This window comes from Pleurodeles waltl, chromosome 5 (genome assembly GCF_031143425.1).
Source record: "Pleurodeles waltl isolate 20211129_DDA chromosome 5, aPleWal1.hap1.20221129, whole genome shotgun sequence".
In the NCBI taxonomy this organism is placed as follows: domain Eukaryota; kingdom Metazoa; phylum Chordata; class Amphibia; order Caudata; family Salamandridae; genus Pleurodeles; species Pleurodeles waltl.
This window is the reverse complement of record NC_090444.1, coordinates 88,845,955-88,990,133: the sequence shown is the minus strand read 5'-3', so window position 1 is coordinate 88,990,133 and position 144,179 is coordinate 88,845,955. Positions and strand designations below refer to the sequence as shown.

Below are 144,179 nucleotides of genomic sequence, written 5' to 3'. Positions count from 1 at the left end.
GACAGAGCTGCTGTCATCACTGGGGGCCTGTTCTGGGGGTGGGATGGACAATTCTGGACCCTCCTGGCCGGTGTGTTGGCGTTCGGGCCCTGCAGGGGTAAAAGAGTATGGTTATTGCTTCTGTGTGTGCCATGGCGTGAGATTTGTGGGTGCCCTTGTCCCCCAGTGCTGGCATTCCCTTGTGGGAGGAGTTGTGAGGGTGGTTTGTGGGGGGGGGGGGTGGGTATGTGCAGTGGTCATGCTTAGGTGATGGGTGTCCATGGTTTGTGTTGGCATTCAGGGGTTGGTGTTGGGTTGGGTGGGTTGTGCTGGTGAGACATTAGCAGGGAGGATGTGTGCTGGGGGGTTGGGGGTGAGGGTGGGGGTGTGGGTTGGCATGCTGGTGGTTGGGGGGATGAAGTAGTTAAGATTAGACTTACCAGAGTCCATTCCTCCGCCTACTCCAGCGAGGCCCTCAGGATGCAGGATGTTAAAGACCTCTTGCTTCCATGCTGTGAATTTGGGTGGAGTGGGGGGGGGGGCGCCGCCAGTCTTCTGCACAGCGATGTTGTGTCTTGACACCATCGACCGCACCTTCCCCCGTAGGTCATTCCAGCGCTTTCGGATGTCTTCCCGATTTCTGGGATGCTGTCCCACAGCGTTGACCCTGTCGACGATCCTTTGCCATAGCTCCGCCTTCCTGGCTATTGTGGTGTGCTGCACCTGTGTGCCGAAGAGCTGGGGCTCTACCCTAATTATTTCCTCCACCATGACCCTAAGTTCTTGGTCCGAGAACCTGGGGTGTCTTTGGGGTGCCATGGGGTGGTGTGGATGAGGTGTGGGGTGGTGTTTGTGGTGATGAGTGTGGTGGTGTGTGGTGTTTTGTGCGTAGATGTGGTGTGGGTGATGATGTTGGGTTCCTGTGTGTGTTGTGGTTTGCGTTCCCTGTGCTCTCTCTCTCTGTATTGCGCCTTGTCTCTGAATTTCGATTTGTGGGGGTTTGTGGTTGATGTGGGTGTGTGTTTTATATTGTGATGGGTGTGTGGGAGTGTTGTTTGTATGTGTATCAGGTGTGTGTATTTTGAAATGTCCAATGTGGTTGTGTTTTGTAAATGTGTGTGTATTTTGACCGCGGCGGTGTGTACCGCCAATGGAATACCGCGGTTGAAAGACCGCCGCGTGGATTCGTGGGTCGGAATGGCATGGGCGTATTTCTGTTGGCGTGACGGTGGAGGTTTGGTCATCTCCAGTTTATCGCTGACTGCTGATGTGGCGGCCTTCAGTGGAGGTCGGGTTTTTGGCGGTTTGGCAGTTGTGGGTCAGAATGACCGTGGCGGTTTACCGCGTACACGGCGGTGTTATGGCGGACTTCTGGCCGGCGGTAAGCGCCTTTTACCGCCAGGGTCAGAATGACCCCCTGAGTGTTTTCTTTCATGTGTGTAAGTGATGTGTGACTACAGTGGTACTGCATGAGCTTTGCATGTCTCCTAGATAAGCCTTGGCTGCTCATCCAAAGCTACCTCGAAAGAGCCTGGCTTTTAGACACTGCTAACACTACACTAAAAGGGGATACCTGGACCTGGTATAAGGTGTAAGTACCACACCAGGCCAGCTTCCTACATGCATCTCACGCTGGGAGGCGACTGGAATGTGGTCCGTGACCCAATCATGGAACGAACGGGTTCCTTAGACCATTGTAATGCAGTTACTGAATGACATCATTCTGCATCATGGCTTGACGGATCATTGGTGCCTTGCACACCTGGCAGAGCGGGAATACACATTTCTGTCTTAGGTGCATGATGCACATTCCCGTCTTAACTACTTTCTGATAACCAAAGGGACAGTGGTTTGCATTACGGGCTCCCGTATTTTGGTGACTGCACTCACCCATCCTCCTCAGCCTGGGGCTAGCCAACCCGGGATGCAATAAGTAGGGTCTTAAAATCATGTGCTACCACACATCACAGGGCAAAGAACAACTTAAAACCCATGTTGCCACCTATTTGGAACTCAATAGGGGCTCAGTCACCTCAGAGAGGGTTCTGTAGGCTGCAGCCATAGTGACTATTCGAGGTCAGCCAATGAAGGATGCATCCGTAGCAAATACTAAAAGACGAATCCAACAAACAGAGTTAGAAAAGGCGATACTGACCCTCATGCAACAATATGCCACAACCGCCTCCCCTGCTCTACGCTGTTGACTCGAAAAGGCCAAAATGGAATTTAACGCTCTCTTCACCTCCAAGGCGGAATATGCTCTCAGCAGGATGAAGGGCCATCACTATTAGCAAGGGGAGAAGGCAGGCCGCCTTCTGGTGGCTCAGCTGCAGCAGCAGGAAGCTGCTTTAGCCATAGTGGGCATATGCTCTGCGACTGGCGATACCCTCATACACCACCAGGAAATTGTTAATAAATTTGCAGCCTTCTATTGCTCTCTATATATACCAGAAGCCGCAGTAGATCCCACACGCTTATCTGCCTTTTTAATCAATGTCCCTCTACCCAGTCTTAACAACGATGGCAGGAGCCTCCTAGAGGGTGAAATAAGCAAGGATGAGATTGCCCAGGCGATATCTAGGCTATCCTACCATAAAGCCCTGGGCGAAGATGGATTCCCCACAGAATTTTATAAGTGGACAGGAGAAGATGTAATTACATCCCAGTATGAAGCCTTCAAGGATACGATGCATACTGGTACGTTGGGTCCAATTTCCAATAAGTCCTCCATAACCATTATTCTGAAACAGGGGAAGGACCCCCTGCTCTGTGCAAGCTATCAGCCCATTTCCTTCTTCAATGGAGACATCAAGATCCTGGCGGGAGTACTGGCAGCTCAATTACGTAAAGTCATCCCCTCTCTTATCCATCACACCCAAGTGAGATTTGTACCCGGTCGCCCCTCCCACAAACACCTCTGCACATTGGCTCATACCTTATGGTCAGCCAAGGAGCTTCAGGAAGAGGCCTTTTCCCTATCTTTGGATGCAGAAAAAGCGTTTGATAGGATTGAATGGTGGTATCTGTTTGGGAGGTGATTTTATTGCCAATGACAGATGGCTCTACAACTCACCCACTGTGCAGGTGAACTGCGGGGACTTCCTATCGGAGTTGGTCCCCATCAACCGTGCGACCTGTCAGGGCTGTCCGCTGTCGCCCCTATTATTCCTCCTGTCTATGGAACCCTTAGTCGGCAAGATTCGTCAAAATCCAGAGAAATCGGGAATCCCGGTCTCAGACGGTACCTACACGCTGTTGGAAAGTGGGTTATTGGTAAGGGCAGGTAGGTACATACACTTAGCAATGGGCCACTAACCTCCACTTAGGTTCAGTTAGGTCTCAGTAAATTAAACCCAGCTCAACCCTTGGTAGCTTGGTAACAAGCGAAAAGGCTTAACTGAGGAGACAGAGTGTAAAGCATTCAAATATCACAAAACAGTAATTGAATAAAACACAGGAAACAGTTTAAAAATCCAAAACCAATTTATAAAAATAGATTATATTTTTATCTTTAAAATGACACAAAACCAAATAAAATCGGATAAGGGGAACAGGAGATATGAATTTTTAAAGAATTATTGTTTTCTAGTGCTTAGAAACAAAAAGCACCAATCTGGTCATCTGGTCGCACCTCGACCGGGGCAAAGTAAAAGTTTAAGGCCGACCGCGATGGAGCCCGGCTCGGCTAGAGCCCGTGGGTGGCCTCGGTCAAAAGTTTACCTTCGCACTTAGCCATTTTTCTGAAGATTTTCTTCAGCGGGACAAACCTGCCAGTCCAATACAACCTCCTGGAACTCTTCTCCGGATACGCGTCACTGGAGCCCTCAGTGGAGATTTTTACCTTCGGACTTAGTCATTTTTTCGAGGTGAAAATCCTTCGACCGGCGTAAATCTGGATCTTGATCCAACGTCCTTGGAGCCCTCCTCGGATACGCTGGCTGGGAGGTCCCGGTCAACTTTCTACGTTCGGACTTAGCCATTTTTTTGGAGATTTTCTTCACCGGGACGAACCTGCAAGTCAGGCTGGGTCGCGGTTGAGGCAAGCTGGCTAGAGCTGCTGCGGCAAGTTGGTCCCTCTATGGAGCTTTTTTCCAAAAGTTCTCCAAACTTCTGGATCTTCTACAGATGTTCCTTTAAGGTTCTTTTGGGGCCCACAGCTCACCCTAAGATTCCAGAAGCTCTGAGATGATCCTCGGGGGTGTGAACTACAACTCCCAGAATGCACCTGGCGCAAACTCCTTTTTGGCCACTGGACAGTAGTCAGCTGGTTGATTTCTTCAGGACTTGGTGCAGGGGACTCTGGTTAGCAATTTGTCACCTGTAGCAAACAGGGAGTCCCTCCTTGAACCAGTTGAAGCCAGGCAAAGTCCTTCTTGTGGTGAAGCCCAGTGTGCAGCTGGTGCAGCCCTTTACAGTGCAGGGTCCAGGTGCAGGCCAGGGGTCCAGCAGGGCAGTCCTTCTTCTTCTGTAGTTCTTCCTGGAAGGGATATGGTAGGAAACTGAGGTGTGGGTGCAGGTCTCCCACTTTTATCCTTGCTCCTGGGTGAAAAACAGGGGGGGTCCTGATTCTCCGATCAGGTGCAGGGTCCTTCCGCCTGTGATGACCACCCCAGTAGGCAACATTCCTCAAAAATCCATCATGGCTGAAAGTGATTTTTGGAGGTTACATCTGGCTGAGCCCACCCACTGGTGTGGCTAAAAATCTTAAACACACCCCTCTCCTGCCCTCTCCTAATCTAATCAAGGGGGCACCTAGTTGTCTGGGGTTGCGGAACGTGGGGATGTTGCTGGGTTGCTCCAAATGTTCTTCTCTGCCTTTGAAGACCAGTTTGGCAGCCCTTCCTGCCTAACCATCTGTTGAGGGGAGATCCCCTCCCACAGGCATATCTCTTTGTGTGAAGCCAGGCCACTTCACACCTCATCAAGGCAGCCTGGCCAGGCTGCCAGAGCCTGCCCAATCAGAGTACAGCAGCAAAAACAATGCAGGGCTGAAGTTGGCAACTTTTTCAGGTAAAGTGTAAAACTCTTTACCTGAACAAGTTATATTAAATCCCACAACTGGAAGTTGTGGGATTTATTTTAACAATTAATTTGATACCAAACTCTTTGTATCTGTCACTTAAGGGGACTTTTAAAATTAAAATAAAGTCTCCCCATTCTAGCCTATGAAGGCCATTCACTACAATGAGGGAAAAACTAATTTGGCTGTTTTTAACTCACCAGGGCTTATAAAACTATTTTTATAAGGTCTCTGCTTATAGTTACATGGTACCCAGCCCTAGGGGCACATAGGGCACACCTTAGGGGTGACATATGTAAAAATAAGGTAGTTTAAGACTTTGGAACTACTTTTAATTCCAAAGTCGAATTCGCATATAACTTTAATTGAAAAGCAGCCAGCAAGGCAGGCCTGCCTTTAAAATGACACTGGGCACCTCAGAAGTGCACCTATGGGTGCACTACCTATGCTGTGATCCCTAAACCTACCATATACTAGGGACTTATAGGTAGGTTGAGTTGGCCAATTATAATTAGCCTACTTTGCATACTGATTTTACACAGAGCACAGGCCCTGGGACTGGTTAGCAGTACCCAGGGCACCATCAGAGTCAGGAAAACACCAGCAAAAAGTGGAAAATGGGGGCAAAAAGTTAGGGGGCCTCTGCAATCAGCCCTGTTCTCTCACACACGCTATATCAATATGCGGACAACATCCTCCTTACACTTACGGATCTTCCACGCTCTCTCCCAAGCCTACAAGGCATCCCCATCGAATTTGAAGCCCTAATGTCCCGGGCCAGCAGAGGCCTGGAACGTTTGGTCTCGGAAAATATTGAGCCTTTGCTTGCACGAACATGATTAGACTTTGCCAAGTGGTCTAATCTCAGTCTCTCACTGTGGGGGAGTGTTCAGGTGGTGTGCATAGTAACACTAGCCTGCTTTACCTATGTTTTGAGTATGCTGCCCTTACTGACACCCCTACCTCTATTGTGCTCGGTAGACAAGTTCATACGCTCTTTCATCTGGGGATCTGCCCGCCTCTGTCTCACCAAAGCCAAATTGCTAGCCCATCGCTCTTGTGGGTGATTAGGCTTACCCTCAGTGGAGATGTACGCGCTTTCGCTGCACCTCTTCCAACTCGCGTACATGCTTCCTGGGAGGAAAGACTCACTGCAATGGGTGTAAATGGAACAGGCCTTGTTGCACTGCCTGAGGGGAACAAGCCCCCTCTATGGAGATGGGGCAGCTGGAACACATTCCTGTAATCCCATGGTGCAAACCATGATATAGTCTTGGAAACGCATCCGCAAACTACTTGGGTAGATGCTTATCTCCATGACCATACCCATACACAAAGTTGAGAACTGGAGGGAAGATGCTGGACACCTCTATTCCATACCCCTTATCCACAACCTCCACACCTCCTGGCAGCCAAACTACAAATGGAATTCGACCAAGAAGTTTGGGCAGATATGATAGAAGCCCTCGATCGAGGAGCAAGGGAAGCCCGGATGAAGTTCTGCCTCTTTAAAACACTCCACGACTGGTATTGGGCACTGTTAAATCAAGGACAGCAGGCCTGCCTCGTGCACAATACTGGTGCTGTCCCCATGCCCACTGCAATCTCCTCCATATCCTCTGTGACTGCCCATCTATTACCACCTAATGGGATGTGGTAGGACGCACACTATGAGAAACACTGACACTACTGAACTTGCTACCGTGTTCGCTACTATCTCTCCTTAACTTTACAGGTTCTCCGGCTCTGACGCGCCCACAAACGCATCTCCTTCACACTGCACTGGCCACAGCCAAACTCTGCATCGTCCGACACTGGAGATCTACATCACTCCCCATGCATGGAGAATGGCTGTTGGCAATGTATCAACCACCGTCAAATGTGTTATTTACAATATGCAGGATCAGGCGGACAGATTCTCCCACATTTGGGCTCCCTTTCTCCAGGCTGAGGTGGACACCTAGTGAAACACTAGTTCTTGCATCAATAGTTGCTTCTTCCTTGCCTTCACCTGTGGTCCTCCCCGTGCCCCTCTACCTTGTTACCTCTTCCCGGCCCTACCCTTCCCTCACCTCGGTCACGCTGGAACCCAATCTATCTGAGTTCTCTATCGATTCCCCACTACTCGCGGCTTCAATAGCTACCCTCCACTCGTTAGGCATCTCCATTCCCTTTCACGCTATTCCTGTTCTTGTGTAATCCTACCTCAGCCCCTTTTCATATCCCCCATCTTCATCATCACAGCACTCTCCTTCTTTTCCTTTTCTTTCTCCCCAGTCACAATTTTGACATGTCTATGATGCTGGAGCTCTATATTTCTTATGACAGGATCAAGCTATCTGTAGCTTTTCATACTATCCTCTTACCTCCTCTACAATCACTATTTTTTAGAAATCGCGAAGACGCTGCCATAAATTAGGTACATTACATACTATAGATTTCGAGCACACCAGCAAACCCTCAAGCAGTGTCAGCACAAAGTTACCCTCCCTGGATGCCTGCTTGCGCATGACCTATCCCCCTATCCCTTCCTCCACTATGCATGTCCTTTTCCCGGCACCACAACTTTGATGTCCTATCTATTTATTGCTGGGACCCAGTGTCCTTTGACCCACATTCCACCTGAACCGCTCTGAGCTGGTGCGGTACATACACATCCTCTAAGCACGCAGGCTTTTTAAACCTATATAGGAGGTGTATTATCCCCTTCTTCCTGTATGATCCTACTCACATCAGCCCGACTCCCCCGGGTTCACACGCCAGGGAAGAGTGACCTGCCTTTTCAGTGCAAGGAGGATTGGGTGCTCTTCTGTACACCAGAGAACCATGTATGTATTATGTAGCTGATGTCCCTCCGACAGCTGTAACACATGTCATTCTTTTGGGGCCAGTGGTATTATGTATAGTGTCATTTGTGATTTATTCCAATAAACAATTGTGAAACAAAAAAAGCAACTTCAACGCTAGTGAAATAAAATGGAGTCTAATTATTTCAATGAGCCATGCAACACGATAATGGAGAAAACAACCTTTAAAAGTTCCTAAGATGTAAATTACAGTTGTAGAGTTTTCACAGGACCAAGTGAAAGGGTTTGCAAAAAATTAACATTGTTTCAATGACTGGTGAATCCAGAAGGGCGTTGGTGGTGGTAACCTGCCCCTCGAAGGTCAACTCATTGCCAATGTTGAAATAAAGTACTGAACACCAGGATGGTTAAGGTTTTTTAAGCCACCAACAGAGGCAGAGAGTTTTAAGACTGTTGCCACTCTGTCATAGCTTTCCACCCAGTAGCCTAGGTGCCCTTGGAGCATCACTGGTGGAATGCTTTCTCTAGTGACATTCCAAGGACAAGCCACAGTAAATTCTCAAATGAATACAGAGTGTAAATTGGTGGGTGTATATATGTTGGACCTGGCCTTTTTTGCAGGGTCATCCCTAAACCTTTTGCATCCTTCCTCCTATATTTTCTGACCAGTTTTTGTTGGATTTAGGTCTCTGGGCACTTTACCACTGCTGACCAGTGCTAAAGTGCATATGCTCTCTGTTAAAATTATATTGGCAATTGGCTTTTCCATGATTGGCATATTTTATTTACTTGTAAGTCCCTAGCAAATGTGCACTAGAGGTGCCCAGGGCCTGTAAATTAAATGCTACAAGTGGGCCTGCAACACCAATTGTGCCACCCACGTGAGTAGCCCTTTAAACATGACACTGACCTGAACTGCAGTGTCTGTGTGTGCAGTTTTAAACTATCAATTTGACCTGGAAAGTGCACGCACTTGCCACACTTGCCAGGAACAAACCTTCCCTTTTTATACATGTAAGGCAACCCTAAGCTAGGCCCAAGGTAGCCCCCTGAGCAGGGTGCAGTGTGTATTAAAGGTAGGTCATGTCCTGACAGCGAGATACTGCCAAATTCACATTTCACTGCTGCAAGGCCCATCTCTCTTAGGTTGACATGGGGGCTGCCTTTACCTATCCTTAAAGTGCAGTTTCCTTTTGAGAGCAGATTGAAATCCAGAGCTTGGGGTCTCTGAACTGTCAATTTAAAATTACATCTTTTAGTGAAGTTGGTTTTTAGATTGTTAGATGCAAAATGCCACTTTTAGAAAGTGGGCATTTTCTTGCTTAAACCATTCTGTGACTCTGCCTGTTTGTGGATTCCTTGTCTGGGACAGACTGACAGTTGGGCTGTTTGTGCATCTCCACTAGTCAGTAACACAAAGGGTGCTGGGATGTAACCTGCATATCCTGATGGGCCACCTGGGCTAGGCTGGAGGTAGCTTGGCAGGAGCAGTCAGGCCTATCCCAGAGGCAATGTGTAAATCGTTTGCACAACATACACAACACACGTGATGCATTATCCTCACCTCAAAGGAAACACAACACCAAGTTATATAAAAATAAACTATATTGTACATAACATAATTAGACCAAACACAACATTCCAGTGATACCCTGCTACCCAAGCAGTTGTCAGAACGTTACACAATACTGTTACTCTGCAGAAATCAGCAGTAGTCACACAAAACACACAGGTTACTTATTATTCTGCAACACAAGCAGTAGTCAGGAATCACATTACCAAAGATATGCACTTGTCATAAAAATATCGGAAATGCCCATAGCAGGAACATGAGAAAACATATGGCAAGTCAGAAAGGCATATCAGCCTGTAATGCCCATTGAAGGAACATCAGCACATATATGTCTCATCATATAGAAAACAGGCTGCCTACAAGTCCCAGTGTCGCGTGGGCTCTCATTATCCTAAATGAGACTACTGGATTTCTAAGTAGCAGAGTCGTTCCTGATGTGGGGGACTGAGTCTGACCCACTTGGAAGGACCTCTGTCACTCTAAATCCGGTTTTGCTCCGGCTAACTAGCAGTGCCTCATCTCTCCCATGGGGAAGGGATGATTGGGCAGCCGAGCGCATGACATCTTGGGAACTTCTCAGGGAAGTCGTGGTCACTCAGGTCCAAACCAGCTCTCCCATTTACAGTATGATCTCATATACAAATGACAAAGGCAGTTTAAGTTTTATAGATTGTTTTTAATAAAAGGACTGCATTTTAGATAATAAGGCGTGAGCCGCAATAACCAGAAAGATACAACACAGTAGGATTGAAATAGTCACTATGAGAGTGAAACATAAAAACAACGCTATCATGGTGTTAATAGATTCTATTCTCTCTCCGCAGGTTATATTTCGAGCACAGCATGTTAAGCTATTAACTTGCATTTCAGATTCCCCGGGAAGCCATCAGCCCTCATACCTGAGCAAAGGCCTGTGATCTGGTTCAGCATCTGCAACGAGGCAGTCAGCGTCTAGTTGTGGTTCCCTGGTCAGAATCTCCCTCTTGCGTGTATTAGGACAAGGAAGTGTTTTTATAACTAACATGTTAGTGTGATCACAAAATGTCCCTACTCAAGAATGTATTCAAAGACTAAACTCCTATCACGTCTATCGGCAATGTACCAGACTGTATCCTTGACTGGAGCCCAGAGTGAGCAAGAATGTGTTATTGAGAACTCCAGCTCTGAAGTAGGCTAAACAGTGTGATATCAAACATAAAACAAGACCGTAGAACTGGCTATTTGGAAAATAGCAGTACGAAGCTGAATAAAAATGCATTTAGAGCAAAGTGCACAAAGGCTCAATGCTTGAAGCAAAGAAATAAAATACACCCGGGGCAAAGTGCACAAAGGCCTAACGCCTGAAGCAAACGTGCAAAGGATACATATACCCGACCACACTACACCCTGCCCTTGTCGGTAGTAAGTGGTTATAATCAAACAATAATAAAATGCCCCAGATAGAAAAATACACACAATATATATATTTCGACAAGTCCAGAGGACAGCAAAGCACAGATCCATATTTAAATTTATAAGCATGTGACGGAAAAGCCGAATCAATAGAATTGCAATTTAGAAGAAAACCCAATGTCAAAAGGAAGCCACGGAAAGCAGGATATCCTCCACTTCGGCAGACGTCAACAACGGAAAATCCACGCCAAATACTATCATGGAGCAGGTGTGTTCCAAACCCCCAGAACCATCCAAGGTGGCATCCCGTGTAGGGCCTATGAACGAGACAATACCATCTTCCTCCAGGAAGGGAATCTCGTAAACTGCCTCACAAAGCAAACGCAACCGCAGTGCACATGTCTGGGAATGAGCCCTAATCGGGAACATCAACAGATTAGCATCAGCCACTGGGGGGCGCCGCAGTGAGAGACAGAGAGCCATTGCATGTTCAAACGAGCACCAGAGGCACCGAAACACGGGTTGCACACAATCCAAAACTGGCCGGAATGACAGAGACCAGTCACACTCCAAATGTCCCAGGAGTGTTGCTCCAAAATGCTGCATCATGCGCTCACGACACAGCTGCGCTGATGGGAGCGCCCATATTGGATCTTGTCGCGGCGGGACAGCCATTGCGGAAGAACAACAGCAACAGCAAAACACCAGCCAATAAAGCCAAAGTGATCGGATATCCCCCAAAGATGCTTCCGAGAATAGAATGAATAGCCGAAGGTATCAAACCGAATATAGAAGAGAAGGCATGAGCAAACCCAACACCAACGGCTTTGAAAAAATGTGCAATTCCAGCAGTACTGGATGCATTAAATATACGTCCCACGAGTTCACCAAAGTGGCTCGGAAAGTTAGTATTTAAAAGGGACTGTATTTCCGCCGATGACCTCGCCACCTGAAGTGCGTAGGTCTCGCGTGCAGATGTAAGGGCCACATGCTTTTGAAACAATAGAGCCTTCAGTCGACTTAACTTGTCGAAATTCACCTTGGAAGTAGCAATGTTAGGCCAGATGTCTGCTACCTCCCTAAATTGAGTGGGGGGAAACAACACATTCCCGCAGCACGTAACGGCCTTGGTGACAACGACCACGTAAACTATTCCAGCCCGCATGCCACAACAGGCTTCACTCTTAAGAAGGACGTAGCTGCCGTTTGAAAGCACCTGGAATGTGTTTTTAATCACGGGGACTGGAACTCCCTTTAGATAGCAAGCTAAATTTGCAACCGAGGCATTACACGCCCCATGCAAGGACAGCTGCTTACAAACTATCGAATGGCTGACAGAAGTTTCACATTCGCTACCGATAAGAAAAACCTCCCGCATACCATTAAGACATCTGTATAAAAAGGGAAGCTCCCACACCTCATGTATGTAACTGTCTCCCAATTTCTCATATCTGCCTACCGGAATATGCTTCAAACAAGAAGTGAATTGCAGAGTAGAAATAGGCAAATTTATAACCCCGTGTATTAACCATTCAGTCGACGGAATCTCAGCCACAGTAAAAGGCAACTTTTCAAATTTTTCAATATTCAACATGACATATGTCGCCTCCTTTTTAGCCATCACCTGCTGCTGACGTGTCAAATTAAAGGTAAAAAATATCTCCCTGGCTCTGATGTGCTGCCACGGAACGCGACCCGCTTTCAGAGTCTGTAAAGTCCAACCCAATTGCATAATGGACTGCCTTTGACTCTGCCCATGATATAAGGAAGACATATCTGATCTAATAATGTCTATAGCAGAGGAATCAATATTGTCAATGGTATATACACGGTCGTACAGGGTATGCATTCTATTATCCACAACAGACAAGGCTTGTTTCAAATTTTCCTGATCTATCTGCCTTAATCGGGCCGCTGCCTCTTGTTGTGAAAGCTTCCATATCTCATTGTACACTTCATACAAAAAACGTTTCTTCCGGGGAACTCTTGGACCTGACAAAAAATCTTGCAAGTCAGTATAATTAGACAGTAACGTGAGATGTGTTTTAACTGCCTCCAGCGTAGATGACTTTAACCATTGTTGACAAAGTTTCCCCACACTATATGTGGTAATGATATCAGCATGCTCTGGTGATATGTAGCGAGGGTCCTCCCTACTAGTCCTGAAACCCCCCGAAGAGGAGACAAAACGTTGATGACACCCATTAGTGTCTATGGGCCACAATAACCACCCGCCCTGACGTGTCAATGAAGTGTTAAGCGTTCCATTCTGGACCCAGTCTGTAAGCTCACTAAACGTGGCATTAATATATTGCTGCCAATTTTTCAATTTGGAAGGGACAGGTATGCCAGGCAAAATCAATTCTCTAATTGTTGCTAAGCCCAAACAGCTAGTCTGTTGAACAGTATCATTTAGGAAAATCATTTGGACAGGAATAATACATGCCCTAAACAATGTGTCCCTACCCCGAATCTGCAAATTTTTCGTACCCCAAACACTTTTCAAATCAATAGTTTTGGACCAGTATTCATACCCCTCAACTGATAGTTTGGATACAAACAAATTTGAATACAGTAATTTAGTATCAGTCAACAACATTTGCTTATTAGCATGCGGAGTAACCTTAAAATAGTAAGACTTAGCATTCTGTTGATGATGCCCAGAAAAATATGCAAATTTATCAAAATAAGTTTTAGAACTCCCTTGTGGAGGAGTCGGGCAATGTTCCCATTGCATATATTCAAATATTGATTTAGGGCTACTGGCTTTATGAATAAAGTGGTGTCCATAATAACTGTAACAAAACATGTCACCATAATTATCTCTAAACTGGTAAGCATCTTCATTTTCATAGACAGTATAATATTGCAATTCTGTCAACATTGAATCAACTGTCTTCACATCCCAATCATCAGATACAATGCCTGGTATAACGATATCGTTCATTGATAATTTGAGAACATACGGTATTTGAATTATTTCAGTGGGACCATATATATCAAACATTACTCTATCCCACACAATCCCATCGGGAATCGGCATGGCAGAAATGTTCACAGAGGACAAGTCTCTTCGAACCATATGTGATGAAAAATGCGGTTTCAACGCCTTCTCCACCTGCTCAATCTCAGATCGTTCAGGAAGAAAATGACCATGTATCACCAGAAAAAAGGTAACTACAAACCCCAGCCATAGGAAAAAAGCCATCACAGTCAGGAAAAGCCACAGATAGTTCCAAGGGAAAACAAAATAGGTATTTTTGAGCCAATACATCAGCTTACGTGGACCTAGGGCTGGTGTTGAAGAGGACGAAGAATCCGACACGGTATCATCATTGTTATTAAAGCAACCGGAGGCAGTTCTCGCAAAAGGTACAACCGTAAACAAAGGAGAAGATTGTATCTCCCACCGTGGTACACTGTAGATAACACCATCAGCAACATCAGTAGTCACAGCAACTTGATCGAAAGAATCCAAATTATTCGCCGTTAGTGGAACAATCGCAAGATCATCTTCCACCCTCCCCAAGCTCGGAGAGGAAACAGTGTCGGTGCAAATCACCTGCAGCGGAACATCTTCCCCAGTAGTGATAGGGATTCTTGGTCTGCTGTGCAGAATCGGCCACATGTTGTAACTTGACATTGTCGATTGATACAAATCGATTACCTTTGGCCCCTTGTAACGGCAGCAAACTCACAGTTCTTGTGCCGTGGATCCCTAGTACAGGGACTGGCGCTCGATACGTAGGGCCAAATTCTTATTTCACTGTGACCTTTTCACGCACAAGATCCCCAACTCTGGGAATCCAACCAGTAGGCATTACTGGTTCATCCTTAATTCCTGTGGAGGCAGCACTGGCAGAAGAGTTATCTTCACGGAATTGTTGTAAATCCTGCAAAACAGTGACAAGATCATTTATGTCAAAGGGCGTTTCCCGCCGCCTCCACACATTCGTGTTCCAAACAGGCTCTCATATGAAGTACGACCCCCCAGGGACCTTCTAGGCAAGTTATTCAGTGCTCTCTGTACTCCATACAGGTGGGCGAACCAACTACGACCCGTACCTATAACTCTAGCCGTTAAAGATTGCTTTAAATCACGACTTAAACGCTCCACGACAGAATTTCCCTCGGGATGAAATGGAGACGAGAACTGGAGCTGGACCCCCAACAAAGCCATGGTGTCCCTGAATGCCTTAGAGGCAAAAGCAGGGCCCTGGTCCGAATGAAAAGCCGCAACTGCATATATATCGACAAAGACTCGCAAATCTTTAATAACAGTTTGAGTGGCAGCCGAGCGTTGTGGCCAGACCCACACAAATCTGGAGCACGAATCTACAGCTACTAATATATATTTGTATGCACTATCTGGTGTCAGCGGACCACAATGATCCAAGTACACACACTGCAAAGGTTTGTTCGATATCAGAAGGGTGGTCTGCTGCAGGCGTATAACCGTGGAAACTTTAATTTGTTGACAGATGTCACAACAAAGGACATACTGCTTCATCTCTTTATAGAGACCAGGCCACCAGTAATGGGCCTGTAAGAGTGAAATTGTGGCAGCCACGCCAGCATGTGCAGATCCTGCCCCCTCATGTGCTGCAGAAATTAATTGAGGTCGCTCAATTTTATTGGGCAACTCACGTACACCAACGCCTGGGATTTTAACCTCAGCGTTCAGCATACCACCCATGGAATAGTGATATTTGGAAGGGAATCTTTTAGGATATGGCATGCCATCAGCCGTAGCCTTGATGGCAGCCAAAATCTCTGTGTCTGGTTTGGAACTCGAACGAGTTACTGCGGCTACAGTGGCAACTGCCACTGCCGATTTTGCGGCTTCATCAGCCAATGTATTCCCAGCAACGTGTATACCAACGCGCTGGTGTCCAAGTGTATGCACAACATGGACCTTAGGAAGCGTTTCCTTCACATCCGCAACCTACCCCCACAGCAATTTGTGTTTTATGGTGTTACCCTTGGAATCTCTGAACCCATTCAATCTCCAGTAATGCAAATATTCATTGAAAGACTGAACACAGTAATAGGAATCACACACCAGCAGTGTGAATTGTGTCGGATCCGCATGTTCCAATGCTAACAATAGAGCTTTTAGCTCAGCCAACTGTGCCGTACAGTCTCCCAAAGTTTGTGTATAAGTATGTTAGGGGCAGAATTTCTCCCCCTCCATACAGCCACTCACTACCGCACATGCAGCAGAATACTGTTGTTTAGTCCCAACCGCAGGTTGCGCAGAGCTATCGGTGTACATAACCACCTGATATTGATCAATAGGCAATGTGCCAGTGGGAACTGGGTACTCCATTTCATACTGAAGAAATTCCTGAGTCTGCAGTTTAGGGTCAAATATGTAATCTACATCAGTGGCTGTCAAAGACGTTGCCCATTGTATCCATCGCGGGTGTAACGCTTTTGAATTAGGAACACTCGCTTTTGTAACAGCCTCTAAGGCTGGAATCGGGGAAACGACAATGATGCGTTGGCCCTGGGCAAGAGGTTGTTCTTTAATCACAGCCATCTCTACAGCAGTGAGAATTTTCTCAGTCTGCGCAAAACTTTGTTCAGCAGCAGAATACATGTGGGACTTGTATGCTATCGGGACTGTCTCACCCTCATTAAAGGTGACATATGTAAACCCAACGGCCCCAGCTATAACCATGATGACCAGATGTGTCTTATTGTCCCGTGTGTGTAAATGTTTTACTGCTAAGAGATCTGTTTGCAAGTCTTGAAGAATATGTGTATGCTCAATCGTCCAAAATCTACTTGAAGAATTTGGGCAATCAACTCCTATAATGGCTTTATACGTGTAGCATAGTCAGGAATGTAAGTTCTGCCAAAATTTAGAAATCCCAATAGCGACTGGAGTTTTCTAATCGTATTAGGAGGTTGCAACCGTGCACATTTTTCCAAAAAGTGTGGCGCCAAGCTCTTGCCCTCATTCGACAGTTCATATCCCAGGAAAATGACGCTGAGGAAGGCAATTTTTGAGTTTTTTAAAGTTACATTTGTAGCCAATTTCGGCAAATCCCACAACAATGCGGGCTACCCACCTTAAATGTTGTATTAACTCGTCATCTGTCAGATATATATCATCGACATATGACAAAGCTTCAGGGTCCAACTTGTGCAAAATTTCAGTCACACAAGCCGAAAACAGTCGCGGGCTATTCTTACACCCCTGAGGCAAACGACAAAAAAAATTCTGAGAGCCAAACGCACTAAAGCTAGTCAAATCCCTACTTTTGGGCGCTATATTCTGGCAGAAGAAACCATTCGAGATATCCAAAGTTGTTTTGTATTTCTTACGCACAATATTATTCATAAGCGCGGCGCTGTGTGAATTCTATATTGCATATGTGCTTGTATGTCCATTTAAATGTCTGTAATCCACCACTATCATATAAGAATGGTCCGGTTTAGCTACAGGAAATAAGGGATTATTCATCGGCGAGACACAGGATTCAATTACTCCCTGGTACTCCAATTGCGTAAGTTTTTTCCTTACCGATGCCCTTGCTTCAAATTTTATAGGATATTGCGGTTGCGGCTGAGGCTCGCCCTTAATCGGAATTACATGATAAAGTGAATCTCTATCCGACCCCACATGATTTCTATATAAGGCGGGTGCCTGTGCCAGAGCCCATTTAATGCTATAGGACTCTGCGAGTTCTCCCGGAACAAGTGGTGAGAACAAAGGTGTAATAACCTCCTCCCCAACTGGACAGTTGCGAACAAAGCCTGGGGGCCAATCATGTTCGGCCAGCAGAATGTCATACAATTTGACTACACAATCCCAAAAGATGGCGTTTACAGTGCGCTCAATGTCCCCTTCTAATTGTAAAGTTACTGTATAAACTCTATCGGGATCAGAGACACGCATATCTGCTGTTTCGACTTGTATGAAGTCATCAGTTGCTTTCACCTCCAGATGCTCTAGAAGATTCCAGCGAACTATTGTGACCTCTGCCGTCTAACAGTGCTAACGCCCATGTCTTGTTCTTCAAGAGAACTCTCTTCTTGTGTGGCATGTCTAACTGAGACTGCTGCCACCTTCTTTTTTTTAAACTGCTGCTTTTGTTGGGTCTGTTTCTCTTCTTTCTTGACAGAAACCTCTGTTGAGCGTTGTGATTCCTGTCTCGGTTTCACGTACTCTGTTCTCCGCTCTGACAGCCCACCTCTCTCATTTCTCTTTTCCGATGAGTCCTGAAAGGAACGAGATTGTCGTGTATCATTATATTGATATGTATCGAGCGTCTTCAAATTATCCCTATTCCTGAGATTATACCTAGTCTGCGGGGTCTCCGGTTGCGGAGATTCTCCCCTTTATTTTTTAAGTGTTTGTTGTTTTTTCTCCCGTCGCTTTTTAGTACCCTCAGGTTGCTGTTGTTTAGTAGTATCCTTACTTTTTTTACCCTGAAACTGAAGTTTTTGCAGTCTAGCCCCCAGGCTATCACAACCGATACTCGAATATGTTTCCGCTATTATTCTCGGCAGCTCCCGCTCCTGATCGAGTTGCAGGACGTCTCGAAGACACATAAGCACCGCTAGTGCCACTTCCTCCCCTTTTAGATTACTCAGTATGATGGAAGAAACCGTGGCAAAATTGCCAATCAGTTGCATCCCTAGATCTAAGGCCGGGCCAGCCCCATATTCATCTTGAATTTGCTTAAGCACTTCCGGTAAATTAGCCAATGTCGGTGTACCATGTGCTGTAGTGTAGAGCGCGGCAAAGACCGTGCCCCATGTGTTACAATGGTCCACAGTAGGAACCATACCAAACGGCAAACACATTGTTAATATTCTATGTTTATCCTGAGGTCCCGTATGGTGAAATACTGCTTCCAACGTATTCATTTTTTGCGCCAGCCAAAATGGAGTCTCCTCTCGTTTAGCAGGCACTTTACCCATAACTGAGTGCACAGTGGCCAGATTGATACCCGGAACTACCGCATGTGGTTGTGCTGGAGCAGCACGCGCTGGATTTGTGTTGAGTGTCTGCATCACAAATTGTACTAAACCTCTATATATAGCCGTTAATTCTGTGTATAAACGACGAACTTCAGCCACCGTTAAGTTAGCAACCGCTGGATGTGGTGTATATGTAGCCAATAAAGGCCAGGTAGGACCATCGTTACTTAGTGGACCTAACCTAACAGGTGCTATGGTGTGGGGTAGGGCGCCATCAAGCCAAATATTATGTTCTTGATAAGATAGAGGTATTTCTAAATATCCATATGCCCTGTATTGTCCAGGGACATTAGCAAGAGTGTAATCGTGAAATGTGTGTGAATTACCATCAACTGCTGGAAATGTGACCTAAGAATAAAAAAGTTCTGTTCTATAGGCTGCATGGGCGTCCACCACAAATGTGACCGGACCCCCCTGGTTAGTTAGACCATGTGCTAACAGATGTACCGTGAGCGGGTGTCGCATATTAGCTGCAATATTCATTACTTGGGGATTCGCCATTATGAAAACAGCGCTAGTTCAGAGAAGGCACACCAATATCGGGGTTTTCCTTTCAAAGTTCAAGCTTGAACAACCAACCACAAAAAATAGGATTTACCTATATTGTGGTGGCGGAAATCCTCAGCGCCACCGACGTCTCCGTTAACGGAACCGAGGAGTCAAAATATATATGAGACCGAGAGGGTCAGCCGGACCCGAAAATTAGAACCAGACCAATCGTTGGCGGCACCATGTCGAGTGGGCTCTCATTATCCTAAATGAGACTACTGGATTTCTAAGTAGCAGAGTCGTTCCTGGTGTGGGGGACTGAGTCTGACCCACTTGGAAGGACCTCTGTCACTCTAAATCCGGTTTTGCTCCAGCTAACTAGCAGTGCCTCATCTCTCCCATGGGGAAGGGATGATTGGGCAGCAGAGCGCATGACATCTTGGGAACTTCTCAGGGAAGTCGTGGTCACTCAGGTCCAAACCAGCTCTTTCATTTACAGTAAGATCTCATATACAAATGACAAAGGCAGTTTAAGTTTTATAGATTGTTTTTAATAAAACGACTGCATTTTAGATAATAAGGCGTGAGCCGCAATAACCAGAACCATACAACACAGTAGGATTGAAATAGTCACTATGAGAGTGAAACATAAAAACAACGCTATCATGGTGTTAACAGATTCTATTCTCTCTCAGTAGGTTATATTTCGAGCACAGCATGTTAAGCTATTAACTTGCCTTTCAGATTCCCCGGGAAGCCATCAACCCTCATACCTGAGCAAAGGCCTGTGATCTGGTTCAGCATCTGCAAAGAGGCAGTCAGCGTCTAGTTGTGGTTACCTGGTCGGAATCTCCCTCTCCCGTGTATTAGGACAAGGAAGTGTTTTTATAACTAACATGTCAGTGTGATCACAAAATGTCCCTACTCAAGAATGTATTCAAAGAATAAACTCCTACCACGTCTATCGGCAATGTACCAGACTGTATCCTTGACTGGAGCCCAGAGTGAGCAAGAATGTGTTATTGAGAACTCCAGCTCTGAAGTAGGCTAAACAGTGTGATATCAAAAATAAAACAAGACCGTAGAACTGGCTATTTGGAAAATAACAGTACGAAGCTGAATAAAAATGCATTTAGAGCAAAGTGCACAAAGGCTCAATGCTGCAAGCAAAGAAATAAAATTCACCTGGGGCAAAATGCACAAAGGCATAACGCCTGAAGCAAACGCGCAAAGGATACATATACCTGACTACACTACTCCAGCATGCCTCTACCAGGAACATCTAAAATATGTATAGTCCATAAAGAGTACCTGTTTTGGATATGAAAAGCACCTCCTGTGCCATGAAGTAACTGGGGGCCCCCTTGTGCTCTTTTGTGCTCCAGCAGGTGCTGTTTTAATATTGGGAAGAGGGAGGGTGGCACGCACCCCCTCCATTTCTTATATCAGGGCCCCTTCTGAGACCCACGATCTCTGGGAGCCCCCCCGGACCACAACGGGCCCTTCCAGGCGGAAGAACCAAACCAACACCCAGATGAGGGGGAAAGGAGTGGACCACACGGTGCGGGGAGCCTCCAGTGAGACTTCCACCCCATTTGCAGTCCGTCAAGATGAAAGGAGGACTCTGGTGGGGCAGGGGAAACCTCCGATGAGGCTTCCTCCCCCTCACCCATCTTCCAGAAACAGCTGAGTGGCCTGGTGAGGCGGGAAGCCTCCGATGAGGCTTCCTTTCCCACCCGTCCTCCAACAAAGGAAGAAGCTTGCCCAGGACACAGCGGTGAAGCAGGCAGCAATCAATGCTGGTTTCTGCCCCAGGGGCACTCCTCGGAGTGTGCTTCGCCCCGGGGGCATGCTAGGAGCACGCTCACCCCAGACTTCACTCAATGATGCCCAGGACATGGCACGCTTTCGCTGCGCTCGTGTTCGATAAACGCCCGGGTCGCGGCAGTGACTCCTGCATGGTAACGCACTCCCTGAAGTGCACAATTAACACAACAAAAGCGCTCACAAGGTGCTTGGAGTTTAAGGCTTGGCAAGGGTTTCAATAGCAATTCGACATGGCAGTTTAAAACTGTGTTAAGGCTGCAATGACAGGCCTGGGACATGTTTTAAGGTGCTACCTAGGTGGGTGGCACAATCAGTGCTGCAGGCCCACTGACAGTATTTAATTTACAGGCCATGGGTATATGGTATACCAATCTACAAGGGACTTATAGGTAAATTAATTGTGCCAATTAGGTATGCGCCAATCTAACTATGTTTAGGGGATTGAGCATACACACTTGAGCACTGGTTAACAGTGGTAAAGTGGACAGAGTCCTAACCCCAACAAAAGCAAAAACCTGCATACATTGGAAGTAAGTAGGTAAAACGTTTGGGGGAAGACCACCCTAAGACTGACTAGTCTAAATGTATTGTTGGAGGGTTAGGGGTTATTGGTGTAGTATAGTTGGTTATTGTTGTAGCATTAGTGGTATTGGTGTAGTGTGGGTGGTTATTCTTGTAGTATTACTGGTCATTGGTGTAATTTGGTAGTTATTGTTGTAGCATTTGTGGATATTTGTTAGAAAGGGGGTCTTTGCTTGGCAGTCAGGTTACCGCCTGACCAAGCAAGGACCCTCACTCTAGTCAGAGTAAAAGAGAATCACCCTCAACTAACCCCCTCTCACTACCTTCGTAACTTGGCACGAGCACGCAGGCTTAACTTCAGAGTGCTAGGTGTAAAGTATTTGTACCAACACACACAGTAACTTAATGAAAATACAAAATGTACAACACAGGTTTAGAAAAATAGGAGATATTTATCTAACCAAAACAAGATCAAAACGACAAAAATCCAAAATACACAAATCAAGATATTAATTAAAATGTAAAGAAAGTCTTCATGTTCCTTTAAACACAACGCTAACGCAGTTAGCATGAAAATTTACGTGGGTCACGTCAAAAATAACCCTGCACGGGCGAGTGTGCATCGAAGGAAGCCTGCAATGCGTTGATATCACTCACAAGCGAGACTGTGTGTCGTTTCTCCTTCAGTCGGGTCAGCCTGAGTCGTTTCTTCTCTCTGCAGGAGAGCGATGCGTCGATCCGGACAAGCACTCTCGGGTCTGGGCAGGCTTTGTGTCATTTTTACATGCCCAGCGATATTTGCATTGAAAATCCTGCCGCACAGTGATCCAAAAACAGCGCAGTGCGGGTTGCAATCTCATCAGACTCCATCAGCGATGCTGCCCATCGTTTCTCCAGCCACGTGCGTCGATCTCCCAGCCGTGCAACAGACCGAGCGTCGATTTCAGCCGTGAAGCCAGCAGTGCGTTGTTTTTCCGGAGGTCGCATCAAACTTTTCCCCACGACGGTCTGTGCAGGAGTTTCTCAAACTTGGCCTGCCAATGGGGCACCACTTGGCAGGGCAGGAGTTTCAGCAGAGGCTCCAGGTGCTGGCAGAGAGAAGTCTTTGCCATCTCTGAGAATTCAACAACAGGAGGCAAGCTCAATTTCAAGCCCTTGGAGAGTTCTTCACAAGCAGGAAGGCACACAGAGTCCAGTCTTTGTCCTCTTGCACAGGCAGAAGCAGCAACTGCAGGATAGCTCCACAAAGCACAGTTACAGGCAAGGCAGCTCTTCTTCATCAGCTCTTCAGCTCTTCTCCAGGCAGAGGTTCCTTGTGGTTTCCAGAAGTGATCTAAAGTCTGTGGTTTTGGGTGCCCTTCTTATACCCATTTTGCCCTTTGAAGTAGGTTTACTTCAAAGAAAAGTCTCTCTTGTTTGTGAAATTTTGCCTTGCCCAGGCCTGGCCCCAGACACACACCAGGGGGTTGGAGACTGCATTGTGTAAGGGCAGGCACAGCCCTTTCAGGTGTGAGTGACTACTCCTCCCCTCCTTCCTAGCACAGATGGCTCATGAGGATATGCAGGCTACACCCCAACTCCCTTTGTGTCACTGTCTAGAGAGAGATGGAAACAGCCAAACTGTCAAACTCACCCAGACAGGGAATCCACAAACAGACAGAGTCACAGAATGGTTTAAGCAAGAACATGCTCTCTTTCTAAAAGTGGCAATTTCAAACACACAAATCTTAAAATCAACTTTACTTAAAGATGTATTTTTAAATTGTGGGCTCAGGGACCCAAACTCTACATGTCTATCCGCCCCTAACGGGAATCTACACTTTAATCATATTTATAGGCAGCCCCAATGTTAACCTATGAAAGGGATAGGCCTTGCAACAGTGAAAACCGGAGTTAGCAGTATTTCACCGTTAGCGCATATAAAACACATTAGTACATCTCCTACCTTAAACAAACACTGCACCCTACCCATGGGGCTACTAGGGCCTACCTTGGGGGGGTTTATATGTAAGGAAATGGAAGGTTTATGCCTGGCAAGTAGGTACACTTGCCAAGTCGAATGGGCAGTTTAAAACTGCATACACAGACACTGCAGTGGCAGGTCTGAGTCATGTTTACAGAGCTACTATTGTGGGTGGCGCAACCAGTGCTGCAGGCTCACTAGTAGCTTTTGATTTACAGGCCCTGGGCACCTCTAGTGCACTGTACTTGGGACTTACCAGTAAATCAAATATGCCAATCATGGATGAACCAATTACATACACATTTTGAATAGGAGCACTTGCACTTTAGCTCTGGTTAGCAGTGGTAAAGTGCCCAGAGTAACAAAAACAGCAAAAACAGAGTCCAGCACACATCAACAATCTGGGAAACAGAGGCAAAAAGTTAGGGAAGACCACGGCAAGGATGCCAAGTCTAACAATATTGATGTAGTATTAGAGGTGACTGGTGTAGTGCAGACGGGTTTTGTTGTACTAATAATGTTATTGGTGCAGTGTGGGTGGTAATTGTAGTATTAGAGGTTATTGTTGTAGTGTGGGTGGGTATTGTACTATTAGTGGTTATTGGTGTAGTGTGAGTGGTTATTGATGTAGTATTTGTGGATATTGGTTTAGCATGGGTGGGATATTGTAGCATTTTTGGTTCTTCATGTAGTGTGGGTGGTTATTGTAGTATTAGTGGTTATTGGTGTAGTATGGGTGTTTATTGCGATGAGGAACAGTGCGACGGTTGTATGTGGTGGCTCTCCAGGTTCCAGGTGGCACTCCATGGTTTACAGGTATTGGGATAAGCTCTAGCACCAATAAGTAGGATATGATGTTGACATATGGATAGTATGTCCATTAGCTTGCCAGTGACATAAGTGTTTCTGCCATTGTTGTGCACTTGTGGCCTCTGTTGTCAGAAGGGATTGCAACTGTCATTTTTTATGGATGTCACATCTGTATTGTTCATGTAGTTCTCCTGGTGCTTGAGCCCCTGTACCCATAATATGCATGGTTTTGGTTTTACCTGTATATGTTACTTTTTATCAGATTAGTGTCCCTTTTCATCTGGGCTTTAAGTGCTGTGGTCAAACCCCAGGACCTAATCACCTTTTCGTTCAATTCAAGACATTCTCCTGGGGTTCTCCCACCTTTCCCTCTGTGTAAACTGCCTATTGTCAACACCCTTAAAGATTTGCTTCATGTTTTCTTTCTACTTAATTCGTTCTTTCTCTCGTTCTTTCCCTCCCTCTTGTTTTCTCTCTTTCTTTCTTCCTTTCTCTTTCTCCCTATCTGTCCAAAAGTCTCTCTGTTGTTCTTTTTCATGCTCTCATTGCATCGTTTTTACCATCTCTACCATTGTCATCAGTCTCTCTCTCTTCCTTTTATTTTGCCTCCCATTCTATGCCTCTTCTATACTCTCCATAAAACTTGTTAAAGGGGGAGAGGATGTCTGGTGGGAGCAATGAGGAGACTCGGCACAAGGGAAGCAGCGTCTATTGGGCCTCAAACATGGGGACTGAGGCTGGTTGCCCGGGGCCTGTCCTACTATGGCTGTACAAAGTGTGCCAAGTACAATCCCTTCAATACTTGATTCTCAGTGGTAGTGACGGAGAGCAGCCACTAGGAGGAAGGGTGGGCAGTGCTCAAGCTCAGAACCCAATAATCACACAGGAGTACAATGTCTGATTGCCCAACAAGTGCTTAACTTTTAAAATAGAAAATTGCATTATTACATACTAAAACTAAATGCTACACAGATAATGAGCAGGCACAATGTAGATGCTTGAGCACTGGGCTAACTATGACTTGATCCACTATCCTATTCCTCTCCCACTAGCTTCCTCTCCCCCACCTCCAGTCTGTTATTCATTCTTGGTACATGTTTCAATGTTAGCGTTACTGAAGGTTCAGGTACATATTAATCCCTCTAGTATTTACAATGCACTCAGTTTATCACTGTTCAAAATAGACTCTGGGCTCCCACCACTGTACGTGCCCAGGAACCTTATGGCTAAAGCGAGCAGCCAGCCGTTAGCTGAGTGCAGTTCCTTTCCTGCAGCAGCTAGGTACCAGTCCTGAATAGCAGTAGAAGTTGACTTTGGAGCATCTGCAGGTTGAAGGTTGAAGTTGCTAAGTCGTGTTGTTAGTCACACCAGCCATTAGGTCACAACGGCACAGGGTGAGCTGAGATCTCACTTCTTTTGGTCCAAGGATGAGCCCTGGTTGCAGTTTCTGGTACCTGTGTGTGAGGGCACCCTTGCAGTATCAAAGGTGCCCCCACGACCTCCAGGACCATTTTCCCAGACTTCGTGAGTGAGGGGACGCCATTTCAGTACCCATGTCCAGCTGCATAATGGTAACTGCGAACATAGGCATGTTTGGTATCAAACATGTTGGAATCATACCCCAATGCTTTTGCAAGCATTGGTTGTATGATTCCATGCACTCTGGGAGCTCCTTAGAGGACCCCCAGTATTGCCAATAAATCCTTCTGAGGTTTTCCCGGCAGCCCCAGCCAGACAGGTTTCTGCCCTCCTGTTGCTTGAGCTGCTCAAGCCCAGAAAGGCAGAACAAAGGATTTCCTTTGGGAGAGGAGTGTTACACCCTTTCCCTTTGGAAACAGGTGTTCCAGGCTTGGAAGGGGTAGCATACCCAGCCTCTGGAAGTGCTTTGAAGGGCACAGATCTTGCCCTCCTTGCATAATCCAATCTACACCGGCTCAGAGACCCCCCAGTCCCTGCTCTGGCGTGAAACTGGACAAAGAAAAGGGTAGTGACCACTCCCCTGTCCATCACTACCCCAGGGGAGGTGCTCAGAGCTCCTCCAGAGGGTCCCTGGGTTTTTCTATCTTGGATTCGATGTTGGCAGGGCACTCTGGGAACATCTAAGTGGCCAGTGCCAACAGGAGACATCAGAGCTCTCCCCTGATAGGTGCTCACCTGTTTAGCTGACTGATAGCCCTTTCTGGGCTATTTAGGGTCTCTCTCTTGGGTGGTTCTTCAGATTTGGATTGCAAGACTCCAGCAGGAATCCTTTGCATCCTTTACTTCACCTTCTTACTGAAGAAACTGCATCTGGACCCTCCAGGAACTCTACAAACTGCAACAAAGAAGCAAAGATGACTTATGCAACATTGTATCTTCAGCTCCTGCCAGCAACTGCAACTGTTCCCAGGTTGTGCATCCTCCGAGGACTGCCTGCCTTCATCCTGCGCCAGAAGAACGAAGGAATCTCCCTTGGAGTGAAGGAGTCACTCCTCTGCTTCAGCAGGCACCCCTCTGCAGTGACGACCAGTGGCGTGGGTCCCCTCTCTTGATGAAGCACTTGGATCCAGCAGTACTGGTGGTGGACGGAAGTGGTCCAGACGGTCCTGACATCCAACTGTCCAACTTTGGTGGTAGTAAGAGCCTGCCTCCCCACGCTAGACAGTACCCCTGTGCACCGTGTGTTTTGTAGTTGCCAAGGCTTGTTGGCATCCCTCCACGAAGTTCTTCATGCACCATGCAGCTCAGGCCCCCAGCACTCTATCCTGCGACGCACAGCTTCCTGAGTGGTTCTCCTGCAGCGTGGGATCCCTGTACGTAGTGCTGCGTGGGCCTCCTTTTGCACCTTCTTTGTCCCCGTGCTGTGGGACTCCTGGGCATGCTGCCTGGTCTTCTGAGGGCTCTCAGACTTGCTGAGAGTCCCCTCTGACTCACACTCCTGGGTAGAGTCCACCAGGTCCCTCCTAGTCCTGGGCAGCGCCATTTTCCACTAAGCAGGAATCCATTGTTGGTGTCTTGCAGTCTCTTCTGGTTCTTCTATTATCTTCTTTCTCATGTTGTTTTGTGTGTTAGGAAAGTTACTGTGATTTACTCCTGCTTTCCTGGGCTATGGGGTGGGTTTTATTACTTACCTTTGATGTTTTCGAATACTCCCAGTGCCCCACTACACTTGCCTAGGTGGGAAAACGACTTTCGCATTCCACTTTCTTAGTATATGGTTTGTGTTCCCCCTAAGCCCATTTCTGACTATTGTGATTTTCACTATTTGCACTGTTTTCTAACTGCATACCAGTGTATATAATTTGTGTATTTCTTACCTTCTAAGGGAGTATAGTCTCTATGGTATGTTTGGGATTTGTGTCACTAAAATAAAGTACTGTTATTTTGTAACACTGAGTATTTTCTTTCATGTGTGTCAGTACTGTGTGACTACAGTGGTATTGCATGAGCTTTGCATGTCTCCTAGTTAGGCCTTAGCTCCTCATCCACACTACCCCTAAAGAGCCTGGCTTCTAGACACGGTCTACATTTCACTAATAAGGGATAACTGGACCTGGTATAAGGTGTAAACATTTTAGGTACCCACTACAAACCAGGCCAGCCCTCTACACTAAGAAGACACCAGTCCTGGTTGCACAGTAATCCTCAGAGTACTCTGTGGAGCACTCCCTTCCTTAGTCCTAGAAAACCTGTAACTGGAACAAGTGGGCCCGCTTTCATACAGTCATAACAGACAGATATGGATCCACTGTCTGCACTTTTAGTACCGGTTTAACGTGGCTCTCCTTTCAAGTGTCTGCTTCAGGCTGCTGGCCAGGCTCAACCTATGTGTAGAGCGATGCTCTTCATTGGAGGGTAGTCTCCAACCTACAGCAATCACAGCAGAGGCGGAAAGAGATGTGAGCTTTCTGCACCTGGCTTTCATCATCCAGACTAAAGAGTGATCGGGGAAAGACAAAAGGCTGGCCTCATCCAAAGGGGTCTCTTTCACCTTAAAGAATGGAGACTACTGCTCCACCTTTCATTCGCACCATCTACCAAATGGCAGTGCTAAAGGAAGACTAATCAGCAGCTCTCAGCAAAAGGCCTAATTGGTCTCCTTTCTCCTTACTTCAGTGTCTTGTTCTCCTCCCACCAGTTTCAGCAATGTCAGCAAGCATGTCCACTGTCTGTGAAACACACTTTCCTCCATCTTGTGCACAAGGCCGGGCTAGGGGCAGCCAACCAGATCTGTGCACAACATACACTTGGGATGTTAGCACTAGGACCTGGGTAAGTGCACAGAAGTAGTACTTTGCATGAGCGGGCCAGTAGGCCTCCACTCCAGCAACACAATAAAAAGGTCTGGTCAAAATTATGGATTGACAAAACACAGTATGCCACTTTACCACTCTGTGCTAAGCCCGTGACAGGTACAGTAGTCTAGGGCATGCTTAGTGTGCCACTCCAGGTCCAGGATATATTCAGAACCTCTCTCTTGCCAAGAGACAGACCTAAACCACTGCACACACACTAGATCAGTGAGGCTAGGACCCAAATAAAAAACAGGATACTAAATACACGCAGTTGGGCACTGAGGGCAGGACTGAACACCATCTCTGGTCGGAGCTGAGGCTCCTGAACCCTCTTTGTCACATCATCTGCTACCACCGATTCGAGAGGAAGAATATTTCTCTCTAGTGCAAGACATACAAACTAGCTTTCCCACCTGACCCTTGTCTGCATTTCATTTTAGACTGCTTTGTGGAGGAATAATTTCCCATCTTATGAAATTATTAAATGAATAAAGAAATTCCAGCATTTTTTTAAACTGCTTTATTTACTCCTGTACTGAAAATAGCAAAGTTGGATTCCTCTGGTCCTAAAACTTTTTGCCCCATCGCCTTGCTCCTATTTGAAGCTAAGATGATAGAAAGATGCATTGCCTGGATCTCAGGGCATCATCTTTAGACTGACAATTGGCTGGCTACTTTACAGGCATGCTTTAGACCTGCTCATAGCCGGGAGACAATATTGCTGTCTGTGTTAGATGATTTGAGCGATAATGCCCCAATTTTGTTGGACCTATCAGCTGCATTGAATATGGTTGAGATTTTCAGTATAGTCTAGCTTTAAAATGGTTCCATTTCAAGTTAGGCTCATTTACTGAACAACAACCTCCTTCTATCCGTTGCGGGATGCCTCAGGATCCTCCCTTTCCCCTGCATTTACTTAACATCTATGTGATTCCTCCTGCTAGGATTTTGCAAAACAGAGGGATAACACCTTCCATGTATGCGGACATCACTCAATTATTATTGTGTCTAGAAAACACACCCTCACCCCACTATCATTTGGATTTCCAGCTTTGGAATGGGACAAAGGTTTTGTTTGTCAATAGTCAGAGTGATTGATGGCTGGGTGCTTACTGGCCACCAGAAATGTGCAAAACTTCCCCCCTGTCAGCAACAGCCAAGTGACTGGGAGTCATGAATGATCCTTAGTTGATTTTATCAGCCCAGATTTCATCAGTGTTATCCTCCTGCTCATATCATTTGAAAATTCAATGTAAGATGTTTCCTTTGCTGTCAATGGACTGCAAGCAAACAGCATCTCCACGCCTTATTGGGTCTCATTTAGACTACACAATTACTTTGCATGTGAAGTTACCAGCATGCCTTTGTGCACTAACTTCAGGATGCCCAGAACATTGCAGCATGGCTAACTTTTCTTTGTCCCCATAGTTCCCAAGCCAGACCTTTACTTCAAAAACAACATTAGCCTCCAATACAATAATATTTCCTATTTTTCTAAACTGGTGTTGTGTCATTTTGTAGTGTTTTCATTAAGTTACTGTGTGTGTTGGTACAAATACTTTACACCTAGCACTCTGAAGTTGAGCTTACTGCTCTGCCAAGCTACCAAGGGGGTAAGCAGGGGTTAGCTGAGGGTGATTCTCTTTTACCCTGACTAGAGTGAGGGTCCTTGCAGAGGGTAACCTGACAGTCAACCAAAGACCCCATTTCTAACATAGTGGATATTAAAAATTAAGGCATATAAACTTCCCAACAAAGCATACATTAGCAGAGCATATAAATGGTGCTAAAAGCATGCATAAAACACGTGCCTGAAAGAAGAGGATTAAAAGTGCTTACTCCCTGCAATGAACTGTCCGAGTACCTAGTTTGATTTATCGTAACATATGCACCTATAAAAAAGAAATGGGCTATTACGGTGAATGGCAGATTCTCAGTTTTCATCAATATGCAATCGTAGCACAATTTACTGCAAAACACGGGATCACAAAACGTTTGCATTTTTTAATGCAATGTCCGTCACTGTATTTTATTTTTTTACATGTTCTTGTATCCCGTTCCAAAAGTTTATTTCAACCAAATTCGTAAATCCTCCCTGAAAGAGAACGTTTTCATTGTAAAGGAAAGGCAGCAATACACAATAAAGACACATTTCATGCAGAAAAAGGATAACTTTAACAAATCGTTCGAAACCACGAAAAGCTTCAAATAAACAAGCATTTGCAATGCAATGTGTGTCGCGTTTGCTCGAATTAGAGCTATTAGCGTTGTAAACTAAAGGACGTGTGGCAATACATATGTGCAGTGGCAGCTGCCACGAATCTCAAGGAGAGTGTGGGCTGGGTGTGGATAGGGAAGGGGGTAATTATTATTATTATTTTTTTAAACTAGCGCGAGAGCGTTGTGCAAAACCCAGCGAGATCGCGCTGTGTAGGAAATAAAAAGTAGTCCTGAAAACATGCTGAAAACATAGCGCCTCGTATGTTTTCAGTAGTTGGTCGGTGCACTCGAGGAGGGCTAAACACCGGAAAAGGCATGACGTATGCATGCCTTTCACTAATGAAAGCAAGCGGATTCTAAAAGGCAAGCCCACGAACCAATGAAAGTGACTGTCGTGACATGGGCAGGATTAAAATCCCAAAGAGAGATTACAACAGGGACAGAGCACTTGTGCGCTCGACCCTAAAAAAGATTTGCAGCAGTACGGAAACATGCATCCAGGGGATTTTTATCCCTATTGCTTAGGTGGTACTTGAGATAAACCATCTGCTCATTGTTCAGTGTGCGTCCCCCTTAAATAACAATGGGAGAGAAACTGCACTGCTGTTTTCTGAGGAGGAACAGGACTATTGGTGTCTTAAAACAAATTGTGCTACTTTTGTATATTAATCAACACTGAGAATCTGCCATTCACCTTAATAGCACATTTCTGCTTTTATAGGTGCTTATGTTACACAAGACCAAATTATGCAGTAGGGATAACTAAGTTATGTGGCAAGAAATTCCAGTTATGCATTTACAATGCCAATAGCTCTAACTCAGCCAAATGCAAGACCTATTTCATTGCGCTCATTCTCATAGCGGATATGGCGCTTTAAATCAGCTCGCACTGCCGTCTCCCAGCAACTCCTGTCCGTCCCTGAGTTTCTTGTTCATGTTTATCCATCACCACCCCCCACCCACGTCAATGCTCGTTTCTTTTGTGTCTGTCCTTTGCACTAATGCTCATGGCAGCCATGGCGCTTTCAGTCGGCTCGCACTGCCGTCCACTTATTTAACACATACTGCTGCTGTGCTTATAAACACTTTATTTTGGTTACGTTTTTATTTGATTTCTTTTGTGTCTCTCCTTTGCGCTCATAGCAGCCTTGTCGCTTTGAATCGGCTTGCACTACCGTCCCCCGGCACCTTAAGCCCACTCGCTCAAAGGCTTGCCTTGCACCTGGGAGTTGTTTGTATTTTAAGGGCATTGTTAAAATAAATTTCCAGTAGACACACTAGTCCTTTTGTTATATGAAAGGCATCTGGAGTTATGTCGCACAAACGAACCTAATATACAGCAGGGTTGACCAATTAATGTGGCAAAAAAAAGTCCAGCTATAAATTTACAAAGCCTATAGGTCTAACACAAATAAATGCGAGACCTGTTGCATTGCAAATGCTCGTTCTTTCTTGTCCCATCTCACTTGCAGGCCTTCTCTTGCATTGTGATTTGGAATCGTTTCTAACCTTTAGATAAGTGTTGTTGGCATTAACTGGGTGGAGGTGGCAAGTGGTCTGTGCATATAATGCACAGGGAGTAGTTACTTTCTCTAACCCTGGGTAAACAGTCGCCGCACCCCAAATGGGTAGGTTCTGAGATAAGTGCTACCTACGAACAAACGCACAATGCACAGGAATGCAGAAGGCAAAGGGGACACTCAAAGGCGACAGGTTCACCATATATTGACTTAACTTTGGCACATTTCCTTCTTTTGGTCTTTGTCAAGCAAACTCACATAACAAGTTTCCTGCAGACAAATAATTAACCCATCTAAGAATGACTGGGAGGCCAAATCGCATCAGAGGTCAAAATGAGATCTGATTTTCTTTTTGTTCTCCTAAATATATAAGTCATCCATTGGTTTCCTGGAGTACAGACTCGGGACCTGTGAAGTGGACGTCTGGACAGCACAGCCCCCGTGACGGACACTCCCGCTCGGTCAGGTGAGGTCTGCTCCGTGTCCACTCATCTTCTGCCCCAAATTGGGAATGGTTGCAGCTGGCTTCATTGGTCCATCAAGGACCAAGTACTTTTTTCGGTGGAGAATATAGTGCGTGTATTCAAGTGACTTCAAACCCAGCTGATCAGAAATATATTAAAGTCTATTTATTTATTTATTTATTTGCGGTATTCCTTGAGCTTGACCGTTGCCACAAGAGCAGCAAAGCGCTAGACAATAGACTGGCGAGTAAAGTTAAGCAGTTAACACAGTGCTTAATTTGATCTGGTGCGGTGCACCAGCAATTATTTTTAAGGGCCGGCACTTACTTTTCTGCCTCAATCATTTACTGCGAGCAAAAGACACACAGAAAGATGGAGGAATAAAAAAACAAAAACCCGTCACAAGGGGAGAAAGCTAAAAGCTGCAAGAGTGAGCTGAAGGGGCAGGGAGTGGCTGTAAATGGATTAAAAAGGGTTGAGGTGGCTTCAGGATTGCGCTGCCTCAGTATTCAGTGATGCACATTTAATTGCAGCAGCCACAAGTTTAGGAGGAGAGGTTTGAGCACCGGCACGTTTTTATGTACAAATTAAGCACTGCGTTCACCAGAGCGAGGCAAGGTTAGGCAGAAAATGAAAGAAGAGTTAGCATCACACTGAGGGCGGAGGAGAGATGAGTCTTCAGAGCATTGAAAGAAGCCACAACGCTGGGACCACGGAGGATGTCTTCTGCCAGGAGGCTCCAAGTTGGGAGTAGATCACCACTAACCATTGGTATCAGTCCAGGATTTCACCCTGGCCCAACCCTTTGCAATGCGCTGTTCACTGTTGCTGAAGTTAAATATTCAAAGAAAAGTGAAGCTTCTTCACTAATTCCCAGTGTGTCCATATTGTCTATTTTATAAGTCACGTGCATTTGCATCTCAATGCTCTAACTACATTATTGGAGCTTCATAAAACAACTAAAACTGGAGTTGTCCAGGTTACACTTGGACTAACCTTGAGCATCAATAGGAGCAAGTGAGGAATATCAGCGGGGGGTCATGCTCGCAAGGTGTTTGGACCCCACTTCCTTATAATCTTGGTCTTTCCTTTCAAACTAGACAGCGCTTTGAAGTAACTCAGAGGTAATATCCAGCGCTACGTAACATTTCCAAATAAATAACTACATAAATAGAACGTTGTTTGTGCACTACTGCTCTAACGAAGTATTCACACTTCTAGTAACATTTAAGAACAATAAAAGATTAGCTGTGAAAATCACTGCATAATGTTGAGATCATGTAAATAATAATGCACCGCTTTATTAAAAAAAAAAAAAAAAAACACAGGGAATAGTCCTCTGGCTGCAGAAGGTGGTCTGTGGCCTGCTCTCTCTTTATGCCTTCTCTTCAATGCTGGACAAAGACTATTGCAATAGATACTGTTACCCAGATTCACTAAAGCTTTGCACAGCAGCAAAGTGACAAAAGTGATGCAATGTGACACACTGGTATTTACTTTCCATCCAACAGGTATTTTTTTTGCTGGAAAGCTGCTCTTTTCTCAGCTCAGTGTTGTCCTGCTCTGCTACTGTGTGTCAAGGGGGCATTACTTGGCCCATGCCACCTCTGACCCTCCATCTGTCACTCAATCAAATGTTGGGCTCTCTCCCACTCATATGCGCACTCTTGTAAGCACTGTATCCACACACGTCACCAGGGGCGTGGCTACCACTGGTGCAGCTGGTGCAATGCAACCGGGTCCAGAGGTGAGAGGGGCCCAGTCCTGCCTGCACTACTCGCTGTACAGAGCTGGGCCACTCAAGGCAGCGCTGAGCTCTTCTGCCTGACAGCTGGGGTGAGGGGCTGGATTCTCCACCCGTGATGTCAGAAGTGATGTCAGACCAAGCCTTTGAACTAGGGCAGGGCATGCTGTCCTCTAGCCAGAGGCACATAAGCATGTGTTGGGGTTCTGCTACAGTCAGTTAACTATATTAAAAAACAATCTGAGACATGTTGGCCTGCTGACCGCAGGAAGCCACCATCCCCATGATGGCTGTGATTCCCAATGGGTCACAAACTGCGACCTCCCTCATTAATATTCATGAGGTGGCTCGATTTGAGAGCCAATAGGAATTCCAATTTGAAAGATGTAAGGGCCAGATGTAGCAACCAGTTTGCATGTCGCAAACTGCGAAAAACGCAGTTTGGGACATGCAAAACGGCCTTCGCGATGCAGAGTCACATTTTGCGAGTCGGTACCGACTCGCAAAATGTGATTCCGACTCGCAAATAGGAAGGGGTGTTCCCTTCCTATTTGCGACCACATCGCCATGCTGAGTTGCTTTGTGACCGCAAAAGCGGTCACAAACCAACTCGCAGTTACCACCCACTTGAAGTGGGTGGTAACGCATTCGCAAACGGGAAGGGGTCCCCATGGGACCCCTTCCCCTTTGTGAATGTCGCTGAAAATATTTTTTCAGAGCAGGCAGTGGTCCAATGGACCACTGCCTGCTCTGAAAAAATGAAACCAAATGGTTTCATTATTTTTTTGAATTGCAACTCGTTTTCCTTTAAGGAAAACGGGCTGCAATTCAAAAAAAAAAAAAAACTGCTTTAATAAAAAAGAAGTCACAGACATGGAGGTCTGCTGTCTCCAGCAGGCTACCATCCCTGTGAGTGCAGGGACTCGCTATGCGGTCGCAATTTGCGACCCACCTCATAAATATTCATGAGGTGGGTCTGTGCGACCACATAGCGAGTCACAGAAGGTGTCTGAGACACCTTTCTGCATGCACTATTGCGAGTTGCAATTTGCGAGTCGGTATGACTCGCAATTTGCAAGTCGCAAAAGTTTTTCTTGCTACATCTGGCCCTAAGTCTTTTTACACCAGGAATTGCAAATTCCTAATTGTGATTCGCTAAGAATCGCAATTAGAAAATCACAATGCTATATTTTTGTACATTTGACTTATGGTGCCTCATTCAAAGGGATAAACTGGTCCTCCAATCCTGGTGTGAAAGAACAGCAGCAGACACAGCTAGCAGTGTGAACACTGAGCCGTCAATTGTCCAGCAGGCCAAGGTACACCAATCCTAGCAGGATAATTCACAATTGGTGAATCTGTTTCTGTATCACATGAATGTGATTGAAATATGAGCTGCCCTGCAACGCCTTTCAATGTGTCAGTTACCTACCAAAGTTCAGATATAATTCTTTTAAAACCCATCCTAAAATATAGCACAAGCAAAATGCATCAGATTTTTGTCAGCAGTTAAAGTGCCATCTGATTGTTTTTTTTACTGCTTGCCTGGTGATGTGCAGGTCTCTTTACGTTTACAAAAAGTGGTTGCCAAGGTAATGTGCTCTCAGAAAAAATGGGAGAGGAAAGGCTCGTACAACTCCATTTTTTGTAACGGATTCAGTACTGCTTCTAAGCACTAACCATCACTGTGCTTTGTCTAATTTGAAAAGCACAGTTTCACTACCCCACATGCTACCAAAGCAAGTTGAGCATCAGTTTGTGTCCACATCGCCTACTCTTAAACCATTACTTCTCACTAGTTTTGCATAAAAGCTCTCCTTCCAACACTGCACCTCCTTTAACTTGGGCAAATGCACTCCTCAAGAAACATGAGAGTTTCTTCAGTAACCCTGGTTACTCCATAGACTCCGGTGCAAGCACCCGTCATCCTCTTCAGACAGTAGTGAACAGTGAGACTCCACTCCTGTTTGTAAGGCCTGTGATGGTGGAACGAGTGGACTCCACTCATGTTTATAAGGCCAGTGATGGTGGTGCGAGTGAGACTCCACTCATGTATGTAACGCTAGTGATGGTGGCGCAAGTGAAACTCCACTCATGTTTGTAAGGCCAGTGAGGGTACACAAGTGAGACTCCACTCCTCTTTGGAAGGCCAGTGATGGTGGCGGGAGTGAGACTCCACTCATGTTTGTAAGGCCACTGAGGGTACACGAGTGAGACTCCACTCCTGTTTGTAAGGCCAGTGGCGGTAGACGAGTGAGACTCCACTCATGTTTGTAAGGCCAGTGATGGTGGCACAAGTGAGACTGCACTCATGTTTGTAAGGCCAGTGAGGATGGAACGAGTGGACTCCACCCATGTTTGTAAGGCCAGTGACGGTAGATGAGGGAGACTCCACTCCTGTTTGTAACGTCAGTGATGGTGGCGCAAGTGAGACTCCACTCCTGTTTGTAAGGCCAGTGATGGTGGTTCGAGTGAGACTCCACTCATGTTTGTAAGGCCAGTCAGGGTAGACGAGTGAAACTCCACTCCTGTTTGTAAGGCCAGTGACGGTAGACGAGTGAGACTCCACTCATTTTTGTAAGGTCAGTGACGGTGGAACGAGTGGACTCCACTCATGTTTGTAAGGCCAGTTGTGGTGGTGCGTGTGAGACTCCACTCATGTTTGTAAGGCGAGTGATGGTGGAATGACTGGACTCTACTCTTGTTTGTAAGTCCAGTAACTGTAGACAAGTGAGACTCCATTCCTGTTTGTAAGGCTAGTGATGGTGGCATGAGTGAGACTCCACTCCTGTTTGTAAGGCCTGTGATGGTGGAACGAGTGGACTCCACTCATGTTTGTAAGGCCAGTGATGGTAGATGAGTGAGACTCCACTCATGTTTGTAAGGCCAGTGATGGTAGCGCAAGTGAAACTCCACTCATGTTTGTAAGGCCAGTGAGGATGGAACGAGTGGACTCCACCCATGTTTGTAAGGCCAGTGACGGTAGATGAGTGAGACTCCACTCCTGTTTGTAAGGCCTGTGATGGTGGCGCAAGTGAGACTCCACTCATGTTTGTAAAGCCAGTGATGGTGGCGCGAGTGAGACTCCACTCATGTTTGTAAGGCCAGTGAGGGTACACGAGTGAGACTCCACTCTTGTTTGTAAGGCCAGTGATGGTAGACAAGTGAGACTCCACTCATTTTTGTAAGGCTAGTTATTGCGGCTCGAGTGAGACTCCACTCATGTTTGTAAGGGCAGCGAGGGTACACGAGTGAGACTCCACTCCTGTTTGGAAGGCCAGTGATGGTGGCACGAGTGAGACTCCACTCATGTTTGTAAGGTCAGTGAGGGTACACGAGTGAGACTCCACTCCTGTTTGTAGGGCAAGTGGCGGTAGACGAGTGAGACTCCACTCATGTTTGTAAGGCCAGTGATGGTGGAACGAGTGGACTCCACCCATGTTTGTAAGGCCAGTGACGGTAGACGAGTGAGACTCCACTCCTGTTTGTAAGGCCAGTGATGGTGGCGCGAGTGAGACTCTGCTCATGTTTGTAAGGGCAGTGAGGGTACACGAGTGAGACTCCACTCCTGTTTGGAAGGCCAGTGATGGTGGCGTGAGTGAGACTCCACTCATGTTTGTAAGGTCAGTGAGGGTACATGAGTGAGACTCCACTCATGTTTGTAAGGCCAGTGGCGGTAGAAGAGTGAGACTCCACTCATGATTGTAAGGCCAGTGATGATGGCGCGAGTGAGCCTGCACTCATTTTTGTAAGGCCAGTTATGGTGGAACGAGTGGACTCCACTCATGTTTGTAAGGCCAGTGACGGTAATCGAGTGAGACTCCACTCCTGTTTGTAAGGCCAGTGATGGTGGCGCGAGTGAGACTCCACTCCTGTTTGTAAGGCCAGTGATGGTGGCGCGAGTGAGACTCCATTCCAGTTGTAAGGTCACTAAGGGTGCGTGACTGAGACTCCAATCCAGTTTGTAAGGCCACTGAGGGTACGCAAGTGAGTCTCCACTCATGTTTGTAAGGCCACTCAGTGTACGCGAGTGACACTCCACTCTTGTAAAGCTAGTGAAAGTGCTCAAGTGAGACTACACTCAGTTCTATGGTGCTATTAAGTACGTCAAGGAGACGAGAGTGAGCACTTGTTGCGAAGCTGTGTAACTAGTCTGAGCGCAGAATTTTATAGTAGGTTTCTGAGTTAAGCTTACACTTTGCTTCCCATTGTTCTGAGTGAGTGAATCTTGCATTGGTGTTACTTGTTCTGTACAAGCTGCACTGTGTGTGAGGGAAGCTTGCATTGGTGTTACTTGTTCTGTACAAGCTGCACTGTGTGTGAGGGAAGCTTGCATGCACGTGACTTGGTCCATAGTACTACTAAACAAGGGTGTTTTGTACTGCAGCCTCCTTGTGTCCGATGCTGTGTGTGAGGGTAGCTTGTTTATTTCTGTGTGTGGGATCAGCTCATACTGTGGTTGTCTGTAGTGCAGGTCAACTGCATGACAGGCTTTCAGCGTGCTGTGTGTGTGCCTGTCCGTTTAGATGTGAGAGGAGCTTGCTGTGCTACTGCTCATAATGTGCCTGTCTGGGCATGTACTGGTGAGACACCACAACTGCTGCCTGTGTTGTAATGTCGGTGTGTATGTGTGTGTGTGTGTGTGTGTGTGAGAGAGAGAGAGGTGCTTTCAATGTTGATGGTTGTTGTGACGTGGGATGTGGTGTGTTGGGTACCTGGACTCAGACATCAGGGCATGGTATCCTGTATTGCACATCAGGAGAAGGCAACAAGAGTGTGAATGTTAAAGATGCAAATTCCTCCTGCCCGTGGACACTGGAGGAAGCCAAAGCGATGCACAGCTGTTATACTGTTACAACCTTTGCATAAGTTAACCACAGAAAACTCTCTCCTTTGCCAAACTTTTCAAACGATGAGGGGGACTTTATGTAATATTCTCATTGAAAGAATGATATCCCCAGAACACTTGCTTTACCCTTACGGGTGCGCATAGCTCATCTACTGCAGGGTTCATTTTGATATTTTTGTTCTTGTAGTTTTGTTTTTCATGTTAAAAGTTCACAGCTACAAGTCACAGAATGTAAAAATAAAACTGAACTGAGTGAGCTCTGCACTCCCCATTGGTAAAGCTGAAAAATATGCATTAGTTTAAGGAATAAATACATTTGTTCTACGGTTATTTGGTGCTCCATCAGGATTATTAATCTTGTCTGCTAGAGAGAGAAGCAGAATTAGGGGCAGTATAGAGGCAGACCAGACAGGCGGGACCGGGCATGAGCCCAGGGCACAGTGACTGCATGAAAGAATAATAGTGGTATCATCTGGATATTTCCTGACTTAATGGCTGTTGGTTAAGATCCATTCCCCACTGAAGGCCAGGTTCACAAAGGGACTTATGAGTCGTAAAGTTATGAGTGTGATGGATGGAATCCACGCACTGAGAACTGCAGTGCGGCGATTCTGCCTCGAGTGGGGAGACTCCGCCCTGAGCGGGAAGACTCCACCTTGAGCGGGGAGGCTCCACCCCGAGTAGGGAGACTCCACCCTGAGCAGGGAGACTCTACCCTGAGCGGGGAGACTGTGCCTCGGGTGGGGAGACTCCGCCCTGAGCGGGGAGACTCCGCCTCGAGTGGGGAGGCTCCACCCTGAGCGGGGAGACTGTGCCTCGGGTGGGGAGACTCCGCCCTGAGCGGGGAGACTCCGCTTCGAGCGGGGAGACTGTGCACTCGCAACTTTACAAGTCATAGATCCCTTTGTGAACCAATTGTTTTACATTATCTAGTCACTTGGTCACAATAAAAGCTCACAAACAGATCCCCTGACAATGAGGAAGGTCAGGCGATAAATGCTGTAACCTATAAATGTATTTTTGCTCAATCTCAGCTTGTGACTACCCCAAGGTAGAATCTCCACACGGAGGTGCCCAGCGTGGCATGCAGTGGCCACACCGGGCATGTGACTGTGATGAATGTGAAATCTTAAACTGGGATATTAAGGCCAAATATGGACTCCACCCTCCGTTGGCTTCCCATAGAGGCAAGATCTATCTACAAAACTGCATGTATCACCCACAAAGCCTTGCACTCCTCCTCCCCTCGCTACCTGGTGAATAAACTGAAACTCTCTGGGGGCTCCAGACCATCACGTAATGCAGAAAAGTTATTGCTTGAACCTCCCATTTTCAAGAAGGAAAGATTGATGGCCCAATCCTTTTCAGGCAACGCGGTGAGAATCTGGAACTCACTTCCACCTCAGCTTCGGACCACCACCTCTTCCCAGGCCTTCAAAACTGACCTCAAAGCTCTCCTCCTTCAAAGACACTTCCAAAGTTAATTCAAGCCCTCTGTTTTCAGAAGGAAGTCCTTCCATTATAGGATATTCTGTTCTCCATGCCTATAGAAGTGCCTTCCCAGGGTGTTTTTGTGTTTTGAGTGTCTGCCATTTAGTGCAGTATTTTACCTCTACCTGTATCTTGTACTCGTTTGTAACATGCACACAGCACCTTTCCTTTTCAACGTATCATTTGCAACCTCTTATATCTTGTTTGCTTTTGATACATGCACAACGGCCACCACTGCCTCATGTAACGTAACTATTGTTTTAGTGTTTTGAGTGTCTATCATTGATTGCAACTTTTTTTACCTCTATTCGTACTTTATGTGCTCTTGTAACCTGCACACGTCACTTTTTCCTCTCATAACGTATCGTTTGCTACCTCGTTTATTTTTTGCTCTTGATACGTGCACAATTATCACAATTGCCTCTTGTAATGTAACGCTTGTTTTTGTAACAGGCTCACTTGTAATTCTTCTCCTCTTGTATCTTTACTTTGCCTATTGTGAAGCGCTCTGACACCTTCGGGTAAAGTCCGCGCTATATAAAAACGCATTAAATAAATAAAAAATAAAAAAAATAAAAAACTCAAAGTAGTGATGTCGGAGCATCTGAGAAGAATAGCCTGAGCATCTCCACGGCAATGGGAGGTGGTATCTGTCCAATTGGAGGCAGAAGAAAAAGAAAGCACAGGGTGCAAAGGACAATCTGAGGCTGAGGCAGAAAGGCCGCTATTATTGGAGGGGAATATACATTTGTCAGAAATCAGTTCCCAGGACAGCAGTCGGGAGTTGCTCCCCCGCTAGGTGTGGGAGGATGGAGGGATCTTCTGCTCTGCACTAGACCCTTGGAAGCTTTGCTTGGACACCACACTTCCGGAGCTTCCAGGTTTAAAACAGCAGACACAATGGGCCGCTCTGCGCAAGGGCTCATGGGATCCGGGTATCTTACTCTGGAGCTATGACGTCCGATTATTCAATCGATGACTTAAGACTGTCCGTTTGTCACCTACATTTTCACACTACATGGTGGTGTTTACCGTAAATTTCTATTGTGCACTGAATGCGTATTTCTTCTTATTTTCTTGCAGGATGAAAGCCCTCCTTCTGTGCTGTGCTCTGCTCGCCAGTGCTGCAGGAAACCCAGGTAATGGTGGCCCAAGGTTTACAGAAAATGAAAGCATCTGCTAATAGATTCATACTGATGGGGAAGGAGAAGGAGCTGGTTGGAGCGCGCTGTGCGCACGAGTGTGCAGTTATCCAACGCCCCTGGTTGTAGGCCAAGGCAGTATCCGTGGGCAGGCAGGGGGGTGGTGGTGGTGGTGTGTGCCAGGGCCTTTAAGTTGTTAGCTGGTTGGATTTATAGATAGTGCTTCATACCGAGCTTCTGTTGTTTCAAAGCGCTGTAAATGACAGCGTTGCGACCGCTCAACTTAATTCATTTACCATGCTTGGAAGGATGAGAGGGTAAGATGGCCATGCCAGGAATAGAGATCCTCGGGTAGGGAAAGAAAAGTTAGAAAAAACATTTGGCACCAGAATTAAAATAGGAGAGCAAAAGGGGGTAATTTCAGGAGAGAAAGTCCCACCTAGAACTGCAGATTATTTTAAAACCATCTTTGAAAAATGTTGCTGGGCTGGATAATAGTCAAACAGGGAGAGGAGCAGGGATTTAATTTTTCTGAATATCCAGCTCTGCAATGCTGTAGGAGGGAAGCAGAATGTGCCTGGTCCCAAATTCAGATCAAGCTTCTGATCTCAGGCTTTGGGAATGAATGTTGACAGAGACCTGGGGTGGAGTGAAGTGTGAAACCACCTTGCAAGAAAGGAACAGACAAGGTGGAAGCCCAAATACGGGAACAGCTCGAGTTTAAGCAGAATGGGCCGAGTTAAAGTCATCTCATCCATGAGCTGTGAACTATAAGCAATCCGAAAAAGAGCGAGACAATCAAGGGACATCACACCCCCTCTGACAAATTCAATCACCTTGCCTCCCAACATCAAAGTCATACTAGTACTTAAAATACAGTATTCCATGCAGGAGGTAACACATCATATAGTTTTTCTGCTAAAAATAATATGACATTTGGCAGTTCGTCATTGTCCTATAGGAAGAGTCCAGTGCACACTAACTCTGAATGGAGTGATCACAATATCAGCACACAACTAAATTCAGCCCAAGACTCTAAAGCATTTCACAGAACTTCTCTTGGTGAAAGATACGTAGTAAAAGTGTGGATAAATATACATAATATATGGGATCCTGTAATCCCTGTGTAAACGCCTGTCTCTAATTTCCTTATAATCAGCCACTTGTGATGCACTGATTATAAAGACGTCAGGACTCGACTATTAAAAGTTATTACAGTTGAGTTCCGACATCACAATGCCTGCTGCCAAGCATAAATGAAGCACCTGTTTAAAGCAACAAAACCGAACATTGCCTCACTGTTTTCTGCTATATTTTGTAGCTTATAATGACAAGCAGAGAGAACATGTTTAGTTCTTCACCCACTACATACAGAAAATCTAGACTCTTTCAGCATGTTTCTACACATTCTGAGCTACTGACTTGCATTGAACTGTCTCTAACACCTGTTGCAACAAATATCTAACTTAGCTCTAGACGTTTTATTTTATTTTTCATGTTTGCAAACATGCTCGCTCTTTCATATGCACCAGGGTTTTAAATGTTTTAAATGGTCAGTGACTTGCAAAACCTGGCAATTTACCAGATGCTAAAATAAATCAATCTCCAGCAACATCCACCTGAAGAGTAAACATTTTTACCATCTTTCACATTTCCCCCACCTCTCCTGCTCTTTCACCAAAATAATAGCCTATTTTCAATTCCTGATCTTTGGAGCATGCTGTACACACTTCAGTAGTTTAACATTCGTGTAATACTGTGCCAGTAGACCTACAAAAGACAGACCTGATTTACTTTTCTAGTCACTAACAACACAAATTAGCAAAATAATTCCAAAACTAAAGAATCCTCAAACCCACAGTCATCCCTGTTGCCTCCTACTCCCACCCTCCTCTTTTTCCTGGTGATCCAAGGACTTGTGGTTGGTCTCAGTGTCACCACAGCTGAGCTCAGCTGAGATAAGTCACTTAGGGCTAGATGTACAAAGCATTTTTGTGTTCTCACATGGCTGATTCTGCGTTTGTAACTGCAAAAATGCTTTTTGTGATGTACAAAGCCCAATTTGTGATTTGGTAACTTGCTACCGAACTGCAATTTGTTTTTTGTGATTCAGTATTTGGAAGGGGCATGTTGAGGGAGTTCCTTCCTAGTACTGAATTGGAATTGTATGAAAAAGTGTGTTGCAACCAAAAATGCAGTAGCAAACATTTGCAATTTACCGCCAATTGAAAGTTGGTGGTAAACCATTTTGCAGATCGGAATGGGTTCCCGAGGGACTCCTCCTTTGAGAATGGTTGAAAAAACGAAACTTCAAACTTTCATTCTTTTCTTTTTGAACGCATCTAATTTTTCTTTAAGAAAAACGGGCTGCATTTGAAATAGGAGATTGCTTTAGCAATTACAGACATAGTGGTCTACTGACCTCAGCAGGCCACCATTCATGAGATGGCTGTGATTCCTAATAGGTTGCAAATTGTCACCTACCTCCTTGTTATTCATGAGATGGGTCTATTTGTGACCTAATAGGAATCGCTAATGACAGTGAAAAGTTTCATACATTAGGAATAATGGTTTACAAATTGCAATTCGCAGAAAATCGCATTTAGGAAATCGCTATTCCTATCTTCATACATCTGGTCCCAAGTTCCAAAAAAGGGAGTGAGGTGATCTATAGATCAACCTGAGCCATAAAAACGTTTGCAATCACAAAGCCAGCTCAACAGAACTGAAAATGGAAAACAGTGTATTGCGATTCTACTGGGCATTACTAATCAGGATGCAAGTGTTGCAATCCTCTAAAAGCTGCATAAAAAAGAACACAGCCAAAAGGCGTTCCTCCATCCTTGTGATTCTCAGCAGAATACACACGTGCTTTGTGACCGCTTCTGCGGACACAAAGTGCAAACTGTCCAAATTTCATTGCTTCCTTTCAGCTTTAGCAGGCTGCAATCATGGGGTTCTGCAGACTTCCCACTGACCACTTCAGGGGCTGCCCTATGACATATTTACAATGTGACACTTGTGGCATTGTAGGGGATGCAATGCAGGTGTCCTGCAACTTTGACTGCTGCAAAGATGGTCTGCTGTCCAACGTAGACCCCTAATCCCCACGATGTGTTACTTTTCGCCAGAAGTCCCCACCCAATCCTCATCCATTAAAGTTAGGAGGTCAGCGGATTGTGATTTTTTGCAGAAAATCTCTTTGTAGAGCAAGGGTGCATACAAATAAGTGGGTCCCCTGATTCTCCCATATATTAATCGGTATTGGGCTGAATGGGCCCTCCTGAAGGCTTGGGGGGGGGCGTTGAATGATTTGGGGGCCCCCAAAGTACAGGGGTCCTAAAGGGCTGAGTTGCAGTGCTGTTTGAGCATCCCTGATACTGCAAAGAGAGCGTCTAGTAGCACTGCAGAGTAACAATCATGCTGTGACCAGTCTCTCTGGTGCATCAGGTCCCAAGCTGTCTTGATTGCTTAATTATAACTCACTATGTAACTGGCTACAGGGGTTTTTGCTTAGGAATTTATCATTTCATTTCCCCTTATGGAAACATTCCCTATACTATCCTCACCAGTCCTGTAGTGTAAGGATCGTGTTGGATCCTGGTTCCAGCAGCTATTTTGGGGCGGGATCTGGAATTCAACCGTCCCAAGGAAATATGCTGAATTTGTCATGGTGTAGTATCCCAAATTAGGGAAATAATTTGCAGCACCCGCAGGTTGTCTGCATTTCATTCAAAGCAGTGGCCTCTAGGCCGGAGGGGGCATTCTTATTTTCACTTCCAGCCAGGCCTAAAACAAAAGGCTTGATTTAAAGGGCCAGAGTCCTCCTTTTATTCAAGCACCATTCTGGCTGGGAGCCCTCTGGAGCCTAAAACCTAGATGCCAATGCAATGGAAGGACACAGAGGCACAAAGCTTATCATTACACAAGTACTTTAGAGAACCCTTCATGTAAGAAATGTGCACACATTAAGAATGCAAGATGTATCTATGTGTAAGAGTAATTACACTAATAATTATTAAAATAGTACCTACTAGTTTATTTTTTATTCAGTACTTTTATAGAGCTACTCATCTCCTCGGAGGGTGTCAGAGCACTGTACATCACACACAGAAACACAATAAATCATACAAGTATGTAAATCAATGTAAAGAAATATTACTTAAGGCAATGAGGGTTTTAAACTGTAGGCGTCACATATAAACCAAATATGTTAAGAGTGAATGAGCGGGAGAAACACAAAATTAGGATATAAAACATAACACACTGATTGGGGTTGTGTGTACTAACAAGAATATTAATTCCCAGAGGAGCTCTTCTTTGCAATCTTAGAATAAAAAATAGATTGAGAAACAAAAACAGTAGAGATCTAAACACATGATATACATATTGCATGCAGCGTCTTGATTTTGGTAAATAAAAGACTGCTATAATAGAATTGCAACTTATGAACTGGAAGTAACAAATGATCTTAGTGTCAAAAGCGGTAGACCACTTACTTATCAACATAAAGTAGAAATCTGGATCTGCATGTTACACATTCTGCTTTGCAGCAGGTATATTAACCCTCTATGCTAATTTATGAGTCAATACTGTGACTGGACAAGACACAGAACTCTTCCAGAACTGCATTAACCACCAAAGTTAGCTTGCCACTATTATTCTCCCCTCGAAATAGCTGGGCATGCAAAGATCTCTGCACCAGGTGCCTTAACCCTGTAAGATATTTTAAAATACAGCCTCTTTCTGCCCAACTAAGTAAGATAGAACAGATTTGCTGTCACATTGGTCCTTTGTCTTTGTTGCCAATTTCTTTACAGCAGATTTTTAAAAATAAATGTATATGCTGTCTGTCAGACTGTGCTTTTCAAGCTCCACCCCTTGTGACTCCACTCCCCCTTTTATCTGCCACAACCTGGCCCCTAGGTTATGGGTTCCCTGAGCAAAGTGTTTCCAATTCCAACACTGAGCATCACAATGTCCTCTGCTTTCTCTGTTGTGCAGCTCACAACTTCCTTGTCGTTTCTTCTTTCAGTCGAAAACGTGGCTCTGCGCGGCAAGGCCACACAGTCAAGTGTGATCCTGGGCTGGGCTGTCCCAGCGGGAGCTTACAACGCCATCGATGGGAACCTGGACTCCGATTACTACCACGGCTCATGCGCCATCACCAACTATCAGATGTCTCCCTGGTGGAGGGTCGACCTACTGGCACCGCACAAAGTGCTGCATGTTGCAATCACCAACACGGTTCTCTATCCTGAACGGATGAATGGAGCGGAAATTCGCATTGGTGACTCCATAGAAAACGACGGGAACAGCAATCCACTGTAAGTTCATTAAAAATGTGTTATTAGCACTAAAAATGTGGGTTCAGCTTACAGTTTTCAATTAGGACCATTCATTACAGACACATCGTAAGGGGGGCATTGTGAATCAGCGGATTAGTATATTTGTAGCATCAGTCCATCTGTATTTGTTTTCATAGTGCCATGTTCAGGAAGGTCAACTCAGCGTTTCATCCTCCTGAGGTCAATAAACTGAGCACGGTTGAACTAAGCAACAATAAACATCTGTTATTTAGCACCAAGAAGCCCTTAAGTGAACGTGCATCTAATACACAGGTCATGTTAAGGATAAGGTCGCCATATCAGAGGGTAGTGCTAAGCGTATAAAGCACACACATAGACCGTGTGTGAGATTCACACTCAATAAAGAAATCCAACACCAATTTATGAAAATAGCATGTACTTTTAAATAAATTTTGATGTCAAGATCACCGGCATCAGGTGAGTACTTTTTAAGTTATACATTTTTAGTTTTCAGAAGTTGACAGTTCAGTTTTTGGGTGCAGTAATGTTATCCTGTTGGGGAAAAACATGTACTGCATTTGGACACTTCACACCAACTTATGAGTCTGTTCTCCAAGATTTAAGGTGAATATGGGGCAGGGTCCAAGGCCACACCAAAGGGTCACTTTGGGAGGCTCTGGGGCATCCGGGTACAGTAATGTGTTAAGGCATCGGGTGTCCCATTCACTTCAATAGGAAACGGTCCGGTTAGGAAGTTGCTGCAAGCTGAAATTGGAAGGTCAGTCCAGGGGATCTGATCCTTGAGGTCATCAAGCACGTGGGGACATTGGCGGTACACTTCTCCTTGGGCTGTGGGGCTCGGGTGCTGTGGTGGCTTTTGGCATTGTGTCCAGTGCTGGAGTTACTCACAGTTGGAGGGGGTCTACAGAAAGAGGCTGGAGGCGGTGAGTGGAAGTCCAGTCTGGCTAAACCCAGCAATGGGCTCAGCTCCAGAGGGCCTCAGGACCCCGTGGCCACCGTTGACTCCCTCAGAGTTGGGCTGCAGTGCTCAGGTGCAGAAGTGCTTTGAGGCGTTGGCGCACGGTGGTCAGGGACATGCTCTGGGTCTTGGTAACCTTGTGAAGAGGGGAAACAGGGCAGTGGGGCCACTCTTCTGAATGGCCTTGTTCATCCTGACATTCCTCAACAGTAGGTCTGCTTTGGTGCTGTTGGAATCCGGAATGGACCACCAACAAGCCTTGGTTACTGCAAGGGGTCCAGTATCCCAGAACCTCTGGGTGGCGTCAGAATCTTTAGACTTCAATGAAGTGACAGGGCTGACCTCCTGGACTCCAATCTTCTCCTGGCACGTTGATTCCTCAGAGGGCCCGATGGGCAACAGGGCAGAGTACCAGATGTTGCAAACTGTGCCTGCTGATGCAGGGAAGCAGCTCCTCTGCTCCAAGGGAGTTATTCTAGGCAATTTGCAAAGCACCAGCAGCTCTCCCTGTTTCTTGGAGGCTGCAGCGGCAGGACAGGTCAGTTTCTCCTCAAGGATCAGGTGTAGCAAGAAGGCTGGTAGGGTTGGCACCAAGTCAATCGTGCCCCTCAGTTCTCTGGTCAGCTGGCATCTTTGTCCACTCCTTTGCCCTGGTCAGCGGACTGCTCTGTCTCATGTGGCTCCACCTTTTAAGTAGAGCCCTTTCCCTGGCTCCTCTGAACTCCTGACCCCTGTCAGGAGTTCGAGGCCCTCCTCCACCCGTAGGCTTCTGCCTGCACCTCATCCCTGGTGTCTAGTGGGAGAGCTCTGCTTTCCTACTAGGCTACCTTCTGCCTTTCTCCTCCTTTTCTCTGCTTTGCTCTCTGTTCTGCTTCACTTTTGTCCCTTTGTGCTCCTTTTGCTTCACAGTACACTCTTCCTCGTTTTTCTCTCACTCCGCTCTCTCTCTCTCACTTTCTCTCTCCCCCGTCGTTGCTGCCCCGGCGGCCCACCCCCTACTCTCTTTCTCTCGTGCTGCACTCCCGCCGAAGCTGCCCCTGCGGCCTGCCCCCTTTTTTGTGCTGTTTTTTGCCCCCGCTCCCACCTGACCGCTCCTCCCCCCACCTCCCTACTTAATGGTGGCCGCTGCGTGGTAAGTCGAGCAATACCACTGACCTGGTCAGTGCACTGCTCTGCCTCCCGTGGCTCCACCTTGTAAGTAGAGCCCTTTCCCTGGCTCCTCTGAACTCCTGACCCCTGTCAGGAGTTCTAGGCCCTCTTCCACCCGCAAGCTTCTGCCTGTGCCTCATCCCTGGTGTCTAGTGGGAGAGCTCCGCTTTCCTACTAGGCTACCCTCTGCCTCTCTCCTCCTTTTCTCTGCTTTGCTCTCTGTTCTGCTTCACTTCTGTCTCTTGGTGCTCTTTTTGTTTCTTGCTACACTCTTCCTCGTTTTTCTCTCTCTCTAACTTTCGCTCTCCTCCCTCTCTCTCTCCCCTGTGGCTGCTGCCCCTGCAGCCCCGCCCTCCTCCTTTCTCTCTCGCGCTGCACTCCCACCGCTGCTGCCCTGCCCCCTTTTTTGTGGCCCACCCCCTTTTTTGCGCCGTTTTTTGTCCCCGCTCCTGCCTCCCAGCTGTCCTCTCCTCCCCCCCACTTCCCTACTTAATGGCGGGCGCACCGCTGGCGTGCCAAAGGTGCACCAAAAGCAAGCCCGTCTGCACGCACCCAGTCCCCCCACCGCCGCAACGCACATCTTCACCACGATGCCACCACCCTCCGCACCCTCAACACCGACCGCTCTCCTGCCTGCCTTCAAGCCTCCACGCAGACCAACCGCGGACCCTTCTCCTGCTGGAACTGCACCTTCACCAGTCTCCACGCCAACGATCCACCCACCAAGGCAGGACGCAACCATCTCAGATGTATCCTCCTCAACACCCACTCCGTCCACAAGCACGCAGTAGATCTATTGAATCTACTCGACTCAGTCTCCCCAGATGTCGCCTTCCTGACCGAAACCTGGATGAACCCCTCCTCAGTGCCTGACATCACCATAGCCGTCCCGGACGGCTACAAGATCACCCTCAGGGACTGCTCCAACAAACCAGGAGGAGGCATCGTCATCATCCACAACAACACCCTCAGGATCATGACCAGCACCGAAGACACCCTCAGCACTGCTGAACACCTGCACTTCCAGATCCACACTGACCCAAACACCACCCTCTGAGGGACCCTCGTATACAGGCTCCCCATGCCCCTGACAGCAGCTCAGTGACTCCATCACCGACATCATCAGCACGCACGCTCTCGCATCCACTGACTACATACTCCTCAGGGACCTAAACTTCCACCTCGAGAACACCAACGACAACACCCCCACCCTGCTCGACAACCTCTCCAACCTCGGCCTCAAACAGCTCGTCACAACACCGACCCTCTCCGCAGGACACACACTCAACCCTATTTTCTCCACCATCAATCACGCCCCTTTCAGCCACACCACCGAACTCCATTGGACAGACCACCGCTGCATCCACTTCTCCTTAAAGAAACCCACAACACACCACCACCCACAACGGATCCCCCACCGCAGTTGGAACAAGGTCACCGAAGACCAACTTATTGCGACCCTCTCCCGGAACCTACCCATCAACACCACCGACACTGATGCAGCTGTACGAGACTTCAGCCAATGGCTCGACACCTGTCCCAATACTCTCGTCCCAATCAAGAATCCCTCCAACAGACACACAGACAGAAAGGCTTTCTGGTTTACCGCCGACCTCCACAAATTCAAGCAAACCTGCCGAAGACTCAAAAAAAAGTGGCGCCAAGATCAGACTCTGGACAACCACACAGCCTTCAAAAACGCCATCCGCAGACACCACCAACTCATCCGAGCCGCCAAGAGAACAGCCTTCAAAGACCGAATCAACAACAATGCACACAGCCACAAGGAGCTCTTTAACGCCGTGTAGGAACTCTCCAACACCATTGACATCCAGCCGTTCCAAGACCTCTGTGACTCTCTAGCCTTCTACTTCCACTGCAAGATTGCAGACATTCACAACAGCTTCAGCACCCAGACCCCCCCGGGAACCACCAACACCACAGATTCACCTCCGACCAACCTCCTGCTCTCCTAGACCCCCGTCAGCGACAACAACATCATCGAAATCATGAACACCATCCACTCTGGCCCTCCATCTGACCCCTGCCCTCACCATATCCTCAACAAAGCAAGCTCCGTCTCCGCACCCCAACTACGGAAGATCATCAACAGCTCCTTCGAGTCCGCCGCCTTCCCGGAGAGCTGGAAACACGCTGAGAACAACACCCTCTTCAAAAAACCCAAGGAGGACCCAAAGGACCTCAAGAACTTCTGGCCTATCTCCCTGCTCCCCTTCCTGGCAAAAGTCATTGAGAAGGCTGTCAACGGACAACTAACCCGCTTCCTTGCGGAGAACTGCACCCTGGACCCTTCCCAATCTGGATTCCGCAGCAACCACAGTACCGAAACTGCCCTCATCCCCACCACCGATTACATCAGAACCATACTGGACAACGGCCAAACTGCAGCCCTCATCCTCCTGGACCTCTCGGCTGTGTTCAACACCATCTGCCACCACACCCTACGCTCACGCCTCAGCAATGCAGGAATCCGCAACAGAGCCCTGGACTGAGTCACCTCCTTTCTCACCAGCAGAACCCAGAGAGTCCGCCTCCCTCATTCTGCTCAGAGGCCACCAAAATCATCTGCGGCGTACCCCAGGCTTCGTCCCTCAGCCCGACGCTCTTCAACGTCAACATGGCCACGCTCGCTAACATCACCTGTTCTCACAACCTCAACATCATCTCATACTCCGACGACACCCAGCTGATCCTCTCCCTCACCAAGGACTCCGCCAAGACCAACCTCAACGAAGGAATGAAGGCCATCGCCGAACGGATGAAGAGCAGCTGCCTCAAACTTAATTCCGACAAGATGGAAGTCCTCATCTTCGGCTCCATTCCCTCCCAATGGGATGACCCCTGGTGGCCTGCCACTCTCTGAGCCGCTCCGACTCCCACCGACCACGTACGCAACCTAGGATTCATATTGGACTCCTCATTATCCATGACCCAGGAAGTCAACTCCATCTCCTCCTCCTGCTTCAACATCCTCTGCATGCACCGAAAGATCTACAAATTGATACCCACCGAAACCAGAAGAACAGTCACCCAAGCCCTCGCAAGCAGCAAACTGGACTACAACAATGCCCTCTAGCAGGAACCATGGCCAAACTCCAGAAGAGGCTGCAACGCATCCAGAACACCTCTGCACGCCTCATCCTGGACATCCCCTGCCACTGCCACATCACAGACCACCTGAGAAACCTGCACTGGCTCCCAGTCAACAAGAGAATCACCTTCAAGCTCCTCACTCACGCTTGCAAAGCACTGCACAACACCAGGCCAGAATGCCTCAATAGACGGCTCTTCTTCTACACCCCTACCCGGCATCTCCGTTCTGCCGACATTGCCCTCGCAAACGTCCCCCACGTCCGCAAAACTACAACAGCCGGTAGAACATTCTTGCACCTCGCCGCCAAAACGTGGAACACTCTTCCCACCCACCTGCGCCAGACCAAAGACCTCCTTACCTTCAGGAAACTTCTCAATACCTAGCTGTTCGAGCAGTAGCAGCACTCCCCTCCCCCCTTTCCTCAGCACCTTGAGACCCTCACGGGTGAGCCGTGCACTTTACAAATTCCTGATTGATTGATTGATTGATTTTGTGTCCAATGAAGATTTGTTTTCCTGGTATCAGGGGTCCTCTTAGCACTCACTTTGGGGGTTATTAAGTGGAGTAGAGGGTAGTAGCCAAGGTGCTCCTTACCCTTGGGGTCACTACACCCCCTGACCACTTCCTTTGGGGAGTGGGCATCATCAGGTCCTAGAATTCGTAATTCCACCTTACACAAGATGGCGGAATTCCTAGGGCTGTGTTCATTTCATGTTGGTCACCCTAGAGGTGTGTCCAGTCTGGAAATGCAACACATCTCCTGCATAGCTAATTTTCCCACTTATCCCTGTGCCAAATAGGCCCTGGGCCAGAGGGGTGACCATTTCCCTTCTGAGGGAAGCCAAGTATGTATACCAAAGGCAGATTTACAGGTCATCCTGGTGAGAGGGGTGTGTAACACCCCTCCCAGAGCAGATTGTTTTTGACCTCCAGAGACCAGAGGCTCTCACCCTTGGGGTTAGAAATTGTCTGTTGGTGACAGACTGGCTAGAACTAGTCCGGTAGCTCGCCAGAAGTTGTTAGGTTTTCAGAGGGCACCTCTAAGGTACTCTATGGGTGCATGTATTAATAAATCCATCACAGGAATCAGTGAGGGTTTGTTATTATGAGATGTTTGATACAAAACATCCCTATTTTTTATTTTCAGTGAAGCCATTGTGTAGCTAGCAAACTAGTATTGACCAGTGTACAGAAAATGTATTGAAATTTCTTCTATGTTGACTTACTATGTCTAGGAATTGACAAAGACACAGTAAGGGCATGTTTGCTCATACGGATATGCCCTCATCTGTAATATAATGCACCCTGCCTTAGGGCTATAAGGGCTGCTGTAGGGGTGGCTTACAAATATTAAGGGCAGTGTTAGGGGACATTGGACCCAAGTGTGTGCCATGTCAGGTTTTCACTTTTTAGAGAACTTTGTCACGCAGCCTGCAGTGGAAGACTGTATGAGTTTGGGGCTGAGCCCCTTAGAGTGGCACAAGTTATGCTGCAGCTCTGAGGGACCCTCTTTAGTACCTATGCCTTAGGTACCAGAGGTACCATTCACTAAGCACTTACAAAAGGGGGTAAGGGCCTGGTTACTTGGGGATCAAGTGACCAGGGGTCTTGTTTTTGGGGAAGGGACACTGGCACTGGAGACCTAGTTAGCAGGAACCCAGTGCACTTCAGTCATAGTTGCATCAAAAAGCAAGCAAACGTTGGGGGGAATGGGGCTTCTGCAACCAGAACACAGTTTCCTACAGATTGTCACTACAAAATCTCTGGGTGGAGAGGGCTTCTAGCCATCTCCATAAAACCACTGGACTTAAGGCCACAAATACGAAGCCCTTTTGTACACACAATTTCTATGATCCACGAAATCATAGGATTTGCGACTACGAAATTGCTTTCCTTTATATGCAAAAGCCAATTTAGGAATCGCATCATTCTTTCCCATGTCAAACCCTTTTACAAGCATTTTCCAATCTGAAAGAAGAGTGGGCATGAATGGGCACCCCCCTCCTATTTCCATTTCAGAAACAAATGTATCAATGGTTTAGAGGTTTCTACTATGATCCGTGGCCACATATGTTCTCTTGCCACATCCTTCACACAGTATGCATGGTCCATGAGACAGCTGTACTCAGCTAAAGACCCTCTGTAGTTCTGATGCAGGTTAGAGCTTCTGACCACACCCTCTCTTGCCAAAGCCATGCATTCCTACTCTAGGTCAAAGCTGTAGCCTTTGGCCACACACTGCACCGAGCACCCACAAACACAGAATTCACTGCCCACTGTCTTTAGCTATGCACAGTGCTGGCTATGGACTACAGCTACCACTGGTACACAGTCTTCCTGCCATCAGTTGCCATTTCAACTCTAAGAGCTTAAAATATATTTTTTAAAATCTTCAAATCTCAAATGAGTTCTAGGAGTCAAAATGTCATAGATTTGTGGTGCGAATACAGACCCATTGGAGCTATGATCTCCATCTAGTTCTGCAGATTATACTTTGATTCTTAATAAAAACAAAGAGAGGGCAGGATCCTCCCTGTGGCAAGGAGAAGCTCTTCCATCCTATTTAGACGCCTATTTTGTCTGAAACACAAGATCCGCCACAATGTTGGCTGTTCTTTTGCATAGTGTAATGGTGGCCTCAACAAGATTTCCAGTCATGGACAGTCAAGCAGATCCCTCTGATCTTCCAATACATCCCGGATCCACAAATACTGAAAAACCCAATGGCAGAAAATGCTCTGTAGTCAAATTATATTTGAATATTTAAAGCTGTTAAACTGGAACCCTCAATGTATGCAGTTTTGCAGAAAATTCCCAAAATAACCACCAGGTTGTCTGAAGATGTAACCACACAAAGTTGCACAAGACCTCTTTGAAAAACAAATATATCAAACCACAGAACAGTTTTACACCAAACTCCAAATTACTATATTCTCACTACATTTCTAGTTTTGTTCCAAGTTTGCTGTCATTTCATTCAGCAGGTTTTGCTGGATCTTAAAATGGGAAATGACATTTGTCAGCTATCCTATGGATCTTTGTTCATAGCTGGATCTAAGTTTTTTTCAGATTCATCAAATGATGTAAAAATTATCAGGACCTTATTTTGGATGAGGATATCCCATGCATGGTCCCCTGCCCTCGGTCACTGATTTTGTGTATATTGGGTATGGTAACTTTCATTTTGGCCCTAGAGTTCTGCTACTCTGAGTGTGCAGAGGCTTAGCCTTATCCCTGTCTATGAAGGGTCCTGGACTTCTCCTGTGACCTAGGAGTGCACCCGGCATGCCCTCTTAGCGGACAGAGATCTTGCATACGGAGACGTAGGCAATGCCTAGACTACACAACAGTTCTAAAGGACTTCTTTGCTTGCTCCTTCTGCTGACAGCATGACAAGTACATTTGACCTGCTCCACATGGAGCTTCTAGACTAACAAATTACCCACTATACAACTGGGGTAAAAAAAACTTATGAACATGAACTCAGTATGAATTTCACTTGTGGGTGTATTTGAGACTGCATCAGACCTTGATTCATGCTTCTGCCTTAACTACTGGGAGGAACCCTCCATGGAGTGGTCACCCGGGTGTGGATCAGCACTGGAGAGCTTGACTTGTGTAGCACCATTAAGAAGAATCGACCCAGGATTACTGACTTGTATACTGAGTTAAATTATGTAGTACTTAGTAATGCTGTGTGAATAAGTATACCTTTTCTCTTAAAAGACAAGCGTTGGGCTAGATATTGAAGTTAGTTATTGTGTCTCTGGGTTGGCTGTTGAGTTCTATGTTTGGGTGCCCCACGCTGCATCCTTAGGAAGCCTGTGACTGCTCGCCCTTGATACTCTATGAGTTAAGTGAGGAAAGGGTTGTATTTGGACCATGTTTCAGAGCCATAGTAGGGCAGGAACAAGAACATCAGTGGTCAACAGCCTCTGTAGTTGGTTGCTGCCATGTGGCCCCCCGAATGGTGTCTGGCAACCACAAAAACACATTTGCTGTTGTCGCTTCGTCTATGTTATACCACGTATAATCTGAAAATAAGGGTAGATTAACTAAATTCTCTAGCAGGGAGAAAGTGATCAGGCTCAATGGCTGCAAGCATGGAATTTAAATATCAGCATTGCAAAAATACATAGAAATTGTCAGTTCTTGTTTTGCATGTGGATATTGATCTTGCAGCTGCCCCAGTGAAGTGACCAGTCTTCAAATAAACTTTTCAGTGCATGCAATGCTGACAGGTGTATTAAAACGGCATGTAAAAAATTGGATTGTTGGTTGACTGGATGTGAGCCCTGGTCAAGTGGAAACCACAGTCCTTATCAGGAAAAAACACAGGCAAATCCCAAATTAACCTCTTCTCAACCCTTGGTAGCTTGGCACAGAGCAGTCAAGCTAAACTTACAGGTAATGTATAAAGTATCTGTGCAACACTTTAAATGGTAAAACAGTGACAACACACCACAAAAGGAGCCCACAACAAAGTTAGGAAAATAGAGTAGATTTTGATAAACTAAATAAGACCAAGACAATGAAAATCCAATTAGTAGAAGCAGAGATATTGAATTGTAAAGTTTTAAGTTAAAAATAGTGCCAAGAAGCAGAAAGTGCTATTGGGGATAACTGGTCATTCCGCAATGGGACAAAGTCACAAATTCAGGCCAACCACGATGGACCACAGGTTGGCTACAGGTACCTAGTTAGGCCAATTGAACAATGCACCTTAAATCCTGGTTTTGGAGTGTTGCATGGAACGCAGCTGAAGAGATGTGAAGGGTTTGAGTTACAATTAGGCTGCGGTGCGAGGTCCTGTTGCATTGGCGTCAAAAGCCCTGTGAACGGGCCTTGCGATGTGAAGGCCGGTGTCAGGGATGTGTTGCGCAGTCGAGGTGATGTGTTGGTTCTGATGAGCGGTGAAGGCGTCAAGACTACCTTCGATGAGCGATGCAAGGTGCTACTCCAGAAAAGCACCATGCAGGGGCGGTTTCAAAGGCGATGCATTGAACCCACAATATGGGATGCAGCAGCAAAGCTAGTCTTTTGCAATGGGTCCAATCCACGTAGTATCAGCGATGCATCACTTCTGCTCAAGACTGGCAGAGTGTCTAAAAGGTCCAGAAGTGTACTGAAGTGGTGGTGTCTGTAGTCCAGTATTTATGAATTTGTGCCCTGGTTCTGGAAGGTGCATTAAACTTCTGAACAGTGGATCTTAATCTGAAATGCAAGGAATTGCCTGCCTCCCCTGCTCTAAGCTGGCAGGAGTGACAATACAGGGCTGTTAGGCCCTTTGCATGTGGACAGGACACAACCCATTTGGGTGTAAGAGAGGCTGTGTCCAAAGCCCCATTTTGTGTGGCTGTTTAGGAGGAATAGAGAAAGTCCAACTTCTAACTACACCCAGTAATGTGACCGGAGACAGGCCACAGGCATCAAATGGATAAGGCAGAAAAATGCCAACTTTCTAAAAGTGGCATTTTCAGGATTACAATTTAAATTCCAACTTCATCATACGTTAGGATTTTATTTTGTGATTCCAGGTACACCAAACTTAAATGAATCACCTCTTCCCATTCAAAAATGAAGCTTGTGAAATGTAATAAGACAACTCCAATGTTATGCTATAGGAGGTACAGGCCTTGCAGCAGTGAAAAGGAAATTTAAAAGTTTTTCAATGCCAGGACATGTAAAACTAAAAAGTACGTCCTACATTTTTTTGTAATACATTGCACCCTGCCCTCTGGGCTGTCCAGTGCCTACCTTAGTGTGACATATGTATTAAAAAGGAAGGTTTGGTCCTAACAAAATAGTTATTTTGCCAGGTCGAAATGGCAGTTTAAAACCACACACAGTCTATTTGATGGAAGGCCTGTTACATGTCTAAAAGGCTACTTAGATGGTTGGCACAAACAGTGCTTCCGGCCCACCAGTAGCATTTAGGCCCATATTTATACTTTTACTTTTGACTTTTTAACGCAAAAGTGGCGCAAAGTTACAAAATGCAATTGTATTTTGTAAGTTTGCGCCTCTTGTGCGTCAAAAAATGCGCAAATGTGGTGCTAAAAATGTTTAAATATGGGCCTTAATGTATAGGTTGTGGGCACATGAGGTGCACTTTACTAGGAGCTTATAAGTAAATTAGATATGCCAACTGGGGATAAGCCAATATTACCATGTTTAGAGGAAAGAGCACAACCACTTTAGCATAGGTTAACAGTGGTAAAGTGAGTGCACAGAGTCCTAATACCATCAAAAACAAAGACAAAAAAATGAAGGCTGAAGACAAAAACCTGGGTGGAAGACCACCCTGAGGCTGGCAGGTATATCATCAGATCTTCAATTTAAAGAAAAACATGCATTTGTAATCAGTGAATGAACCAGCCATCCATGATAGGCACAGGAATCTGAAGTTAGTTTAAGTGGAATGATTTGGAGGGCATATATTTGTTTAGTATGCAACACAGTTCAAAATGGAGTAGATGGAGGAGGTGATAAAATATGGAAATCCTTGATAAAAAATGTACAGTAAATGTGTAGGTTTGCTGAGAGATTTCCTTAACTATCAGTGGAGTAACAGGTTAAACACATCTTCTAATAGGATTGTTATAATGTTCAGTGTAATGTAAAATAGCAACACAAAGGAAGTAGAAAACATTCTAGGATTGACATGACTTGAAAATAAAACTTTAGTTGGCTGTGGTACAGACTCCCCACAGCTGTTAGATCTGAAGAGCTGGAAAACTGTCAAAGACGTACAGTAAATTAGTCCTGTTTGGGGAATTCATATTCATTAAAGAGTAAAACGTTTCTGCCCATGATAAAGTTCAGGTAGCAATGAGCAAAATAAGGCGCAAAACCTATATTTTACAGATGTGAAGGGACACCGGCAGGCAGAAGGGGTGTGACAATTTTTTTTGTGCTCCAGGGAAATAGTCTCACTTCCTGGAGCTCTGTCTTCCATCCAAAAGGCAAGTTAATGGATGTTTGCTGTAATTTAGCATCACCACTAGGTAGCGCCACAGGACTAATGATTTATGGCACCTTATGGAAGCACTGGGACTGTATTCACGGCTACCTGGATGCCCAGGACAGATAAAGACTCATTGACGGAGCACCTCAGTCTAGTGTGTAGTGTTTTGATATATTCGGTTTCTTAATTTGCTAAAATACGTCAGGCATTAAAGTAAACGGCCATGTTTATCAGTTAAAAAAGATATGGCAGTATACAATTTTACTACGTCATTAATTCTCAAAACACTAAATAAATATGGATACATACCAATAAAATGGTCAAAAAATAAATATGGATAAATATGGATGGAAATATGAAAACGTAAATGCCATAAAACCGGAAGCCCTAATTTAAATACACCGAAGGTGTGTTATCTGCCATCAACACTTTGGGTCACACTGCACTATTCTTTTTTTGCGTGAAATCCATCCTTGCACCCAGCGAGGACACTAGGACGCATTTCCTTCGAAAAGTTAGCGAAAAAACAAAATGAAATGCCGAATCGAACTTTGCCTAATTCCACAAAACGTTTGGGGAATTTCACACAATTTACGCAAAGGACATTACACATTTTTCCCATGCCTAAAATGGTTTATGAGTCGGTCTAGCTACAGTTCTGCTGCTTCTTACACCCACAGAATGCGAGTTACTGTTCTACATTTTAAGAACTTATTTAATACTTCAAAGTCTCCTTTGACGTGTAATTTTTGTCCTTATCCGCCTTTTACGTAAATAGTTCCTCTAATTGAAGGATTTGTACATTTATTATTCACATAAATAGATCCTTTTTTTAAAGTTGTTTGACACTTTCGCCTGAAAGTTCTTTTTTTTTTTAAATCTTGCAAGTTATGTTATTTGGTCCTTTAAATTACACCTCCCCAAGCCTTTTCTGTAGTTCTTACTTGCAACGTTGTATCGCTTATGTGTAACGCTCTCTGATGGCTGCTTGGTATGGCCTAAAACTGGAAAAAATCCAAATAATTATCAAAAAATAAAGCACTTCCAGAATAGAAATGTACTTATTTGCTGCCAGGCTCCTGACCCTAGTGTCTCTATAGACTTCACCCATTCCCTATCATTCCATGGTAGTCGGGACACTATATCCAAAACACCTTTCAATGCTTAATTTGTAACAATAAAAATAAAACACGAGTCGGTGCCCAAGTTTGTTTTTAGGAGCCTTCCTGCTGCCTGGCTCACCACTTCACCCACTGGCTCGGACTGTTAATTCATAGCAACCTTCATATATACTTTGGCTCATTTCCGGGCACTTAATGCAAGGAGCTTTAATCTCATTCTGGTCATTGTATATGAAATATCTTATGACCAGTGACAGAATGAGTTGTCTCCGGCACCAGTAGATGCAGTTTACAGTTCTGCCAGCAGGTGGTGCCAATGGAACAGTAACAGAGCCATAGTTATCACGTCTGTTTCCTTCCATTCTTTGACAATGGGAAGGAACCAGGACAAAAGTAAAAAAATAATGTAAAAAAGTAATCCAGTCCCATAAAATAAGTGCAACCGCCGTCCTGTATCACTGTATCTAGAGCAGTAATCTCACTGAAAGGCCCATGGAGGGGCCGCTGACACACCCAGCGCTATAAACAGGGCAGCTTGCTTTGTTTTGTTTTTTTTAATGTTTTTTTTTGTGGTTTTGTATAGCGCAAACTCGAAGGTATTTGAGCGCTTAACATGGGCACCAGTTAAGTATCACAAGGACACATTCATTTTTTGCAGGCACGGGGAGATTAAATGATTTGCCCAGAATCTCAGGATGTTGAGCCGAAGCCGAGACTCAAACCTGGTTTTCCAGCTCCATAGTCGGCAGCTCTGGCCGTACAGGGCAAGTCTGAGGAAACAACCGGAGAAACATTCAGGCCCATATTTGTACTTTTTTAGCGCTGCATTTGCGCTGCTTTTTGATGCAAAAATGGCACAAACTTGCAAAATACAATTGTATTTTGCAAGTTTGCGCCGCTTTTGCGTCAAAAACTGACACAAATGTAGCGCCAAAAAAGTGTAAATATGGGTCTCAATCCTGTAGTTTCTAATGCGCCTCTTATTGTGGAACATGCTTACACTCCACGTCTGTTCCAGAACGCCAAGCGCCACACACGCTTTATACCTTCCACAATATTTTTAACAAATAAAATTCTTATTCTCCTTTTCCATTACTATTACTATAACCAACTGCAAGAACCTGGACAGAAATGGGCTATAATTACTGGCAGAAATTCAGATATTCTGTGATTACCCGAAGTTCGGCTCAGGTCCCAAAATCCAACCCCCAACTCTGCAAAGCATTCAAAGGTGGTGATGGCTGACACTTGGACTTTTTAGAATCCCAGCAGGTAAGGAAGGGCAAAGCCCCTGGAGGACCCTGTAGAGTTCTTATCAGTTATGTCTGACAGACAGGCAAGACCTATTAAAATGCCTCCTGCTCCTAAAACCAATACAGAGATTAGTCTTTTTTTCATATATATTGCAGCAGAGGTGCAGCCGTGCCATGTACCACGCGTTGGGGTTAGGCTAACGCATTTTAGTGCTGGTCTCAGCATTAGTTTACTGCGCAGCAGCCATCTACCAGTGGCCTGCCACAGTTCAGTGCTCACACGTTATCACCACAATTTCAAATTCATTCTTGAATCTGGTTTCCAACTCACATCCTATCAATCACCGACGACCCCTCCACCACCAGAACCAGCTCCACAGATGCATGACAAGCATCACTGGCTTAAGAACTGCTTTCAGCTGAACACATGCAAGGCGGAAGTACTGATCTTTGGCAACAGCAGCAACACATGGAACGACTCCCTGTAGCCATCATGCCTAGGACCCGCACCCACTCTCTCCGACCATGCCAGAAACCTCAGAATCATCATTGACATCAAGCTCACCACAAAATCACAGGTCAACGCCGTCTCCTCCACCTGCTTCCTCACTTTGAGCATGCTACGTAAGATCTTCAAGTAACTACCCCTACGCTCGAGACACAGCGTGACACAGGCCCACATCACCAGCCCACTGGACTATGGCAATGCCCTATATGTAGGAATCGCCGCACACCTCCTACAGAGACATCAGACCATATAGAACGCTGTCGGCAGACTCATCCTCGGCCTTCCCCGACAAACCCACATCACACCCCACCTCAGGCAACTCCAGACTCCCCATACAGAAGAGATGCATATTCAAGCAGCTGACCCACACACAACAAGGCTCTACACAACCGAAGACCCACGTACATTAACCACTGCTTGAACTTCCACCAACTGTTGAGAAGACTACTCTATGCCTCCCTTTCACTCGCCCATACTCCCTGCGTCTACTGAAGCAGAAGTGGAGGACGCTCCTTCTCTCACATCACAGCAAAAACCTGGAACAGCCTCCCCACACACCTCCTGTCCATCACCTCACTTCTGGAATTCTGATTGGCCCTCAAGACATGGCTGTCTGACTAAGCCTCCAGGACCTGCAAGTGTCTGGATACCCTATTGGGAGATTAGCTGCGCTTTATAACTCCTAAATGACTGATTCTTCTTTGGGTATCTGTGCTGGTTATGTGCTCCCTGAGTCTACAGCACGCATTATTTGTTCCCAACTCAACATGGTACATAGTGGGCACACTGGATGCCTCTCAAGTAGGCTGTTCAGGCAGGGTGTTTAACAATGCAGCCCTGTTTGCCCTGGCCTGCAGCCCCATGCTGGACTCTGGTCACATTGTCTGACAGGCACATCTGTTCTAGTCTCGCAACCCCGGGCTGTGGCACCTCAGTCCCTGTTGGTATAAACATCACCTGAGCATCATGTTGTTAATCCCACCACTTCAGTGGTAATGGGGAATTAAATTCATCACCAGTTTTCCAAAATCTTCCTCATTTATTTTTCCACATATTGGTACGTGTGTGTTAATGACCTAGCACAAACATTGCTGCTCTATATGCTACTACCTTGCACAAAAGGGCACATATTTTTGTTAAATGTATCTCAATACATGTCACACATTAACAGTGAATTATCACACATACTCATCCTGAAAAAAAGGAAATGTCATGCCTAAGCAATCTGAAAACTTGGCAGCTATATTGGTGCTACTGGGAAAATAAGAGAAAAATCTGAACTGTCCAAACCCGGCCCAGATTCTTCTAGGTAAAATCCAAGGGTTCACTGTTAGGGTCGACCAAACATGATAAAACTTGGAGATTCGCCCCCGACAGCAATGGGAACTGGTTGTATTCTCACCGGTGTTGTTGGCGTATCTGGATTGGCCTTTGTTGTGATGTCAGCACCTGCATCACTACTGAGGATAGAAGCTTAGTCGTTGGTAATCTCATTCTGACTGACTTCTATTGCTGAAGTATGGGAACCTGCCTTGGAAGCGACTGGCCAAACGGCCCCCGCTTCTGCCGGCCCTGGTGGAAACCCCTTTGGCCAAAAACCTTTCAAAGTTATAATTGTTTTGTATGAATTGAACTAAGTGCATTAACATATCTGGAAACTTCTTTAATAAAGGAGTCAGCCTAAAGGAGGCTGTTAACCCGATGGCCTGCTTCTGTTTAAGCCAACTCAGCCAATTTTGGATCCAATATTATCACTAAGCCTTTCCGGTGTTCTATAGATATAGCAGAATTTGCATTACCTAAAAAAACATACAATGAGTTGAATCCAATTGGAAAGCTTGCTAGGGTCAGTGGAAGGTACGCTTTCCATAGCATGTTCCACCAGCTCAAAATTATTCGTGACAAGACCCATGGCATCAAGTAACTTGTCCTGGCAGGCAGACATAGCCCTGTCAATACCTTTTTAAGGGTCCTTGCTGTATTTGGAGAGGAAGGTAAGAAGGTTTTGTCACGACTCACGTGCTGCTTACACCTGGAATCCGCAGATCGAATGGCGTGGGTTTTAAATGTTCGGCTTTGGCCCAGAAAGGGGCGACTCTTTCTGGTAGCTACAGTGCTGTAGGCAATGGAAACGCCAAGAACAGACCGTGCCCTTCAGAAATAGCGCCAGAGGGAAAGAAACCCTGAAAAGGGGAAAAACCTCCAAACAGATAGATTCCTGAAACAGGAAAAAAAGAAAAGGAATCAACAGAGGCAAAATATAGGTAATACACGGAACTGACAAAATCCAGCACAGAAAGGCTAAGAAACAGGAGCGAAGACACCATCTAAACAGAAAGTGTTGCAGCGCAAGGAAAGAAAGAAACACATCCCTTAAATACCACTAAACAGGAAACGACCAACAGGAAGTATAAGGACACCATCTTAGATAGGGAAAAGTACATAGAACAGAATAGACTAGGAACCATAGAGAATAGGGAACAAGGAATGCTGGGAAGAAAAAAAGGTAACATGGGAAGGGGGAAAAAACATAAAGGAAGGTACAACCAGATGTCCCAGAAAAAGAAGAAAAGAAAAGAAAAGAGCAGGTAAGAGGGCTCAGGATGCCCGAAAAACGCGGTGCACAGAAACAGAGCGAGGCCCCATGCCCAATCTGGGGCCTCGCAAAGCACACAGCAGACTGGGGGCGCGCCACATCCTGCAGACGCGTTGTGCGGCCCGAGCTGAATGTTCGGCTCGCGCCGCGCGACAGTAGGCCCCCCCCCCCCCCCCCCCGAAGGCCCAGGTTTGTGTGGAAATAAGCGGTGAAAATGACGAATCAGAAGAGGTGCGTGAACAGAAGATGCATCTTCCAAAGAGCATTCACTGAGAGGATAACCCTTCCAATGAATCAGATACTGAAGACATTTGTGAAAGATACGAGAGTCACAAATTTCTTGTACCTCATATTCAGGTACATCATCCACTAACTCAGGAGGAGGACAAGGAAACTGACGAGAGGAAGGATCAGGTACGTAAGGTTTGAGCTGGGAAACATGAAAGACCGGATGAATTTTCCATGTAAGAGGCAAGTGAAGACGGACAGTGACAGGATTAATCAGCTGAAGGATACGGAAAGGCCCGTAGTAGCGGGGTGTGAACTTATTCTGAGAAAGGCGTAAAGGGAAGAATTTGGATGAAAGCCAGACTTTATCCTGAAGGTGATAATCTGGAATGTTCCTACGTTTCTTGTCTGCTATTTTCTTCATACATCTCTTGGTGTTCAACAAATTGGATCGAATTAGTCTATGGATTTGTAGAAGTCGTCTGGAAAGGGAAGTAACCGCAGGCAGAGGAGAGGTAGACTGAGGAGAAGTAGGAAAAGAAGTAGGATGATAGCCATAAGAACAGAAAAAAGGAGTGACCTTAGAGGCACTATGGACAGTATTATTATAGGAGAATTCAGCAATAGGGAGGTAAGTGTTCCAGTTGTCTGGGTAGAATTACAAAAACAGCAAAGGTATTGCTCTAATCCTTGGTTAAGACGCTCGGTCTGTCCATTGGTTTGAGGATGGAAACCCGATGATAGTGCTATATTGATATTTAGTGTCCTACAAAAATATTTCCAAAACCGGGAAATGTACTGAGGTCCTCTGTCAGATACAATGGTATGTGGAAGTCCATGGAGACGGAAAATATGGTAGATAAATATCTGGCTTAGTTCTTGGGACGTAGGTAACTTTTTCAGGGCAGTGAAGTGAGCCATCTTAGTAAAGGAATCAACAGTGACCATGATAACCCGGTTTCCTGCTGATGGAGGGAGCGAACACATGAAATCAGTAGAAATGGTGTGCCAGGGAGCTGGTGGAACAGGCAATGGTTGTAGTAATCCTGCAGGTCTGGTACGGGGAATTTTTACTTGAGCACATATGGGACGAGCCTGAACGAATCTTTCAACATCCGACTTCCAGGTAGGCCACCAGAAAGATCGCGAGAGAAGTTCTTGTGTGGCCTTGATGCCTCTATGACCAGCAACCGGCGAATCATGGCACATTTGTAATGCCTTTTCTCTAACTCTATTAGTAGGGAGGAACAACAGGTTCTGATAATAATAATATCCTTGCTTTTTTACATATAAGAGGGTTTAATTTCTCTACTTCGTGGTCAGACAGGCTGGAGTATTCCAGTTGTACCTCATCCAGGAAAGACTGAGCTACTCCGATGATCTTACTAGGCTCAAGTAGATACTGAGATGGGGTAGGAGTACAATCTGGATAACGGCGAGACAGAGCATCAGCCAGAATGTTTTGGGATCCAGGAATATAGGTGATGTAAAAATCATACTGACTGAAGAAAAAGGCCCAACGAGCCTGGCGGCTATTCTGGCATACAAAATTACGTAATCATTGTAGATTACGATGGTCTGTTCTCACCTCAAACGGCTCCTTGGAACCCATAAGAAACTGTCTCCACTCTAGGCAGGCTGTTTTCAGAGCTAATAACTCCCTTTCCAGTACTGAGTAATGTTGTTCCGATGTAGAGAGTACATGGGACAAATAGAAAACAGGATGTTCAAGACCATCATCTTCTTGTTGTTGGAGTAAGACAGCTCCGATGGCTCTTTCGAAGCATCGGTAACTACAATAAATTGTTTGTTGGTATCTGGGTGTCTCAAGATGGGAGCTTGAGTGAAAGCCTTCTTTAAACCTTGAAAAGCTGTTTCAGCCGCCTTAGTCCAGACAAAACCTTTCGTTAAATTTTCCTTCTTTAGAGTGTGAGTTATGTGGCTGGTTTGTTTTGCAAAGTCTAAAATAAACTGCCGATAAAAATTTGCTAATCCTAGAAAACTTTGCGTTTCCTTAATAGAGGAAGGAGAAGGCCAATCTAGGATGGCTTGTACTTTTTCTTGGTCCATAGCTATGCCGGTGGGACTTAAATGGGAACCCAGATATTTGACTTCCGTCTTGTCAAACTCACACTTTTCTGGGTTACAAGATAGTTGATGTTCCCGGAGTCTTTGAAGGACTTGTTTCACGTGAGAAGAATGCAGTTCAGGACGTCTAGAATAAATAAGAATATCGTCTAAGTAGATTACAACCGTTTGGTTCAAAAAATCAGAAAACACAGAGTCCATAAATCTTTGGAAAATTGCGGGGGCATTAGTAAGACCAAAAGGCATAACCTTGTACTCAAAGTGACTAAATGGGGTCCTGAAAGCTGTTTTCCACTCGTCTCCTTCTTTAATACGTAAAAGGTGGTAGGCTCCCCGTAAATCCAGTTTGGTAAAACGTTGAGCCCCTCTGACTGCCTCTAGAATATCCTTGATGAGGGGCAAAGGATAACGGTCCTTTATAGTTATCTTATTCAGGCCTCGAAAGTCCAAGCAAGGACGAAGATCCTTTGTCTTCTTGGGTACAAAAAAGAGGGGAGCCCTTGCCGGAGAAGACGATGGAACAATAAGACCACTCTGTAAGTTTTCTTCCAGGTACTCCTTTAGAACTTCCTTTTCGGGTTCCGTGAGGGAATACATCCTCCCAAAGGGAACAACAGTTCCAGGTTCCAAGGGAATAGCACAATCGTAATCTCGATGTGGAGGTAACACAGGTCTGGATGGTTTTTGGAACACATCTTGAAATTCTAAATAGTGTTCAGGTACTCCTTGGACAGTATTGATGGAATATCCGGTAGTACTTTCAGTAGGTGTCAATCTTTTAGGTGACCAATATTTGTCGGAAGCAAAACAGTTCTCATGACAAAACTGTGAAGACAAGGAAATAGTCCGGGTTTCCCAATTCACATACGGATTATGTCTTATGAACCACGGAATTCCTAGAATGATGGTATGGTTGGGGGATGATATGAGATCAAAGGAGATGTGTTCTTGATGGTTACCAAACTGTAAACTTAATGTCAGGGTAGTAGTATCGACTGGACCAGAGGATATTAATGATCCATCCACTGTGTGCACTTGTTCTGGAATTTCTTTGGGTTGTGTTGGAATTTCTTGAGTAGTGGCCCAAGTCTTATCCATGTAAATACCACTAGCACCACAATCTAGTAATGCCATAGTTCTTTCTTGACGGCCGTCAGGTAGCTGTAACATGACAGGTAACATGAACAAGGACGTGGCATTGTCCTTAAATGAACTGATGGAAGGTATTGCTGATGATCCCGTCCCCTCCCTTCTTACAGAGGACGGGAAGTGGCGTTTCCCGATGGCCTTTGAGGATGTACAGGGCAGGTACGAAGCATGTGGCCAGCAGCACCACAGTACAGGCACAATCCTTTCTTACTTCTGTCTTCCCGCTCGCTAACGGAAAGCGGGCCTCGAGTGGTATCCACTTGCATAGGTTCTCCCTCTATGTCTCTAGCAGGAGGGCGAGGTTCCTCAGAACGATGCAGATAAACCCGTGAAGTGCTTGGCTAAGAAGATCCTCTACTCTTTCTCTTCTCCAATCGTCGTTCTTGGAGACGGTATTCGATGGAAAGTGCTTGATCCATCAAACCACGAAGATCTTCAACTCTGGTGGAGTGTACTAACTCATCTTTTATTTCTTCTTTAAGTCCTCTGCGAAACAAAGTCACCAGAGTACGTTCCACCCAGGTGGTCTCTGCCGCAAGATGACGAAAGCGCGTAATATATTGAAGGACATCTTGTGAGCCTTGTTGGATGTCACATAAGGCTTCTTCCGCAGAGGCCTCCAATCCTGGACGACTAAACATTTGTTTGAATCGATTCACGAAGGGGGAATAGTCCGACAATACCGGGTCGTTGGATGATACCATCGGGGTTGCCCAGGCCAAGGCAGGACCGGATAATGCACTGATAAGATATCCCACCTTTGTCCTGTCATGGGAGAATTGGGTAGGTCGGAAGGCGAAATACACCGTTAATGCATCAAGGAATTCACGCAGTTTAGTTGGTTCACTGGAGAAACGAGGAGTAGAGGCGGAGATAGTCGGAACATCGCCACTGCGGAAAGCCAAAGCCTGTCGTAATGCAGCATTCTCATTGCGTAGTTGTTGCAGTTCCTGAGCCTGTTGCTGAATAGTTGTCAGAAGAGATTGATCAGGATCTGCAGCAGCCGCCACTGTATCATCCATGGTGTTAGAGGACGTCGGGAGAATTGGGCGCTGCAATCTGTCACGACTCACGTGCTGCTTACGCCTGGAATCCGCAGATCGAATGGCGTGGGTCTTGAATGTTCGGCTTTGGCCCAGAAAGGGGCGACCAAGGGTAGGTCGCTCCCCCTGCCGCTGCAGCTCCTCCAGGTTCCTGAGTTCCTGAGACCCACCTCACAGTAAGTACCCCCCACCTCCCAGCCCCGCGCTACTCACCCTCTCTCCTGCTCCTGCTTCTTTTCCTCTTTTCTTCTTCTCTGTTCTTCCTCCTCTCTCCTCGTCTGTATTCTTCTTCTGTACTTCTCTTCTCCCCGTCTTCTCTCCTCTTCTCTTCTTCCTCATCTTCTGCACTCTGTCTCTTCGTTCTTTGTATCTTCCTCCGTGTTCTTCTGTGTTCCTCTGTCTTCTTCTGTGTTCCTCGGTCTTCTTCTGTGTTCCTCGGTCTTCTTCTGTGTTCCTCGGTCTTCTTCTGTGTTCCTCGGTCTTCTTCTGTCTTCCTCGGTCTTCTTCTGTCTTCCTCGGTCTTCTTCTGTCTTCCTCGGTCTTCTTCTGTCTTCCTCGGTCTTCTTCTGTCTTCCTCGGTCTTCTTCTGTCTTCCTCGGTCTTCTTCTGTATTCTTCTCTGTTTTTCTGTCTTCCTCGGTGTTCTTCTGTATTCCTCTCTGTTCTTCTGTGTTCTTCTGTGTTTCTTCTGTTCTTCCGGTCTTCAGTCCTTCCGGTCTTCTGTTCTTCTTTTCTTCTGTTCTTCTGTTCTTCTTTTCTTCTGTTCTTCTGTTCTTCTTGTCTTCTGCCTTCGGCTCTTCTGCCTCCTCCGTCCTCTTCTCCCTGCGCCTGCCCTCCTGCTCCTGCCTCATCCCCCTCCCCCACTCGCATCCCCCATCTATCTCCCCTATCTAACCGTTCACTTTCTACCTCCCTCACTCCTCCTATCTACCTATCTCTCCATCTCTCTATCCCACTATCCAACTCCCTCACACTCCACCTCCTCCTATCTTCCTATCTCTCTATCTTTTTCCCTATCTATCGATTTCTCTATCTACCTTTTCTCTCTACCTATTTCTCTATCTCTCCCCCCCTCCCGCCACCCCCTCTATTACCTATCTTCCTATCCCCTCACTCTACCTCTCACCCTCACCCACCTCTACAACCCCCCTCCCCTATCTTCACAACCCTACACCTATCTTTCTCCCTAATCTCCTAAACCTCCTAACACTCTCCCCCCTCCACCCTTAAACCCCCCTCCCCCAGCTCTTCTCACTCTACCTGTCCCCCCTCTCCATCGCGCTTTCCCGCCGCGACCTCCTGCACGCCCCCGCCCCCCAGCTCCCATTCGCCCCCAGCTGACCCCTCCCCCCCCTCCTACCTCATATGGCGGCCGCTGGCGCCCCGGAGGCAAGCCCGTCTGCGCCTGGCCCGCGCCCAGCGCCACGACCCCTGGTCCCCAGCTCTCCCAAGCCCCGCTGATCCGCTACGACCCTACCACCCTCCATGCCCTCAACCCAGGACGCTCCAACACCTGCTTCCAAGCTCACCCCAAACGCACCCATGGACCCTTCGCCTGCAACTCCTGCAAACGCATCTTCCACCACGCAACAACTACGACCACAAGCCCACGCGCCATCAACCACCTCAAGTGCATCCTAGTCAACGCTCGCTCCGTTCACAAACACGCCGTTGAACTCTGGGACCTCCAAGACTCCACAGCACCGGACGTCGCCTTCATCACGGAGACCTGGATGAACGCCTCCTCTGCTCCAGACATCGCCACCGCCATCCCCGAAGGCTACAAGATCTCCAGGAAAGACCGCACCAACCAAGTAGGAGGAGGTATCGCCATCATCTTCAAAGACTCCATCAGCGTCACCACCTCCACTGAAGACTCCCCTCTCGCCGCTGAACACCTGCATTTTCAGATTCGCACCGACCCGAGGACCACCCTCAGAGGATCCCTCGTCTACCGTCCTCCCGGACCTCGCGCCCCTTTCAGCGACGCCATCGCCGACTTCATCTCCCAGCACGCCCTCGCCTCACCGGACTACATCCTCCTAGGCGACCTCAACTTCCATCTGGAACAAAACAACGACCCCAACACCACCATCCTGCTCGACAACCTCGCCAACCTCGGCCTCAAACAACTGGTGAACACTGCCACCCACATCGCCGGACACACACTCGACCCTATCTTCACCGCCAGCAAACACGTCTTCTTCAGCCACGCCTCCGCCCTACATTGGACCGACCACAGCTGCGTCCACTTCACATTCCGACGCGAGACCCGCCACCTCCGCACTCAACCCATCCCTCGCCGACAGTGGAACAAGATCCCCGAAGAGCAACTCTTCTCCGCACTCGCCGCCAACCAACCCACCCTCACTACCGACCCCAACGACGCAGCCCTCAACCTCACAAACTGGATCTCCAACTGCGCAGACAACCTTGCTCCCCTCAAACGCTCGCAGCGACAGAACAACACCAAGAAACCCCTCTGGTTCTCTGACACCCTCAAAGAATCAAAGAAAACTTGTCGCGCACTTGAGAAAGCCTGGTGCAAGGACCGCACCGCTGACCACATGACCGCCCTCAAGAACGCTACACGCGAACACCACCACCTGATCCGCGCTGCCAAAAGGAATTTTTTCACCGACAGACTGGACAAAAACAGCCACAACAGCAGAGAACTCTTCAGCATCATCAAGGAGTTCTCCAATCCCAGCGCCAACGAGAACGCCGTCACGCCCTCACAGGATCTATGCGAATCCCTCGCCACTTTCTTCCATCGCAAGATCAGCGACCTCCACGACAGCTTCGGACACCAGACCCAACCAAACACCACAGAACCCACATCCCCGACCATCACCCTCAACAACTGGACCCACATCAGCACGGAAGAAACCAAATCCATCATGAACTCTATCCACTCCGGCGCCCCTTCGGACCCCTGCCCGCACTTCATCTTTAACAAAGCCGACGACATCATCGCCTCGCACCTCCAGACCATCATCAACTCTTCTTTTTCTTCTGCTACCTTCCCCGAATGCTGGAAACACGCCGAAGTCAACGCCCTACTAAAGAAACCTACGGCTGACCCGAGCGACCTGAAAAACTTCCGCCCCATCTCCCTTCTGCCTTTCCCAGCCAAAGTAATAGAGAAGACCGTCAACAAACAGCTGACCACCTTCCTGGAAGACAACAACCTGCTCGACCCCTCACAGACCGGATTCCGAACCAACCACAGCACTGAAACCGCCCTCATCTCAGTCACAGACGACATCAGAACCCTGATGGACAACGGTGAAACAGTCGCCCTCATTCTTCTCGACCTCTCGGCTGCCTTTGACACCGTCTGTCACCGCACCCTAATCACCCGCCTCTGCTCCACCGGGATCCAAGACCAGGCCCTGGACTGGATTGCCTCCTTCCTCGCAAATCGCTCCCAAAGAGTCTACCTCCCTCCGTTTCGCTCAGAACCCACTGAGATCATCTGCGGCGTACCTCAAGGCTCATCACTCAGCCCGACACTCTTCAATGTCTACATGAGCCCCCTCGCCAACATCGTACGCAAGCACGACATCATCATCACCTCCTACGCCGACGACACCCAACTTATACTCTCCCTCACCAAGGACCCCGCCAGCGCCAAGACCAACCTACAAGAGGGTATGCAGGACGTCGCAGATTGGATGAGGCTCAGCCGCCTAAAGCTGAACTCTGAAAAAACTGAAGTCCTCATCCTCAGCAACACCCCGTCCGCCTGGGACGACTCCTGGTGGCCCACGGCCCACGGCCCTCGGCACCGCACCGACCCCCGCAGACCACGCCCGCAACCTCGGCTTCATCTTGGACCCTCTTCTCACCATGACCAAGCAAGTCAACGCCGTGTCCTCCGCCTGCTTCCTCACCCTCCGCATGCTCCGCAAGATCTTTCGCTGGATCCCCGCCGACACCAGAAAAACCGTGACCCACGCCCTCGTCACGAGCCGCCTGGACTACGGCAACACCCTCTACGCCGGGACCACAGCCAAACTCCAAAATCGCCTACAACGCATTCAAAACGCCTCGGCCCGCCTCATCCTCGACGTACCCCGCAGCAGCCACATCTCCGCACACCTGAGACACCTGCATTGGCTCCCAGTCAGCAAAAGGATCACCTTCCGACTTCTCACCCACGCACACAAAGCCCTCCACGACAAGGGACCGGAATACCTCAACAGACGCCTCAACTTCTACGTCCCCACCCGCCCCCTCCGCTCCTCTGGCCTCGCACTCGCCGCCGTCCATCGCATCCGACGCTCCACGGCGGGTGGGAGATCTTTTTCCTTCCTGGCGGCCAAGACCTGGAACTCCCTCCCCACCAGCCTCAGGACCACCCAGGACCACTCCGCTTTCCGGAGACTCCTAAAGACCTGGCTGTTCGAGCAGCGATAACCACCCCCTTTGTCCCTAGCGCCTTGAGACCCGCACGGGTGAGTAGCGCGCTTTATAAATGCTAATGATTTGATTTGATTTGGTAGCCACGGTGCTGTAGGCAATGGAAACGCCAAGAACAGACCGTGCCCTTCAGAAATAGCGCCAGAGGGAAAAAAAACCCTGAAAAGGGGAAAAAACCTCCAAACAGATAGATTCCTGAAACAGGAACAAAAAAATGCTGGGAAGAAAAAGGTAACATGGGAAGAGGGAAAAAACATAAAGGAAGGTACAATCAGATGTCCCAGAAAAAGAAGAAGAGAAAAGAAAAGAACAGGTAAGAGGGCTCAGGATGCCCGAAAAACACGGTGCACAGAAACAGAGTGAGGCCCCATGCCCAATCTGGGGCCTCGCAAAGCACACAGCAGACTGGGGGCGCGCCGCGTCCTGCAGACGCGTTGTGCGGCCCAAGCCGAATGTTCGGCTCGCGACAGGTTTGGGTCAATTGAAGAAGTAAACAGGCCTTTTTTTTACCGATGGAAGTATAGGACGATCCAATTCCATTTTGATGCGAAGAATCCTATCAGGGGGTTGTCTGATCCGGTACTAAACATAGTCCTCCACGTGAGGAATGGTGGATTAGTCTGTGGAAAGAGGGTGGTAAAGGAAACTGGGATATGATTAGGGATCCCCCTGAGACATCTAAAATCTTACAGTTAGAGGTATCGTCTCCTCCATCGGTCCATGTTTGGATGGAGGAAACCAAGTTGAGTCGGACAGATCCTGAGTATCCGAATCAGTATCAGCAGTATAGAAAATAATGTCTGCATCATCATCATTAGCAATAAAATGGTCCCCTTTAGCCATATGTTTTCGCTTCCCTGTATACTTTTCCACTTCTTGTAACGAGGGTCAAGGGCCAGGGGCTTAGCTTCAGGGCGGGTATTTTGGGTGTTACACCCCACTAATAAATGTATTTTGTGATAAATAGTTGGGTACAGGTGCTTTCTGTCAGGTATTGTGCGATGTCTGTCAAATTTCACAAAGAATTTGAATACACACACAGAGGCAAAAACGCAGGCACACTCTTTACCTATTCATGTCTGGAAAGACTTCAAAAATGTAGTGCCACAGGACTGATGATTTATGGCACCTTATGGAAGCACTCGGATTGTATTCACGTCTACCTGGATGCCCAGGACGAGATGAAGATCCATTGAAAGAGCACCTCAGTCTAGAGTGTAGTGTTTTGTTATATTTGGTTTCTTAATTTTCTAAAATACGGCAGGCATCAAAGTTTCTGGGCATGTTTAACAGTTAAAAAAATATGGCAGTATAAAATTTTACGACGTCATTAATTCTCAAAACACTAAATAAATATATGGATAAATACCAATAAAATGGTCAAAAAATAAATATGGATAAATATAGATGGAAATATTAATAAAACCGGAAGCCCTAATTTAAATACACCCGAGGTGTTTTATCTGCCGCCAACACTTTGGGTCACACTGCACTATTCTGTTTTTAGCGTGAAATCCATCCTTGCACCCAGCGAGGACACTAGGACGCATTTCCTTCGAAAAGATAGCGAAAAAACAAAATGAAATGTTGAATCGAACTTTGCCTAATTCCACAAAACGTTTGGGGAATTTCACACAATTTACGCAAAGGACATTACACATTTTTCCCATGCCTAAAATGCTTTATGAATCGGTCTAGCTACAGTTCTGCTGCTTCTTACACTCACAGAATGCGAGTTACTGTTCTACATTTTAAGAACTTATTTAATACTTCAAAGTCTCCTTTGACGTGTAATTTTTGTCCTTATCCGCCTTTTACGTAAATAGTTCCTCTAATTGAAGGATTTGTACATTTATTATTCACATAAATAGATCCTTTTTTTAAAGTTGTTTGACACTTTCGCCTGAAAGTTCTTTTTTTTTAAATCTTGCAAGTTATGTTATTTGGTCCTTTAAATTACACCTCCCCAAGCCTTTTCTGTAGTTCTTACTTGCAACGTTGTATCGCTTATGTGTAACGCTCTCTGATGGCTGCTTGGTATGGCCTAAAACTGGAAAAAATCCAAATAATTATCAAAAAATAAAGCACTTCCAGAATAGAAATGTACTTATTTGCTGCCAGGCTCCTGACCCTAGTGTCTCTATAGACTTCACCCATTCCCTATCATTCCATGGTAGTCGGGACACTATATCCAAAACACCTTTCAATGCTTAATTTGTAACAATAAAAATAAAACACGAGTCGGTGCCCAAGTTTGTTTTTAGGAGCCTTCCTGCTGCCTGGCTCACCACTTCACCCACTGGCTCGGACTGTTAATTCATAGCAACCTTCATATATACTTTGGCTCATTTCCGGGCACTTAATGCAAGGAGCTTTAATCTCATTCTGGTCATTGTATATGAAATATTTTATGACCAGTGACAGAATGAGTTGTCTCCGGCACCAGTAGATGCAGTTTACAGTTCTGCCAGCAGGTGGTGCCAATGGAACAGTAACAGAGCCATAGTTATCACGTCTGTTTCCTTCCATTCTTTGACAATGGGAAGGAACCAGGACAAAAGTAAAAAAATAATGTAAAAAAGTAATCCAGTCCCATAAAATAAGTGCAACCGCCGTCCTGTATCACTGTATCTAGAGCAGTAATCTCACTGAAAGGCCCATGGAGGGGCCGCTGACACACCCAGCGCTATAAACAGGGCAGCTTGCTTTGTTTTGTTTTTTTTAATGTTTTTTTTTGTGGTTTTGTATAGCGCAAACTCGAAGGTATTTGAGCGCTTAACATGGGCACCAGTTAAGTATCACAAGGACACATTCATTTTTTGCAGGCACGGGGAGATTAAATGATTTGCCCAGAATCTCAGGATGTTGAGCCGAAGCCGAGACTCAAGCCTGGTTTTCCAGCTCCATAGTCGGCAGCTCTGGCCGTACAGGGCAAGTCTGAGGAAACAACCGGAGAAACATTCAGGCCCATATTTTTACTTTTTTAGCGCTGCATTTGCGCTGCTTTTTGATGCAAAAATGGCACAAACTTGCAAATTACAATTGTACTTTGCAAGTTTGCGCCGCTTTTGCGTCAAAAACTGACACAAATGTAGCGCCAAAAAAGTGTAAATATGGGTCTCAATCCTGTAGTTTCTAATGCGCCTCTTATTGTGGAACATGCTTACACTCCACGTCTGTTGCAGAACGCCAAGCGCCACACACGCTTTATACCTTCCACAATATTTTTAACAAATAAAATTCTTATTCTCCTTTTCCATTACTATTACTATAACCAACTGCAAGAACCTGGACAGAAATGGGCTATAATTACTGGCAGAAATTCAGATATTCTGTGATTACCCGAAGTTCGGCTCAGGTCCCAAAATCCAACCCCCAACTCTGCAAAGCATTCAAAGGTGGTGATGGCTGACACTTGGACTTTTTAGAATCCCAGCAGGTAAGGAAGGGCAAAGCCCCTGGAGGACCCTGTAGAGTTCTTATCAGTTATGTCTGACAGACAGGCAAGACCTATTAAAATGCCTCCTGCTCCTAAAACCAATACAGAGATTAGTCTTTTTTTCATATATATTGCAGCAGAGGTGCAGCCGTGCCATGTACCACGCGTTGGGGTTAGGCTAACGCATTTTAGTGCTGGTCTCAGCATTAGTTTACTGCGCAGCAGCCATCTACCAGTGGCCTGCCACAGTTCATTTCTCACACGTTATCACCACAATTTCAAATTCATTCTTGAATCTGGTTTCCAACTCACATCCTATCAATCACCGACGACCCCTCCACCACCAGAACCAGCTCCACAGATGCATGACAAGCATCACTGGCTTAAGAACTGCTTTCAGCTGAACACATGCAAGGCGGAAGTACTGATCTTTGGCAACAGCAGCAACACATGGAACGACTCCCTGTAGCCATCATGCCTAGGACCCGCACCCACTCTCTCCGACCATGCCAGAAACCTCAGAATCATCATTGACATCAAGCTCACCACAAAATCACAGGTCAACGCCGTCTCCTCCACCTGCTTCCTCACTTTGAGCATGCTACGTAAGATCTTCAAGTAACTACCCCTACGCTCGAGACACAGGCCCTCATCACCAGCCCACTGGACTATGGCAATGCCCTATATGTAGGAATCGCCGCACACCTCCTACAGAGACATCAGACCATATAGAACGCTGTCGGCAGACTCATCCTCGGCCTTCCCCGACAAACCCACATCACACCCCACCTCAGGCAACTCCAGACTCCCCATACAGAAGAGATGCATATTCAAGCAGCTGACCCACACACAACAAGGCTCTACACAACCGAAGATCCACGTACATTAACCACTGCTTGAACTTCCACCAACTGTTGAGAAGACTACTCTATGCCTCCCTTTCACTCGCCCATACTCCCTGCGTCTACTGAAGCAGAAGTGGAGGACGCTCCTTCTCTCACATCACAGCAAAAACCTGGAACAGCCTCCCCACACACCTCCTGTCCATCACCTCACTTCTGGAATTCTGATTGGCCCTCAAGACATGGCTGTCTGACTAAGCCTCCAGGACCTGCAAGTGTCTGGATACCCTATTGGGAGATTAGCTGCGCTTTATAACTCCTAAATGACTGATTCTTCTTTGGGTATCTGTGCTCCCTGAGTCTACAGCACGCATTATTTGTTCCCAAATCAACATGGTACATAGTGGGCACACTGGATGCCTCTCAAGTAGGCTGTTCAGGCAGGGTGTTTAACAATGCAGCCCTGTTTGCCCTGGCCTGCAGCCCCATGCTGGAATCTGGTCACATTGTCTGACAGGCACATCTGTTCTAGTCTCGCAACCCCGGGCTGTGGCACCTCAGTCCCTGTTGGTATAAACATCACCTGAGCATCATGTTGTTAATCCCACCACTTCAGTGGTAATGGGGAATTAAACTCATCACCAGTTTTCCAAAATCTTCCTCATTTATTTTTCCACATATTGGTACGTGTGTGTTAATGACCTAGCACAAACATTGCTGCTCTATATGCTACTACCTTGCACAAAAGGGCACATATTTTTGTTAAATGTATCTCAATACATGTCACACATTAACAGTGAATTATCACACATACTCATCCTGAAAAAAAGGAAATGTCATGCCTAAGCAATCTGAAAACTTGGCAGCTATATTGGTGCTACTGGGAAAATAAGAGAAAAATCTGAACTGTCCAAACCCGGCCCAGATTCTTCTAGGTAAAATCCAAGGGTTCACTGTTAGGGTCGACCAAACATGATAAAACTTGGAGATTCGCCCCCGACAGCAATGGGAACTGGTTGTATTCTCACCGGTGTTGTTGGCGTATCTGGATTGGCCTTTGTTGTGATGTCAGCACCTGCATCACTACTGAGGATAGAAGCTTAGTCGTTGGTAATCTCATTCTGACTGACTTCTATTGCTGAAGTATGGGAACCTGCCTTGGAAGCGACTGGCCAAACGGCCCCCGCTTCTGCCGGCCCTGGTGGAAACCCCTTTGGCCAAAAACCTTTCAAAGTTATAATTGTTTTGTATGAATTGAACTAAGTGCATTAACATATCTGGAAACTTCTTTAATAAAGGAGTCAGCCTAAAGGAGGCTGTTAACCCGATGGCCTGCTTCTGTTTAAGCCAACTCAGCCAATTTTGGATCCAATATTATCACTAAGCCTTTCCGGTGTTCTATAGATATAGCAGAATTTGCATTACCTAAAAAAACATACAATGAGTTGAATCCAATTGGAAAGCTTGCTAGGGTCAGTGGAAGGTACGCTTTCCATAGCATGTTCCACCAGCTCAAAATTATTCGTGACAAGACCCATGGCATCAAGTAACTTGTCCTGGCAGGCAGACATAGCCCTGTCAATACCTTTTTAAGGGTCCTTGCTGTATTTGGAGAGGAAGGTAAGAAGGTTTTGTCACGACTCACGTGCTGCTTACACCTGGAATCCGCAGATCGAATGGCGTGGGTTTTAAATGTTCGGCTTTGGCCCAGAAAGGGGCGACTCTTTCTGGTAGCTACAGTGCTGTAGGCAATGGAAACGCCAAGAACAGACCGTGCCCTTCAGAAATAGCGCCAGAGGAAAAGAAACCCTGAAAAGGGGAAAAACCTCCAAACAGATAGATTCCTGAAACAGGAAAAAAAGAAAAGGAATCAACAGAGGCAAAATATAGGTAATACACGGAACTGACAAAATCCAGCACAGAAAGGCTAAGAAACAGGAGCGAAGACACCATCTAAACAGAAAGTGTTGCAGCGCAAGGAAAGAAAGAAACACATCCCTTAAATACCACTAAACAGGAAACGACCAACAGGAAGTATAAGGACACCATCTTAGATAGGGAAAAGTACATAGAACAGAATAGACTAGGAACCATAGAGAATAGGGAACAAGGAATGCTGGGAAGAAAAAAAGGTAACATGGGAAGGGGGAAAAAACATAAAGGAAGGTACAACCAGATGTCCCAGAAAAAGAAGAAAAGAAAAGAAAAGAGCAGGTAAGAGGGCTCAGGATGCCCGAAAAACGCGGTGCACAGAAACAGAGCGAGGCCCCATGCCCAATCTGGGGCCTCGCAAAGCACACAGCAGACTGGGGGCGCGCCGCATCCTGCAGACGCGTTGTGCGGCCCGAGCCGAATGTTCGGCTCGCGCCGCGCGACGGTAGGTTCTTGTTCCGATGTAGAGAGTACATGGGACAAATAGAAAACAGGATGTTCAAGACCATCATCTTCTTGTTGTTGGAGTAAGACAGCTCCGATGGCTCTTTCGAAGCATCGGTAACTACAATAAATTGTTTGTTGGTATCTGGGTGTCTCAAGATGGGAGCTTGAGTGAAAGCCTTCTTTAAACCTTGAAAAGCTGTTTCAGCCGCCTTAGTCCAGACAAAACCTTTCGTTAAATTTTCCTTCTTTAGAGTGTGAGTTATGTGGCTGGTTTGTTTTGCAAAGTCTAAAATAAACTGCCGATAAAAATTTGCTAATCCTAGAAAACTTTGCGTTTCCTTAATAGAGGAAGGAGAAGGCCAATCTAGGATGGCTTGTACTTTTTCTTGGTCCATAGCTATGCCGGTGGGACTTAAATGGGAACCCAGATATTTGACTTCCGTCTTGTCAAACTCACCCTTTTCTGGTTTACAAGATAGTTGATGTTCCCGGAGTCTTTGAAGGACTTGTTTCACGTGAGAAGAATGCAGTTCAGGACGTCTAGAATAAATAAGAATATCGTCTAAGTAGATTACAACCGTTTGGTTCAAAAAATCAGAAAACACAGAGTCCATAAATCTTTGGAAAATTGCGGGGGCATTAGTAAGACCAAAAGGCATAACCTTGTACTCAAAGTGACTAAATGGGGTCCTGAAAGCTGTTTTCCACTCGTCTCCTTCTTTAATACGTAAAAGGTGGTAGGCTCCCCGTAAATCCAGTTTGGTAAAACGTTGAGCCCCTCTGACTGCCTCTAGAATATCCTTGATGAGGGGCAAAGGATAACGGTCCTTTATAGTTATCTTATTCAGGCCTCGAAAGTCCAAGCAAGGACGAAGATCCTTTGTCTTCTTGGGTACAAAAAAGAGGGGAGCCCTTGCCGGAGAAGACGATGGAACAATAAGACCACTCTGTAAGTTTTCTTCCAGGTACTCCTTTAGAACTTCCTTTTCGGGTTCCGTGAGGGAATACATCCTCCCAAAGGGAACAACAGTTCCAGGTTCCAAGGGAATAGCACAATCGTAATCTCGATGTGGAGGTAACACAGGTCTGGATGGTTTTTGGAACACATCTTGAAATTCTAAATAGTGTTCAGGTACTCCTTGGACAGTATTGATGGAATATCCGGTAGTACTTTCAGTAGGTGTCAATCTTTTAGGTGACCAATATTTGTCGGAAGCAAAACAGTTCTCATGACAAAACTGTGAAGACAAGGAAATAGTCCGGGTTTCCCAATTCACATACGGATTATGTCTTATGAACCACGGAATTCCTAGAATGATGGTATGGTTGGGGGATGATATGAGATCAAAGGAGATGTGTTCTTGATGGTTACCAAACTGTAAACTTAATGTCAGGGTAGTAGTATCGACTGGACCAGAGGATATTAATGATCCATCCACTGTGTGCACTTGTTCTGGAATTTCTTTGGGTTGTGTTGGAATTTGTTGAGTAGTGGCCCAAGTCTTATCCATGTAAATACCACTAGCACCACAATCTAGTAATGCCATAGTTCTTTCTTGACGGCCGTCAGGTAGCTGTAACATGACAGGTAACATGAACAAGGACGTGGCATTGTCCTTAAATGAACTGATGGAAGGTATTGCTGATGATCCCGTCCCCTCCCTTCTTACAGAGGACGGGAAGTGGCGTTTCCCGATGGCCTTTGAGGATGTACAGGGCAGGTACGAAGCATGTGGCCAGCAGCACCACAGTACAGGCACAATCCTTTCTTACTTCTGTCTTCACGCTCGCTAACGGAAAGCGGGCCTCGAGTGGTATCCACTTGCATAGGTTCTCCCTCTATGTCTCTAGCAGGAGGGCGAGGTTCCTCAGAACGATGCAGATAAACCCGTGAAGTGCTTGGCTAAGAAGATCCTCTACTCTTTCTCTTCTCCAATCGTCGTTCTTGGAGACGGTATTCGATGGAAAGTGCTTGATCCATCAAACCACGAAGATCTTCAACTCTGGTGGAGTGTACTAACTCATCTTTTATTTCTTCTTTAAGTCCTCTGCGAAACAAAGTCACCAGAGTACGTTCCACCCAGGTGGTCTCTGCCGCAAGATGACGAAAGCGCGTAATATATTGAAGGACATCTTGTGAGCCTTGTTGGATGTCACATAAGGCTTCTTCCGCAGAGGCCTCCAATCCTGGACGACTAAACATTTGTTTGAATCGATTCACGAAGGCGGAATAGTCCGACAATACCGGGTCGTTGGATGATACCATCGGGGTTGCCCAGGCCAAGGCAGGACCGGATAATGCACTGATAAGATATCGCACCTTTGTCCTGTCATGGGAGAATTGGGTAGGTCGGAAGGCGAAATACACCGTTAATGCATCAAGGAATTCACGCAGTTTAGTTGGTTCACTGGAGAAACGAGGAGTAGAGGCGGAGATAGTCGGAACATCGCCACTGCGGAAAGCCAAAGCCTGTCGTAATGCAGCATTCTCATTGCGTAGTTGTTGCAGTTCCTGAGCCTGTTGCTGAATAGTTGTCAGAAGAGATTGATCAGGATCTGCAGCAGCCGCCACTGTATCATCCATGGTGTTAGAGGACGTTGGGAGAATTGGGCGCTGCAATCTGTCACGACTCACGTGCTGCTTACGCCTGGAATCCGCAGATCGAATGGCGTGGGTCTTGAATGTTCGGCTTTGGCCCAGAAAGGGGCGACCAAGGGTAGGTCGCTCCCCCTGCTGCTGCAGCTCCTCCAGGTTCCTGAGTTCCTGAGACCCACCTCACAGTAAGTACCCCCCACCTCCCAGCCCCTCGTTCTGCCCCGCGCTACTCACCCTCTCTCCTGCTCCTGCTTCTTTTCCTCTTTTCTTCTTCTCTGTTCTTCCTCCTCTCTCCTCGTCTGTATTCTTCTTCTGTACTTCTCTTCTCCCCGTCTTCTCTCCTCTTCTCTTCTTCCTCATCTTCTGCTGTGGTCTTCTGCACTCTGTCTCTTCGTTCTTTGTATCTTCCTCGGTCTTCTTCTGTCTTCCTCGGTCTTCTTCTGTCTTCCTCGGTCTTCTTCTGTCTTCCTCGGTCTTCTTCTGTCTTCCTCGGTCTTCTTCTGTCTTCCTCGGTCTTCTTCGGTCTTCTTCGGTCTTCTTCTGTCTTCCTCGGTCTTCCTCGGTCTTCCTCGGTCTTCCTCGGTCTTCCTCTGTATTCTTCTCTGTTCTTCTGTCTTCCTCGGTGTTCTTCTGTATTCCTCTCTGTTCTTCTGTGTTCTTCTGTGTTTCTTCTGTTCTTCCGGTCTTCAGTCCTTCCGGTCTTCTGTTCTTCTGTTCTTCTTGTCTTCTGCCTTCGGCTCTTCTGCCTCCTCCGTCCTCTTCTCCCCGCGCCTGCCCTCCTGCTCCTGCCTCATCCCCCTCCCCCACTCGCATCCCCCATCTATCTCCCCTATCTAACCGTTCACTTTCTACCTCCCTCACTCCTCCTATCTACCTATCTCTCCATCTCTCTATCCCACTATCCAACTCCCTCACTCTCCACCTCCTCCTATCTTCCTATCTCTCTATCTTTTTCCCTATCTATCGATTTCTCTATCTACCTTTTCTCTCTACCTATTTCTCTATCTCTCCCCCCCTCCCGCCACCCCCTCTATTACCTATCTTCCTATCCCCTCACTCTACCTCTCACCCTCACCCACCTCTACAACCCCCCCTCCCCTATCTTCACAACCCTACACCTATCTTTCTCCCTAATCTCCTAAACCTCCTAACACTCTCCCCCCTCCACCCTTAAACCCCCCTCCACCAGCTCTTCTCACTCTACCTGTCCCCCCCCTCCCTCGCGCTTTCCCGCCGCGACCTCCTGCACGCCCCCGCCCCCCAGCTCCCATTCGCCCCCAGCTGACCCCTCCTACCTCATATGGCGGCCGCTGCGCGTCCGCGCCGCTGGCGCCCCGGAGGCAAGCCCGTCCGCGCCTGGCCCGCGCCCAGCGCCACGACCCCTGGTCCCCAGCTCTCCCAAGCCCCGCTGATCCGCTACGACCCTACCACCCTCCATGCCCTCAACCGAGGACGCTCCAACACCTGCTTCCAAGCTCACCCCAAACGCACCCATGGACCCTTCGCCTGCAACTCCTGCAAACGCATCTTCCACCACGCAACAACTACGACCACAAGCCCACGCGCCATCAACCACCTCAAGTGCATCCTAGTCAATGCTCGCTCCGTTCACAAACACGCCGTTGAACTCTGGGACCTCCTAGACTCCACAGCACCGGACGTCGCCTTCATCACGGAGACCTGGATGAACGCCTCCTCTGCTCCAGACATCGCCACCGCCATCCCCGAAGGCTACAAGATCTCCAGGAAAGACCGCACCAACCAAGTAGGAGGAGGTATCGCCATCGTCTTCAAAGACTCCATCAGCGTCACCACCTCCACTGAAGACTCCCCTCTCGCCGCTGAACACCTGCATTTTCAGATTCGCACCGACCCGAGGACCACCCTCAGAGGATCCCTCGTCTACCGTCCTCCGGGACCTCGTGCCCCTTTCAGCGACGCCATCGCCGACTTCATCTCCCCGCACGCCCTCGCCTCACCGGACTACATCCTCCTAGGCGACCTCAACTTCCATCTGGAACAAAACAACGACCCCAACACCACCATCCTGCTCGACAACCTCGCCAACCTCGGCCTCAAACAACTGGTGAACACTGCCACCCACATCGCCGGACACACACTCGACCCTATCTTCACCGCCAGCAAACACGTCTTCTTCAGCCACGCCTCCGCCCTACATTGGACCGACCACAGCTGCGTCCACTTCACATTCCGACGCGAGACCCGCCACCTCCGCACTCAACCCATCCCTCGCCGACAGTGGAACAAGATCCCCGAAGAGCAACTCTTCTCCGCACTCGCCGCCAACCAACCCACCCTCACTACCGACCCCAACGACGCAGCCCTCAACCTCACAAACTGGATCTCCAACTGCGCAGACAACCTTGCTCCCCTCAAACGCTCGCAGCGACAGAACAACACCAAGAAACCCCTCTGGTTCTCTGACACCCTCAAAGAATCAAAGAAAACTTGTCGCGCACTTGAGAAAGCCTGGTGCAAGGACCGCACCGCTGACCACATGACCGCCCTCAAGAACGCTACACGCGAACACCACCACCTGATCCGCGCTGCCAAAAGGAATTTTTTCACCGACAGACTGGACAAAAACAGCCACAACAGCAGAGAACTCTTCAGCATCATCAAGGAGTTCTCCAATCCCAGCGCCAACGAGAACGCCGTCACGCCCTCACAGGATCTATGCGAATCCCTCGCCACTTTCTTCCATCGCAAGATCAGCGACCTCCACGACAGCTTCGGACACCAGACCCAACCAAACACCACAGAACCCACATCCCCGACCATCACCCTCAACAACTGGACCCACATCAGCACGGAAGAAACCAAATCCATCATGAACTCTATCCACTCCGGCGCCCCTTCGGACCCCTGCCCGCACTTCATCTTTAACAAAGCCGACGACATCATCGCCTCGCACCTCCAGACCATCATCAACTCTTCTTTTTCTTCTGCTACCTTCCCCGAATGCTGGAAACACGCCGAAGTCAACGCCCTACTAAAGAAACCTACGGCTGACCCGAGCGACCTGAAAAACTTCCGCCCCATCTCCCTTCTGCCTTTCCCAGCCAAAGTAATAGAGAAGACCGTCAACAAACAGCTGACCACCTTCCTGGAAGACAACAACCTGCTCGACCCCTCACAGACCGGATTCCGAACCAACCACAGCACTGAAACCTCCCTCATCTCAGTCACAGACGACATCAGAACCCTGATGGACAACGGTGAAACAGTAGCCCTCATTCTTCTCGACCTCTCGGCTGCCTTTGACACCGTCTGTCACCGCACCCTAATCACCCGCCTCTGCTCCACCGGGATCCAAGACCAGGCCCTGGACTGGATCGCCTCCTTCCTCGCAAACCGCTCCCAAAGAGTCTACCTCCCTCCGTTTCGCTCAGAACCCACTGAGATCATCTGCGGCGTACCTCAAGGCTCATCACTCAGCCCGACACTCTTCAATGTCTACATGAGCCCCCTCGCCAACATCGTACGCAAGCACGACATCATCATCACCTCCTACGCCGACGACACCCAACTTATACTCTCCCTCACCAAGGACCCCGCCAGCGCCAAGACCAACCTACAAGAGGGTATGAAGGACGTCGCAGATTGGATGAGGCTCAGCCGCCTAAAGCTGAACTCTGAAAAAACTGAAGTCCTCATCCTCAGCAACACCCCGTCCGCCTGGGACGACTCCTGGTGGCCCACGGCCCTCGGCACCGCACCGACCCCCGCAGACCACGCCCGCAACCTCGGCTTCATCTTGGACCCTCTTCTCACCATGACCAAGCAAGTCAACGCCGTGTCCTCCGCCTGCTTCCTCACCCTCCGCATGCTCCGCAAGATCTTTCGCTGGATCCCCGCCGACACCAGAAAAACCCGTGACCCACGCCCTCGTCACGAGCCGCCTGGACTACGGCAACACCCTCTACGCCGGGACCACAGCCAAACTCCAAAATCGCCTACAACGCATTCAAAACGCCTCGGCCCGCCTCATCCTCGACGTACCCCGCAGCAGCCACATCTCCGCACACCTGAGACACCTGCATTGGCTCCCAGTCAGCAAAAGGATCACCTTCCGACTTCTCACCCACGCACACAAAGCCCTCCACGACAAGGGACCGGAATACCTCAACAGACGCCTCAACTTCTACGTCCCCACCCGCCCCCTCCGCTCCTCTGGCCTCGCACTCGCCACCGTCCCTCGCATCCGACGCTCCACGGCGGGTGGGAGATCTTTTTCCTTCCTGGCGGCCAAGACCTGGAACTCCCTCCCCACCAGCCTCAGGACCACCCAGGACCACTCCGCTTTCCGGAGACTCCTAAAGACCTGGCTGTTCGAGCAGCGATAACCACCCCCTTTGTCCCTAGCGCCTTGAGACCCGCACGGGTGAGTAGCGCGCTTTATAAATGCTAATGATTTGATTTGATTTGGTAGCCACGGTGCTGTAGGCAATGGAAACGCCAAGAACAGACCGTGCCCTTCAGAAATAGCGCCAGAGGGAAAAAAAAACCCTGAAAAGGGGAAAAAACCTCCAAACAGATAGATTCCTGAAACAGGAACAAAAAAATGCTGGGAAGAAAAAGGTAACATGGGAAGAGGGAAAAAACATAAAGGAAGGTACAATCAGATGTCCCAGAAAAAGAAGAAGAGAAAAGAAAAGAACAGGTAAGAGGGCTCAGGATGCCCGAAAAACACGGTGCACAGAAACAGAGTGAGGCCCCATGCCCAATCTGGGGCCTCGCAAAGCACACAGCAGACTGGGGGCGCGCCGCGTCCTGCAGACGCGTTGTGCTGCCCAAGCCGAATGTTCGGCTCGCGACAGGTTTGGGTCAATTGAAGAAGTAAACAGGCCTTTTTTTTACCGATGGAAGTATAGGACGATCCAATTCCATTTTGATGCGAAGAATCCTATCAAGGGGTTGTCTGATCCGGTACTAAACATAGTCCTCCACGTGAGGAATGGTGGATTAGTCTGTGGAAAGAGGGTGGTAAAGGAAACTGGGATATGATTAGGGATCCCCTGAGACATCTAAAATCTTACAGTTAGAGGTATCGTCTCCTCCATCGGTCCATGTTTGGATGGAGGAAACCAAGTTGAGTCGGACAGATCCTGAGTATCCGAATCAGTATCAGCAGTATAGAAAATAATGTCTGCATCATCATCATTAGCAATAAAATGGTCCCCTTTAGCCATATGTTTTCGCTTCCCTGTATACTTTTCCACTTCTTGTAACGAGGGTCAAGGGCCAGGGGCTTAGCTTCAGGGCGGGTGTTTTGGGTGTTACACCCCACTAATAAATGTATTTTGTGATAAATAGTTGGGTACAGGTGCTTTCTGTCAGGTATTGTGCGATGTCTGTCAAATTTCACAAAGAATTTGAATACACACACAGAGGCAAAAACGCAGGCACACTCTTTACCTATTCATGTCTGGAAAGACTTCAAAAATGTAGTGCCACAGGACTGATGATTTATGGCACCTTATGGAAGCACTCGGATTGTATTCACGTCTACCTGGATGCCCAGGACGAGATGAAGATCCATTGAAAGAGCACCTCAGTCTAGAGTGTAGTGTTTTGTTATATTTGGTTTCTTAATTTTCTAAAATACGGCAGGCATCAAAGTTTATGGGCATGTTTAACAGTTAAAAAAATATGGCAGTATAAAATTTTACGACGTCATTAATTCTCAAAACACTAAATAAATATATGGATAAATACCAATAAAATGGTCAAAAAATAAATATGGATAAATATAGATGGAAATATTAATAAAACCGGAAGCCCTAATTTAAATACACCCGAGGTGTTTTATCTGCCGCCAACACTTTGGGTCACACTGCACTATTCTGTTTTTAGCGTGAAATCCATCCTTGCACCCAGCGAGGACACTAGGACGCATTTCCTTCGAAAAGATAGCGAAAAAACAAAATGAAATGTTGAATCGAACTTTGCCTAATTCCACAAAACGTTTGGGGAATTTCACACAATTTACGCAAAGGACATTACACATTTTTCCCATGCCTAAAATGCTTTATGAATCGGTCTAGCTACAGTTCTGCTGCTTCTTACACCCACAAAATGCGAGTTACTGTTCTACATTTCAAGAACTTATTCAATGCTTCAAAGTCTCCTTTGACGAGTAATATTTGTCCTTATTCGCCTTTTACATAAATAGTTCCTCTAACTGAAGGATTTGTACATTTATTATTCACATAAATAGATCCTTTTTTAAAGTTGTTTGACATTTTCACCTGAAAGTTCTTTTTTTTTTTAATCTTGCAAGTTAAGTTATTTGGTCCATTAAATTACACCTCCCCAAGACTTGTCTGTAGTTCTTACTTGCAACGTTGTATCCCTTATGTGTAACGCTCTCTGATGGATGCTTGGTTTGGCCTAAAACTGAAAAAAAAACAAATATATATATTTTTTTTAAAGCACACCCAGACTAGAAATTTACTTATTTGCTGCCAGGCTCCTGACCCTAGAGTCTCTTCACACTTAACCCATTCCTTAACATTTCATGTTAGTCGGGTCACTATATCCAAACTACCTTTCAATGCTTAATTTGTAACAACAACAAATAAAAAACTAGCCGGTGCCCAAGTTTGTTTTTAGGAGCCTTCCTGCTGCCTTCCTAGCTCACCACTTCACCCACTGGCTCCGACTGTTAATTCATAGCAGCCTTCATATATACTTTGGCTGATTTTCGGGCACTTAATGCAAGGAGCTCTAATCTCATTTTGGTCACGGTATATGAAATATTTTATGACCAGTGACAGAATGAGTTGTCTCCGGCACAAGTAGATGCAGTTTATAGTTCTGCCACCAGGTGGTGCCAATGGAACAGTAACAGAGCCATAGTTATCACGTCTGTTTCCTTCCATTCTTTGACAATAGGAAGGAACCAGGACAAAAACTAAAAATAATTTAAACAAATAATCCGGTCCTATAAAATAAGTGCAACCGCCGTCCCGTATCACAGTATCCCGAGCAGTAATCTCAGTGAAAGGCCCATGAAGCGGCCGCTGACACACCCGACGCTGTAAACAGGGCAACTTGTGCAAACAGGTTAACAGCAACTCTCAGCCTTGTTTTATTTTTTGTGGTTTTGTATAGCGCGAACTCGAAGGTGTTGGAGCGCTTTTACATGAGCACCCGTTAGGTTACACAAGGACACATTCATGTTTTGCAGGCACGGGGAGATTAGGTGATTTGCCCAGAATCACAGGATGTTGAGCCGAAGCCGAGACTGGAACCTGGTTTTCCAGCTCCAAAGTCTGCAGCTCTGGCCGTACGAGGCAAGTGTAAAGAAACAGCCGTAGAAACATTCAATCCTCTAGTTTCTAATGCACCTCTTATTGTGGAAAATGCTTAGATTCCCCATCTGTTGCAGAACGCCAAGCGCCACACACGCTTTATACCTTCCACAATATTTTTAACAAATAAAACTCATATTCTCCTTTTCCATTACTATTACTATAACCAACTGCATTAACCTGAACATAAATGGCCTGTAAAAACTGGCAGTAATTCAGATATTCTGTGAGTACATGAAGTTCGGCTCAGGTCCCAAAATCCAACCCCCAACTCTCCAAAGCATTGGAAGGTGGTGGTGGCTGACACTTGGACATTTTAGAATCCCAGCGGGTAAGGAAGGGCAAAGCCCCTGGAGGACCCTGTAGTGTTCTTATCAGTTATGTCTGATAGACAAGCAAGATCTATTAAAATGCCTCCTGCGCCTAAAACCAATACAGAGAATAGTCTTTTTCTCATGTCTACTGCAGCAGAGGTGCAGCCGTGCCATGTACCACGCGTTGGGGTTAGGCTAACGCATTTTAGTGCTGGTGTCCGCATTAGTTTACTGCGCAGCAGCCATCTACAAGTGGCCTGCCACAGTTCAGTGCTCTCAAATTCATTCTTGAATCCAATTTCCAACTCATACTCTCGATCACCGACGACCCCTCCACCACCAGAACCAGCTCCACAGATGCATGACAAGCATCACTGACTGAAGAACTACCTGCAGCTGAACACATGCGCGATGGAAGAACGGATCTTTGGCAACAGCAGCAACACATGGAATGACTCCCGGTAGCCATCATGCCTAGGACCCGCACCCACTCTCTCCGACCACACCAGAAACCTCAGAATCGTCATTGACATCAAGCTCACCACAAAATCACAGGTCAACACCGTCTCCTCCACCTGCCTCCTCACTTTGAGCATGCTACGTAAGATCTTCAGGTTACTACCCCTACACTCGAGACACAGCGTGACACAGGCCCTCATCACCAGCCCACTGGACTATGGCAATGCCCTATATGTAGGAATCGCCGCACACCTCCTACAGAGACTTCAGACCATATAGAACGCTGTCGCCAGACTCATCCTCGGCCTTCCCCGACAAACCCACATCACACCCCACCTCAGACAACTCCACTGACTCCCCATACAGAAGAGATGCCAATTCAAGCAGCTGACCCACGCACACAAGGCTCTACACAACCGAAGACCCACGTACATTAACCACTGCTTGAACTTCTACCAACTGTTGAGAAGACTACTCTCTGCGTCCCTTTCACTTGCCCATACTCCCTGCGTCTACTGAAGCAGAAGTGGAGGACGCTCCTTCTCTCACATCGCAGCAAAAACCTGGAACAGCCTCCCCACGCACTTTCGGAACATCACCTCACTTCTGGAATTCTGACTGGCCCTGAAGACATGCCTCTGAATAAGCCTCCAGGACCAGCAAGTGTCTGGATACCCTATCGGGTGATTCGTTGCGTTTTATAAATCCTAATTTACTGATATCTGTGCTGGTTATATGCTGCCTGTCTAGAGCACGCATTATTTGTTCCCAACTCAACACTGTACACAGTGGGCCTGCTGAATGCCTCTTTCAAGTAGGCTGTTCAGGCAGGGTGCTTAAAATGCAGCCCCATTTGCGCTGGCCTCAGCCCCTGCTGGAATTCGGTCACAATGTGTAGGAGGCTGGCCTGGCTTGCAGTGGGTACCAATAGTACTTACACCTTATGCCAGGTCCAGATATCCCTTATTAGTAGAGTGTAGTAGTGTTCTAGCAGCTTAGGATGATAGATGTAGCTACAGCAGAGCAGCCAAGGCTGAACAGGAGACATCCAAAGCTCATTCAATACCACTTATATCATATAGGTACTATATCATAAGAAAGACAATACTCATAGTTACTAAAAATAAACGTACTTTATTTTAGTGACAATGTGCCAAACATATCTCAGAGGATATACTCTCTTAGGAGGTAAGTAACATACACAAAATATACACAACGAACCAAATCAGGTAAGTAAAACAGTCAGAAAGTAGTGCAAATACTGTAAAACACCTATACTAAGAAACTGCAATGCGAACCACGAATGCACCCCTAGGCAAGCGTAGTGTGTAGAGGGTCACCGGGAGTGTGAGAAAACACTAAGGGTGTAAAAGAGACCCCACCCCAAGACCCTGGAAAGTAGGAGTAAAGCACTACTATTTCCCCCAAAACACACTAAAGTCATGATAAGGGATTTTGCAAGGACCACAATGGACTGCAACACACTGAAGACAGATTCCTGGACCTGAAAACCTGCAAAGGAAGGGGACCAAGTCCAAGAGTCGCTAAAGTGTCTGTGGGGGCAGAAGCCCACTAAACCCCGGATGAAGGTGCAAAATGGCTGCCTCCGGTTGGAAGAAGCAGCAGGTTTTGCAACAACGAACCGAGGTAGGAGGTTCTGCTTTGTGCAGAAGATGTCCCACAGCGTGCTGGAGGATGCAGAGTTGTTTCCTTGGCAAAATACCACAAACAAGCCTTGCTACCTGCAAGAGTCGTGGTTGAAGAAAAAGGGTGCTGCCTGGGCCCAGGAAGGACCAGGATGTCGCCACTTGGGAGAGGAGTCAGAGGGGGCCCTCAGCAATGTAGAGAGCCCATGGACAGGAATGAAGCATCTGCAGAAGTCCTTGAACATGAGTTCAAGAAAACTGAACACGGCGGTCGTCTCAACAGTGCAAAGAGAGGTCCCACGACACCGAAGGTCAACTCAGGGAGCTGAGCATCGCAGGACGGAGTGCTGGGGACCTAGGCTTGGCTGTGCATTCAGGATTTCTTGGAAATGTGCACAGAAGCCCTTGTAGCTGTAGATCACACGGTGCACAGGATTACTGTCTGGGGAGGGGAGGCAAGGACTTACCTCCTCCAAATTTGGACAGTTGGACCTCTGGACAGTCTGGGTCACTTGGGTCCACCACCTGTGTTCCAGGGGCCAGGCTCGTCAGGATGAGAGGGGACCCAGAGCACTGGTGAAGCTGAAGATTGGTGCCTGCTGAAGCAGGGGGAAGAATCCGTTGACCCACAGGAGATTTCTTCGTGGCTTCCAGTGCATGGTGCAAGCAGGCAGCCCTCAGAGCATGTACCACCAGGAAACAGTCGAGAAAGCCGGCAGGATTAGGCGCTACAATGTTGCTGGTAGTCTTCTGGATAATTTGTTGCAGTTTTGCAGGCGTCCTGGAGCAGTCAGCGGTCGATCTTTGGCAGAAGTCAACAAGAGAAGTGCAGAGGAGTCCTGCTGGATTCTTGCAAGTCATAATCTGAAGAAAAGCCCAATGGAGAGACCCTAATTAGCCCTCAGAGGAGGATTGGCTACCTAGTCAGGTATGCACCTATCAAGACGGCACCTGCTGGCACTGGCCACTCAAAGGCCTCCAGAGTGCCCCCACACCTCTGGAAACAAGATGGCAGAGGTCTGGGACACACTGGAGGAGCTCTGGGCACCACCCCTGGGGTGGTAATGGACAGGGGAGTGGTCACTGCCCTTTTCTTTGTCCAGTTTTGTGCCAGAGCAGGGACTGGGGGTTCCCTAAACCAGTGTAGACTGGCTTATGCAAGACGGGCACCATCTGTGCCCTTCAAAGCATTTCCAGAGGCTGGGAGAGGCTACCTCTCCCCAGCCTTTAACACCTATTTCCAAAGAGAGAGGGTGTAACACCCTGCTCTTAGAGGAAATGGTTTGTTATGCCTTTCTGGGACTGGGCTGCCCAGACCCCACGAGGGCAGAACCCTGTCTTTGGGGTGGCAGCAACTGTAGCTGCAGAGAAAACCCCATGGAGCTGGTTTTGGCAGTACTGGGGGTCCATAATGGAGCCCCCAGGATGCATGGAATTGTCTCTCCAATACCATATTTGGAATGGGGAGACAATTCCATAATCTTAGACATGTTACATGGCCATATTCAGAGTTATCATTGTGAAGCTACATTTAGGTATTGGCCTATATGTAGTGCACGCGTATAATGGTGTCTCCGCACTCGCATCTCTGGGGAAATGGCCCTGAACTATGTGGGGGTGCAAGGGTGCCCTCACAGTAAGTAACTTTGCACCTAACCTTCAGCAAGTGAAGGTTAGACATATAGGTAACTTATAAGTTACTTAAGTGCAGTGAAAATGGCTGTGAAATAACACGTGTGTTATTTCACTCAGGCTGCAATGGCAGTCCCGTGTAAAGGTTTGTCTGAGCTCCCTATGGGTGGCAAAAGAAATGCTGTAGCCCATATGGATCTCCTGGAACCCCAATGCCCTGGGTACCTAGGTACCACATACTAGGGACTTATAAGGGAGGTCCAGTATGCCAATTGGAATTGGTAAATGTAGTCACTAGCCTATAGTAACAAATGTAAAGGCAGAGAGAGCATGAGCACTGAGGTTCTGATTAGCAGAGCCTCAGTGACACAGTTAGGCACTACACAGGCATACACATTCAGGCCACAAACTATGAGCACTGGGGTCCTGGCTAGCAGGATCCCAGTGAGACAGGCAAAAACATACTGACATACGTGTAAAATTTGGGGTAACATGCCAAGAAAGATGGTACTTTCCCACACAACCACCCCCAAACGAGGGACAATAAGGCTAACCTTGCCCAGATGAGTCTTCATTGTGTAAGTGGAAATATCTGGAGAGTGCATCTGCATTGGAGTGGGTACTCCAAGGTCTATATTCCACTGTATAGTCCATTCACTGTAGGGAGATGGACCACCTCAACAATTTAGTGTTTTCACCTTTCATTTGTTTAAGCCATAATAGAGGTTTGTGGTCCGTTTGAAAATAAAGTGAGTCCTAAAGAGGTATGGTCTCAACTTTTTCAAGGCCCAGACCACAGCAAAGGCCTCCCTCTCTATGGCAGGCCAACGCTTTTCTATAGAGGTCAACCTCCTGCTAATGAAAGCAACAGGTTGATCTGGCCCTCTGTGTTTAGCTGTGATAGAACTGCCCCTACCCCTAATTCAGAAGCATCAGTTTGTACTATGAATTGTTTCAAGTAACAAGGGCTTTTGAGGACAGATGCAGAGCACATGGCCTGTTTGAGCTCATCAAAATCCTTTTGACAGCTAGCTGACCATAATACCTTCTTAGGCATTTTCTTGCATGTGAGGCCATTAAGAGGGACATCTATAGTGCCATAATTTTTGATGAACCTCCTGTAGTACCCAGTGAGGCCTAGGAAGGCTCTCACTTGGGTTTGAGTTGTAGGGGGAGTCCATTCCATAATGGATTGGATCTTCCCCTGCAGAGGTGCAATCTGTTCCACACCTACCAGGTGGCCCAGATAAACCACTTTCTCCTGCCCTATCTGGCACTTTGAGGCCTTGATAGTGAGGCCTGCCTTTTGCAGGGCCTCCAAAATCTTCCACAGGTGGACCAGGTGATCATCCCAGGTGGAGCTAAAGACAGCAACATCATCTAGATATGCGGCACTAAAGGTTTCCAATCCTTGGAGGACTTTATTCAACAACCTCTAAAAAGTGGCAGGTGCATTTTTCAATCCAAAGGGCATAGCAGTGAACTGATAATGACCTCCAATGGTTGAAAATGCTGTTTTTGGTTTAGCATCTTCTGATAACTTAATTTGCCAATACCCTGCAGTTAAATCAAAAGTGCTTGGATACTTGGCAGAAGCCAGTGTATCTATGAGCTCATCTGCCCTGGGTATAGGGTGAGCATCAGTTTGTGTTACTTGATTGAGACCCCTATAGTCCAACACAAAACCACATTTCTTTCTTTCCTTCATTACTATGAGGTTTGGGGACAAGCACCACTGGGCTGGCCCATGGGCTTTCAGAAGGTTCAATCACTCCAAGGTCCAACATTTTCTGTACCTCTTGTTTGATACAGTCTCTGGCATGGTCAGGCTGTCTATAAATGTTAATTTTGACAGGTAAACTGTCTTCAGTGTCAATGGTGTGCTCACACCAGGTAGTTGTACCTGGAATTAGTGAGAAGAGATCAGAGAAATGGCCAAGGAGATTTATGGAGTTGTCCTTCTGCTCAGCAGTAAGGCAGTCTGCTAGTACAACTCCCCCCACTAAGCTATCAGCTTCAGTGGCAGAGAAGAGATCAGGGAGAGTGTCACTCTCTTCTTCCTGCCCCTCATCTGTGGCCATAAGCAGGGTTAAATCAGCCCTGTCATAGTAAGGTTCAAGGCGATTGACATGAAGCACCCTAAGGGGGCTTCTGGCAGTGTCCAGGTCTACCAAATAGGTGACCTCACCTTTCTTCTCCACAATGAGATGGGGTCCACTCTATTTGTCCTGGAGTGCTCTTGGTGCCACAGGCTGCAATACCCACACTTCTGTCCTGGTAGGTACTGTGCCAGGGCAGCCTTTTGGTCATACCATTGCCTTTGGAGGTCTTCGCTGGCCTGAAGGATTTTAGTGGCCTTTTTCATGTTCTGAGCCATCCTTGATCTGAGGCCAAGCTCATAGTCCACAATGTCTTGTTTGGGAGTTTTTAAAGGTTGTTCCTAACCCTCTTACAGAGTGTCCAAAGAGGAGTTCAAAGTGGCTGTAGCCCACTCCTTTCTGGTGTACCTCCCTGTAAGCAAAAAGGAGGTATTGCAACAGGACATCCCATCTCCTCCTGAGTTTTTCAGGGAGTCCCATGATCATGCCTTTGAGAGTTTTGTTAAATCTCTCAACCAATCCATTTGTTTGTGGATGATAAGGAGTGGTGAACTTGTAGGTAACACCACACTCCTTCCACATTGCTTTGAGATATGCAGACATGAAGTTACTACCTCTGTCTGATACCACTTCCTTAGGTAAACCTACTCTGGAAAAGATTCCCAGGAGGGCTTTTGCCACTGCAGGAGCTGTAGTGGTCCTTAAGGGTATTGCTTCAGGATACCTAGTGGCATGGTCCACTACCACTAGGATGAATCTTTTTCCTGAAGCTGTTGGAGGGTCAAGGGGGCCAACAATGCCAACCCCTGGCCTCTCAAAGGGAACCCCAACCACTGGAAGTGGAGTTAATGGGGCCTTAAGTGTGCCACCAGTCTTGCCACTGGCTTGGCAGGTCATACAGGAGCATCAGAACTCCTTGGTGTCCTCTGAAATATGAGGCCAGTGAAACAGTGGAACAAGTCTGTCCCAAGTTTTACTTTGGCCCAAATGCCCAACCAAAGGAATGACATAAGCCAAAGTCAGTAGAAACTCCCTATTCTGCAAAGGGATGGCCAATCTCCTGGCAGCTCCAGGTTTAGGGTCCCTTGCCTCAGTATAGAGAAGGTTGTCTTCCCAATAGACTTTGTGGGTTTCAGTGACATCCACATTTGCTGTTTGACAGCTTGCTGTCTGAGACCCTCTAGTGTGGGACAGGTCTGCTGTGCCACACTCAGCTCTTCCCTAGCAGGCCCCCCGGCACCCAAAAGCTCAGCAGTGTCAGCTGCCAGCTCCTCTGGTGTAGGTTCTGCACAGGGAGAGGATTCCTCTTCCTCAAAAGCGAGATCTACTGGAAAGGGAGGATTAATGGTTATTAATAACAGCCTGTTAACATCTCAGAATTTTGCTCACTAACCTTCTGATTAGAATAGCATGTTTGGGCTTCATGCAAAACAATTTAGTCAACATAAATATTGGAAAACATCTATCTATACCTCTCCTCCGTATGGATCAGCAAGCTGCGATTATCTTCGTCAGTTGGGCATCAGTTCAGTCAGCATCAGCAATGGACAGTGAAAGGGACTGGTTCAGAACCGGGTACTCTAAGCTATCCAAACCATTAGGAAAGCAATATCTAAGGGATCAGCATTCAGCAATTAGAAGTCTAAGTAATACATTTAAAGATAAAATCCCCTCTTGCTCTGTCTCTCGAGGTAAATCGAAATCAGAATAAACGCACCTGTCTCTGTGCAGACATGCTAAGTTAAAATCGTCTAAAGAACTTCCCACATTGCCATTGGTCAAAGAATCGTACGTTTACTATTAGCCCAATAAGGATTCCTTCCCAAATCTAAGATATAACTAAACTGTCTTCTCCTGTTCTCACCGTTAGGCTTGTCAGGTAACATTTTTGTATCCATCTGTACTCCAGTTAGTGCATTCATTTTTAGCTCCTGGGATCATCGCTGTCTCACGCACCAAACAATACATTGTATCATTTACTAGTACAAGATCGTCTAGCGAACAGTTCTCATGAGAAAGCTGAAGACATCTGCTAATGTTTGGTCAACTCAGTGGAGAACAATACGTGAATAAATTTCTCTAGTCATACATTCCCACGAAATTTATTTAAACAGTACAGCTTAACAAGAATCTGTGCAAACTAGGCCCAAACTTCGATAACTTAGGGCCTAACATTAATAAAGCAAATACATAATGCAAAATCATGAATATACCATTCAGCTACATTTTCTTAATGCGGATACTTCAATTAATATTAATAAGCCTTTAATAAAGACACTTTGGGGGTCATTATGACATTGGCGGGCGGCTGACCGCCATGCGGCCGCACCCCCGCCGCAGCCATTTGGAGATCCCCGCTGGGCCAGCAGGCATCACGGCCGCAACATAGGAGCCGGCTCCAAATGGCGCTGGTGGTGTTGCGGCCGTGCGACGGGTGCAGTTGCACCCGTCGCGCTCTTCACTGTCTGCACAGCAAGCTTGCCGCATGGGGCCCTCTCAGGGGGCCCCTGCACTGCCCATGCCATGCCAGTGGCATGGGCAGTGCAGGGGCCCCCAGGGGCTCCACGACTCCCCCTACCGCCAGCCTTTTCCTGGCGGTTCAGACCGTCAGAAAAAGGCTGGCGGTCGGGGACTCGTAATCCCCTGGGCAGTGCTGCAAGCAGCGCTGCCCTGGTGGATTACATCCGCCGGGGCCATTGTGGCGGTAAACCGCCGGCCCCGGCGCATATTACGCCGGGAGGCACCGCCAGCCTGTAGGCGGTGCTCCCGTCGTTTTGTCCCTGCGGTTATAATACCGCCAGGGTCACAATGACCACCTTTGTGATTAATAGCGGCCACTCAAATGGGCACATTTTACAAATTGCACATTATTTTCTATGTTATTCAAATTCTATGCAGATTCAAGATTCAAACTACATGAATATTTATTAGTAAAAATTCGGCGTTCACAGTAACAGTGCATCCCTTGCCCTATCTTTGGTCTGTGGCTCTGTCCTTGCCACCTGATTGATCTTTGGCTCTGTTACCAAACCTGGCAATGCAGCTCGTCAAACGCAGCACCTGTTTGGATCTTCCAAAGAGGGTGATCCTCATGCGCCACTGGGGTTTCAAAAAGCATGTGGTTTGCGGAGCCGCTGAGGAAGTGGAAGAAGTCCCACAATGTCTGGCAACCTCATGGTTTGCAGCTTCTGCTACTCAAGTGATTTTGGTGAAATGATATCGGAGATCAAGAGTTCCGTTTAGTTGGGAAGTAATACAACAGGTTTGCCTTAGAGCTGAAAGTGCTTGTCCATTGATTAGTGAGTTTGTGTAATAATGTGGTTGGAGGGGTGAGTTAATGCAAGAATGTTTGTAGATAAAAGAATGCGCAAGGGCGAGTGAGTGAGTGCATGGACAACTGAAGATGACTGTTAGATAAGTAAATGCACTGAAGGGTACTTCAGTTTTCAGCCAGACCAATTACCTTTCCGAATGCTTGTTCAAAACATGCATTAGAAATGGGAAATGTTTGTTAACAGTTGGGTGACTGTGTGTGTTGCTCGCAACTGTCCTAGAAAGAACATACCATAATGAACCAACCTCTTGGCCAACGATACAAGGAATCTAAGAGTGGGGTCCCTTTGAACAGACTGCATTAGCAGAATTAAACTGTAGCAGAAAAAGGAGTCATGGAATTAAGTTTGTGTTGAAACTTAAAAGGCATATACAGCAAAATATTACATGACAATACTTTTGATAATGGGCCAGTAGTTTTGGTGCAGCCTAAGAAAGCTTATGTGCAGCCAAGTTTTTAACTTTGCACAAAAGTGTAAATTCTAAATTATCAAGAGAGCAAAGTAAAGCAAGAGAACCTGTGAGGGTGATTATTGAACATTCTTTGACTGCCGTAAAGACCAAATGAGTATTCTTCCTAAACAAAAAGCCAGAAGTCAGCAATTAAAATGCCATGTCAGTAATGTAAAAATATCTTCTAAGGATGCCACATGACTCTGACTTACAATCTATTTGTCATGCTGTGTCCGCAGTCTAACTTGAGCAGCATCACCCGTGGACAAGAAATGAAATGAATAAACCATCCTCAAAATGCCAGGACATGATGGACAACACATCTAAACAGCGGCAAACCATGAAAAACCAATTGATGACAATGGTTGAATTTGGATAGCCCAAACCCCACTCTGTCTTTACTACCTACATGTACTTTTAGGTCTTGACTGTACATAGCTTTGCATGTCATTTAGCTAAACCTAATATCTTCAGTATGCTTAGAGTGGGCTTTGGGTCAACCCCTTGCTCATGATTGGATAGCTTTGTTGTCTATCTCAGTTGTGTGCCCCTGATCCAAAGGCTTTCCTTCCTATTCTTGTGTTTATCCAGTCCAGGAGCACAGTTTTCTGATTAGATGAATTGTATCCTTCCACTGTTTACTTGAGGGGAATCGTTTTAGGTCTTGCAAACAGAAAGCTTTCAGCGATATATTGTCAAAAAGGTGTTGAGGACAGTACCAATATTGATAGTGGGCTTTGGGCCAGCCTATTGCTTACCAGTGGTGCTTTCATATCAAACTCATTTACTTGCTTCTTATTCACTAATCTCCTTCATCTTCTTGCATTTGTCCTTCTTCTAGCTCATAGCTTCTTCACCATTCTTTTGACTGGATGACTCGTCTCCTTCCCATGCTCACTTTCAGTGAAATCTTTTCATTATCTTTCGGCATTCAAAGGAATCGTGTCTGGCCTTCTAACTCAAATAACCGCCCTTCATGTTGCTCCTTACTATACTGAGCATGTCTGTTGCTCCCCTAACATCTCCCTGACAAGCTTTTTAGTTTTCTTTTTTTTTTTAAATCGTATTCTTTTGCCACTTCAAGCTCTTTCATTGCTCCTCTGTAGCTTTCATTGAGGTATTTTGTTTGTGAGTTTTTCCTGCTCCCCACCCTATGTCCTCCTGGGTAGATTTCTCAACCACCTCAGTTGCTTCCTTGACACTCCCATTGCAGTCTTCAAAAGAATAAATTGCTTTTTTTTACATTTTTTTTGGTAGCTGCACTTTTTTTTCGGGCGGCTGTTCTTCCAAACTGCACATCCACACACAGTTAAAGTATGTTTATTTAATATACTGCTCCAAGATTTGCTTTTGTCATCCTGAAGTGGTAAGTTTAAATCTATCTATCTATCTATCTATCTATCTATCCATCCATCCATCATCCATCCATCTTTGCAACTCTATTTGTAATAAAGATTTTCAAAAACATTCCCAAAGAGCCTAGGCATGGGAAGAGGCTGGCACCTAACCGCCAAAACTATTGACTTTGCTAATGCTTGTTTTTATTGTGAGAGCTGCACCGCATTGGCACAAACCATTTTTTTCATTTTTGCTGAGGCTGAACAGCATCGAGAAAAAACATTGGCAAGGCCAAGACGAGGCCATTTGGGTTTGCTATTGCTCTTTTAAAGTATTGATAACTTGAGGTCTTGTAGACTGCGTATGTTGTCTGGAATGAGATCTACAACGTATTTAGGCCCATATTTATACTTTTTGACGCACAACTGCGCCAACGCCATTCCAACGCGTCATGCGGGCGCCTTATTTACTGAATGATGTTAGCCGGCGCTGTGGACTGTTGTGCGTCAAAAAAAATTACTCACACCAGGCAGCGCCGGCGAATGGGAAAATGGGGGTTGTGCGTCAAAAAATGGGGCAAGTCAGGTCTGAGGCAAAATTCTGGCCTCAACCCGATTTGCGCCATTTTTTTTACACCCTACCTCCATTGACATGACTCCTGTCTTAGCAAAGACAGGAGTCATGCCCCCTTGCCTAATGGCCATGCCCAGGGGACTTATGTCCCTTGGGCATGGTCATTGGGCATAGTGGCATGTAGGGGGGCCCAAATCAGGCCCACCTATGCCACAAAAAAAAACGAAAAAAAATACTTACCCCAACTTACCTCAACTTCTCTGGGATGGGTCCCTCCAACCTTGGGTGTCCTCCTGGGGTGGGCAAGGGTGGCAGGGGGTGTCCCTGGGGGCATGGGAGGGCACCTCTGGGCTCCTTCTGAGCCTACAGGTCCCTTAACGCCTGCCCTGACCCAGGCGTTAAAAAACAGCGCCCATCAGGCTGTGCGACGTTTTTTAAGGCCTGCGCCCTCCTGTGCGTCAAAATGACATCAGAGTATAAATATGGGGCACAGGCCTTAAAGTCATTTTTTGGAAGGGAATGCCTACCTTGCATATAAATAACGCAAGGCTGGTTCCCCCTTCCAAAAAATGGCGCACATGGTGGAACTTTGACGCCCGCGGAGTCGGACGTCAAAGTATAAATATGGGGCAGGGTTTTCGCAGATTGTGCGTCAAAAATTTTGACGCACATTCGGCGCAAACAGAGTATAAATATGCCCCTAAATTTCGTTTTTAATATGAGTGGTAGTCTGCCACCACCTTGTAAGAGTCTGCCCTCCCCTACATCCTACTTCGGTGGAGCACAAAGTTTAAACATACAAATATTTCAGGTTGTTGGATGATTTCGAAAACCCAGGAAAACTTGGTTTACTTTTGCTGTTTGGTTGTTTACCTGCCAAAATATGCAGTCACTAGGTGTGAACAGTACCTAGCACACCATCAGCCATTTCTCTAGTGTTTTCTTTCTCTGTGTTGCACTTGCTTATAGATAGTGTATGTATATGTGGCTTCATAATATTCTTTATATGAATAATATTTTATGCTGAATTGCATTGATTTTAATGACTACTTGATTCTGTTTCAAGGATATTTTTTGCTTCTCTTTTTACAGTCAAGCATAACGTTGCATCAACATTGGTTTGGATGAACAGTACATACCAAATGTTCCTTATTTAATTGTTACTGTTTTTTTATGATGTGTATTTCATTTTCTGGATCTATCTATCTATCTATCTATCTATCTATCTATCTATCAGACCAAAGAATTGATTGATTATGCATATGCATATGCTTGGAATGTTTTGCAGAGCCATGGCATATCATTAAAACAGTGGTAACGAATGTGTACTGCTTGCACTGCTGTCAACCTTTTCTTCTGTGTAGCTTTCTGTGTGTACTATACACTGGACACATAATAGTACACAATGGTTGTAACATTGTTTACAGAAACAGAGAACAATAGATTTTCGATAGGCACCAACACAAGAAAACTCTTTCACGTGTGCCCTGTTGCTTGTTTCCACAGATGTTACACAATTCCAAACATCCTGGCAGGAGCAACGACGACATTTGAGTGCAATGGAATGGTCGGCCGCTATGTGAACATCATTGTGCCCGGCAGATGGGAGTATTTCACGCCATGCGAAGTGCAAGTCTTTGCATACCCTGTGGAGAAGCTGAGCTGCATAGGCAGTGGCTAATTTAAGCCGGTGGATTCCGGTGCTCGGTACCAGCACTTAATTCCCAACTCCAGCACTAATCACAGTCTACCACAAGGTGGCACTGTCTGTCTAATTTTGAGATGAGCACAACAACAGTGTTTAGTAATTCAATATATATTAAAAAAGAATAATAACTGCCCCCCACACCATTCTTGTAGCTTCTGGTGGCTGAAATAGTCTGAATTATCATCAATGTTAGTAGTGATGTTGGTAATGTCATTGGCAACACTGGCAGAGGCAATAGCAAGTGGTGGGTGCAGTGCCTTCTGAGAAGGGCCCTGGCATTTTCTTGTGTTTTTTACAAATTAAACACTGTACTGGACTGAGCAGAGACCTGCAGCTTTATCCTAAGACGTCAAGCAGATTCTGACTCACGTCTCCTGATCTTTTAAGGGCAGTTCAGGAAAAATGTTAAATGTGTTTAAAAAAAATAGGTCAATGCATTAATTAAAGACTGATTTGGAGAGATGTGTAATTGTAGATGTGTTTTACTCAGCTGACACTAACCTTAGAAACAATAAGGGCCACTGTTTTAGGGAATTGGCAGTCTTTCTTGTTTAGTAAAATATAGGACATTCTATTTTACCATTGGATTCAAACTTAGAGTGGGGTTGTCATATTTTGATTGACTTCCTAAGCCAGTGCAGTGACATAGTCCAGCTGTGACTACCTTTTCTTCACTGGAAGGCAGTTCGACCACCTGATAATACATCCACCCTGCTCTGGATTTTTGTTTTTTTTGCAGTTTCACATGGCACAAACCCGACCCAAAGGTATTGGAGCACTTTACATAAGCAGGTACATGAGTACTTTACACAAGACCACATTCATATTTTTTAGGCACAGAGAGCTTAAGGCCCATATTTATGAAAAATGAAGCACAACTGTGCTAGGGCAGTTGTGCGTCAAAAAATGTAACATGAGCTAACGCCATTCCTTAGTGCCATCCGCGCGCCATATTTAAAAAAAGAAGCACAATGGCGCTAAGGAATGGTTAGCGTCATAGAAAATTACACTAACCAGTGCTGGACGGCGTTAGAAAAATGGCATTAATGGGCCAAAAATGACGGTAGACAGATTAGTCTCACTAACACAACAAGTGTGAGGGATGTGGAGGACAGGTCTCTTCTGGCCTGTTCTGACAGAGAGTAGATCACCAGTTATACGGTCTACTTTATGGACATGGAGGACAGTAGTGGCATTTGAGTGTATTGAGGGGTGAATGGGGGAGTTCCCTTTATGGACTAGGTGGTCTCACACACATTATAGTATCATGCTTCATCATATGACCACCTAGCCCAACCCAGGTAAGATGATACTACCTGGGCGGACCCAACCTCGTTGTTAAATGAACTCTGAGGGAGTGCCAAAATGTTATCTTTCTGGATAAATAAGGGGATCCATTTGAAAGAGAAATGGATTCTAAAATTACCTCACAAATCACCTATTAGATATAATGCTTTAATGAAGGTGTTTGTTGGTAAGATTAAAAAGCAGTATGGGACCAACTTGAATATAATGATTCAAGGTGTCTTACAAAAAATTGAGACCAACATGTTTCTGCCCTCTCTCAGAGCCGAAAACGGTCTGGGGCATTCTTCAGGGTCAAGGATCTCTAATGTATGATGGGCTATCTAAATATGCTAGATCGTGAGCAGAAACATTAAAGTGCACATGGGGCCTACCTTATTAAACTTTTGTGGGTAGGCCTAGAAGGGAAACAAGTGAATAAAAAATCAAACAGTGATGTATATGGTGCATTTGACAATTCACTCCAAATCACTGCACACTAAGATGTAAAAAAAACATGCCGTGGGTCTCACACAAAATCATGCAAAGTATTCTAAATCCTTATACTAGACTCTTGGTCCAGCTCTCAATAATTGAATTAAATCAGGGTCTCTTACTCTGTGGAATAGAGGCTAATAGCCTCAAGTCTGGGAACGCGGGGAGGGGAGTTGCTTCTTATTGTCACACTCTAAGGAAGAACACGGGTTCAAGAAAGGGAAAGTTAATAAAGGCAGAAGGTTATTAAGGCTTAAAAGAGGCTTAGTGTTTCTAACTAACAAATAAAAAATAGTAAGTCCCTGTTGTTTGATTCACGTGATTAACAGCCGGGGAAGGCTCCTGAGCTCCTGAGATATATAATGTAATATAATATGAGGTGACATAGGGTTCCCCTGGCTGTAGTTGTTAAGTAAGATAGAAATCCGACTCTAGTGTATGCGGTCAATTCAGTTATGAGGTCATAGACAAAACAACACATACAAATAAGACAAACAGACAAAACACTCCATATCTGTTCGTCGAGTCTCTCGTGCTCCCGGAGGGGGCAAACTTACTACTCCAAAGGCGGCATCTCTTGAGAGCACCTAAAGGGTTCTGCATCCCAGCTGCTTGCCCGTATGCACTGGGACGCGGCACCCATATGTAGGGCTCACGTTAAAGGAACAACAGCGCCTCAGGGTAGGTTGCGTATCTCCCTCGTGTGAGGGGCATCGCTGTAGGGCGTCTCCCGATCACCCCATCCTCTGGGAAATGGAGTCCCAGCATCCCGGGTTGTCATGGAGAACAGTGAAAAACAGGCGCTTATGACTGACGTCATGCTGGTGCCCGGGCTCATGGGAAATGTATTCCCTAAGCCTCGGGCAGCTCGGCTGCGTGTGCTAGGGAAAAAGGGGAAAGGAAGGAAAGGAGAAAAGGGGAGGGGGAACAGAGGGAATAGAAAGAGACAGGGAGGAGGGAAGGGGAAAAAGAAAAGGGGAAGAGGGAAAAAGGAAAAAAGGGGTAGGAAGGGGGGCAAAACAGAAAGGAAGCAAAAGGTGGTAACGGAGAAGGGAAAAAAAGAAGAAGAAATATACATATACATATTTAGCCATAGACAAAGAACAAGAGGACAAGCACAAACCAGACAAATAAACCTATCGAACCGAAATGAAGAAAATAAGCAGGCTGAATATTAGATTGTAATAGATGAGAAAAGAAGGGAAGAAACATGGAAAGATATGAAAGTGAAAGAAAGAAAAGGACTTAAGACAAGAAAGAAAAAGGAAATGAAGGAGGTAGGGAAGGAAGGGTGGGGGTGGGGAGGGGCTTGGATTGGATGGTTAATCATATAATGTTGACCATTGAATGTCATCATTGAGTTCTGTGGTGTCTGTGCGTAATCTCCAGACCCATCTCTGTTCATAGTGTAAATGTTTTTGTTTCATATTTGTTATTGTGTTGTTTAGTTTGTCCATGACAACCCATTCCATATCATCAGGGGAGTGGTTGTTCTTAATGTAGTGATCTGTAAGTCTGGTCGCGTCCCATCGGCACCTGATAGTGCTTCTGTGTTCACATATTTGTGTGCCTACTCTCCTTGTAGTCATGCCAATATACTTGAGCTGGCAAGGACATTTGATCATATAAATCACATTCTTGCTGTTGCAGTTAGAGAGTGTTCTCAGTTCCCAGGGAGCTTGTAGACCTAGTTCCAATTTAGTAGTCTTTTTTGTGAATTGACAAACACTACAGTTGCCACAGGGGTAATGTCCAATAGGGGGTGGCATATGCCACAGGGTAGTTTGTTTGTTTATAGGAGTCACAACACAAGGACGTGTATGGACAATCATGTCACGCATACTTTTAGCTTTTTTTAAAAGCATTTAGAGGAGGATCAAAGGGTAATCCTCCAGATGCCAGAATCTGCCAATTCCCTTTAATTATCTTTTGTACTTTGTTGGACAATGGATTAAAAGTGGTTACACAGATTGGGTTATCTTCCTTTTTGATTTGTTGGGATGGTTGTAACAGCTGATCCCTGTGACTGTAGCGGGCTTTTTTCCTCTTCTCTTTTTATAAGGTACGCAGGATACCCTTTTACACAAAGTTTGCTGGTAAGTTTCTTTGCATGTTTAGTATGTCTTAAACCTCGGAGCAATTGCGTTGTAGGCTGAGAAATTGGCCCACTGGTAAATTCTCCTTCAGAGAACGTGAATGGAAACTCTGGAATTGAAGGAGGTTGTTCCAGTCTGTGGGTTTGTAGAAGACGTCAGTCTTCAAGAGGCCATTCCGTTCATATTTTAGAAGGTCTAGAAAAGGTAGTTCTGTGCCACCTATGGTTGAAGTGAATCTCAGGCAGGGATTTAGGGCATTTAGCCAATCCACAGATTAGTGGCAAAATAACCTGCTGCTAGTCAGCCTAGTGTCATTTTTTGGTCGCACAAGCAGCCAAAAAATGACGCCTGTCCAATATGGACAGGAAACATTACCACACCCACAATCTCCAACACAGGGGATCAGTGTCCCCACGACAACCCCAACAGAACCAGTGCCAGCCTGGGGGCCACATATAAGTGACCCCCAGTGGCATATAACAGTTAAGCACGTATACGTACCTAGGATGGGCTCCCTCCACTTATAGTGTCCCTGTAGTATGGGTGGTGGTGATGTTGGGGGTTGGAGTGGGCCCCTATGTGTCCACAATAGAAAATGTGCCTAGCATCACTTTAACACCTGTTCTGAAAAGGTGTTAAAATGTGACGCTAATAGCCCTTAGTATCCTTTTTTAGGTCCGCTTCCTAGGTGTGCATGGTTTTAGCGTAGGGAGGTAAATATGGCGCTAAAGGGCTAGCGTCATTTTTTGGAAGGTAATGCCTACCTTGCATACCATTGTCGCAATTTGACACATGGTGGGTTGTTGCTTACAAAAAATGACACTAACTCTGATATGTTGACACTAAACGGGTCTCGCGTCAAAATATAAATATGGAGTTGAGTTAGCACCGCTTTAGTATTAAAAAACATTACGCTAAAGTGGGACAAACTTTTCATAAATGTGGGCCTATGTGATTTGCCCAGAATCACTGGAGGTTGAGCCTCTGCAAGACGCAAGCCTGGTTTCCTAGTTCCAAAGTCAGCAGCTCTGGCCATTAGGCTCCATCCTCTTTTGTGAGAGATGAAGGTCCAGGGTTGCATCACTGAACCTCAGCTCTTCATTGAGTGGGTGGAGGGGTAGACTAGTTGTGATCACGGACACCTGTTGCACCTGCAGTGTCAGGAATCCAGTTCTACTGTGAGCTCCATGAACAGGCTTTGGGTCCAGGGGGGAAGGGTCTAGCAGCAAGAGGTTTAGGTGGGAGATCCATGTTTACAAGCCCAGATACAAGTAACCCATAAATGCCACTTGTATAGGCCATTTGAGTGATAATCTTTATAAAAATAAGAATTGTATATCTTATTAGCTGCAAAGAAATGATAATATGTGGTGCGGTATCTTGGTAGGCAAATGCATTCATACAGAGATGAGTGGATATATTGCACTGACAACATGATTGGCAGTAAAACGTCAACTATACATGACACACCACACTCCTCAGCTCACTCTTCCCATCATCCCACCTTCTCCCATGATGAGTAGGAGTCACACTCAAAGTGTGTGGCTCTACCAAGACACAGCTATTTATATAATCAAAATTCCATCAAAGAATAAAATGGCAGTTACATAAAACTTAGATATGAGAAACAAGGAAGGCATCACACAGATTGTACAAGTGAGACTTGAAATATATAAAGCCAGAATGCATTTGGCTATGATTCATCAGTGTTAAACAGTTCAAAATTGTGGAACAACTCCTCCTTCAGTGATCTCATTGCAGCCGGTACATTCTTTCTATTTACGGCCTCAACAGGGGAAAGCACCTGGTGCTAACAATTGAATTTTCCCACCAATAGTTCAAGGGCAAATATTGCATGGACCTATCTGTATACAACCTTCACCTGTGACTAGGCGAAGGCTGAAAAAATACAAAACGCTTAACATCAAGGCACTGCATAACGCACCGTTCCTGCCAGGGTACCTGTGGCCCGCCCAGCCTTCAAGCAAAGCCCCCATCACGAAACAACTCCAGACAACCCAGGGGAGGGCTGAAAGGTCGAGAGCTACCAGCACATCAGACCCCCTTCAAGCCCACACATTCATTATCTCATCAAGGGGACAAAGCAGCAAATTTGCCCAATTTCTCCTGTAGCCCTGCTATCTTCTGATCAAATTTCCAGCCACTCTAGGAGAGGGTGGGAAGGTGTTATTTCCGAAGCGGCCCCCCCACCACAGTGTCAGTATTGCCGTAAGTGCATTCTGTCACGTGGTTGCGAAACAGGAAGACTGCTCCTCCAGGCTGCAATGTTTCTAAATCCCTGCTGCTGTGGCACCCCCAGATAACAATACCAATGGGAAGGAGGTGGGGCTCTTGACCAAAAACTGCATAAAAACAGGCATCCTGGAGGTGAATCCCTGGCACTTGCATAACACCCTTGGCAAAGCAAATGCCCATGAAAGTGCTCAGACATCAAGGTCAGGAGACAAAGGCAAATAAATAACACTTCTACCAACCAGAGTAGGTCTATTGTGTGGGGCCATGTGGTTTGACCGCTGGGGAATGTCTATGCTGGTGAGCAAGGTTCCAGCGACAAAGAAATTGGGATTCATCAAAAGGACAAAAGCCCCAAGATCTTTAGGAATCAGGCATCACATATTTTATTTCAGACACTTCTGGTACCTAGCACAGCTGGCATCTCTTAATGTCAAAAATACAGGCCAGAGTCAAAGGCGGCTGTAAAAAAGGATGAGATCTCTGAAAGTGAATTTAAGTTCTCCTTAATAATACAGGGTCTTATCAAGATGACCATGAGGGTCACTGCTATTGCTGGCTCACGTCTACTTTGTTGCTCTGGCACTCTGGGTGTTTTTTCACCCTTGGAGTCTCCACTGCTCCACTCATAGGCAGCTCCCAGGTTCCAGGTTGGACACCTCTGCTGGCATGCACTACTGGACTTGTGTACCAGGGTGGAATGGGCAGCTCTAATGTTTCTGGGTAGACATGTCAGCTCGGTATCCACCGCTGTGCTGGTGTACTAGTGTGGAATGGGTAGGAGCGAGGTTACATGGTGGACATCTCAGCGAGTCATGCTCTGCTGGTCTCGTGTAGAAGTGCGGCATGCGAAGTTCCAAGATTCCACAGTGTGCTTGTCGCACGGCATGCACTGCTAGGCTGGTGTACTAGTGTGGAATGGGCATCTCCAAGGTTCCATGGTGGACACATCATCTGCATGCACTGCTGGGCTGGTAGACTAGGGTGGAATGGGCATCTCCAAGGTTCCATGGTGGACACATCATCTGCATGCACTGCTGGGCTGGTAGACTAGGGTGGAATGGGCATCTCCAAGGTTCCATGGTGGACACATCATCTGCATGCACTGCTGGGCTGGTAGACTAGGGTGGAATGGGCAGCTCTTAGTAATCATGCAAGCACCTGCAGGTAATCAAGAAGTAACTAGGCCTTTTAAGGTGACTTTGAGGCTTGGGCCTGGCCTAAGAGAGTAGGGCCAGTGACTTATTTCTTCATTTTAACTGTTTTAAATCGCCTTTGGATAAGCAAGCACAGATTGAAACACAGTTTGGGACATACTAATTGTCTACAGTGATATCCTGGACTTCAAGCATTACAAGCGGCCAATGACATAAATGTTAGGTGTTGTGACAGTCCAGTGCCGATGAATAGAGAAATGTAACAGTGAAATCAAGTCATCAACATAAAAGCTTCATACAAAAAGCAAGAAGACAAAATTAAATATGGTACTGAAATTGGTGGCAGCATTAGAATATCAGTCCTCTCAGTGCTCTCCATCCAGTTGACAGAGCCCACCCCACCACAGGAAAGCAATCTGGATTCTTACCCTCACTCACCATCCGGGCCAACCAGTGGAACGTCAGCAGGTCAGGTAGTTGCTATGGTCCGCACGTGGGGCCCCCGGGTCGGTCTGAGCCCCCATATAGGGAGGAAGAGCACTCCAACTCGCTTGAGCCCCAAAATCCTGATTCAGGTAAGATCAAGTCCAGTCTACCCGGGCCTAGAGCTATGGACTCTTGGGCCTTCCAATACTTGTGAAATGGGACAAATGACCTTTCAAATTTTGCCTTTTTATCTCATATTAACTTAAGGCGGTCAATTTCTCCATAGTATATAGACCAGGCCGTGACTTATTTTGAGGGGTGTTCTCAATACTGGGATAAGTGGAAACCCCTTTTTTCTTTCCACCATATTTTATGAAAGATTCCTTTGGGGTGAGACCTCTAAAGGCTAGAGTGCACCTTGAGGGTACAGTTGCCTAGTGTTGAACATATTATTTCTGTGCAATGCCCATTTTCGTCCTGTTTCGTTGGTGGTGAGATATTTGCCCTTTTTGTATAGCTCGCCTAGTAATGCAGTGACATTATTGAACCACTTCCGGAAACCCCCATCATTGAGCCCCAGCAAAAAATCTTGGTTATTAAGGAGAGGAGATATTGGGGAAGTGTAAAATGTGGTTCATTCCATTCTAACACTGGCATTCCAGTGGCAAAGGGTGATAGACGTAGAGTCGAGGAGATCATCTTGATGCCTCATCTACAGGCAGAGTCAGGGGAAAATGGGGGCAGTACTAGGGAAGAAACCAAACTCTACTCAAATCCATAGTTTCTGGCTCCATGGCTCAGACAATGAAGTGTGCAGAGTTGTGCCACTTTGATATATCTGTCAGTGGGACCCCCTGGCCTCTCTCATGGGGACTTCTGTATAACATTTTCCTGGCCTCTCTAGGGTGCTCATTTACAAGCCCCTGGCGCCGTTGTAGCGCATTTGTTTTTTACGCTACAGTGGCGCAAAACAGTCTCCCACCCAGCTCCATATTTACAAACTGGTGCAATGTCACCAGTGCGCCACTTTGTAAACCCTTGCACCACAGTACACCTGCACCAGGTATAATGTTTGCAAGGGAGGCGTCCCCCACAGGGAGGCCCAAAGCAATGGCACATTAAAATCTACAAGATTTCACTGCGCCATTCTAGCATTATTTTTTTAACTCCTGCCCAGGGCTCTTTTAAATGGTCTCCCCAAGCTTTGCTGGACAAGTGTCAAAATGGTTTGATGCTAGTCCACCAAAGCACCACAATTGTGTCACAAATTTTGACACAGTTGTGCTAACAAGCGCCATGATGCGTTGCATTATAAATACAGCGCTACCATGGTGTCTTTATGGGGGCGCAGGGTGATGCAAGGAAACTAACGCATCGGAGCCGATGAACCAGCTCCTTGTAAATGAGGTCCTAGGTGTTTTGCCTGTCCAGGTAAAGGCTAGTAATCGATTCTGCATAGAATGCAGCACCTACCTTGGAAACAGAAGGAGCAGAGTTCGAGAGACATACAACAGCCTGGATAGGAAATTCATTTTCATGCAAACTATTCATCCAAACTAGGAAATCTCATGTCTCCCCTATCAATAAAAATTTCAGTTATTTATTTCGGCCAGTTACGACCATAAAAGTACATGTGAAAATATTGATAAAACTCATTACGTATATGCAGAAGGGATTCAAAATGTAAAGTGCTAAATGAAAGCTATGATCCAAAGGGTGATTGACACAACTGATATAGGGATGACAAAGATAATTACTATCAGGTGGACATGCCTGTCACCAAAACTCTCAAATGTGGTCCACAGGGTTTTTTTTTGATCAACCTTGTGAACCATTATATTGTTCATCAATGGGAATGAGTTCCTTTTCTGAATAGTTGTGTGTAATATTTCAAATAATCTATTTTTATCCATCAGTGTTCAGTTCATTCAAAACAATCATAAAAACAAGTATTTGAGCTTGTGTAATTGACAATTAAAAGAACCTACTGTAGGTACATTGTTGTAGTACACTAATTACATAAAATCATTTAGGAGAAATAACAGTACTTGTCCACGCGGCTATGAAATTTCATTCACGGAGTTGCTGATATGTATCATTGGGTCCTATTTGACTCCCACTTCCTTGTGTATTCAGATACTAGTTTAACAACTATGGGCCTCATTATGACCTTTTCTAGGACAGCTGAAGCCGCTGCAGGCAAAAGACTGCCAGTCCTGGTGGTCTTTTGCCCGCCATATTAGGAGTATTCCACTGAGCCAGTGGGCGAAAACAGCATATTCACCCGCTGGGCCAGCAGAACACTCACCACAACATTGATGCCAGCTCATAATTGAGCCGGCAGCAATGTTGTGGTGTTTCAGGTGTGACAACACCCGTCGCGCTTTTTACTGCCCATAATTCGGGCAGTGAAATGCGCAATGGGGCTGTGCATGGGGGCCCATGCCAAGTGCATGGGCAGTACAGGGGCCCCCAGGGGCTTTACGATGCCTCCATTCTGCTAGCCTTTCCATGGCAGTGTTTACCAACATGGAAAGGCTGGCAGATGGGGACTTGTAATCCTCAGGGCAGCGCTGCTTGCAGCGCTACCCTGGTGGATTACGACCGCCAGGATCACCAGGCTGAACGCAGGCTGCAGCCTGGCAGTGTCGGCAGTTTGACCGTGGCAGCTCTGCCACTGTCATAATGGGGTGATCAGACCGCCCTGTCTGCTGAGGTCCGATTGCGAGTGTTGTGGTCTTGAGACCATTACACTCGTAATGAGGGCCTATGTCTTGATGGCAGCCAGAGTCAATATTTTATCTCTGTGCTAGTGATCCCTTATAAGTGTCTAGTATTCCATGTAGTACGGACAAGACTGACAATGTGCCTCTGTCGCAAAATCGGAGGGTTTATTCAGCATATTATGGAAAACATTAATCAGTCAGTTCAGACCATAGTTCGCTGTGTCTATACGGCCATGAGGCTCAGCAATGTAGCCCAAGCTTCTTGGGATAGATCCACACTGCAAGGAAGAATTTACTGACAGAAAAAAACTACAATTGGGCTAGTGTCTGTTTTTAAGGTCCTCAAAGATGTGGCATAATGTCTAGCAGCCAAACTGTTGCACAGCGTCTTCAGCCACTTGTTCCTAGGGACCTTACGTCTTGGGCAAAAACATAATATGTGTCCCATGGATTCTGATGCATGCATTCTCCACAGGTTTCTTCGTGGGCGTGGGCATGGCCAGGTTTCCACTTGGACATGTGCGTTACTCAGTAGGGTACCCAGTCTAACTAAAAAGCCTTCTTGCCTGCCATGGTACAGTGTTGTCCATATTGTGTTTAAGATAAGGGATTGGCTTGTGGTTGAGAAAGTTACCAGTTAAGCTATTTGGTTTCGCAGTCCAAGCGTAGTTTGTTTGAATGTAATTCCATTTAGCGTTCTTTACGGTTTGCTTCATTGGGTGGTTGATAATTTGTGAGTTTTCCCACAGGTTTTGGTATCCTCATCTGTGGAGCCATGATGACACTAGCGGATGGAGGTTGAGCTTGGTATTTCCAGTATCTCGTTTAAGCCATTTTTGTAGGAGGCCAGGTTTTTCATTGACCAGGTCCGGACCCATTGCAACAACGGCCTTAAAGCTGTTTTATCCCCGACCCTCCTAAAACCGTCATAGTACAAGGGTGGCACACTAGTACTCTGGATATATTAAACAAGGATCTTATAAATTGGCTCTCTCTGGTCATCGAAGAATTTAAATTGCACATCCCCCACATTTTTGACCCCTACAATGTAGCTACTAGAGCCTGAGCATGGTAGGCCTCAATTACAGCTGATACAGGCCTTGGTGTAGGGTCCTTATATTGCTTCAGGGCTACTGATCGCATTGTTCTTTTCTAGTTGTGATTTCCAATATTAGGATTTATCAATTCAGATTCCTAAATAGTCATATTTCTCCACTCTGAATATGTAAAACCTTCCTTGAAGGATGGATTTGTAGGGGTTGAAGGGCATATACTTGGTCTTATTTGTACTAACCTCAAATACCCGTAGGCTGGCAAACTTGTTTAGAAGATTCTGAAAACCCATTGGGGTCCTTGATAGTAAGAGGATGTCATTGGCAAATAGGAGGGAGAGTAGTGCCCTACCCTCCAGTTTCGAGGAGTCATGGATGCAATCAGATAAGAAATCCAGAGCATTGTAATATACAGAGAGAACAGGATGTTGGCCAGGATGCACCCCTGTCTCACACCTCTGTCTATGGGCATGCATTCTACGACTTCCCCTCCATCCTTCAACGTACTACAACATGTTGTTGTGGAGTTTTAGCAATATATTGAAGAGATGGTATGGTATGCCTATAAACTCAAGGGCTGTCCATAAAAGGTTGCCTGTAGGTCTACAAAAGCCACATAAATCCTGTCTACAGGAGGGATAGGGCTTGTGCCCTGTTTACCCAGCTCAGAAGTTTATTTAAAATCTGTCTTCAAAAGACTTTGTGCAGGTTGCCAATAAGGCAATTAAAGCTATAGTTCCCGGGATCACTCCTATCTCCCCTTCAAAATATGGGCACTATTGCTGCATTGTGCCAAGCATGGGGTATATTCACCTTCTATTGTCTTGTTGGATATCAGGTTTATGCATGAGCCACATATATTGACTTCGATTGATAGGTGATCCCCAGGGACCTTGTCCAGCCCTGCATCTTTTCCTGATTGGAAGGATTCTATAGCCTTAGTGGCCTCTTATAATGAGAAGAAATTCACGCCAGCTTCCACAAGGCCATTATTTTCTTGCCTACTTGAGGTGCTACTGGTAGAATATGGGAGATGAAGGTACCCTGTGTATAAATTTGTAAAGTATTTTACCCACTCACTAGGCTGCATGACACGTTCCAGTGGGATGACAGATGTGTGATTATCTGCCAAAACCCTGTTGTACCCTTCCGCTTGTGGCCTCGAGTAAGTCTGGCCAGTTGTTTCCCACCAGTTATGATTACCTGTCCTCAAAAATCTTTTGTAGGTATTCCTAGCATCCCTATTTGCCTCAGGGCAGTGTGAATTAATATCTGCTATTAATAAGGTTTTGGAATTGTGGTTCTCTTTTGAGGACCACAGTGTTGATTTATCAGTAATGTGCTCTGCTTGTTGATAGACTTTGGTGTATATTGTGCCTAATTCCTGAAACAATGTTTTATGGGGGTCACTAGTTGGTACCTTATCTTTGCAGATGGGCCCAGTATGTCATTAAATTTGTTTTGGATAGAGAACATTGATTTCTGGTCAGCTATGTGTTTGTGCCATTTTATGCAGCTCCTATTATTACCTATTGAGAGACACGCCTTCGATATTTTTTGGGTCAGTTACTAGGTCCCACAGCATTTTTTCATGATTTCTGTCTGCCCATCAATATAAGTCCTTGTACAACATGTCTAGCAGTGGTGGTATGTTCACACTGACCACGCAGGCTTTCTGGGAGGGGTAAGCATGTATAAATAGGCTAGGGAGCCCATTTCAGTTTAAAGGCTGTAATCTGTTCACTTAATTAATTGTAAAGCCGGGGACTATAGTGAAGTCTCCTACTTCTCGAACGAGCAGGAGTGACACCCGCTGATCAGAAAGCACCACAAGATATGGTCCGCGAAGAGGACCTGTTTGTAAGTGGCACCATCCACTTCAATGCCCCGGATCAATGGGTTAGACTTGATCCTGGAGGCCAGGTGCTCAATGGCTAGTGCAGAAACACTGGGGGAGGGGGAGAGGGCAGCCTTGTCTCGTACCTCTGTGTCATGCTATCAATTGTCCCATTGCAGAGTGAATGCATTGCTTTTTTGGGTTCAGGCCCAAAGGGCCCAAAGGGGTCTTCAATCTAGTCTATTGAAAGCCTTTTCAGCTTCTAAGAGAGCCAGTTTTCAGAGGCCTGGCAAAGGTTGAGAGTCTATCGTCTGTTATCCCTGTCTCCCTAGTACAAAGCCAGATTGAGATGGATGTATTATACCCAGACATATTTTTTCCAGCCTTTTAAAGAGAATATTTGGAAATATTTTTGAGTCAATATTTAATAAGGCTGTAGGCCTGTAGGAAGTGCATAGTTCGGGGTCTTTACCAGGTTTGAGAATCAAAACAGTCTCTGAGTCCATCATCGATTCTGAGATTTTTCTTACAGAGTCCAGGAACAAATTGAATACACATAAATCCTAAATGCTTTATACAAGGAGACTAGGAAGTCGCCCCGTTCTGGGGCCTTGTTGTGGGGGAGAGAATTTATTGCCTCTATCACTTTCTGAGGCATTATGGGTTCCTCAAGGGGATTAGGCATGGCTGAGGGGCTATCTCTGAATTAGATTGTTGCAAGGTACACCTCCTGGCCAGTGTGTACTGTAAGTGGGCATAATATGTAGGCATATGTATAATGTTCTTGGGAAATTTGGAGCTTTTACTCCATTGTGTAAACTTTAGTGCCTGTGGGATATTTAATACATCTAATTATGCTTCTACATCTTAATGCTTTGATTTTGTAAGTTTCCTAGCTGATTCCCCCATGATTAGTTGTTCCTATGCCCCCCTTGCCTTCTGAAGAGCATGATAATCCCTTCTAGAGCTCATGTTCTCATACTTCTTCCTAAGTTATGCAATTTCTGTCTTCATGGTCGGAATGATATGGGCTATTAACACCTCCTGTATATCCACCTTGGCTACGTCCCAACTGGTCACGAGCAAGGTGTCATGCTCATTGTTATCCCTGAAATAATTGTAGATTGCCTCCCTTATGAAACCTCGAATCAGCAGATCCCTAAAAGCCATTTCGTTCATGAGCAGTGTTGGAACTCCACATAATGAACCAACACCGCGGTTTGGTCGGACAGGATCTGTGTCTCTGCTGCTACCGGGGAAATGTGGAGTTCAGTGTCTCTGAGTAAAAAACATATCTATTCCCATGGATATCTTAGGGACATTGGAGTAAAATGTGTATTCCCTGTACAGCTCATGTAATTTTCTTGAGATGGCAAATTCTCTAATGCCCTCCTCTAGGGGTCTAGGTAGTTTAGGACAATCCTTCCAGTCTCAAGATCTGTCAAGGGCCTGGTTCATCATGATATTAAAGTTCCTAGCTAATCTCAAAGTCCTCTTGAGTAAGTGTGCCAGATTCTCCATTACTTCTTGAACACATTTTGTTTGTTGTTCATTGGGGCATATATACAGACAAGGGTAACCAGGGAGCCCTCCAAACTTCCCTTCAATATTATTAGGTGTCCCTCAGAATCCATATGTGTTGCCCCTGCTTTGAAATGTACCTGCCGTTTTTATTGCGACCCCTTTGGCTCTTTGTTTCATGGGAGAATGGTACTGCAGGGGATACAGTGGGGATTATAAATAATGAACATTCTGTAAGAGAAGATGAGTTTCTTGAAGCAATGCTACCTTGATCTGTTTATGTTGTAGCCACTTCGGGAGGGTTGTAGCCACTTCGGGAGGGCATTCAGGCCCTGGGTGTTCAGCATAATTATGTAAAGCACAGACATACAATATCCTATGTGGGTCTAGGAAGAGTGTCTCACCTGAAGTAAAGAATAAACCTCTCTAAAGTCGGGTGCATGCTTGTGTAATGTGTTGTAAAAATGTTGCTGGCGGGCATGGCTCAATATACCCCTGACCTGCTTTCTCACTCTGCACTAGAGAAAATGAAAACAGCACAAGGAATAAAAGAAGGAAGAATTTCGTGAGAGGTGGCTACATTTTCCTCTTTTGGATACTAATAATGCAATCTCGTCAGGACATCAGGTGTGAGGTTCTTCTGCCTTTGGATAGCTGAGAAGACCCTCTGCATTCGGTTGAGTACCGTATTCATGTCCACCAGTAGGCTTAGTATATCGCGGAAGTGTGCCTCAAGATCACCATCCGGAATGGTCAGTTAAATGCTTCTAATTCAAAGATTATTGTGTCATGAGCGATTCTCTCCAATACTGATTTTCCATATCCTGGCTTGATGCTCCTGCTTGAATACGGCTTCTGTTGGAAATGGGGTCTTTAGCTGGCAGTCAGGTTAACCCCTGTCCAAGCAAGGACCCTCACTCTAGTCAGGGTAAAGGAGAATCACCCTCAGGTAACCCCAACTCACCCCCTTGGTAGCTTGGCACGAGCAGGCAGGCTTAACTCCAGAGTGCTAGGTGTAAAGTATTTGTACGAACACACACAGTAACTCAGTAAAAACACTACAGAATGACACAACACAGGTTTAGAAAAATAGAGAATATTTATCTAAATAAAACAAGCCCAAAAGACAAAAATCCAAAATACACAGGTCATCTTAATAATAAAAATGTAAAAAAGAGTCTTCAAGTTCTTTTAAACACAACGCTTAGGCTGTTAGCGTGAAAATGTACCTGGTGTGCATCAAAAAGAACCCCGCATGGGCGAGTGTGCGTCGAAAGCGGCTTGCGATGCGTCGATCTCACTCGCAAGCAAGGCTGTGCGTTGTTCCTCCTTCGGTTAGATCAGCGTGCGCCGTTTTTTCTCTCTGCAGGAGAGCGATGCGTCGATCCAGACAAGCACTCTTGGTTCCAGGCAGGCTTTGCGCCGTTTTTACACGCCCAGCGATGTTTGCGTCACAAATCCTGCTGCATAGTGATCCAAAAACCGTGCTGTGTTGGTTGCGATCTCACCAGCCTCCGTAAGCAATGCTGCACGTCGTTTCTGCAGCTGCGTGCGTCGATCTCCAAACCACACTGCAGGCGGAGCATCGATTTCAGCCGCGAAGCCAGGGGCGCTTCGATTTTGCAGCCGCGTCTCGGAGGTGCATCAAAATTTTCCCTGCACGCCGTCTGTGCATGGATTTTCAATCTTGATCTGCCAGCTTCTCCTTTCAAGGCCCCAGGAACTGGATAGGGCACCACTTGGCAGGGCAGGAGTCTCAGCAGAGGCTCCAGGTCCTGGCAGGGGAAGTCTTTGATGGCCCTGAGACTTCAACAACAGGAGGCAAGCTCAGGACAAGCCCTAAGAGATTTCTTCACAAGCAGTAATATACCACAAATTCCAGTCTTTGTCCCCTTACACAGGCAGAAGCAGCACCTGCAGGATAGCTCCTCAAAGCATAGTCACAGGCAGGGCAGCACTTCTCCTCAGCTCATCAGCTCTTCTCCAGGCAGAGGTTCCTCTTGATTTCCAGAAGTGATCTAAAGTCTGTGGTTTTGGGTGCTCTTCTTACACCCATTTTGGTCTTTGAAGTAGGCATACTTCAAAAGAAAGTCTCCCCTGTTTGTGAAATCCTGCCTTGCCCAGGCCAGGCCTCAGACACACCAGGGGGTTGGAGACTGCATTGTGTGAGGGCAGGCACAGCCCTTTCAGGTGTGAGTGACCACTCCTCCCCTCCCTCCTAGCACAGATGGCTCATCACGATATGTAGGCTACACCCCAGCTCCATTTGTGTCACTGTCTAGAGAGAGGTGCAAACAGCCCAACTGTCAAACTTACCCAGACAGGGAATCCACAAACAGGCAGAGTCACAGAATGGTTTAAACAAGAAAATGCCCACTTTCTAAAAGTGGCATTTTCAAACACAGAGGCGGTCATTTTGAACCTGGCGGTAAAGACTGCACCGTCGGCGGTGACAGTAACTACTGCCAACGGGCCGGCGGTGCAGACCGCCAAATAATGAAGCATAGGAGAAACAACCAGCGGCCCATCCACTCACCGCGAATCTGGAAGCACCTCTGACGACTGCAGAGGCCGCCATCAGGCTGGCAGAAAGGCCCATCCCGACCACCATATAATGAACACAGCACCACCATCATTTCCGGGGCGGTAACCACCGCCACGCAAAGCCTTGCGGAAACTAACAATACAAAAGGGCACACTCACCGGAGGTATCCAGAACACGCCAACGCCGACATGGAGCAGGAGTTGGAAATTATACCGGGGCTTCTCCTTGCCATATACCTCCAAGACCGTGACCGATGACGAAAATGACGACGGTAAGTACCCCAGCTTAGCACACAAGGGAGGAAAGGGCACAATTACACACCCACCCCACCCACCCACACGGCAACGCACACCCAACCCCTCCCACCACCCCAAGCCATACATGCCCTAGCAAAATGTACTTACCAGACACAAACCAACAAATACCTGCACCAATGCACATACCTGTACACACCACACCCCACAGTGAAACGCTGCACAATGGCTAAATATTGCACCAGCAAGCCTGCTGTGCAGCAAGTTTTAATTTTACAAAAGTAAAATATATATACAGAAGGCCATTGGTCAGTCCATGACATGTCCATGAAGGGAAAATATAGCCCACACTTGACTCCTACGATGGAAAGGAAACTCCACTTAGAAGGGGCATCAATGGGGCAGCCAGGCACCTCAAGGGACAAGGGCAGAGGGTGGTGGGGACTTATGTTTGGAAGGGGGGGCATGGGCTTAGGTTTGGGAGGTAGGGGGGGTTTGGGCCTGCCCTTGGAAGGAGGAAGAGTGGGCTTGGACCAGAGGATGGCAGAGGGACCAGGGGCAACACGGGGCTTCTTCCTCGCTGGGCAAGGGGCACTTGAATGGGAAGGACAAATTGGGGCGGACTTGGAGGTGGAAGGAGTGGACCGGGCAAGGAGATGGGCACGTTTGGGGACAAAACAGGGTGGGCCAGTGGGTTCGAACAGGTCTACACAGGAGAAGAAAAGCTTTTTAGGTGCAGTCGAATGGGTTTTGGAGACAGGTGTGGGAGTGGAGGTTGAGGGAGTGGTGGTACGAGGTGTAGGTGTGCTGGACGTGCTTGCAGGTGCCTGTTTGGTATGCTTATGTGTGGTGGATGTGTGTGGAATAGATGAGTGTGAGCGTTCCTGTGTTCTGGGAGGAGGTGGGGTGGACACAGTGGGAGAAGACAGGCTGCCAGTGTACATGGATGTTGTGTGGGTGTCTGCAGGTCTGGTGAGTGTGCTGCAAGTGTCTGTGAATGTAGTTGTGGTGAGTGCAGGTGTGGTGTCTGCGGTGCATGGCTGCATGTCAGCTGTTGTGGTGACTACAAGAATGGGGGCAGCAGCAGTGACTGAGGGTGCAGTGCATGTGGGTGTGCAAGGTGAGGTGACAGGGTGGTGGGAGAGGTCGACACACTGGGGGGAGTGGATGTGTGCTTTGGAACGTTGGGTCTGTGCCTGCTTGTGGTGGGACATGTGGGGCTTGTGTATGTCTGCCTGCTTCTTGGGTGTTGATTTGTGTGCATGGCTGTCTGCATGTGTGCTTGGGATGGGTGAAGGGAGTGTGGTGCTGGAAGGGGTAGAGGTGGAGGGAGGGGGGACGGAGAGACCAGGGACACTGGCTGCTGTCAAAGAGGAGGCCAGAGCCTGAAAAGATCTCTGTAGGCCAGACATGGCACAGTGAATGCCTTCCAGGAATGCATTGGTCTGCTGCATCTGGGATGCTAGTCCCTGGATGGCATTCATGATGGTTGTCTGCCCTACAGGGATGGTTCTCAGGAGGTCAATAGCCTCCTCCGTGAGGGCAGCAGGGCTGACTGGGGCAGGGGATGAGGTGCCTGGGGTGAAGGAGACGCCCACCCTCCTGGGTGAGCGGGCACGGGCAACTCAGTGGGAAGCTACTGGGAAGGCGGTGATGGTATGGGGGTGTCGGAAGATGGCAAAGAATGGGTGGGCCCACTAGGATCTGCCACCACCAGAAAGCTGCCATCGGAGGAGCTATTGGAGTCACTACCTCCAGTGGTAGTTGCCTCCCCCGTGGTACTCCCCTCACCCTCCAACCCACTGGTCCTTTTGGTGTCGGTCAACTCTGCCTCCTGGGAAACGTGGGCTGCAACATCCCCACTCGTCGGTGCCTCAGCTCCCTCACCAGATGATGCTAATGCACACAAGGACACAAGAGCACGGGGGGGACAAAACAAGAAAGAAGTCTGTCAATTCAAGATCATGCATACCTGTTGGCACACATACACCCCCACACATTTAATACACCAACCCCTGCAGACACAATAACTCACCTGACAGTGTCCCTGATTGCAAGGCAGAAATCACAAAAGACACTACAATTCCATCTTGGTCTTCTACCCTGCTGTAATGTGCAATGGGAATCTATGTGAGACGATACCAAAATAACACACCTGCAAGTCAATGAGGCTACATCCTGAACAATGTGCAAAACAGGGGACCCATCAGAGGCCTACAGACCCTCCCACCACTACCTAAGGCTCCATCCCACAGACATAGAGTGGTGCAGGATTGCAAGGACACACCTGTCCAAGGGCCTGCCACTACTATGCATTGCATCCCTTTGCACCTAACTAAACTCATATTGGAAGTACAAGAACAGTGTTGGTACTCACCACCATGTGGCTGCTGTGCTGCCCTCAAGCGCCCATCCAAATCCGGATAGGCCACCGCCAGGATGCGGGCCATTAGGGGTTCAGGGCCGGGCGGCACCCCTCCCACGTTGGGAGGCCGGCATCAGCAGGGCTTCGGTGGTCTTCTTGGACCCACACCTCAGGTCCTTCCACCACTTCCTGCAGTGGGCGCTCCGCCGGTTGTAGACCCCCAGTGTCCACACCTCCTTGGCGATGGCTTGCCACAGTCCCCTCTTCTGACGGGTGCTGACCTGCATGGGACAAGCAGAGTAGAGTTACAGACGTCAGTGCGGGTGCCCCATGCACAAATGCCATGCCAGTGCAACCTCACATGGCCCATGGTGACACACATTGACGATAGCCAGGACAACAACTGCCAGATACATTACAGGTCCTCATCCAAACAGCCAACAAAAATGCCTACAGGCATCCGCCACATTCTCACACATTCATGGAGGTGAAATAGCAACTTACCTGAGCCTCTGGTCGCCCATACAGCTTTGCATACAGGGGTAGGACCCCGTCTACCAGCTTCTCCAGCTCCTCAGTGATGAAGGCCGGGGCCCATTCCCCTGTCACGTGTGCCATCCTGAGGACCAGAGTCAGGACACAGCAGCTCACGCAGTGGAGTTCCGTCCCTCACAAGGTGCAGGAGTCAAGTGCAAGGGCATAGCAAAGTGGCGGTATTTCCCATGGCGGTGTGCACCGTCACCGCTGGCGGTGATGGTGATTGGCCCTGCTTCTCCATAGGAGTCAATGTTGACCAATGAAGAGGTGCAGGGCAGTGAACACCGCCTACCGCCATGACGACTAACGCCAAAGGAATGAGGTCACTTCCTACATTACACTATCTGTAGAGCAGAGGGCAGAGGGCTGACATACTAAATACACCAGACCTTCATAGTGTGCCGGGAGTCCAAATCCCTCGCTCCGTTCCCTCTCCCCTTCGTCGTGTAATGTCATGATTAGTGGTCCTCCTCATCAAACAATGCTGGGAAGTGTGTGTACACAGTAATCCCATTATACATATGACACCTCACCACACATTAGCCTGAGTGTATTAACTTGTTAATTGTGTCTGTTTGACGTACATGTTAGCAATGAATTGTGTTGCCATGTTGTGCAAAAGTATGTCACTCATCAATGTGTCTCTCTTCCACCACCATAGATACAGACCCATGGGGTGAGAGAGGGCCCCATCTGATTACAGACTCCTGGTTGACCTGGCCACCATGGAGGAACGTCATATCATCCTGAAATACCGCCTGAATCGGACAACAATCCTTGAGCTCTGTGCAGAAATGGATCCTGTTCTGATGCCAGCCAATAGGAATTCCCATGCCATCCCTACAACTGTGCAAGTACTATCTGTGCTACATTTTCTGCCCACAGGCTCATTCCAAGTGACAGTGGGCATGGCAGCTGGGGTATCACAGCCAATGTTCAGCCACATAGTCAAATTTCCTAGCTGTATTCATGCAACACATATAAAGTTATGTCAAGTTTCCCTAGAGGGCTGAGCTCAGCGGTGAGTGTGTATGACACTGTATGAATGGCATACCTGCCAGGCAGGCTGTATGCAAGTAGGAGAGTGTGCATTAACCATCTTTTAATCTGTTTTCCACGGGATTCTGGCTACCCAAACATGCAATGGCTCCTGACACCAGTGAGAAATCCCAGGACAGATGCAGAAATCCATTAGAATGAGGCACATGGTCACACTAGGAGGGCCATAGAACACACCATTGGACTACGGAAGGCAAGGTTTTGTTGTCTCTGTCTGTCTGGAGGGTCCCTGTGCTATGTCCCTGATAAGGTGTGTCAGATGGTGGTGGCCTGCTGCATGCTGCATGACTTTGCTGTGAGGAAGGCTATCCCACTACTGGATGAGGAGGATGCAATCCAACCATCCCCACCAGCTCATAGGATGGATGAGAGTGATGGTGAAGAAGAGGGGAAGGACATCAACTCCAGGACACAACTAATCCGGCTATACTTTCAGTGACTCTCAGGTACAATTCCTGTGATGCAAATGGGTCCACTGCATTATTTCAGGCTGACTTATGGTCATACTGCTGTGGTGTTCCTGACAGGTGATGTGGCATATTAATAAATGATGTGACAGATGTGGGTTACAGCAATGGGATGTACAGTGTGGCATACTTAATGTACTACAGTCTGTTAGACCCCCTCATGCAATGAAAGCTGCATTATGAAGTTGACTGGCTTATACATGCACATTGACATTTGATTGCTAATATAACATATGGACACATTTATTGAGTGGACAGGTGTGTTTATTTGAACAAAATACATGGTGGGACAGTGGAAGGGAGTGGGCACATGGTGGACAACATACTCTGGTACATTTCCCCAGTTGTTGGTTGCACAGGCGCATAGTCCATGGGGCCATTGGGAGATGGTGAAATGGCAGTGGCTTGTCAACAAGGTAGCTCAGTGGCACACTGGGAGACAGTTCAGGGTAGAGTCATTTCCTGGTGGTGGGCTTGGTCTTCACAGGTGTTAGACTGGGATGTCTGGGTCTGAGGCCACGTTTGCGAGGAGATAGTTGGACTGCAGGGGTAGGGGTGCTGGTGTCGTGTGAGTCCCCTGGCAGTGCCACCAGTCTACTAGCTGCTGCAGATGTAGATGGCAGTGCATTGTCCTGGCTAGTGGAAGGGGACTGCAGGTGGGTGGAGGACTCCAGCTGTCTGGTATTCTGCCGCTGCAGCACCCCTGCAATGGAGGCCATGGTGGCATTGAGCTGTTTCCATTCATGACTCCTTGTGCGGTGAAAATTCGACGCACAGCTTGCTAAAAATGACGCACAGCCTGCCCCGCGTTGGAACGGCGCATTGCTTGTGACTTCGCTCCACAAGGCCAGGATTCCACACAGACCACGGGGTGTCGGAAAACCCCACAACCCTAAGAGGATCCACGACCGAGCGCCGGAAATCGACGCACTGCCGTCCCTGCATGGAAACTAAATGACACATCACTGCGTGAGGCCCGAGAAATCGACACACACCTCCTTTGTTTCCACGCTTCTCGTCCTCTGCGGCCCATTGCAGAGATTTTTCACGCGAACCAGGTACTTTGTGCTAAAAGAGACTTTGGCCCTCATTACGACCCTGGCGGTGTAACACCGCCAGGGCCGCTGTAGGCGGGAGCACCGCCGACAGCCTGGCGGTGCCCCGCGGGGCATTCTGACCGCGGCGCTTTGGCCGCGGTCAGAAAGGGAAAACCGGCGGTCTCCCGCCGGTTTTCCACTGCCCCTTAGAATCCTCCAAGGCGGCGCAGCTCGCTGCGCCGCCGAGGGGATTCTGACAATCCCTACCGCCATCCTGTTCCTGGCGGCTCGCCCGCCAGGAACAGGATGGCGGTAGGGATTGTCGTGGGGCCCCTGGGGGCCCCTGCAGTGCCCATGCCAATGGCATGGGCACTGCAGGGGCCCCCGTAAGAGGGCCCCTAAAAGTATTTCACTGTCTGCTTGGCAGACAGTGAAATACGCGACGGGTGCAAATGCACCCGTCACACCTTCCCACTCCGCCGGCTCGATTACGAGCCGGCATCCTCGTGGGAAGGTCGTTTTCCCCTGGGCTGGCGGGCGGCCTTTTGGCGGCCGCCCGCCAGCCCAGGGGAAAACTTGAAATACCCGCCGCGGTCTTTTGACCGCGGCGCGGTATTTTGGAGGGCGGAATTCTGGCGGGCGGCCTCCGCCGCCCGCCAGAATCAGAATCAGGCCCTTTGTTTGCTTTAAAAAGACTTAAGACACTTTACATCACTTTTCAGTGATATCTCTACATTTACTTATTGCATCTTTAATCGTTTTGACCTGCAAATATCCAGATAAATATTATATATTTTTCTAAACACTGTGTGGTGTATTTGTGTGGTGCTATATTGTGTTATTGTATGATCTATTGCATAAATACTTTACACATTGCCTTCTAAGTTAAGCCTGACTGCTCAGTGCCAAGCTACCAGAGGGTGGGCACAGGATAATATGGATTGTGTGTGACTGACCCTGACTAGAGTGAGGGTCCTTGCTTGGACAGGGGGTAACCTGACTGCCAACCAAAGACCCCATTTCTAAAAATATTCATTTATATACACCTAGGGCAATTTTTGGAGAATGTCTTGCATCTGCCAAACTAAATAACACTCAATAGTATCTATTGTTGATGCCTGAGAACAAGCTCTACAGAGTACCTGTTCTAGGGTTCATCATGTGGACCACTGGAGCACTTCTACTATCTTCACTTTACTTTATTCAGGCAGCATCTGGTGTATGGTGCAGTGGGAGACACCCCAGGAATCATCACATGGAGCCTGAAGTTGTAGATACTCCTGTCACCAGTTGGATAATCAGTTTTCTCTGGCAGCACTGCGTTCCGTGTCTCTGTGACTCACAAGGACCTTCACCAAAAGTCTTTAGATGTGCATCGACCAATACCATTCATGTCTTCATTGAGATATACACAGGCACATGTGAGCCAATTCACCTAGCTCCCTATTTGCAGAATCCATCCATCATTCCCTTAGCCATTCATGACAGTTTTGGTGATGCACTCACTTCTGAACTGCTGGGTGCTGCAATAGCCACTGTGACAGACATAAGCATTCAGGCATTCACAAACAAGTGCGTGCACACACACCAACACTCATGTGCACCTACACATACATGCATACATAAAAAATGTGTTTTTGCAAAAGTGCAAGTTCAGCCGTTTGTATATCTTGGCACTAAATAAAGATGTTTATTGTTAACCAAATCAATTATACAGATTTTATCTAGGTCTGGCAAAATTTTAATTACGGTGGAGTAATTTCAGGAATTTTGAATTACTCTTTTGATGTGAAATTACCAAAAATTACTCTATTATGCTCGTTCGCAAACAAGTCTGATTAATTTGGCACAAAAATCCTGCAGCCGGAGCACAGGAACAACGCACTTACAGAGTGCAAGCGACTATTGGTCGCTGTTATTTGTCGACTGCTGTTCGTATTGCAAAATTTATCCTAGGCTCCATTTTGGATGCCAGGGTGCATCTATCAATAAGAAAATAGCCCTAAATGCTGGGTCATACCGCTGCATAATCACACGTAATTTTGTCATGCTTTAGCGTAACTTTGTTACGGAAAAGTACAGAAGTTACACCCACCCCTAATTTTATTGATCTCAGAAGGATGAAAGGCTAAGAGAAGCTGCTGATATTCAGCTTTCTGCACACACTAGTGACCCACTGCTTATGCATACAACTCATGTGCACATACACATTCATGTCCACATGTAAACACAATCATGTCCACAGACAGTTGTGCACACCAACATACATACACACTAATATGCAGCAACACATACTGAAGTCCACACTAACAGTCACATGTGCACACATATTCATGTGCATGCAAAAACTGTTGTGCTCAGGCACACATGCCCTCTCACATGGACAAACACACTTGTGCACACACTCATGCACACACATTCACCCGCACACATTTATGTGCATTCACTCATGTGCACACTCACATGCACAAACACAGTCAAATGCAAACAACATTCAGTACTTGTTTAGGCTTGTTGTGCGGCTATAGTTTTCTTGTGGAAGTGGAGGAGAAGCCCCATCAGCAATCCCTGGCAAAACCAGGCAGACCTCTCAACCCACTGCTTGAAAGCAGTAGGGTACCCTCGAATGAGAACACCGGACTGAGGCCCTCATTCTGACCCTGGCGGTTTCCAACCGCCAGGGCAGAGGGCCGCGGAAGCACCGCCAACAGGCTGGCGGTGCTTCATGGGCCATTCTGACCGCGGCGGTAAAGCTGCGGTCAGAAAAGGGCAACCGGCGTTTTCCCGCCGGTTTACCCCTGGGCCAAGGAATCCTCCATGGCGGCGCTGCTTGCAGCACCGCCATGGGGATTCCGACCCCCTTCCCGCCATCCTGGTCCTGGCGGTAAAAACCGCCAGGAACAGGATGGCGGGAACGGGTGTTGTGGGGCCCCTGGGGGCCCCTGCACTGCCCATGCCACTGGCATGGGCAGTGCAGGGGCCCCCTCACAGGGCCCCATAATGATTTTCAGTGTCTGCAAAGCAGATACTGAAAATCGCGACGGGTGCCACTGCACCCGTCGCACCCCAGCAACTCTGCCGGCTCCATTCGGAGCCGGCTTCATCGTTGCTGGGTCTTTCCCGCTGGGCCGGCGGGCGGCCTTTTGGCGGTCGCCCGCCGGCCCAGCGGGAAAGCCAGAATGGCAGCCGCGGTCTTTTGACCGTGGTGCGGTCATTCGGCGGTAACCGCATGGCGGGCGGCGGCGGTTGGAATGACCGCCTGAATGTTAAACCAAGGGGTTGTAGGAAGGACAGAGTAGGATGATCAGCTAAGGACTCCTTGGCCAAGCCTGACTTTTTCATTCTTCCTATACGAGATAAGCTACTTTGGTAAGACGTTGAGAAGCCCCATCGCCCTAGTCTGTGAACAGCGGCGGCTCGCATGTAGGCAGAGTGGGGTGGGTGGGCTAATGCAGCATTGGTGTGTGCATGCATTTTTTAAAAATATATATCTTTTATTAATTTTCCAAGCAAAGACAGTGAAAAACACACAACTACTGTATATAATAACCATTACCCTTCTCCCACCCCCACCCCCCAACTGCTCCCAGCATATAATAATTTCTCAATTGCCATAGTACTTCCAAATAAGTGAACCGATCCTTCACAATTTATTGTACGTTTATATTTATGTAGTAGAGGCTTCGTCCATGTCCGACTCTGAGGTTACTCATGAACTGTCTGAAATTGTGTCATCTGGGTGTTTTAGGCAATCTAATATTGTGTCCCATTGTCTTGCTGTGTCTCTAGACCCTCTCCCCCATGCTGCCTCTTGATGTAATATATTTCCCTCTTCTTCTGCCCATTTTATCATTGCGCTCTGCCATCTTTGTATGTGGGGGCCCCCAGCATCCTTCCAATGGATCGTAATTTCTCTTTTGGCCAAAATTAGTGCTAGGTCATTATATTTATTGGTTATCTTTTTAGCAGAGGGGTGGGGAAAATCTCCCAACAGTGCCGTCACGGGAGACAGCCTCAGTTTCCTGTCTGTAACCGCGGCCAGGTTCTTAATTATCTCCTCCCAATAAGGCACAATTTGTGGACAATTCCATAACATGTGCTCTAACCCTGCTTCCGGTTCTGGGCATGAGGGACAACCCCCACCTCCGGTGGCATACATCTTTGCAATTTTTAGGGGGGTAAGGTAAGCTCTGTGATAGACAAAGAGGTTTAATAATTTAAAGTGAGCATTCCTAGTTGCGGTGTATATATGTGTAGTGATCCTGGCCCATCTCTGCTCGTCTATGGGTGTCACCAACTTCATCTGCCACTTCAATCTGAGTTTGTCCAAAGGAGTGGATGTGTCTTTGTGCAAGGCTTTGTATATTGCTGATTTCGCACCCCTGTCTCCCCCCTGTGAACCAAGAATTCTGCAACCTTCATGTGTAGGTGGTTCATGAAACCCCAACTTCCATGTCCTCTGTATAATCCTAGTAATCTTGTTATACATAAAAAACATGCCGGAGGGGACCTCAAATTGCTCCCACAGCTCAGCGAAGGTACGTAACTTTCGGTTAAGATACAAGTCCCCCAGTATTGTAATACTATATGTAGGTAGTCTCTTGATCCCTGTTAGGGACCGCCCTCCACCTAGACCTACAATTTGCACTTCTGGAGCATAGGGAATTGCTGTACGGGAGCACTGCAGACTGGGCTCCCAACACACCCGCACAGCATGTAATTCTGGTGGCAGCTGCTGCTGTCTCTCTCTAGGGTTCAGCAACACGCTAAGGAGGGCGTGAAATGATCCTCCTGGGTTATACTGCAAATTCTGGTCCGCTGGTTCTTCACCTAGAGATCTTGCTAGCCATTGCAGCTGGCCAGCCCAATAGTATATATCCATGTTTGGTGCAGTCAGCCCTCCCTTTAAGGTGGGTCTCTGTAGAGTTCCCAATGCCAGTCTGTGTCAGCCTGATCCCCAGACGAAACTGAATATCATGGAGTTAATGTCTCTGAATACTGATTTTGGGATAACCAGTGGGAGAGTAGAGAAATAATACAACAATCTTTGCAGCATTATCATTTTTAGTAACGCCACTCTCCCCGTGACCGCAATCGGGAGCGTCCCCCAAAACTGCATATTAGTTCTCAATTTCCTTATTGCTCTATGTACATTTCCCTCTAGTAAGTCTTCCGATTTATGGTATATGTTAACTCCTAGGTAACGGAATGTAGTGGGTGCCCAGGGGAGCCCTTGCGTGTAATTGATCCTCGGACCCCCTCCATTAAGGGGAAGATGGAAGATTTCTGCCAGTTTATTCATAAACCTGATGCTCTCCCATAGCACTCCAACATAGCCATAGCTCCCAGAAGGCCAGTTTCTGTGTCCCCCCAGGAAGATTAGCATGTCGTCCGCGTATAGTGCAATATGGTGCACCTGCGGTCCCACCCGGAGCCCTTCAAAATAAATGTCTGATCTAGCCATTCGGGCAAGCGGCTCCACCGCTATTGCAAAGAGTAAGGACGACAGGGGACAACCCTGCCTGGTGCCCCTGCCAATTTGGTATGGATCTGATATAGTCGTGCCCGTACGTACTTGCGCCGTGGGATTCATATAGAGCAGTTGCATGCAGCCGACAAAGTTGTGTCCTAGGCCCAGTCTTAGCATTATCTTTTCTAATTCATCCCATCAAAAGCTTTCTCAATATCAACAGAAATAATTGCCGCCTGTTGCAAGGTTGGAGGCGCAGAGTGGAGTATGGAGATCAGTCGTCTTATGTTTTGTGCTGTGCTACGTTGGGGGACGAATCCAGACTGATCCCTATGGATCAGTGTTGTCATATAGGGCAGAAGGCGGGCAGCTAGTACACGGCTAAGTATCTTGTAGTCCATACTACATAAGGTAAACCACAGCACTCATTTATAACAGTGTGATGCAAAAATTCAAGCTCTGTAATGCATAAATGCTGCTAAATAGAAGAGAATAGGCACGTCGGTTGTTCACATCTATTCACAAAAGATAGTCTCTTTATTGATGGACGAAATATATCCAGTGAGAAAGAGCATCGATCCAGAAACAGCCAACACGTGTTTCGTCACACTGGTGACCTTTTCAAGGCTAATGGATGAAGTGAGGTAATCAATTTAATGCATAGAACAACGCGTAGGGTAACTCATCGTCTCAGAAACTGTAGTTCAGGTGTAAGGTAAATACACCTTAATACAAGAAAGACCATGACATCAAAGTAATCTGTATAAAGGACCCTGATAAGTCCCAAAATGTATGTTCGCAAACGGCTGAATGCCGTGGCGCTAGTAAGGCTTCAGACAGGCCAGTCTAGCCTTGAAAAAGTCACCAGTGTGACGAAACACGTGTTGGCTGTTTCTGGATCGATGCTCTTTCTCACTGGATATATTTCGTCCATCAATAAAGAGACTATCTTTTGTGAATAGATGTGAACAACCGACGTGCCTATTCTCTTCTATTTAACAGCAACTTTGAATTACAGAGCTTGAATTTTTGCATCACACTGTTATGAATGAGTGCTGTGGTTTACCTTATGTAGTATGTTTTGTGTATAGTTGTACACATTATTCATGCCTATGGGTAGTAAGGCATTTTAACCACCTGCACCACATTATAATATCCCTTAATTGTGTCTACTTCCTTAGGAGTGCGGCTATCTTTCACCCTTACTACCCCTTCATCTTGTAGTCCATGTTAAGCATCGACAGAGGGCGATAGGAACGCTCATCCCTCGCCGGTCTGTCCGGTTTTAGAAGAGGTATCATGACAGCTTTGTTTGTGGACTGAAGTAGAAATCCCTTCTCCTTCGCTTCTGTGTACAGGGTACACAAGTGTAGGGCCAGATGTTCTAGGTATGTACTATAAAACTCCACTGGAAGTCCATCAGCCCCCGGGACCTTTCCTCTAGCCATATTTTGGACTGCGGCTTTAATATCCGCCATTGAGATTGGTTCAGTGAGGACCTGTCTGTCCTCCTCCCCCAGACGTGGGTGATCAAGTTCATCCAAGCCCTCTATTTGGGTGGAGCTGAGAGCCTCAACAGGTGGGGCATATGGTTGTGAGTAATAGCTAGCAAACCGTGCGTTTATTTCACTCTTCCCATAGAGACGACAGCTAGCTGCATCTTAATTTTTTTTTACCACTCTCTGCAGTTTCGGTGGCGCCTGCGAGCCACGCCAGAAGTGAGCCCGCTTTATCTCCTTCTGCGTGTTGCCTAGACAAGTATTTTCTGTAATCAAAATGGTTCAACTTTTCAGTTGCTGCTGCAATTTTTTCTTTGATATTGGCAAGAAGAGGGGCCAGGTCTGGGTTATTGGGTCTCTGGCATTCAACGTCTCTAAGGGATTCCTCATGTTTTTGGATTTCTAATTCTAAGGTCCTACGAACCCCCACGCTCTCTGTAATGCATATTCCTCTAATGACTGTTTTGAATGTCTCCCATTCAATTGCCCTATATGATGCCATTCCTGTATTAAAGGCAAACTAATCCTTTATTGCTGTTGATATCGAGTGTTTGAATGCCTCGTCCTCAAGCATCTCTGTTCTGAGACACCAGGTTGGAATGCTTGGTTTTTCCTTGCACCAGGCTAGTGACAGAAGCAGGGGATTATGATCTGAAATAGTGCGCCATAGATATTCTGCTGCTTCTACTACGCTTTGTATCTCAGGGGAGGCAAGGAATGTGTCCAGACGAATATGCAAGTTGTGTAATGTAGAATGAAAGGAATAGTCTTGGGCTGTGGGGTGGATATGCCTCCAGCTATCACCAAGCCTCCACTGTTGCTGCCATTCAGTGAACAGTCTAGCTACATTTGTTGTTTTGGGAACGAGGCAAGGGAGGATGTGACCTGTCCAGTGCAGGGTCTGCAATACAGTTAAAGCCTCCTCCTTTCAGAGTAGCCCGTGTAAAATAGGGGCCCAATTCCTGCGACAGTGTATTAAGAAAAGCTCCCTGTTCTTGGTTTGGTGCGTATACTCCCCCTATTGTGATATCTCTACCTTCTAGTCTCCCAACTCATAAGACATATCGCCCCTCCTTATCTATAATTTCATGTGTCTTTTGGAAAGGCACCCTGGGATGAACCCATATTAATGCTCCTCTTGCAAAGGCCGAATAAGTAGTCGGGAATACCTAGCCACGCCATCTCTTCGCTAGGGCTCTGACTTCCTGTTCTAAGAGGTGTGTTTCCTGTATTATGGCTATGTGGACTCCTCTTCTCCTAAGCTGATTGTATACTTTGTACCTCTTACACATGCTATTCAAGCCCCTGACATTCCAGGTAGCAATTTTATAATTCAAGGGGGAACCCTTAAATTACAAATGTGAAAAGCCAAATTGTGTTTACTCCTCCCCGACAGCTAGGGACATATCCTCAACCATGCTTCCGTATTGTGAAGTTCAGTTAATGCCATTGTGCTGGGTGCAAATCTCTTATAATACACATAACTAAAACTCCAAAACCCTAACTCCCCTTCCCCAGGACCGGTAATTAAAACTATCCCCGTCCAAACTTTTAAAGCTATAACAAACATCATGTATGTAGGGCGGAACACCAGAAACCGAGAGCCCACATCCCGGTGTGTCCTCAGGGCCCAATCAGATTATATCATGTACCAATGGTCTCGTTACACAGCTGCCCCTGTATCTGCTACGGTTGATTATATTGTGCTATCCAAAAATAGAGCACCGGACTCATTTGGCAAGCTTCTCCAATTGAACTATCACTCTCCCCCTCCCAAGACCTTTGACTCTCTTATGTAACATCAAACCTTGTAGTGTAACAAAAGCTGTTACTATCCGACTTGCATGGACCTCCTCCTATACTCACAGACACCTAAATGCATGGTGTTCAAATAAGATCCTCTGATGATCTCGGGGTTACTTTAGGCATGCTGACGAATGTGTCTCGAGATGAAAAGGAAATACTACCAGAATTGGAGTCATGATCAGAAAGGGCCTCAGAGGACTGAGTCAAAACAAGTTTCCCCCCACTCATAACTGCTGCAGTACCTACTGCCTCTCACATTTCCTGTAATGCCTGATGTCGCGGAGGAGCCACGTTCGTTCTTTGCTTGTTGGATCTGTTACGCCTCAAGGTTGGTTGTTCGGGGGGTTCCTCGCTGTGGGTCAGATGTCGATGGGTCAAGAGACTCCAACCAGTCCCATACCAGTTGGGGCGAGGTAAAGAAATGGGTCTGATCAACATAAGATACCCTCAGTTTAGCCGGGAACAGCATGGTGTATTGAATTCCTCTGTCACGGAGCCGCCGCTTGGAATCTTTGAAGGAAGCTCGCTGCTTTTGTGTTTCTCTAGTAAAGTCTGGGAAAATCATTATCTGTTGGTTTTCCAGCATTATTTCCCCCTTGTCATGCCTGTGTTAAGATGAAATCTCTGTCTTTAAAATGGAGCAGTTTGGCAACAACCGGGCAAGGTCTTGCTCCCGGGGTGGGGGGGAGGTCTGGTTGGCACCCTGTGGGCTCTTTCGATGGCAAAGAAGTGGGATAAGCCCTCTAGAGCTACTACTTCCTTTATCCAATTCTCCAGAAAAATCTCCATTGTTGCTGCTTTCAGCTCCATCTTTTCAGGTAGTCCCACCAGTCGGATATTGCTTCTACGAGAACGATTGTCGGCGTCCTCTGCTCTTGCTTCCAGCAATTTAACTCGAGCAGTAAGCCCTATCAGGTCTTCAGAGAGGGCTTTTTGGCCGGGGGTCAGTTGTTCCAAGGTATTTTCGTTGGAAACCACTCTGTCCGTTAACCTACGATGGTCATCTCTCAACAATGAGAGATCCACCGTTAGAGTGTCTATTTTCTGTTCAAGGGCTTCACGAGAGTCCTAGATCGCTCGGAGTATCGTGTCCAGTGTGGTTTCAGGAGTTGGTGCATTTAAATTTGCTCCAGAGTTATTAGTTTGTTCAGGTGGTTTAGCAGCCCCCATACCTTCCAGTTCCTGGCCCTCTCTTCTTTTCGGTTTGCCCATCGTGCTAGGCCCTGTCTCCCACTTCTTTTGGGGCCAAGAGCCATCCGCAGCCACAAGTCACCGGTCTTTATTTAGACCAGGGAGCCCCTCGGCCAGTACCATCTACCGCTCATGTGAGTCTCCAGTAACGCCAGGGGGGGATCAGCTCCTATAACCCACAACTCTTTTGTGTGATCTTGGCGCCCCTTGCCGGGGAGTAATGCGGCCCCTCAGCTCCACCGAGTCGCATGTCTGCCCTCCTCTTTGCCGCAACTTCGTAGGATGGGAACAACAGTGACTGCTAAGCTATTTCCCTTGGGATTCCCGATCGCCAGGGTACCTGTGCCTCGCTTCGTCCCCCTGCACCAAACAGTGCACTGCGGGGCAGTTGCGGCACAGTATGGATGAACACTGCACCCCGAATCCTTTAGCGCTGAGAAAGGTCAAATCTCGGAGAAAGAAATCGCAGGTTCCTGCCTTTCCCCCGATCCGCGGGAACTGGTTCCCAGCGATGGCGCAAGCTTCTTGTTGCCGATGGTACGGGCGCAGTCTCGGTTTAACTCCGCATGAGGGTGCGGTAGCTCCAGCCATACCTGGACGTGGGTGTCCCCTTTGGCCTTTCACACGCCCCAGTCACCTCCAGCACCGTCCAATGCAGGCAGCGCGGCCTCGTCCTATGCTCGAGCCGCGGGCGCCAGTTTAGTGCGCCCCGGCCCAGGACTCCAGTGTTCCGTGCGGCGTCGTGCCGCCTCCTACAACTCGGGCAACAGCTGGTTTTGGTGCCCTAGGCACTCAGAGCACCTGGGCGCCACTCTGATCTGTTTTTGGAGCTGTTGTTGTGTCTGGATTTTACGGGCCCTGCGATTGCCGCTGGGAGCTCCGCATTAAGCGTGCGGGTCCATCAGCTGAAGGCCACGCCCCCCTGGTGTGTGCATGCATATACCAAGGTGAGTGGTGTGTGTAAATAAAAAGGAAAAAAACACTTACCTTGCTTGCTGCACGACATTCAAAGCCCTTCTCGTTCTGGTCTCCTCGGGATCTAGGAAAGTCCCTTAAGCAATCATAGCGCTGCTTTCAGACTGGTAACCAGCATGAAAAAAGTGTCAGGATTGGAGGGAGTGGCCTCTCTCAGCGCTCTTAAGAGCACTGGAGGCCTGTGCTTTCTCTAACCCAGCTGTCTTAAGACAGTTGGATCTGGGAACTTTGAAGTGTGCATGCCAGGCTGGCCCTTGAAAGACAGCTGGCCAAAAAGACTTGTGCACTTTAAGCTGTGCACAGCTCGGTTCAGGACGGGAAAATGGGAAATGAAATGGTAATCAATTAACTTTATCAACATTTTATTTTTCATTCCTGGGGCGCATTTTAGGCAGAGGGGTGACACTTCTCTGCCGTAAAGGAGAAACTGACGCGGAATTTAAATCCGATCATTGCTGGATGAGATGCATTGCATGGGGCCACTGGTGTGTCTATTCACTTTGCAAATGTCTTTTGATGTTTGCCCCCCCCCACGGTGCTGAGTGACAGTCACACGAGGTGCAGAGTCATGTAAAAATCATGAGTGACCATTCAGTCTACCTTAAGGGCACATCCTTGTGCTCCCGAGGTGAAAACATGCTGAATAAGCCTAGCGGTGGCAGAAGCATCCAAAAATGAAGCTGTGTCCATGGCAACCTCACTTCTTCTAAATCCCCAGGTGGAGGTTCTTGACTGCAGTCCAACAGCCTGCCATTAGAGCACCAAAGCCATCAGGCACAGACTGAGCTGTGTGGCATGGTGATGATGAAGGGACATGGATTTAAATGCATTAGTATAACTTGCAAAGCGTGACACTTGGTGAGTCCGATGAAGGTCTATGTGCAAGGTACCTGTATATCTGTTGGACTGCTTGTTTGGGTGACTGCATGTTTCATGGTCTATCTGCATAAAGTTGTATGTGCATGGTATCTGTGTGTCACAACATCATTAGCAAACATGTTGTCTGACAGAAATATATTGTCCTAAATATTATTTACAAAAATATTTCTTGAGTGAGTGCACATTTTCCGTTATTAACTCCAATGGGCCAACATTTTTGTAAACAATAATTCGGACATATTCTGCTAGCATGGTAAACTGGTATGTCTAATGGTCTGTCTGTGCTAGCGTCTGGAGGCGTGTCAGTCTAGTGGTCTGACTGTGTGATCGTCTGGAGGCATGTCGGTCTAGTGGTCTGTTTGTGCGACCGTCTGGAGGCGTGTCAGTCTAGTGGTCTGTCTGTGCGATCGTCTGAAGGCGTGTTGGTCTAGTGGTCTGCCTGTGTGATCATCTGGAGGCGTGCCGGTCTAGTGGTCTGTCTGTGCGATCATCTGCAGGTGTGTCAATCTGTGTGTGCAGGGATATATGAAAATATACATCTGTTTTGCGCATGTATATGTGTGTGTCCATGTGAATGCTCCATACATGAGCCAAACCCACCAATGGGCGTTGCCAATGCTTGTCTAGTTTGTATACTTCAGTATATTGATTCACACAAAGGTGCAAGTTTTATCCACCTATTTTTTATATTGTATAGAGTAATTGTCCCGGCACAGACACTGGAAGAGGAACAAAATCAGAAAGCATTAAAAAGCAGAGTTGGAAATGGGGCAAATGTGGTGAATCTCTTTATTCTAGTAATTATCGAAAGCATTACATAAAAACATTCATATGTCCATATCAATATCAGCTTCACACCTACACAACATAATCAAGCTAAAATTGGTCATTATCAAACAATATTTTCATTTCAACAAGATTTTATTAAATTGAAAGCATTCCTAACTACCCAAAGGCTACCAACACAGGGAAAATTGAACCCATTTGTTACAATACTTGCAGGTTGGTGATTGCAACTGGAATTGGTATTAGTGTAGTGCTTACTGCCCCAGATGAGGCGCTGAAGTTCTTTCATTATGGAGAGAGCACTACTGCATGGCTTCTGCCTGTTGGTGTTTTAGTCAAGCATAATGGTTACAGTTAGGAATGAAGTTAAGTTTCCTTTCAGTGTTATGCGATTTGTAGTAATTCTTCTCATACAACATGTGCTAATTCATTATGTGGTTGATACTTTCATGCAATTGAAATAATAATCTGTTTCACTGTATTAGTAACATTTGTATACATATGTATATTGTTGTCTTGTTAGGTCTGGCCTAGAGGCAGCTTGAGCTGTATTGTCAGTCTCATGTTTTCCGAAAAATATCATAGTAAAAATACAAACTTTTAAACATGCATAAAGGGATTTAAAGCAGCCATCATCACCCATTGGTCTTTTCAAATGTCATTCACAGTTTGCTTCCGCCCTCAACTGCATACAGTAATAGGGTACTGGGCCAGCCCACTTCAGCCAGTGGCTGCCCTTCTTTGTGAGTGGCGGCATTTCGCCAAATCACATGGGCACCCAAACAAATTTCTGTGCGCTTCACACTTTCTGAGAAGCGACTGTAGCACTGGTGATGGGGAGCCAGTGTGGAAGGAACTAGCATGCAGAATAAATCTGTCTTTTAAGAATACAGAGTAGCATTATATAGACAATAAAGAGAACTCCGTAAATAATACTCCTCCCAATTCAAAATGGCCTCTGTAGTCTCATCTCCACACTCTGCATCACTAAAGGGCCAAGCACGGGTTCCAGTAGAAGTGCCTTGAGGCGTGAGATAATCTTGTTGTAACTCAAAGCCTTACTATGCAAGTTTGCTAACGTTTTCGTTTATGGATAGTTTATTATTGTACAACGTACACAGAACGGAGTCATCCCTTCATCCTTGCCCTCCTTTGCTAACCATCAATGGACAAGTAGTTTCTGTAAGGCGATTAGTGTTTATCAAGAAATATTTACTAACTGCATGATCGAATCCACCTTCACTTTTTAAGAGCTGCAAAGAATCGTCCTCTCTCAGTCACAATGTCGGTAAAAGACATTGCTTTTATCGTTCACCCATTTTATCTCTTTTTTTCCTTTCCTCTATATCACTTTCATTTTTTAGGTTGTTATAATCTTTCTTCGTTGCTCTCCCTCCTAATACGTGTTTTCTTTATTTACAATTTATTTTTGGCTTTCTTTAACACGTCCTTCTCATATCATCCCTTGACATCCTTAGGTTCAGGCGCAACTTCCTGCAGTTTCTGAGTTTTTTGTTTTCCACAGCTGTGCAGTTCTATTCAGTTACCTTAGCCCTCCAGTCTGTTGAATATCTTCGAGAACTGGAGATTAAGGATTCGAGTTACCGCTTCAAGCCTTGTAGTTGCTGTTAAAACTATAAAGTAGGAAGCCATCCCTTTCTTCTTGTGAGCGTCTCCATGCCAACAGACCTGATTCAAGCGGAAGCCACTCGATCTTTTAAGCCCAAAAGGGCTTTATCTGTTTCTCACCTAAAATCTCCTCAGCTGCAATGTAAGTCAGAGGGGAAAATACATTTTAAATCTCAGGTTTAAAGTATTGGTGTCTATGTAACTAGTTCTTGCCCTTCTTAGTGTGACCACCTAGCACTGAGGCAAATTCTGGACAGGACTGTAAACAATTCAGGACAAAGGGTCAAAATTCAGGACAAAAGTTTAGGACGAAGGGTCAAAATTCTATGTCAGGACCGGAGGCTCCGATTATGCTTTCTCTTTCTTTACTGCAACAAAACAGCAGCCAATCAAATACAAGTAACAGAAAAAACTACACATCCCAGGATGCCTAACATCCCATCACATGGTCCAATCCCTGTCCATGTCCTCTGCTATAAGTCTTTTGACCTTTGAGGAGACTATATGAAGTGGGACTGACAGAGGAGCTGCTAAGAGGTGACATTGGACCACCCCTGGGAGGCAAAGCAGATCTACATCTGTTTTCTTAACTCTTCAATGACAGACTCTTTTTTAATCTTTTCCCACTCATGCGGGATTGCTCCCTTTCCTGAAAATGTTACACCATAATGTGTTTCTAGTTGGGCCCTGAAATAGGACACAAACCAGCTCCAATATAGCTGTTCTGAGTTATCTGGTGTGATGCTCCAGCACTTATACTCAGGCCCCGCTTCTCGATATGTCCTGTAAGGACATCTTCTCCCATCCGCTAGTACAAGTTTACAATCACTTTGTATTGAAGACGTGCAGATGTCAATTATAAAGATGTTAGTGTTAAACCACTTTCTACCTGTCAGACCTTCAGGGCGGTGGAACTGTACACTGTGGTCTCCGCCATGGCCTGAGATTGTGTTTGTACAGTGAGCACTGCATAGAGGACACTTTACCCAGCATCCAGGGAACTCTTCAAATAATAATTCATGGGGTTTCTTTTCAAACTCCTCAAAGTCAGCCTTTTCAAATTCCTCCCTCAGGTCTTTTACAATAGTCTTCAAAGCTTTAGTCATGGCTTCCTGTAGAACATGAACGTCTGTTACCTCAAGTTTGTCAAAAACAATGAGTTCACTTCTCTGAAAGATGAGAAAGTGTTTAATTTGATTGTAGAATTCATCTGACCAGGTGGACATGCTACTACATTTACCATGAACCTCTTCAGTGACATCACCAATAGTTTTAAGAACCTTCCTTTCAAAAGAATCAAGAGTTATGTTTAAGTAATCTTTTACCATAGTTTTTTTTTCAACAAAACAATAATTGTAAACTCTTTTTTTTATAAAACGCTGAAATGCGTCTTTGGGCTGATTGATGTAGTCCATGTAGTTCTCAAAGTTCTCTTCTTCTGCTAAAGACAGGAGGAGATGGTGTTCAAGTTTTGACCTGTTACCATTAAAGGCTGGACAGTCTGAGCGCATCTCGCTTGCTATGTCTATAGCAGTCTTGTTATAGACCTCTTTGCGGATCGCCGTTTTCAGTATTTTGCATACAAAATCAGCAAAAGTCACCGTGCGAACTGTTCCTTCACAGGAGAGTTTGAATCTGATGAAGAACTGCTCCTTCTTGCTTTCCAAATGTGTTTTTGGGTCATTTTCTTTCTGAAATGATTCAGACATCTTAACAAATCGTTTTGCTGCCAACTGGCACAAATATAAGGACACGTATACTTTGTACTCAGTTTGGAATCTAAACTTTGAGCCCTCAAATGCAGACTTTAATTTTTCTTCTATCATGTTCAGTATTTTGTGAAAGTAAGAAAGGCAATAATTCTCGTGTTTCTGCTCTTTCTCCTTAATGTATTTTGTTACAGCGTCTTTTAGGGAATCTGTCACCTTGGTAACTATGTCTAGCTCGAATGGTTCTAAACTTTTTTTAAATAAAATAAATCTTCTTCTCGATGAAATGTGGTTGGTAAAAACATAGGTAAAGTTATGCCATGTTGCAGACTCTTCGAAAATGTCAATGAGATTAGGCTGACTTTTAAACCGCTCAAGAAGGATATTCTGCATATCTACCACAACATCTGGTTTCTCTACAGGGGGGGATGAAGAAATCACATATTGGAGCCACGACTGCCAAACACCATTGAATATATTTTTTAGCTCCTCTTCCCCCAGGTTTTTACCTTTATAGCACAAGGCTGTTTGTTTGCTTTTTTCAAGCAGTTGCTTTTCATAATCTAAATTAATTTTGTCTAATTTTCTTTTATTGCTTTTCACTATGATTTGTTCTTCTGCCATTTTGATTGTTCTTTCGATCAGATCATGCTTAATGTCTTTCAACCTGATTTCAGTGTTTGCTTTCCACTGAATTAATGTCTTACTGTCTTTGTCTTCATTGAAGAACGTTTCCATGCTCCTCAGGATGCTGCCATATTGTTCCTGAACCTCCCTATCAATGTATGTTCTGTTTACACTCTGGAGCTCGCTGTTTCCTATTTTAATATTCAGCTTGTTTTGCACTTTGAGAAAAACCTCGCTCAACCCCCATGTCCATGTGTTATACATCTTTTCTAACTTGTTGTATGTTGCAATCTCCAAGGAATTCCTAAAACTGAAGACAAAATTTTCATGTAACAAAGC

The 144,179-nt window shown here is 46.6% G+C and overlaps 1 protein-coding gene across 1 annotated transcript; it reads left to right on the top strand.

Annotated features, from left to right (window-relative positions):
* Positions 1-32,785: 32,785 nt before the first annotated feature.
* Positions 32,786-104,611, top strand: LOC138295398 (fucolectin-like). Its single transcript, XM_069233668.1, has 4 exons — positions 32,786-32,857; positions 42,023-42,078; positions 47,117-47,408; positions 103,957-104,611. The coding sequence occupies exons 2-4, from the start codon at positions 42,024-42,026 to the stop codon at positions 104,129-104,131; spliced, it is 522 nt and encodes a 173-aa protein (XP_069089769.1). The 5' UTR covers positions 32,786-32,857; position 42,023; the 3' UTR covers positions 104,132-104,611.
* Positions 104,612-144,179: the final 39,568 nt, after the last annotated feature.

What these genes read in the sequence shown, in the direction of transcription:
- LOC138295398 (XM_069233668.1), top strand. Translation starts at nt 42,024, where the DNA reads ATGAAAGCCCTCCTTCTGTGCTGTGCTCTGCTCGCCAGTGCTGCAGGA. An exon ending in CAGTGCTGCAGGAAACCCAG is followed by an intron (nt 42,079 to 47,116) that starts GTAATGGTGGCC and finishes TTCTTCTTTCAG; the next exon opens with TCGAAAACGTGGCTCTGCGC. An exon ending in GACGGGAACAGCAATCCACT is followed by an intron (nt 47,409 to 103,956) that starts GTAAGTTCATTA and finishes TTGTTTCCACAG; the next exon opens with ATGTTACACAATTCCAAACA.